Source organism: Trachurus japonicus, chromosome 12 (genome assembly GCF_045865225.1).
Source record: "Trachurus japonicus isolate A0001 chromosome 12, Traja_1.0".
Lineage (NCBI taxonomy): Eukaryota > Metazoa > Chordata > Actinopteri > Carangiformes > Carangidae > Trachurus > Trachurus japonicus.
Window position 1 is genome coordinate 23,766,123 of NC_140918.1, and position 144,179 is coordinate 23,910,301.

The 144,179-nt window shown below is 41.7% G+C and overlaps 6 protein-coding genes across 9 annotated transcripts in view; 4 read left to right on the top strand and 2 right to left on the bottom strand.

Moving 5' to 3' along the window:
- The first annotated feature begins 1,673 nt into the window (after positions 1-1,673).
- On the top strand, positions 1,674-14,378 carry stom (stomatin). 2 transcript variants are annotated; one of them, XM_085793885.1, is made up of 8 exons: positions 1,808-1,878; positions 2,767-2,787; positions 3,094-3,203; positions 3,491-3,563; positions 7,251-7,333; positions 7,527-7,730; positions 10,689-10,823; positions 11,999-14,378. In XM_085793885.1, exons 1-8 carry the CDS (start codon positions 1,824-1,826, stop codon positions 12,182-12,184), a joined length of 867 nt encoding a protein of 288 aa, XP_085650011.1. In that variant the 5' UTR covers positions 1,808-1,823; the 3' UTR covers positions 12,185-14,378. The 2 variants fall into 2 exon arrangements, with proteins under 2 accessions (XP_085650012.1, XP_085650011.1); XM_085793886.1 differs by lacking the exon at positions 2,767-2,787 and having other exon boundaries at positions 1,674-1,878.
- Positions 14,379-14,443: 65 nt separating this feature from the next.
- On the bottom strand, positions 14,444-38,706 carry gsna (gelsolin a). 2 transcript variants are annotated; one of them, XM_085793883.1, is made up of 17 exons: positions 38,612-38,706; positions 28,192-28,392; positions 26,466-26,620; positions 25,877-26,038; positions 24,993-25,142; positions 24,817-24,906; positions 24,283-24,415; positions 22,917-23,221; positions 22,162-22,295; positions 21,123-21,213; positions 20,902-20,928; positions 18,920-19,090; positions 17,731-17,905; positions 16,746-16,867; positions 16,504-16,581; positions 16,347-16,407; positions 14,444-15,337 (listed from the first exon to the last, which is right to left on the bottom strand). In XM_085793883.1, the coding sequence occupies exons 2-17, from the start codon at positions 28,385-28,387 to the stop codon at positions 15,168-15,170; spliced, it is 2,220 nt and encodes a 739-aa protein (XP_085650009.1). In that variant the 5' UTR covers positions 28,388-28,392; positions 38,612-38,706; the 3' UTR covers positions 14,444-15,167. The 2 variants fall into 2 exon arrangements, with proteins under 2 accessions (XP_085650009.1, XP_085650010.1); XM_085793884.1 differs by lacking the exon at positions 20,902-20,928.
- A 6,830-nt stretch (positions 38,707-45,536) lies between these two features.
- Positions 45,537-61,809, top strand: ppp2r2ab (protein phosphatase 2, regulatory subunit B, alpha b). Its single transcript, XM_085793887.1, has 10 exons — positions 45,537-45,848; positions 47,881-47,949; positions 50,650-50,747; positions 51,038-51,203; positions 51,402-51,514; positions 55,538-55,715; positions 56,055-56,219; positions 56,405-56,574; positions 58,686-58,777; positions 60,100-61,809. Exons 1-10 carry the CDS (start codon positions 45,842-45,844, stop codon positions 60,377-60,379), a joined length of 1,338 nt encoding a protein of 445 aa, XP_085650013.1. The 5' UTR covers positions 45,537-45,841; the 3' UTR covers positions 60,380-61,809.
- A 550-nt stretch (positions 61,810-62,359) lies between these two features.
- On the top strand, positions 62,360-76,087 carry bnip3lb (BCL2 interacting protein 3 like b). The gene is made up of 7 exons (XM_085793888.1): positions 62,360-62,602; positions 62,687-62,765; positions 67,491-67,722; positions 69,845-69,923; positions 70,144-70,247; positions 72,031-72,180; positions 74,004-76,087. The coding sequence occupies exons 2-7, from the start codon at positions 62,708-62,710 to the stop codon at positions 74,050-74,052; spliced, it is 672 nt and encodes a 223-aa protein (XP_085650014.1). The 5' UTR covers positions 62,360-62,602; positions 62,687-62,707; the 3' UTR covers positions 74,053-76,087.
- Positions 76,088-84,516: 8,429 nt separating this feature from the next.
- dpysl2b (dihydropyrimidinase like 2b) lies at positions 84,517-114,911 on the top strand. 2 transcript variants are annotated; one of them, XM_085793889.1, is made up of 14 exons: positions 84,517-85,358; positions 99,079-99,167; positions 100,955-101,139; positions 102,820-102,984; positions 103,515-103,576; positions 105,812-105,892; positions 106,302-106,370; positions 107,747-107,867; positions 108,731-108,887; positions 109,012-109,153; positions 109,613-109,783; positions 112,241-112,420; positions 112,791-112,956; positions 114,741-114,911. In XM_085793889.1, exons 1-14 carry the CDS (start codon positions 85,095-85,097, stop codon positions 114,830-114,832), a joined length of 1,944 nt encoding a protein of 647 aa, XP_085650015.1. In that variant the 5' UTR covers positions 84,517-85,094; the 3' UTR covers positions 114,833-114,911. The 2 variants fall into 2 exon arrangements, with proteins under 2 accessions (XP_085650015.1, XP_085650016.1); XM_085793890.1 differs by lacking the exon at positions 84,517-85,358 and adding an exon at positions 87,442-87,793.
- Positions 114,912-132,672: 17,761 nt separating this feature from the next.
- Positions 132,673-144,179, bottom strand: part of adra1ab (adrenoceptor alpha 1Ab) — a 13,472-nt gene continuing 1,965 nt past the window's right edge. The window contains exons 2-3 of the mRNA XM_085793891.1: positions 139,658-140,973; positions 132,673-134,316 (exon numbers count right to left, since the gene is read on the bottom strand). Coding sequence (XP_085650017.1) covers positions 133,841-134,316; positions 139,658-140,570 — 1,389 coding nt within the window. The 5' untranslated portion in view covers positions 140,571-140,973 and the 3' untranslated portion in view covers positions 132,673-133,840. The remainder of the gene's footprint in view (positions 134,317-139,657; positions 140,974-144,179) is intronic.

Below are 144,179 nucleotides of genomic sequence, written 5' to 3' on the forward strand. Positions count from 1 at the left end.
CCTAAACACGAGTCTCTCCGTCACTCTGCTCTGCTGTAACCCGAGGAGAAAATTTTCCTTGTGGGATACAAGTGTTATCCAATGAGGGGAGAGAACGGCATGAAGGGCTGTGTGTGCAGCCAAGGGATGCGCGTGAATGTGGTGACGTAGCACGAGGACCAATTGATGCCTGACAAGGGCGGGGGCTGCTAACTCATGGTGCGTTCAAGGAAACTCGTACTTTGTGTTTTTCCTTCCTGTGAAGTCATACCAGTTCGATCTGGTACGAGTTCACGGGTCGGAAGTTACGAGTGGCCGTTATAGGGAACTTTCACGGTAAAAACACGAGCTACGGGTTACCTGGAACGCTACCAAGTCGTAGTTGTGACTTGAAGCTGTAACTTACGGTTTCAAAAGCCTGCCTTGAACACAGCATTAGCCGAAACGGCCGTGCCACTGATATCTGCTTTAAGCTGACAGAAAATATGCTAAATCGAGCTCAGGCCTCTTTATCTTCAATTTTATCCCAATACAAATTATCCGACATTTCACTATTGAATACATTAACATTTCAGCAACATAAGAAATCGAAATTAATGAAAGAAAACAGAAAGACAAGTGCCAATATGAGGATTTACTGATTAATTATCTCAGCCATAACCCGTATCTCAGCAGATAAAATAGACTTGACTGCTTTGTTTTTCAGAAATGTCCAGAGACATGACATGTAGGACGCTCAAACTGATTCAGAACCTCAAGCTCTGTCCAGTAGGCTACATGTCACAATGCGATGTAGTCATTTAAAGCTCGTTTTACTACAATTCAATTAAAACTGCTATTTTGCTTCTTCCAGCAACAGCATCATGCAGACATATAACGCAACACATGAACATGGCTGGTTTTCAGTACAATAGAAAGTTAGTTTGGAGGGTTATTAATGGAAGCTGCTGTCAGCTGTTAACTAATCCTGCACTGTGGCTTATAAATAGCCAGCTGAGATGAGCTAGTTTAAAGTGCTGGCTAATTTAGCTGCCAGCTGCCACAGAGAGGAGGGTTTCACTCCCACTGCACCAAAAGGTATCTGGAGAGGCCTTTAAAAAGTGGACCTCCGAGACCTCTGAGTGGCCCCAGAGCGTGAAGGCCACAATATATTTTCAAGCTCATCTGCAGTGTGATTAGTCAGTTGCAGTTTGGTGCTGATTCAAATCATCCTGACCACAACACAAGCCAATAAATGGGAGAAAATGTCAGTTATCATGTGGCTTCTTCTTTTACATTTCCCATTAAATATCCTATTTGAAGTTCTGCTATCCTGTGGGGAGTAGAATAGGCCTACAGAATACGGTAGTGAAGAGATTAGGATTTTAGCAGAGAAAGTCCTTTTGATACAAGCTTTCAACCATGTCCCACAGTCATATGCATTTTTTAAAATCCATTTACATTTATATTTTAAGATAACTTTCCAGTGTCATTGAATAGGCTACTGCAATTTAAAATTGTAGCCTAACATGCACTTTTAGCACTAGGTATAGTAGGCTATAGGTTATTTGGTTGTGAGGTGGAGCATGGAGAGAAATGTAGCTCCAATGATTTTAACACTGTATTTAAAAAGAGGTTTTAACCTGGCTGCAGCAATAACGGACCTTTTAAATTACTACGGTATTTATGGGCCGCGCCCACTTCTGTGTTCCGGGAAAACAACCTTCTGCGTCACAGCAGCGCCTTCCAGTCCTCACTCCGGGTGAAACAGACCAGCAGTCCACCAGCAGCAGCGTCTCGCAGGGCAACGGGCCCTACACTGTCCTCCTCACATATCGGTCACATTCATTAGTTTGGTGTTTATCATGCAGGACGAACGCGTTGCAATGAAAGACACGCAGAGACGGGAGCGTCAGACAGGTAAGAGTTTATTTGTTTACATCACACGGCGTGTTTCTCTGTCAGACGTACAGTACCCACACAGGTTGGCATTTTATTTAGTAGCTAACGGCTGTGAGCTAGCAGCGCTGACTGACCATGGATAATATCACGTTAATACATCCATGTGGCCGACCTAAAGCAACGCCTCCTCAGTCAGTTAGGCTAATATACACAAGTTATTACGACCTAGTGTCGACTGCTATTGTATCAGTGCGATTTAAACACTTTTAATTGTGCCATAGTGTGTATCAACCACCCTAAGTACCCTGCGACACAGGGTGGATCAGTTGGTGAACCGCCATGTTGATCAGTATTGATTGTTTTGTATCGACAGACTGGTGAAGTAACTTAACGTTAACTTAGCGGTTAACGTTACCTCGGGAAATAGATGATGGTTGAGTTGTGACGGTCGGAGACTGGCGCCTAAACACAGACTAGTAAAAACAAAAAGGGAGGGGATATCCGCACACTGAGTTAAAGCTCCCAATTATTGTATTTATTTATATGTAATCATTGTTTGTAAGTTAGTCAAGACCACCTAACCCTAGACCGAGTCAAAACCAGAACCAAGACCAGGGTGGGGTGAGACCATTTTCAAGACCATTACTCTCTTCAGTAACGTTACTAGTATTCATAATGATCAGATGGCTGGATAGTTACATTATTCCTCACATAAAAAGAAAAAATTATTTTGGACTGCAGCTGTGGTCTTGAGAAAAAATCCAGAGTCCAGCTTGACCAAGACAAGACCGGGTAAAAATGTAGTTGATTCCGAGTTCTCCAATATTTAAGTTACTGACTTCTCACTGAATGCCTAACTGTAACATTGATCCCAGTCATTCAATGGCATTTTGCCTCTGTCTCTAGGTCCAAGCAGGTATGATGAAGGTATGGACCTCCTCAGCTGTGTTTGGTTGCATGTCACTGACAAAGTAACCACTGATCAGCTGAACATGCCAGTGTATTAAACGTGACTAACCATATACATCTAGAAATGTGTCTGTCTTCAGAGTTGGGTGAAAGCTGTGTCTGGATCAGAAATTTAGTTTAACAAGATATCAGTTCTGTTTTTAAATGAACTTGCTTTTTTGACTTACTGTTTGTAAATGTTTAAGATACAGATTGACACTGATGATTTGATCCAGGTGAATGTATTGCAGCACATGTATTTATCTTCTTTTTCTCCTCCCTTAGCTTTGGAAAATGACGATGTTGACATTGGCTTCTGTGGCTGCGTGTTGGTCCTTTTCTCCGTCCTTCTCATGCTGGTTACTCTGCCCATATCCATATGGATGTGCATAAAGGTCAGTCATTTGTAAAGTTCAATATCTAATTCCCACTGTTTGAGTGAAGCTGACTGTTATCGTAGAGTATAGGCTAGCACATAGAATGGGTGACCAAGTCTGTTCAGGGTTTCAGAAATTTGAGAACTTGTGCTGCAGACTCGTCCACAGTGTTACATGTATTTATACAGCAGCCTTTGGAGGTTTTTGTATTCACATAATTAAAAAGCTCTCAGTCAGCTGGCTAAATGAGTAGGAAAAAGATATTGCTCTTGTGCAAGTCATTTGTATTTCTTCTGTGTGTACAGATCGTGAAGGAGTATGAGCGAGCCATTATCTTTCGCCTAGGGCGTATTGTGCGAGGAGGAGCCAAAGGACCAGGTCAGAAACCATCTTTTTTTCTTGTTTTGCACAACATCATACATATTTTTTATCCTACCAACGCCATCAATTTCTCAAAAAAATGTTCGAGAAGGAGCAATTGCTTCGCATCCATCGCCTTCAGTTTCTCGGTTTCCATCTTTCCTGCATATGCATTACACACTTTTCACTGATTGGACAAAATTTGTTTTCTGGAACCAAAAGATGGTCTATGTTCCCACGTATCATTATCCAAACATTCATTCCAGTTTCCATTTAAGGCAAGATTAACCTAAACAAACAAAGGTTTGGGTGAGAGCCTAGAACTTATTGTAAATTGCTTAATAGCAGGTCTCGGCTTGATTACTCTCTGTCATCTGTTTCCTATTGAAAGAACTTTATATAACTAAGATATCTTTGGGACCAGTTGTTTCAGAAACACTTTTTTAGACTTTTGGTTTTATCCTCTTGTGAAACTTACAAACCAGAGGGCTTCAGGTTTTTTACTTTGTAAAAACTGTGGGTAACACTTTATAATAAATACACACTATTAAGCGTTAGTTAAGCATTAAATTCTGAATTCATAATTTATAAAACATGAATACTCATTAGTATGTAGTTTAAATACAGTTAGTGCTTATCAGTGACGAGTAATTTTTTTTTGACTGTGTTTATAAACTAGCCTACATTCTAGTGAGTATTCATATATTATAAATGAAGAATTTAGTATTTATTAATGCTAAATAGTGTGTACTTATTATAAAGTGTTACCAAACTCTGTTTTTTTCTAATGTCTGCATGTGGAGGAAGATTGACAGATGTCTCCACACTGCTCGCAAGCAGCGGAAACCACAAAGACAATGATAAAAGATATTGGTTAGCCTATATACTGTATTATCTAGTATGATGTAGGTGCATGCCATGCCATTTGTGGAGAGAGTGTGCGCCTCTGGTTTGTTTATCATATTATTGTGCTCGTGCCCTGAGCGTCAGTTTGAGTTTACGCTGACATACAACAGAGCTGAAAGAAACCAAGCGCTGCTCTGACATTGGGAAGACGACGGCTTGGTGCTTGTGTTGGAGAGAAGGGAGAGGTCACATGACCAGCTCTTCAGATGATCTTGCTGGTCCTTGGTCGGTAATGAATTGGGTTCCTGATTGATGGCTCCTCCTTCTCAGTGGACTTAGTGACGTGGGCTGCTATGACAACACAGACGTAGACCACAAGCATTTGAATAGCCACTAGTGTTTTGTTGTTTTGACTCTGTGTTCTAGTATATAGGGTTTTAGATGAAACAATAGCTGTGAGGTTTAAGACTGTCAGTTCTAAATTAAGGGTATTTACATCCTAATATTGTGCAGCTTCTTCTTAATGTGTGTATGGGGAATATGTGGAAACCGATATCTGTCAGAGTTCTGATTACCTTTATCATCCTATTCTCAATGATATGGTTTTTTTTGGTTTATTTGTTTTGAAAGGCAGCACATTTGTTTAAATAAAAATACACAGACTCCCACAAGGAGTAATTTGCATACATATCATAATTCACTGTCTCTTTTAGCTTTGATTTGTTGTTTTTAATGGATCTAAAAACCAGGCAGTGTCCTCTCAAAATGCTGAAATGTGACTCCTCAGAGAGCCACCAGGCCTGTTTGACAGCACGCGGTAATAATAGCTCTCTTCCAGTAAAACTCACATTCCTTAGGTGCCGGAGGAGCCGAGGATTCAGCATCTGGTTTTTCCCATAATGCCCCTCACCCTCACCCTCGTAATTAAGCTCCCACTCCACTTAAAACAGATGTTACACAGTAGCAACTAAGAACATTATTCCCATATATTGTGGTTGAAACAGGCTCTTGAGGACAGTTTATAACAAGAGCCGAAGGGTGTGTTGGAGCATTTTTGACAACAAACAAATCTTTTTTTAGGATGCATATCAGTGGAATTTCCCTCTGGGTCACATGACACAAGAGTAACTTTGACCTCATCATTTGCCTGGTGTAAACTGAAATGGTTGAGGATGCCGGGAATGTCATGGCGGAAATGGCACAAACAGACTGCCTTTATCTTGCATTTCCCCTTCTGAACAGATGGCAGTGATCCCGCCATTTAAATGCACTAAGTCTTCGGAGGAAACACAGCTCACAACTCTCAAATTGACGGGGGTATTAATGTTTGCAAAATGATTGCACACCTAGCACATGTCTATTCCGCTCAGGCACATGCCTAGTAATGTTTATTGCACTAATTTAATTATTGTGACGTGAGACAGGCCCCGTTGAAAGCTGCAGATATGAGCAGCTTTGCCTCGCTGTCAGCACAGCTGCAGTCTTACAAAGAGAGCTCGACTTGGCCTCCTGTCAGAATTTCATTCATCCTGGTGTGTTCACACCAAGCCTGCAAACAATGAGGGAAACCTGTGATGTGGAGTTCGATATTTGTTGATTCATTGCAACTGTGATCACAATATCAAAGTGTGCATATATACAGCTCCTACGTCTTCCTCTACCATCGTGCAAGCTAACCTCACAGTCACCACCCAGTTGACACCACCAGCCCTCCATCCAGGCTCCAACTGAGGAGTCAAATGTTCACATGCTGAGTGTGAAAGCAGGTGAACTCTTAGTTTGAGTTTGCAGCAGTGAGACAGTGGAGGAAAATTTTATTTTTGTCATAATTTTTCAGTATCAGACTCCTTATCTAGCTCGTTATTGATACTAGGTTCTTATTATTTCCACCAAGAATGAACATTTCCACAGGATTAGAAATAAAGAAGTGTTTCTAGAGCAGCAACAATAATGTTTACACTACAGTATGTGAACTCATTACTATCTCTATGTCAGTAAACAAAATAACTTCCTGGCATGAAAACACTGACACAGACAGCTACTTACTATCAGCCATCTCCTTCCTTAGCTTGTTCAGTAGTGGTCACTATTTGCTCCAAGGGGAACTATGCAAGTCTGGTCGCTTTTCCGCTGTTTGCTAACCCTCCACCTGGCCATGTGCATTTGTTTTTAACGAAGCTGGCGAAAAATCGATACTTGGATGGAGTGGAGGATAACGTTATATAACACATACGATGTTACGACGTGTGTATCTGTGAGGTCCAGTTATGAAGCACATTTGTGTGGCGGTGCACAGATACAAGAGCTAGGACACCAGTACTACAGTGATGTTACGAGGTTGGTTCAGCCATGAGCTCCAGGTGGAAGGCAGAGAGCCTCCGTTCTCACTCGTAACAAGTCACAAGTCATGTAGTTAACTATCACAATTACTCCGGAGCTATTTAAAAATTTAAAAATGTAGCATAGCCACGGGAGAAATCCTGCTTAGTTCCTCTTTAACATTAGCATGCTGCGTTTGAATAGAGGAAACTAATGTAGCTTTTATCTGTGTTTAAATCTTGTTCTGATGACACTTGATACAAGTGTGGTTGTTGTCAGCTTCACTAGTTTCCTTCCAGCTCATCTCCACACAGAGATGTTGAGCATTATTTTATTTCTGGTTCATGCGGCTCAGGCTCTGCCCCTTAAAAACCCCAATGTGAATGTAAATAAAAACAGTTTCTTCTCATTCATCACATCGATCTCTGTTGTGATTGTGATTATTGCACACTTTCATGGAAAATCTTTTGGTCAGCTTTCCTATCGTGTTGACAATGACTTCAGTCATTAAAACTTCTTGCTTTTCTTGTGATTCTGCAGGGTTGTTCTTCATCTTGCCATGCACCGACAGCTTCATTAATGTGGACATGCGCACCATCACCTTCGATATCCCACCACAAGAGGTTGGTACCACTTGCACACCCCATCGTCAAATTCCCTTGGAATTCAAAGCGTAGCAAGATGATCGTGCAGATTCTTTACAGAGGTCGCCAGTAATGCGCCCTGAGTGGTAGATATCAGATGTTTCCTCAAAATGCATCAATTTCTTCCTGTAATCACTTCATTCTTAGTATATTATCACTCTCCCGCTCTCAGGTTCTGACCAAGGACTCTGTGACAGTGAGCGTGGATGGTGTGGTTTACTACCGGGTCCAGAATGCCACTCTGGCTGTGGCTAACATCACCAATGCCGATGCTGCCACCCGCCTGTTGGCCCAGACCACCCTGAGGAACGTCCTGGGCACCAAGAACCTGGCCGAGATCCTGTCTGACCGCGAGGAAATCGCACACAGCATGCAGGTAACCAACAGCGGCAGCTACACAGTCGGATCATGCTACATGCTATATGAGACTTGTTAGCATCTTTCTATATCTATACAGCCATCTGCTCTCATGTCTGTCTGTATTACACCTGTTGTCCATGTTCAGACTCATCTTTGTTCCCTTAGGTTTTTTTCCCCAGTTAATATTTTTGAGTTTAAAATGATTGAAAAACAATTAAATTATTGATATGGATTTTAATTCCACTTAAAGTAATTTATGAATCAAAGTAATATATGAAGTATTGAAGGTGTAGCTTCAATACTTCTTTTACTTTAGCTTATCTTGACAAATTGACAGGAAAGTATCAATAATTTAAACACAAAACAAAACTCTAAACACTGATAAAGTTGACCTTTGGTGGTTGGTGAACAGATTAGTGTCTTATTCCACTCTGACTGAATTTCAACTGTTCTTATTACCTGGTAAAGAACCAACTCAGCAGCTTGTCTAATCTTGTCCCACCATAGTCTCAGCATGAATGGAAAGTTAAGCTTCTCATAATACAACATAAATGATGTGTAATGGTGTGATTTGCTGTTGCTGTGTGCAGCAGCTACACCCTCCACCCTCCCCTCGGGGTGCACAGAGCTGCTAGGTGTGCATGTATCAGGACTGGGTGCACTGGTCGGTCATAACATGTTATCAACTCACCACAAATAGAGTTAAATTCTGCGTGAAATGTTGCACCATTATAATAATAATAGCAAATACCCAAAGGTGCAAGCACAGCTGACTTTTAAAGAGAATGGTAGACAGGGCTCTGATTGGTTTATTGCGTGTGTTATGCCCAAAACACTCCATGAATAATTGAGAGACTAAAAGTCCAACACTTGTGTGTGGTTGGAGGCAACAATATGAGACTCCAGTAACAGTGTTCCTCTGACAGGATGGAGGATTACAGTGCCACCTTGCTACGAGTCAGGTTTCCCAGCTGCTTAATACGTCTGTCACCTGAAGTTAGTGTCAGTGTCAGAGTTAAACAGGTGAACTGTAGTTACAGACAATGAAAGCCCCTTATGTCATGCTGCAGTGAGAGATTAAATATAGAATTTATTTTAGTTTATAGGTAGAGCTGGGTATCGCTACTAATTTACTGAATTGTTTTGATTCCGATTCACAAGGTCCCGATTCGATTCAATATTGATTAATTTAGAGATATTTCAGTTTAATACGAATTTGTTTGGTTATGAAAGAGATTTTCACAAAACTAATGTTGCAAATTGTACAAAGATGGAATTATCTAACCTGGTCTATTATTATCATGTTTACCTTAAATTGACTGAGAAGCAGTTACATTAATGCACATTTATTCAACATGACCCATCCAGAAGTAAACAGTGCAGTGGCATACATTAAAGGTCCAGTGTGTAATAATTGGCATGGTTTATTGGGAAAATCTGAATATACTACCCATGAATATATTTGTACAAGTGTATAATCGCTATAAAATTATTATTATTATAACCTTTATTTAACCAGGTTTGTCCCATTGAGATCCAAGATCTTTTGCAAGAGAGACCTGGCCAAGAAAAATAAAACTCGATTCGTTTTCGTAGCCTTGTAATTATTCTTTTATATACAGTATAGCAAGGGTCTTGCTTTAGAGAGTGTCGCCATCTTGCAGCACCATGTTTGTACGAACAGAAAATCCAGCCAGCCAGGGAGCATGTTTCGTGAGTTTCACGTTCAACGAAGAAGGCGGAAGGAAAGAAGAAGGAGGAGGAAACAGCAGACATTTCGTAAAATGGTTTAGATCTTCACCCCATCACTCCATGCTCCTAAAATACTCCTAGTCGTCCCAGTCGTGGTAAACAAGTTTTTTTGTCCTCGGAGGCGACGGGAGGGGTGAGTGCGAGTGAGTGAGCGCAGCAATCTGGAATCTGAACGCTAGATATCACGGTTCCCCCTCCCTATTTTACACACTCAACCTTTAAAAGATCGATTAGGATTTTATGAATCAATTTCAAATGAAGATCAATATAAAGCAGAAAATCGATTTTAAAACCCAGCCCTGTTTATAGGTCAGTGTGTCACGTCATCATTCCCACTGACTTCAACAGAAAATCAGTTTCATCCTCCTCCTGCGGTGGCTTTAAAAGTGCAAATCTGTGCATATCGGCTTTCATCTGGCTTTGAGCCAAGTTGAATTAAGAGGCCGCTTGGACATTTGCATGTTTTTGATTAGGACATGTCAACTGACAGGTGATAACTCTCTAGTTTAGTTCTCAGACAACTGTACAAATACATCTTGATTTTAAGTACTGAAACACAGGTATTTGTTTACCCACATAGATTCATTCACTGCTGCATGGAGAGCTACAATCACTGCTCAGTGGTGATACAATTATTGACAGCATGAACACAGACACAGATTAATTTACAAACACGTTCAAATAGCTAGTAGAACAGAGCATAGCCTTGTACCTTTCATTTTTGTTTTCACAGTAGGAGGCTTTGTCTGATTTGATTTGATAGAACAAAGCTCTTTTTCTCCAACAGCCTCAGCCTGTACTGAGTACAGAGACCAGGCTGTGTGTGATGATCATGTGAAACACTGTTAAAATACTTCATGTATTCAACCTGAAATAACATACACAATCTGACACTAAGTAAGACAGTAATTGTTTTAATGTGGATACTGGTGTTGGTGACAGATTTGTAAGTGTTGCTTTATGGACCTCTATGTGTATTACCTATTTGATGAGCATTTATTTTTAAAGGTGAAGGTAATCTAAATGTGATGTGTGACCGCATAACACGCAGCTTTATTTGCTGGACAGTTCAGAACAAATGCATATTGTCCGTTTCTATGGGAGCTGAGCAAGTGGAGCTCATTGGTCAACTGGGGTCAGTGCAGACTGTATGGGCAGTTAGATAATCTCATTAGGGCCCTTCTGGAGTAAACATTAACCACTTGCCTCTCTGTCCCCTCAGGCCTCTCTGGACGACGCAACAGATGACTGGGGGATCAAGGTGGAGCGGGTGGAGATCAAAGACGTCAAGCTGCCCCTTCAGCTCCAGAGAGCAATGGCAGCGGAGGCAGAGGCCACCCGCGAGGCCAGAGCCAAGGTACAAGTGGTTCTTTTTATTCAAAGTAGGGGATCGTCTCACAGTGCACATGAAAAAGTCACGAGTGTAAAACCACCAAACTTTTCTGTCATACCGTTCCTGCAGTACGAGCTGTTTTTTATGTCTCGTCAAAGAGAGAAGGTGCAGGTCAGAAATCCCTCAGGTCGTGTGCAGCTGCAGTGTAGACTATCACATGTGGCGCTGTATTGCTGCCACACAAACACACCACCAACAGAGAAGAAGATGTGGAAAGCTTGAGATCTGTATTTCACCTCCAAACATTATCGACTGCATGTTGACTGGCCAGTCCAAATACACTAATTGTTGCCAATTTAACAGGTGTGTTTCAGGTGCAGTATCCGAGTTACCGGACAGTAGTCGGCAGTTGTTGTTGTTGTTGTTGTTACGTTACATCTAGCGGTGTGGCTCAGGTTACAGTAGGTTAGAGAGAGATGGGACTGTGACAACATTGTCTCACAAAAGATTCATTTTGGGTGTCTATTCAAAAACTCTGGGGCAGCGTTTTGAGATTGACCCACTCTGGGACCTGTTTCCAAAAGATTTCCTCCCTTAAAGGACTGCATTACTTTGATTTGATTTAGAAGAATACAATTATTTAATTATTTAACTAATTAACATTTACTTATTCTCCAAATATTGTATGTTATTTAACAATAAAACACTGTGTTCAGTTGAAAAGTTTTTTTTTAACTCAGACATTTCAAAACAACACATTTTAGAGCTGTAATCGCAATACAGCAACACCGTGAAACTGTAAAACCGTGATGTTTTATCATACTGTCAGAATCTAATGGCCCATGCCTAATGAGGACTAATGCTTCATCTAATCCCAGACTACACTGAGTTTTTTGTGTTGCATTGTTGAGTTTGTGGAGGAACAATTAACCCAAAACAAAAGTTAATGTTGTATGTTGATGCTGATTTGTTGATCGTGAAACTTCAGCTTGTTGATTATAGCAATCACTGAAAAGTCACTGCACAGCAGGTAATCAACATATTAGTCTAACCCAACTAAATAGTTTTAGTGTATAGATTTAGTTTATCTTGTAAGGAGCAGATGGAAGATGACAGTAGACGTTTCCTCCAGTGAGCTGTGAGATCGAAGGCCTCTGTCCCGTTCATTCACCTCTCTGTCTTGGTGTTTCCCTCTCCAGGTGATCGCAGCGGAGGGAGAGATGAAGGCTTCGCGGGCGCTGAAGGAGGCCTCCCTGGTGATCGCAGAGGCTCCGTCAGCCCTGCAGCTGCGTTACCTTCAGACCCTCAACACCATCGCCGCCGAGAAGAACTCCACCATCATCTTCCCGCTGCCACTGGAGATGCTGCAGGGCTTCACCAAATAATGAGTTCCACACACACTGTTCACATGCTCGCTCTACACACATCATTTACACACCTAAATTAGGCCCTGTGTCCGTTAAGTACATTTCTTTTAAACTATACGACTCTGACAATGTTTTAGGAAGTTTTGATTGTGGGTCATAATGCAGCAATGACCTGTATGTAATGTCCTTCCATTTAAACTCATCACAGATTTTATTCAGCGGCAGTATGTTTGCACCTGTGTTAGAGGAAATAACTCAATACACGTGGCGGTGTCTAGAAATCCAAGAAGGAAACCTTGAAATGCATTTTTTTTTCCTTCTTTTTTTAATGTATTCCTAAGTGCCATGTTGCAAAAAATAATCTTTTAGCTCAGTAAGAAAACTTCAACAGATCAGCAGAAATGAAATTGGTCAGTCAGAGCCAATGGTGCCTAACACACAGTCAAATCTACACCAGTCAGAGTGGTGTCTGCCTAGAACTAACCAAAGTGGGTGCTTTGCTTGTTATTAGATTTGCTGTCATTGATCACACTGATCTCCAAAGCCATAGTGCACCGTCTACTTGTGCTGTTGTCCTGCACTTTTATGTTTGTCTTTGTTTGACACTACAAATGGAGAAGGTTCAGAGACTAAGCATGGAGGTAGGAAGCCCAAATCTTCTCATCATCCAATTTAGGCCTCCACACACACACACACACACACATCCTTGTATTATAAATAACATCTTCTGTTGATGTAGCACTCATTCAACCACTGCCAGTATCATAGTGCCATTACCATTTTATACCCAGTATGATGATATCCAAATGTTTATACCTGTGTTTTTAAGATACGCCTCTAACAGGTTCTCCCTGAGGTTCAGTGTTAAGCTCCAAAATTTAAAGCTGAGGTTAAAGTTCAACGTCACACTAGGATGTACAGTATATATGAGGAAATGCTGATAAGATCCCATCTTCCTGTTTACAGTGGAAGTGTAAATACAGTGATTGTTGTACAAGACCAGTCTGACTAAACAATGAAAGATGCAGCAAGTAGAGGTTGGCTAGGGACACGCGACACACACACACACACACACACACACACACACACACACACACACACACACACACACACACACACTCTGTTACTGCTGTTCCAGATTAAAAGCTAAAACTCAGATTCTTCCTGGTCGTCAGGCTGGATGTCACTATTCTATGTTTACAGTGTACTTTCTACTCATATATGCTACATATACTGTATGTAGAGGTTGGACAACATGTTATGAACACTTCATGTTATCTCAAAGATGACTTGTACATTTCTCGTACATAGTTGAGTGTTTCAGTGCTGGGAGTTGTTTGCTGTTACTTTGTCCAACCCTTGTCTGGCTTCTTTAGTTTACTTAGGAGGAGCACCTAGTGAATTATTTGCAAATCTTTCAGCCAGAAAGCCTTAACTTACTACCATCACTTATTTTACAGTCTGAGATGACATCTCTATGCACTACAAAGGGCAAACTTTTTGTTTTTTTCAGTTTGCAAAATATTGTATCATGAATGCTCTATATACTCAAGCCAAATAGTAATTTAGTTTGTGTGTTTTTTCCTGCTTTAAATATGTAATGTGAAGAAGGGATGCCAGTATAGAGAGAGATACTGTATAGATATATATGTTCACAGTGCCAAGAAAAAGTATTGAAATGAAATAATTACCTTGTTTGTTCTTCTTTGTGTTGTCATAGTATTGTCGTTTTTCTGTGTAGTTGATTGGTTCAGTTTGTCATAACTGATCCCTAGTTTTTTATGATAGACATACTGTATATTAGAGTTATTGATATTTCTCATCTAGCTTTGCTATGGAATATGAAGCCTGTTACATTATTTTACTATGGTACTGTAACACCCGTTTGTTTGTTTGTTTGATTGACTGTTAGTCTGCTACAGCTGCAGTCAGCCTGTTACTGGGGCAACCATTCAGACCTGCTCTTAGTTGAGTTTAAACACGCTTACTGCAAGAAGAGAGGTGGTTGAATCAAACCACAGCACGACCTCTGGTCTCAGTAAAGAGTGAAAAACTTCATCTCTTGAAAATGAACACCTGCATGCTTTTTCTTTTTTTTTTTAGCTAATGACTTTTTTTGTACACATTACTAATGTTTGATATGGTTTTATTTTGATACAGTTCTTGTATCGATAATATACAAAGACTTAAAATAAAGATCCTATAAATATCACTTTTTTCTGGATTTCATTCTTTCACAGGAGCGCTGCTTGTTAAAGTACTGACAGGACACTGCAACATGTTTAATTTGGTTTTATTGAAATGATAACAAGGCTTAGGGAAACTTCAGAAAGTGTCACAGAAGGCCTAACTGGTTTGTAAAGCAGCAAAGCGTTGGTTTCCCATTGCAGCGTCACACAAGCTTCCTGTCATTTAAAAAAAATAATAAATATCATAGTTGACATCAGGTGAAGGTGCAAACAACTTGTCTATAAAGGCATCCTTATACTAGAGCAGTACCAGTTATAAAGGTTGAAAGCTAAACATGTTAACTGTAAACTAGAGGAAAGAATATTAAGGCATCGGTTGTATTGCTTTAAGAAGACGTCTTTTCTTGGCAGTGAGTTTTCCAATGCTGACACCATGGCTTTTAAACTGACATTTCACTAGTGAAAAAGTTTTACTGTCAAAATATGAAACAAATGATAAAAGGTTATAGTAGATTGTTTAGTGCAAAACACTACAGGAAGCCTGTGTATCTATTAAAGATAAATCTACTGTTATTGGTTGGTTTTCAATAATGGGCCTGAAGGCATCGCTGTAGCGTGGGAGACACAATGAAGTAAAAGTTTCCTTTAGGCGTCTGTCCTTTAGAAACACAACAAAAGGTTAAAAAAACACACAAAAAAAAATTGTTTTCAGGGCACAACTAAAAAAGTCTTTCTGATTGGAGCTGCGTGCGTGCGGTGGAGCAGCGGGGTGAAAGGTCAGGGCTGGCAGCGAGGTAGGGTCAGGTGGAAGCTCACAGGGCCAGCTCAGCCATAGCGCGCTCCAGGGGGTCGCTGGTCCAGTAGTCGTGGTCCCAGCCCAGGAACCAGCCGGTGAAGGTGGGCGGCTCGAAGCCCTGCTTGATCCTGACGATGGGCGTCCTGCGGTCTCTGTTGGCCGGGTCCGTCTCGATGTAACGGACCGCTGAGGGGGAGAAAGGCCGGATTACTGACAGTACGGAGTGTGTCGTACACCCACGTCTTTGTGTGATCAACTGTTAATCTCCCTGAAATAGACTGGAATGGTCAACAACAGGAGAGAAACATGTAAAAGAGTTGATTTGCATACAAACACAAGATGTATGAGACACACAGCACGAAGCAGAATAAAAGACCAAACAGATACTAAATGACAGCAGTCGCACGTCTCAGAGTGAAGCTGAATAAAAAATCATATAAGATTGTGTCCATGTTTCAGAGGCCCCAAAAAAACATATTTGTCTCAGCCACTCACACACACACACACACTGGGTGGGGCTCTGATGGAAAATAAATTATATCATGTCCGACGTGCACCAATAAGCATTTTAAGACATTTATGAAACCTACATATTAAATCCAAATAAATAACTTTTTACTTAATAGTTCATGCTATACAGAAATAAACTAGTTACCCTAATATGGGGCTATTAGCAGTTTAAATTTGAAATTAAAAATATATTTAAAAAAAAAACGTACTTAAATTACTTGATATTTTTAAGAGTGATGTGTTGGTGTGCTTCACTGACATAACAAGTCAGGTTGTTGTGTTATTAAGACTAGAACCATGATGTGATTTTAATTCAATATACAAGGTTATTTAGCTCAGTTACTATAGTACAGTATGTGTTTCAACAAATGAATAATCTAAGCACACTTTACTTTGGGAGATTAAATTCAGCTTTAATTATTCTCAAATATGATTTTATGACTCGGCGATGGGTTCTTATTTGAGTGCAATATCGTCTTGAGGCACACACTAAATATATTTAAACTATCTGAGAGGGCAATTAAGGATGCCACGGAAAAATGGAGTGAAGTTCCAGTGGTGTTTTCACTCGTTTTTCACAAACCTAAATGATTTCAACTCATGAGTGAAATAAATATTTTATAGTGCGTGATTATTAAAGAGTAATTTAGAGATGTCAAATCTTAATGAGCTGAAATGTCTTTACCAGATGCCATGGCTTCAGTCTTCTCTTCCTCTTGGGCTTCATTTCCGATCCATACAAACACCTAAAAATGGGAATGATTAATGCATATTTGTTCTTTTTATTCTACTGACTCTCAATTCATACATCAGCTACAGCCGACCAGCTCTGGTTTCTTTACCTGCTCCCAGGCGTCAAGGATCATGACATCATCAGTGGCGAGGTCATCTTGGGTCATCTCCCCAGGTACCTCCTCAATCTGAGAAGGACAAGGATTAAACAGGCGAAATAGCATTTTAGAGACAATATACAAGGTGTTCTGTCTGATTTTAGGGTTGGTTCACTTTTTTCCTTTTCGTTGGCCCCAAAAAATATTTCTTTGAGCCTTTAAAATCACAGAGGAAGCTCAGAGAAAGGACTCACGATGAAGTTTCCAGTCTTGTTGGAGCAGGCAAAGAGTCTGGGTGGATGAGCATCCATCTTGTCCTTAAGTCTGGTAGAAGTGCGATATTCTGTCTTTCCTCCCAGAATCTCCCAGAACTGATCTGTGAACAGAGCAGACACACTTCTAGTTATCCAGGAGTTAAATGAGAATTAAATGAGCAGTTCGGCTCAGCCTAGCATGGAGAATTTCACAGGCGGAAACGGCTAGGTTGTTAACAAGCTAGAAATAGAATTTATAAAATGTTCGTTCATAAGCTGTTTACCCATTTTAACTAAGTGCCTAACACACAGTTTTACAAATCACACAATCACAGCATAAATCTTGAATAAAGAAGGTTATTATAAGTCATCTTAAACTCACAGACATAAAATGATGCATTTCCTAACTGATGGCTCATTAGCCCAATTTCCACCCATGTTATTGTCTATGTTTTGGAAAATCTAAAGTACATATACTGGTATGTGTGAGCTGCTGGACAAGTGAATTTCCCTAAGGTGATAAATAAAGTATCTGTCTGGGCCTATCTATCTATTTTGTCTTTAACAGCCTTCAGCTGAGGCCAGTTCTTAAAGGCAGGGTTTTTATAAAAATTTGATGTGTTGTGTTTTAGCCCGAGGTTCTATATTTGAAATTGTTCGCAGAGAATCCAGTTTTTTTTCCAGCTTTGAAAGCAAATCACAAGATTACTGAACATCTGAAGGGCTGATACAGTCGTGCCTTTGTTTTAATATAGATGAACACGAGCACTTAGTGAAGCTGGGATACAAAAACACTACTTAGCTTCACACAAAAGTGCAATATTCACATCTTGACTGAACTATTTTCAGATTGAAGCTGATACAAAATATATATGTACACATACTGTATCTGTGAATAGTGTACTATAGTATACTGTGATGTTATGTTATGTTATGTTATGTTATGTTATGTTATGTTATGTTATGTTATGTTATGTTTCCTCACCAGTCTCTCCTCCCTCAGACAGCTCGGAGGCCGACACTCCCAGGATGTCACACAGCTGCTGCGCTCCCTGCTTCTCTGTGTCGCTGGCGCCCACTCCCACCCACATGAAGGTGTCTCCAGGGGTCGCCAGAATAAAGGCATCGTTGGAGTTCAGGTTGGATGCCGCTGCATCAAGCTGCATAAACGCACAGATGCTGCAGGTTAGAGTACAGTTCTACTGGTCTGAACTAGCTCTACTGTGCACGTTTCAGCTTGGTTAGGGTTTCCCAGTAAACACACAATCAATAACGTTCATACTGTTTTTATTTTAAGGCTTATTGTAAATTTACAGCTGCTATAGGCTGTAAATGTTTTCTATTGTTATCTATTATGAATTCCATCAATTAATTTTCCTTTGGGGCGGTGTGTGGCGCAGTGGTTAAGGCGGCCGCACCATGTAGAGGCTACAGTCCTCAACGCAGGCGTCCCCGGTTCGAATCCTGCATCGGGCAGACCTTTCCTGCATGTCATTCCCCCTCTCTCTGCCTCCCCCTTTCCTGTCTATCTCACTGTCTATCAAATAAAGGCAAAAACGCCAAAAAATATACTTAAAAAAATAATAATAATTTTCCTTTGATATTCTTTGTGCAATTTTTTTTTTTTCCAAAAGTAAACTGTACATAACAGATGCATAGATAATATCTTACAGTATCCTTTATCAGCCGGGCACTGTAGTAGATAGATAGATGGATAGATGGATAGATAGATGGATAGATAGATAGATAGATAGATAGATAGATAGATAGATAGATAGATAGATAGATAGATAGATAGATAGATAGATAGATAGATAGATAGATAGATAGATAGATAGATAGATAGATAGATAGATAATTCATCCATTTTTATTCTATTTGATCCTAGTATTTTCCCCATTGCAAATGATTGAGTGTAAGATAGCGATTCCCAATTTCCTTGTTTTTATCATGTGAAGCACTTTGAGCTGTGGTGGGCATGAAAAGTGCTATACAAATACAGATAGATAGATAGATAGATAGATAGATAGATAGATAGATAGATAGATAGATAGATAGATAGATAGATAGATAGATAGATAGATGATATGATATGATAAAAGAGAAAGGGGAAGAAAACACACAGAAAGATGTATGATGATGATATGGTTGGATGATGCATGTGGTCTTCTTACCTCCACAGCTCTGGTGTGTCCTGCAGAGTTGGATCGCACCTGGAAGAGGCGATTCTCCGCAGGGGCGGACTGACCTCCTTCTCTGGACGTCCCCCCCCTGTACACCACCATGGGCTGTCCTCCAAACAGACTCATCATATGGGCCGGCTCCTTCCCCTGCACCACCCTCACCTGGTACACCAACACAACACATTAATACTCAGGAATGATGACACGGTTGTTTGACTAACTCCCCCCGTAGCAAAACACTTCATGCATTTTGATGTTGTGAGATATATGAAGGTGGTGCAACCAAATCACAGCTGACAGATCCTCCCCTCCTCGTGTCTGGTGAAATATGCATCAACAATATGTACAAAAAAAAAAAAAGATCAGCTGCAGTTCCCACTACAGACACAAGATGGCAGCATTTAGTTGAGCCACGTGTTCAGTGTCGTGCCACAAGGTGGGGTGAGCGTAGAGTCGAGGTTTGTGAGATTAGAGACGCACAGTGATGACACAGTGTCATGTCTGAAACAGTGTTATGAGTCTCTCTGGTCTGCAGCTTTCGTCATAAATATTTATGACAGTGAGGTGGTGCAGTCAGCTCTCACTGCAAACTATGACAATCCTGAGTTAACATGAGCAAATGGAGACATTAGTACAATCAGGGTTCCTACACAAGTATGGAAAGTATGGAAAAGTATGGAATTTGATTTGATACATTTCCAGGTCTGGAAAAGTATGGAAAATGGAAATTATTGTATGGAAATATATGTATCTTAATACTTATCTGGGTTTGGTCTTATCTGCAGTTATCTGGGTTAATTATTTTTGTATGCACTATTGTACCTATAGCTAGTTACATAATGGCATACACATTCAGAATAATGAAAAAAAATGATTAATTGCATGACTTTTATTATATAATGCACAACTATTTACTCAAATATCACAAATTATTTGAATTTTTTTTACCGAGAAGTCTGGAAATTATGGTCTGGAAAAAGTATGGAATTTGGAAATTTCAAATATGTAGGAACCCTGTACAATTCACTGAAGAGGTTACACACTGTAGTCCACAGTTTGAAACTACAAACTGAGCTGTAAACATTCCCAGCACACGTACGTCTGGTTTGATATGAAACTGTTGCCAGTTTTATGCTTTCAAGTTCTTGTGTTTAATAGATTTTGTAGAAGAACTTCTCAATATTCTTCAAAACATTGTTTCAGTATCTCTACCAAAACTTATTTGGTGTGGTAGTTGTATCAGAAACATTCAGGTGACTTCCAGACATCACCTGGTGAATTCAAGTCGAGTTTAGTTTGACAAACTGTGGATACAAAGGTGACATGTGCAGGACGGCTGTGCAGGGAAACACCTGGAAATACAAATATGACTTTTTATAGATGTTTTAACACTGGACGAAATTCAAACACACACACACACACATATGTTCATGCTGAATGCAGAGTCAGCACATATGAGGACAAAAACACAAAGGTTGTACGTGCAGGGTGAGGACACAAGGGAAGTGAAGTACGAATGTAGAACACAGAGATGAATGAATGAAGACTCAGGTGAACTTTTTTGAGCTCCATATTTAGAAATCTAATAAATATTATTATATCACACATTGTCACTGACAGGTTGTGTCTTCATGGTGTCGGGTCAGGTCAGAGTGTGGAAGCTGGGCTGTTGTTTATGTGTGGCAGACTGAGCTGGCGACAGAGCAGGAGGGAACCTCCCATTAACGCCGACATCGGAATGTCCTGTTTGTGTTTGACTGCGATGGTTTCACTGTAGATTTAATTGGAGCTGTTATCGCACTAAAGGAGCAATAAAATGTAGATTTAAAGTCCCTTTTACCATCGAGATATTTATATTTATCTGGAAATAGGCAAAGAAAGTTTTGGTTGTTTCTTTTCATCTCTGGTTCTGGATACAGTCATATGAGTGTGAGGAAGAGAAGGAGCAAGGAAAGGAAGGGGACGGAGGATACCTGAGTGGTTATAGGAGCACCAACAACCTGAAGACACAGAAAAGGTGAAAAAACCAAGGAGGAGGAAGGAAGCAGCAGCCGGGAGGAAGAGGGGAAAGAGTGAAAGGATGTAAAAGGTCAGACAGGAGGTGACAGGGATGAGTGAGCCAGACACATTAATAAAACATGGATGATAAAGTGAAGATAAAACCCAAACAAACTAAAGGAACGATGTGTTTTACCTGGACGGGACCACCACCCAGCTCCTCATCCAGCTGAGCCCCCAGGATGGCTGAAGCCCCGATCTCATCCTGACTGGAGTCCATTCCCTGCCTGGGGAACAGGTTAACCATGTTAGCATCACATCCAAACACATGAGAGGGACGGACTGGACACTAATGGTTTTCTTGTTGAGTGGTTGCACATGTTGTTTTTTATTTTACTTATTTTTATTCCTCTTTGTTTCAGTCGAAAGGACACCATCATGTTTTCTACTAGAGCACATTTATGGAGGGCAACTCTAACCCAACCCTGTTCAAGTTGTGTGTGTATGTGCTTCCTCTTGTGTTTGCATGAGATCAATCAAAACAAAGGTCCGCCCATGTCGGCACCAGTGGTCAGACATTCACATTGGGCCTTTAAAGGGAAGTGTTGTAAAGCACTTTGTGATTTCATCTATGAAAAGTGCTTTATAAATTAAATTTACTTACTTACTAGTTCAACATTTTGGCAAATTGGCCTATTGCCATAATCCCTATAGTCATAGCAGTAGGTTTGTTACCTTTATTTGTGGGTGTAAGCTATATTTAGAACGGCGGAGCAGAGCCGCGAGCTGCTCAGAGCTACGCTACGGAGGCTCATTATGGGATTTCTTGGTTTCCCTCATCAAACTCACTCCGTCTCGTAACGTTGTGTTATTATCTCATAGCGTGGTGAATGTGCAGGTCACAACTTGTCCACCAGAACGTTGTGGAGTTGTTGGATTGTGTATTTGATGAGTTCGATGAGGGAAACCAAGAAATCCCATTAGCCTCCGTAATATAGCTCTGAGCAGCTCATGGCTCTGCTCCACTGTTCTAAAAACAGCTTGCACCGACTATTAACTCCTACTCCTAAAACTATAGGGATTATGGCAATGGGCCAATTTGCCAAAATGTTGAACTATCCCTTTAAGAGCCAACTCAAACACATTGAGTGTTTCATGCACTTTTGTTTATCACTATCAGGCCATACAGATATGTTTCTGATTTCAGACTGCTTTGACATTCATTTTCTTCTCACCACATGTAGATGATGTGTCCCTGACGTCCTCCATGACGGTAGTTGTAAAGGATGATGTAACTGTCTCCTCCGTAGAACTGTCCATATGTGGACGGGTCCACCTCCACTTTGTCTGCTCCCTCGATACGCCAGATCTGTCAAGGCAAAAACAAAGAAACACAGCTGTGAGTAAACTCTATTATGGTTTTTACATCGTTTACATTTTTTGGGCTTTTAAGCCTTTAATTGTTAGATAGGAAGAGAGGGACAAGAAATGGGACCATCAGGGGATTCGAACTGGGGCCGGCTGCAGCGAGGACTATAGCCTCTGTATATGGGGCATCTGCTCAACCCATTGAGCTATATGGTGCCCCATGTTTTGTCCTATTTATTGCAAATTATATTTAATACAAATTACATTTCATTTTGTAAAGATTCCCGTTTCATTATATTTTGTAAATCACAAACACACATTTATTTTAATTTAGGCCGAGAAGGGGCGGCGTGTGGAGCAGTGGGTTGAGCAGGCGCCACATATGCAGAGGCTACAGTCCTCGCTGCAGTCGGCCCCGGTTCGAATCCCGCATTGGGTGGCCCTTTACTGCATATCATTCCCCCTATCCCTGTCTGCTCAATTATGCTTTCAATTAAAGGTAAAAAATGTACCAAAAAATATACTTAAACTATACTTCACACATTGAAAACTATCGCCCCCCACAGGTGAGAAAACAGAAACTAGACGACCAAGCCTGCACTCCGTCAGACAACTCTCTCACCTGCTTCTCTCCGCTGCCGTCGTCCACCATGCCGTGCTGGGCGGCCATGGCGGCCGAGTCGTGCAGGCTGGCGGCGTCGAAGGCCACCTTCTCGATCTTGGCGATGCTGTTGGCGATGTAGGCGACGCCCATGCCCTCCGTCTGATCCTTGTCGCGCCAGTTTTTGAAGAACTGCTTGAAGAGCGGCGTCTCGCCCATCTCCGGCAGGATCTGGACCTGCGTGTGTTTGGGGTAACCCATCTTCTTGATGAACTGATCCGCTGCCTTCATCGCCTCCTTACGCTCGTCCATGTTGGCATCTTTGCCTGGAGAAAAGAGAGAGTGAGGATTGTATTTTTTAAATTCAATTAAAGGGACATTGTGTAACTTCTCCTATTATCTAAATCGATTATTTGGTTCTTCAGTCTGTTTTTCATTCATCAGTAATCCCCCCATCAACAAAGTGAAGTGTTCCTTTCAGCTCTGAATGAGCCGTTCATATCATTCATATCTCCATGGAGCGGGTAAGCTCGGTGCTGCTGCCATGTGGTGTCGCCATGTTTTTACCTTCAGTGGCAGCGTGTCACCGTGGTAACACAGTGAGGAGGAATGGAGCGTTACACTGATGCTGCATTCACCTGCAGTCGGGCAGACGGCCGTCGCTAACAAACCAGATGTCATTTTAGTCACAGAAGTGGAGAGAAAGACAGTAAAACAATACCACATCGCCATGACAACATATTGTCATGTGTATTGTTTTGCCTCGTGCTGACGGACCACTTGTTTACATAGAGGCTTGTTTATGCCGTTACGTACAGCGGCTGTCGTCCGTCTGCCGTCTGCCCAATTTCACGTGAATGCAGCATGAAAAATACGATTGAGTTGCTTGTGATATACAACCACAACGCTAGATGGGAGTAATTCCTATACATGATGTCGTAGGCTACCTTTAAATGAAAGCTAAAATTTTCAGGACTATTCTAGAAATAGAATAGTAAGAATAATTTAGGAACTTCTTGCGTGGGGAAGTTGTTGTAAAATCTTATCAGCTGAAAGTAATTCCCACAGTGAACTTCCTTTTGACTTTGGCCACATTTCGTAGAAAAAATGTACTTCCCCATTATTGTAATATTTTACGAAATAAGGAGGAACAAACAATGATTAATCTAGGCTATTATCAAAGGTTTCATGGCATAATGATTTGTCAACTCTAACTTGAGTTGAGTTACATGATGAACAAGTTTTCCTGAGACTGGCAGTGAAAGGTGATTGACAACTGACACACACATCTATGAACTCTTTTAAAGAGCGGCGTCATTTATCCACTGCTACATGAACATGCTGTATCCCCCTGAATCCACCGCAGCCCCCCCCCCCCTGCACTGACCTTTCCAGACGAAGATCTTTCCATCGGAGCCGTGGTCCAGGATGAAGCAGTCACCAGACTCCAGGGCGCTCTGGGCGAAGGGGTTCTCTGCTGCCACCAGAGCGATGGTCATATCTCCACTGGCATTGGACACCTGTGACAGAGAGAGACAGTTTGATCCAACAGCTGTGGAGAGTGGACGTGTTTCAGGCTGCACTGCTGCCTGCTGGGCTTTTTAACCTGGTATCAACAGTCATCAAACCACTTGGACATGAAGGAGAAGAAAAGCTCTGATGACAAAATGTCTGTGATGAAAAACAAATCTTTAGATGCTAAAATTAAACGAAAAGAAGAAAAACAAAAGAAGATTGGATTAAAAAACTAATTTTCATATTGGTTTGTTGAACTCAAAAATGATGTTTCTTCCTCCTAAAGTATCTGATCACCATCCACTCAAGAAAACAAGCTCTTCATATAAAAAACACAGTGAAGAACCATCTAAAGTGTAGCAAACAGTAAATGAGCTGATTACCAGCCAGCAGCCAGTTCTCTCACCTTGTAGAGTTTGGCCCTCTTCCTGTTTGAAGCGTCGGCTTTGATGTCGTCCGAGGCTCCGACAGGCAGGTCTGGTTTAGGACCTAAGACCTGAGAGCAGAGGCCACGGGTTTAAACAAAGGTCTGACACAGTGTGAAACCAGAGTCACCGTCTTCTCACAATCCACTGATCTCACCTCCAGCATCTTCTCTCTCTCCATCCCCTCGTCACAGACGTAAACTCTGGCCCTTCCACTGCGCTCGTTGTCACGGATACCCTTGGCGACCGTCGTAGCCTTCAGCTTCTCAAAGCGGTTGCTCTGGGAGCCGCACCACTGGAAGATCTCCTGTGAAACAGAAAGAGGAGCAGATGGAAAAGAAGGTGAATAAAATCTTTACTTAAAGCAGAAGTAAGCGATCCGGTCGTTTTGGCTAATGCTGCGTTCCAGGCCGGCTTTTGAAACCGTAAATTACAGCTTCAAGTCACGACTTACGACTTTGTAGCGTTCCAGGCAACCCACTCGTGTTTTTCCGACCTGTTTTACCGGTGAAAGTCACTATAACGGCCACTCGTAACTTCTGACCCGTGAACTCGTACCAGATCGAACTGGTACGACTTCACAGGTCGAAAAAACACGAGTTACGGGTTACCTTGAACGCACCATAACAGTCCTCGTCCCTACGTCGCCACATTCACGCGCATCCCTTGGCTGCACACACAGCCCTGCATGCCGTTCTCTCTCCTCATTGGATAAAAACTGTAGGATACAAGGAAAGTTTTCTCCTGGGCTCAGAGCAGAGCAGAGTGACTGACAGACCCGTGTTTCAGACCAAACACTCTATGTAAGTGATTGCTGTCGGAAGATATAACTATTTAAGACTTATATTAACACAAATATATCACTTACTTCTGCTTTAAGGTGGAACTACCAAAACTCAAGACCTCTTTTATTCTCTAATTCTGATTTCTTTTGGTGTTGTTCTTCTTTTGTTAACCACTACTAAAAGAAAACTCAAAATGTCATAGTAACAATCATTTTAACACATAATAATAATTATTATAATGTTCAGTCGGACTCACATTTCCCAGGTCCAGGATGAAGCAGTCTCCCTGGTTGAAGCTGTCCCAGGCCACTGGCACCTCTGTTGCCCGGACAACACGGCGACCTTTGACCTGGAGCACCCGCTGCACAGTCACCTCGTTGGTGACGACGTGTTTGAACCCAGATGCCACGCCCCCTTTCTGGAAGGTAGGAGTTGCATGGTTTTTCAAAATAAAACATCCGCCTTTTTAGAAAAGTTGCTCTCACATCAACAAAACTACAGTTTTAAGATATATTGAAACACAGCCAATTATTTTAATGACTACTGGAAAAATTAGAAATGATACTGAAAAAATAATGGCATCATAATTCATGTTATGTTAAATGGTTGTAACAATTATTCAGCAGAACATGAAGAGGTCTAAATACAATTGTTATAGATAAATATTTAGAAATTAACAAAGTTCACAACTTTGACAAAATAGTAAATCTTTTAAAATAACCCCAACCCCAAAAATGCCAATTAACAAGCAGAAGGTTTACAATACTTGAAAGCAAAAGCAAAAAAAACATGTGCCACAGTTCTTGCAGATAGATGTTTATGTTTATACAAATACAACATCTTACCATGTATTTGATTCCGGACTTGAAGTAGCCCAGAAAGGTTTTGGACTCGTGTCCCTGGACCTCGCGGTACTGGATGGGTTTCCCCCCAAGGAAGTCGTCCATTTGGACAGTAAAGATGGCCGCCGAGCCGCTCTCATCCTGAGTGCAGAAATCACCTGCAGCAGGAGAAGCACACAGACGCTCCATATTAATCCTGGTCTTGTCTTACTCCACGTCAGCAGACATCCTGCACATCCACACACAGCTGCACATCTAGACTGGGACCAGTTGTGTGACTGAGGACTGAGTCAGGAGATCGATGGGTGGGGAGCAGCAGGGGGTCAGACCACGGCAGACACATTAATACATGCAACATTATTCTACTGTTCAGAGGCATGTGGGACGGTTACATCAGATCCTGTTTACTGATAAATGCCGTTTCCATGATCAGTCGCGCGGACTAAAAGCACATGGAATCAATACAAAAAAAAAAATACCAGACTCAGCTTCTGGCTTTTCAGTTTGCTCTGAGCTAAATCATAATAAATGACCCAGTCAGATGCACCTTCTGTCAATACTTCTGGCTGAACCAGACACCACTTTGATTTAAAATACAGACACTGAGATCAATAACAGTCCAATGAAAACTATCAACCTCCATATTTGGTGATTTTGAAGTTTTCAAATATGCTTAAAGACTAAACTCTCCTTCTGTTCCCACTGGGTTCAGACAGTTATTCTTAGATATAATTGACCACAGCAGCAGCTTACTTTGCTTTAGATGTTAAATACAAAACATCCAATGAGTTTATACAGTTTGGATGTCGGATTACAACATGTTGCATGTTATGTAAAAACAACAACACCTGTGTGGATTGATACAATTAATGTTAGAATGCTTAAATCTCATTTTAAAATAAGATTAATATTAATTATTCATTAGCATGTGAAGTAATTCAAATTTGCATCACTGTTGCCGGCTGTAGAGTACAAATGCTGCCTGGACGTTGATGTGGTTCATGAGGGAAAATAATTCACTGTTCTGACTTTTAACTTTTGATATTAAGACGTCATGACCAGTCAGACTCTGAATCCTGAGCTTCACTTTAAATTGACTATATTTACAATCTTGTATTGCTGACATTACTGTACCAAAGGTGTCTGAATACCAAAGGTAATATTTTTGTTCATGCTGAATGTTGCTGAAAATGAATAACAGAATAAAACCCCTTATAATGAAACAAAAAATCAAACAAATTGGATTTAACTTTAACAAGCTGATAACATAACAAAAGCACATCAGTCTCTTCGTCTTTAAAATGAAACATGACAGAAACATCAAACACAGCAGCAGCTGTGTCTGTGAGCTCACAGTGGACAGAACTGCACACTCAGTCTCTACATGATGTCACATGTACAGTAAAACACTGCAATGCAGCAACACTGTCAGGTGGAATTACATCCCAGGGGAACAGATGCAGATCCTCATGTGCTTTGCAAGTTAAACCACATCATAGCCTCAATGAAAAATATAAGATCACTTCTTCTATGTTCCACCACATACCGTATGTATATATGGAAACAAGAAATTCTGTCAGCTACAAGTGATTGTGTCATCATGTAGCTCGGAAAAAAGCAGTGATCTCACGTCAGCAGGCTGCAAAGTGTTAATAAGTTCATCTGATATCTATACATTTGTAATAGATTTTTCCTTCCCCACTACTTATCCCCGCCTCACTACACTCACCCAGCCAGAAGTGAAGGTCGTACTGCAGGTTTCCGGAGCGCTGCTTGATGGTGTTGAGGATGAGGTAGGCGTCTCCGGTGTAAAATCCCCCGTACAGGTTCTCTGGGACGGGCACCAGGTCGAAGTTCTCCACCCTCCACACCTGGAGACCTGGCTTCTGTCCGGCCCGCTCAAACTCTGCGTGGTGCGCTGCCATGCTGCCTGCAGACGAATCACACAACTCAGATTGTTGGTGTTTTTTCTACCCCACAGGCTCCAACATACAGGTGTGTTCCTGTAGCAACAAGCTGTGATTCTTCCAAGCCGGTGGTCAAATACAGCAGAGATAAGAGTCGTAAAGCTTTGTAATAACCTTAAAGGGGTAGTTCACCCAAAATTCAAATTTCACTCATTATCTACTCACCCTCATGTCGACTAAGGGCTGTGAGGATTTTCAGAGTCCTCACTCCTCCTGCCTTCTCTGAGTTACGGGGGGGGGGTCCGCGCAGCAGTATTTGTCCATATAATGGTTGTCAATGGATACCAACTTTCTTCGTCCAAAAAGACACACCAAAAAACATCCAAATACCTCCATACTGCTCGTCTGTAATGTCCCTCTGGTATTGAAGCCCCGACATGAGAAATTGTTCCGCTGGTCAGTGCAAATCACGCGAGATTTCTAAGCCATATAGAAATCAAATCACAAATCACGCGAGATTTGCACTGACACAGGAAAAGCAGTGAACTGAGACACTGGGAGCTTCCGCTACAAACAAGCTTAAAATATAGACTTATTTAATTTTTTTCGGAACAATTTCTCATGTCAGGGCTTCAATACAAGAGGGACATTACAGACGAGCAGTATGGAGGTATTTGGATGTTTTTTGGTGTGACTTTTTGGACGAAGAAAGTTGGTATCCATTGACAACCATTATATGGACAAATACTGCTGCGCGGACCCCCCCGTAACTCAGAGAAGGAACGGAGGACTCTGAAAATTCTCACAGCTCTTAGTCCACATGAGGGTGAGTAGATAATGAGTGAAATTTGAATTTTGGGTGAACTATCCCTTTAAGTGAGAGTGGGGCTCTGTGTTTGCTCTGGAAAACATGAAGCCACTCCCCTTATGGTTGAGTTGTTGCTATGGATATGAAGATAAAGTTTAGTGTTATATGGCTTAGATATTAATACTCAGCAGCAGCGTGAGTCACTGTTGCCCTGTGCTCTGGGTGTTTCCTCCAGTGAGAAGGAAGAGGAAGTCCTGGCTGGAATGACTCAGGCCAAGTCATAACTGCCAGTGATGGTGGCTGTAGAAACACTGTGTATAATTATATAGGAAGGAGACTGATTGATAGTAAAGCTTGTTTCCCAACCATCGTAACGCTGAGCACGGCAGCACAAATGTCTGCACGCCATTGTCTATTACAGTACATGGACTCCTGCATCCAAAGAAAAAGAGTAAAACACATAAAAACAGATGCTTCTACAGAAGAAAGAAAGACTCAGTGAATGATCACTATGAAAATGATGCAAATCAGTTACAAAATCGTGTCCTACATCACTGTCATCAAAACAGAAAATGAGGGAAGATGTTATGGAAGAAAGGAGTTCATATCTCCAGCAGGGCTCAGGTGACTGAGAGGCATGAGGCTTTCTCATAAATAAATCACATGAGCAGATGGAAATGTCCACTTTCAGCCGACCCTGTAAATGAATTACCTCACAAATCAAAGTGCTTCATTAAAGCTGCTGAGTCAGACTTGACACTTTGTCAGACCCCCCCCCCCAACGTTTTGACTTGATACTACAAAGGAAAAAGAAAATCTCTGAATATTAAAAAAAGAATAATAATGAGTCGATGACCTTGTCTCTGCAGCTCCATCATTTAATCATTAGGCCCGTGCATGAAAGAATTTGTGGTACACAGTTTTGGAAAATGTGGCTCATTGGGACGAAATGCAGATCATTCATGCCTGAAAAATGCTGCACTCTAACTTGGACTTAAAGCAGAAGTAAGGTGAATGTTTGTGTTAATCTAAGTCTTAAATAGTTGTATCTTCCGACAGCAATCACTTACATAGAGTGTTTGGTCTGAAACACAGGTCTGTCAGTCACTCTGCTCTGCTCTGAGCCCAGGAGAAAACTTTCCTTGTATCCTACAACCTTTATCCAATGAGGAGAGAGAACGGCATAAAGGGGCAGTCCTCTCTGTGTGTGCAGCCAAGGGATGCACGTGAATGTGGTGACGTAGGGACGAGGGCGGGGGCTGCTAACTCCATCTGCTGACAGGAAGTTAGCCAAAACCACCGGATCGCTGACTTCTGCTTTAAGATGATTAGAAGTAATAAAAGTACTCATGTGATTAATTTATTTATTGATTGATTGATAGTCTGTAGGGAACTTGGGAGATATATATACACTCAAGTAGTGATATGCAACTTCCTGTCTGTATTTTGCATACTTCCTGTTTTATTTTGTAGTGCTTAGCTTCCTGTTGCTCATCTGTTTCCTGCCTGTCATCATCTGCACCTTTGCTCAATTACACTCATGGTCCTGATTATCTCCATAGTGTATACAGTACACCCGCCCGGCCTGGTTTCTCATGCTCTTTACTACATTGTCCTCCTCCCCTGTGTATCCACTACAGCTCTAGTTGGTCTGGTTTGTGGATTTTTGCCAGTGCCCTGCCCCCTGCCTGCTTTGTTTGCCTTTTTTGGACTGTGTGTGACCTTTTGCATGGTCAGTAAATACTTCTTACCTCCAGTGGGTTTCTCTGCATCTGAGTCTCTGACCCAGTAGGCCTAGCAATCAGTGTTTTAGTCTCTAGTAGACCTGTGGTTCAAGCTCCAAAGACTCTACATCCAACACTTCCCATAATGCAACTCACATCTTTACATTTGAAACTTTTCTTTTTTTCTTCTTCTTTTTTTTTGCAGCAGTACTTCTGTGTAATCTTATTAAGTTAAAAATGTTTGTTTTCCGTTTTCATGTGCTGGACCCCAGGAAGGTAACTTGTCGCCAAGGCCTCAACTAATGGGGATCCATATTAAACAATACAAAAAAAGAAGGAAAAAAAACCACTTTTCATTATGTTTCATTAGTTGCACAATGTCCTACAAATGAACTCACATTTCAAACTCCACACTCCAGTTGTTGCACTTTGTTATAAATGTGTGATCTTCAAACACAGTGGCATCAATTGAGTCGTTTTATCAGAGCTGATTGAGTCTCTCTCAGCAACAGAGAACATCCCTGTGCATTACTGTCCTCAGCTGTCAGAGACACTCACACACCTAAACATCCATGCTCATGCTCACTTCAGTCGTATCATAAACACATGGCGCCCAATCAAGAGCCTCAAGTATGTGTCTGTGCCGCACTGGCTCACGGCCCGCCGGCCTCTCATTATGCATGTGTGGATGTCTGAGATTTTTTAGATTGGAGCTGAGCATCCTGTTAAGATCTTTGCTGAGGCCTTATGGAAACTACTTATAGAACGAGATAACAGTGAGGAAATCATGGGATGCTGCTGGTGTGGACTTGTTTTAGATGTCGGTGACAGAGACAGAGAAGTTCTGATTATGCGGGGAAGGATTAAAAAGAGTGTTACACTTCCTGTTTGCCCCACTTTGATAAATAATGCAAACCAATAAGTCACTGGCCTTTGTAGTTTTAAAGATGCACATTTTTGACTTGTACTGTACTTTATATTTCAGTAAAACTTCATTAAAGATGCAGATTCCATGTTTAAGATTATTATGTGAACCCTAGATACATCTTCCTCTTCTGCAAACTGTTTTTGTGGTTGAACCTATTGGCGATGTTTTGCGAACATGTTGTTTACACAATCGACTCTGTGGAGCAATTCTTTGGCCATGAGTGTTTTTGCTCACACGTTGAGAGACTCCAACAACCTCCATATTATCTGAGGCTGGGCACGGTAAACACCACACAGAGCGTAAACAGTTCCTCTAAAGTGAAGCTGTGTTCTCAAACTGGAACCCCACCTCTCTGAAAGCGGCCTCCGTCACCTCTCGTGGCGCAACTCTTTATTTCATTTGCTTATTTAGATGATGGGCTTATGAGGCATCCATAAACACCAAATTTAGGCATTACCAAAAAGGGGAAAAAAACATGTGTAAAGTGGAGGTCATGTAGTTCATAATGGACACAGAATCCAGTTTTCCACAGGAATGCTGCTTGGACCTGCTGCCTCTCAATTTGCATGACTAACCATCCACAATGGAACAAGAACCGTCCATTCTTCTGCACGGCCGTCTGCCCACAAACATGGCAGGAATCCGCTGCTGACCCTGGAAAAGGGAAGTGGCCTCGGTATCAACACAACTGGTCCAACAAATGTGGGGATCCTTCTCCCCCATTTCAGCTCTGCTGTTATGTAACACCCAGACAGCAGCACTGCACAGCTCTGTAGCTACGGGGGAGTTCCCACATGGAAAAGTGAGTGAGTGGATCATTTTGGCAACAACCGTTATGGTCACAGAACTTTCCTGATTTTATTTTTTGCCACATTGTGCTGGAAGATCTCTCTTATATAAATGATTTGGACCAATATCTGACCATCCTGGGTTCTGAATACTGCACTACTCTTATAACTGATTGATACTCCATGTGTACAATGGCGATATGGACTGAGTATAGTCAAAACAGTGACAGTGTAGCCAAAACAACAAGTTGTTCCGGAGCCGTACAAAGTTTTGCATACTCTGAAATTGACACTGCAGCATCTGTCTCCATGATTTGGCCGGACAGACACAGCAACTGGGGGCTGATGGGCTGATGGGCTGATGGGCCGGGGCGATTCCATTACAGCCTAATCTGAGGATGTGGAGAGCTGAATTTTTCCTACAGTAACTCTAAAGTGGCCATGTGTGGATTTTCCAGCTGTCCCTCCCTAAAAAAAAAGTCAGACAGCAGCTCTACAGCCTCTGGACACACAGACACATTCACTGTAGTTAAGCATTAACACTTTAATCTTTAATCTATAAAGTCCTGCTATGTGTAGGCTTAACACACAGAGAGCAATAGATGAATAATAACTGAGAGAGGAATAGGCCTTCACCAATACACTGACACACTTAGTCATCAGCTGATGTGGTCTGTTTTAGTGTTTACAAAGGTTTTTAGTGTCTCTTCATGGTCTCCATGGTGATTTTTTTTTCATTACGGAAGAGTGAGCAGAATGTTTTGGGACATGGAAATGATCAAATATGGAAACTTTGAATATCAGCCGACAGCCAACAGACATATTAAGTATGAAGTAAAAGTGCTGTAAGATTTTTATTCCAATTTTATCACGATAGTGGATAAAAAATGTTGTCTGGCCTGGTTAGTGTGCTATTCAGAGCTGATACTAATCCAGTGGATCAGATCAGGGCATTGCAGTTTGGGTAATCCTCTGTGTCCCGATGAGCCAGGTTCAGACCAAACTGAACTCAGTGATACAACGGTCCTGAGTCACTGTACTGTCAGTGCAGCTGTGGAATTTATTCATATCACTGAATAAATACCAGCCAAACAAGAGGGAGTTATTACAAAGTTTCACAGTATTTCAACTGCTTCAGGAAGGAGCCCTAAAACCTGGATCAGATGCATTTGAGGACTTCCTGTTCCAAAGTCTGTGGTTCATAGTCTAACATTTAGCTTTTGACTTCTGGTGATTGTATTTAGACTTCAATCCTCATTTTCTGCTATAATCCAAAAGTTGGTGTTGAAACCCCATTGGCTCTTTGACAGGTGATGCTAACTTCTGGAATGGTCCACGAAGATACATTCTATGGTTTAGAGCTCAGGATTTTGGAGGCCATGCTTTTTTTCTTTATTAGATACTGACACCAGTTGAAGTCAATATGTCATTATCCCACATCTTAAGACTGCAAACATTCTTTAGGCTAAGAAAGGCTAATAACTTCCCATTGACAGCTCCATGTGACCCACAATCATGGTAGACAACAATTACATAGCATCTTCTATGACAGTAATGAGTTTAGTGACACTAGTGACCCCAGCTGACATCATATGATCTCATGTGGCAACAGATCGTCATTAGCAATTTAAAATGCATCTAAATGAGGCGGATCATCATTTCTTCCACGCCGCTGCTTCCCAAATATCTGGTGACAGAACACAGTAACTTTATGATCCCAAGCAACTGGAATAAATCAGTAACTTCTGCGAGATAAACTTCATCCATTCGTTAATGTCGCCCACGCCCAGCGATATGAGAACAGCTTGCATGCGCAGATCTGAGCAGCGCAAGAGGATCCTCACTAACACAGAGACGGATGTACAGCAAAGGAAGCCAAGTCCCTGAAGGCAACACGGAGCATATTAACACCGAAAGACTGTGGACAGTGTAGAGAGCAACAGGAAGAAAAAAACTTCATAACCGCTTGAAGTAAAGTTTTGCATCTTTGTGAATTTCACAATAAAAGTACCCATGTATCTCATTCAATCCTCATGATGAACGTTCAAAAACATACTGCAAAACTAACTCTCAAAGTCTGAAAATAGAGGTGTCTTTTCTTTTAAATCTAGAAAACTTGACTAGTTCAATGAGACAGCCTTTTCATCCAGTAACAGCCACATACCTTTACTCTGAAAAGTCTTCACTCTTGGAAAATGGAACTTGGTATCCTAAAGATCTGAGTCTCTGCGGCACTAAATAAAAACGGCTGCCTTTGACTCTGATCTTTCCCTTCTGATGGAGAGAAATGTTCTTCTCTGTCTCTGCACATCAAAGCCGTTTCATCCCGGAGTCAGAAACAGTCTGTGACTTAATAAAGCAAACATCAGAGGGAATACACAGCATCTGAATCACCTCACGCTTTGAAAAATCAAAGCAAGTATTAAAAAATGTGATAACAACTCTCGACAAAAGCTGAATAATAACAAAACAAATCTAGCAGGGAGACAAAGAGTTTAAGTTTTATGGAATATGTGTGTGTATTTGTGTGTGTGTGTGTGTGTGTGTGTGTGTGTGTGTGTGTATGTGTGTGTTTGAGCAACAGCTGACTAGAACAAACATTAACCATTAAGTGTTTCTGGCTGCTGCAGTGACTCAAGGAGCTGCAGTTCGACTGAGCCATGAGCGTAAATAGAACAGGTCACATGACTGCTGGTTAGTGGCTCTTTACAGGCCTGCTGGTAAAAGCAGATGGTGTGTGCAGGCCGACCCCACGCCTCTGCACAGCCCCAGCTATTTGGTCGATTTTCTACACCCACATTGTGCTCCTCCCTCCCTCCCTCCCTCCCACCACCATCCAACCCCCCACCCCCTCCTCACCTCCAAACAAACACGGAGCGAGCGTGTCTCATTCCTAGTGCAGTTATTTAACCCCCTCCCCCCACTTTTACCACCCCCCTCTTTTGTGTCTGCCTTCGAGGCCTGAGTGAAAACTCACAACTTGATCCGCCGTGCACAGATAACAAAAGTGGATTCATGTGACATCATGGGATATACTTTCAGCCTATGTGATGTGTCCCACCTCAAAAACCAACTCTAGATTCCTCTTTCTGTGAAAGTATGGATTTCTTGGCTCTGGTCTGGGTTTCTTCTTTCGGGAAGGTGGGATTCTTGATGACTCATTTTCTCCATGCATGCCACTCTCAGCGTCTCACGGCCTGCTGGGCTTCCCCGCAGCTCAGGACACAACAGATGATACACACACATGCAGAGACCCTACACTATTGACCAGAAGCTTCCCTCTTGTCTGTTTACACAGTGTGAAGCAGACACAAACAAAAGGACAGTTAAGGACTTATGATACTTTTCGTGATACAGTGTTATAAATGTGGATTTATGCATTTAATGTTATCTAACTTTAAAGGGATAGTTCAACATTTTGGCAAATTGGCCCATTGCCATAATCCCTACAGTCTTGGGAGTTTACGAAACGTTATGAGACAGAGTTGTTGTCGAGCAATAGACTGCTTGCCGAAAAACTAACCTCGTCAGGAACGTGCATCAGCGGTTTTGCATGAATTTGCCTCAAAAACAACTCTGTCTTGTAATGTTCTGTTATTATCTCATAGCGTGGTGAATGTGCAGGTCACAACTTGTCCACCAGAGCGTTGTGGAGTTGTTGGATTGTGTATTTGATGAGTTTGACGAGGGAAACCAATAAATCCCATAGCCTCCGTAGCATAGCTCTGAGCAGCTTGCACCGACAATTAAAGGTAACAAACCCACTGCTAAAACTATAGGGATTATGGCAATGGGCCAATTTGCCAAACAGTTGAACTATCCCTTTAATAGTGTGTATGTGTTTAATATGTGTAGATACATATCAACTCAATGTGTCACAGTAAATACAGTGATGCAGAGTTTTTAAACACACTCTATAAGATGACAGTGTGTGTTTTGTGTGAGGTGTGTGGCCTAATCTGCTTCCTTGTCTGGAAAAACAGTGACAATTCTGAAACTCTGTGGGGGAAACACCAACTTTTTTTTTTAAAATACTGTGGGTGACTCCACTTCCTCTAATGTGTATTTTCATATGGAGATTACGATGGATACTGTATCATGAGGAAGACATGAAGAGGAGTGTGTTTTAGAGTTTCTTTGCTCGATTTACATGTACGTCAACCTTTAAGTGCATGCAACTGGGTTTCACCCCCGTTCCCTGAAACTCAAATTTCAGTCCAAGCTAAATGACCAACTCTGTCTTTTCAGTGCCACACCCAACATCCAGCCAAAACACTGTTAGAAAAATGACTCAGGAGTGTTTTCTGCTCTGCCACCCTTGTGGTTATGGTCTGATAAATTAATACAACTGAAACCTTGAATTTGTTATATTCAGGCCACAAGACATCAACATTCTTGATTCAAATTAAGCATGAAAAAAAAAAAGTCTGTGAATGTCTAAGTACAGCCGCTGTTGCGTAGGCATATAGAGATGTGACACATCTAATTTGTATCAGCTACACAGCTCTGGCCCAGTTTGAATCTATATGACTTGTAAATCACCAAATTAATGTTTAAGCCAAACCGTCCATCCAGCCTCCTCTCTGACACGTTTCACAGCAGCATAACGATGTCCTACCACCTCTACGATGGTTCCTCAGAGGACCAGGAGCACAATCGCAGCGTGACTGCATAAACCATAATAAGTTGGTTGTCAAGAAACTTCAACATAACCTGTGTTTACGTTTAAATACCATGAGACATGCTGTCATTTTTTGTGAGGACAGTGTCCCAAATTTAGATGCTCTGGCTCATGACAGGGACAAAACCCAAAGTTCAGGCTTCAGTAGGGCAACACAGAAACTGTTTGGTAACTTCACAGTATGTTGGGACACTTTTCAGCTTAGATGAGATATTTCAACAGAAGAGAAACATCTAAAAGTAAATTGGGATCTGCAACTAGCACTATTAAGTGTTACGACTTTGGAGTAAAACTGAGACTTCCTTGATTTAAGCAGACCGTATGTCCACATAGGCTACAGTCTGTCTACACATCAGCTGTCCTGTCCTCTGCGTGCACACAGTTGTTTCAGGCTTCTATCTGAAAAATCTGAAGTGGGTGCAGTCGGCGGATTCAGGCATCCCATAATCTCTTGTGACAGCTGAGTGTGGCTCCGACACAGTTTTGTCCACCACATCCTATACATCTATAGAAACATTATAGAACACCACTGTCTGACGCACACACCTCATGGCTGCTGTCACAATCAGCCACGTTCAGGATGTTGTGACTAACTATGAGCATTCTCAATATTTGGTTGTGCGGTGGTGGGTTTCTATGGCAACTCCAGATGTCTCTAAACAGACAATATAGGCAGCTGCTGAGGAGCTTCCTCTTCTGCAGTTTAGTCAGTGGGACTCTCAGCAGTAGCAGCAGCAGATTTATGTCTATATATAATCTATTTACAGGCACCTGTAGTTCCCATAGAAACAGACAATCATAGTGAGACCTCAGTTGCCTATAGAGATGAGTCACCACAGTCTGACTCCCAGTTTTAAAGTGTGATGCTGCAACAAACAACTTTTTAAAAGTTCAAGTTAGATGTTGTAAAAAGGGTTTTGAATCACACCATCTTACACTTTAAGGAGGAATGGCCAGTTAAGGTCGCACCACTAGGTTTTTAATCAGGATCCAGCTTTCTACTGCCTGTCCATATATGGCAGCAGCTGCATTGCACTTTTTGACAATACAAGATGGTTTACACCTTTGTGAATGAGCCCGACAGAAAAAAAAAACTTGAGTTCAATGACCCAATGTTACATGCAGAAAGAAAACACATCGCCTGTATTACACCTTAATTTCACATGACAGCAGAATAGCTTTGTTCCAGTGAGCATAGAAACTAACGGTTCATTTTGTATCCAGCTCTAATTAAGGCATCAGATTACCGTCCTACAATCTGTGCTCTATTGTTCCGCAGACGATAGATAGAGGAGGGTTTGGAGTGAACGTACCTGGGTGCGTAGGGTCGTGGCGGACGGGTTGGAGCTGATGAGCCGCGGTGAGCGCTTCAAGCTGCAGCGGGAGCAGAGAGGCGTCGAGACGGCGTGGCAGCGGAGCGCAGAGCCGCTGTTTATGCTCTTGGCCCGGGACACTCCCCGTTATGACACTCCCCTGCTCGGCCTGCTGCACCGCCTGCAGAGGGGCGGCGGACACATGGGCGTACACATACACACACATCTATAAAGTAGCCTGTGTGTCAATGTAGGCCTATCTATGAAGATATAGGCTACATGTAGAATCTAGATATCTGTCTGTTTTTACAAGTCCATAGCCTATTTGTAGTGATTCTGTAGGCCATCAATCCCAACGTAGGCTATTGGTGTTTTATATAGACATCATGTTTGATCAGCCACCACAAATTGCTTCATCATCAATCACGTGATCTCTGTTAGAGTCTCCATAAACATTTGAGTGCAAATGTGATTTTTGATTTTATTTCATTTGTGAATGTAATCTCTGCCATGAGACGTGGCTGAGTGTGAATCCTGAACAACACTGCCCCTGTCTGTCATGGTGGTGGTGGTGGTCCCCTGCATAGTAGCCTACATAGACAAACCTTCAGTTGATGTCAGGAAACTGTTGTGTCTTCATGTGATATAAAACACAGTTAAATGACTGAAACGTCATTGTTTACATGCATCAAAAACAATACTTAGCCTATCAAGGGCAAAGTAAAGCTCTTTGGGATTCTGTCTTCTTTTCTTTTGAAAGGGTGAGGTCATCTACCACATGCCCATATAAAGATTATTCTATAAGACAATGTAAAGTTAGGCTTTTGTTAATATTTTACCTGAGGTAGGCTACATGCAGTCAAGGTATAATGGTCTCACACTCATATGCAAACAGTATACATTTATCATTATTTTTTCCATCATTTTCTATTAAAGGGATAGTTCAACATTTTGGTAAATTGGCCCATTGCCATAGTCCCTATAGTCATAGCAGTAGGTTCCTTTAATTGTCGGTGCAAATACACAACCCAACAGCTCCAAAACGCTCTTGTGGACAAGTTCACCACACTGTGAGATAATAACGGAACGTTACGAGACGGAGTTGTTTTCGAGGTAAATTTATGCAAAACCACTGACGTGCATTGTTGGGTTGTGTATTTCATGAGTTTGATGAGGGAAACCAAGAAATTCCATTAGCCTCCGTAGCTCTGAGCAGCTCGCTCTTCGTTCTAAAAATAGCTTGCACCAACAAATAAAGGTAATGAACCGACTATAGGGATTATGGCAATGGACCAATTTTCCAAAATGTTTAACTATCCCTTTAAACATACAACACCAGCCAGCAGCTCTTATGAATTCATAACACTGTGTCTGAAATGTCATTAATTTTCAGACAGCATCAGTGCTTGATAGGATTGCATTATCTGCAGCAGGTGCATGGAAGTGTATTGTAGAGTCTGCTTTTTAAGCTCTGAAACAATCAAAATTACAGAAAGAACAGCTATCGACTTTGTATGAATATGTTAAATTATGCTTTTGAGATGTTTTCTGTCTCTAAAAAGAAAGATTTGTCCTTTTTTTGGACAGCTGCCATTCAGGGGTTTAGAGAAATAAAGAAGTCGGTGGTCCAGCAGCAATATGTTTATGTTTTACAAAAGTGTTGTCTAAAACTGGATAATAAGAACATGCAGCCATCTGTAGCAACTTAACCAACAAACAGCCTTGTGGGAGATGGTGAAGAGTCTCTGGATGTTTTTGGATAATAGAGACATGTCTGTGAATATGAACTGGTTAGCTCTGCCACAGGGATGGCTGCAGGTATCCTGTCAGCTTAGGAGAGGAGAGAGTCTCTCTGACTGAGAGCCCTCCAATATCACATCTGCCACTTTTTACATGGCTCCTTTTACATGTGTAGTATGTTATTATTTCATGATCATGAGACGCCATGTTCTGAAAAAAAACAGCTGGCACAACATACTTGTCCTGCTAAACTGCTTCAGACTGGAAGCTCTGGAAAATCTCATAAGAAAATTAACTGCTTAGAAAACTTTCCGTTGGACTCACGGTAATTATTTATTATACACAATGCTGAGACAACAGAGAAAACAGCTGTCCACACCTGGCAGACAGCCATCAAAACTGGGTTTCTATTGTTGTAGCCTACATGTTCCGCTGTCTGCCTTGCTCCACTGTTACTGTGCTACTAATGATGCAGCTGATGACATGTATAATGAAATGCTATCAGAAATATCTTGCTTGTGTGGATTTTAATTGGAGCACATTGCCTGAAAGCTAAAGAAAGAGAGTTGTCCTAATGACAATTGTTGAGGACTTCACAGGTTCTTTTAAATGCTTATACAGTGTCATTACTAATGAGGATTCACTAAACAATTTAAACAGTAATTTACAATAAACAGTTTGTGTTTGTTTTTACCCAGCTCCATGGAAAGTTAGTCTCTGTTCTGGGGTTAACTGTGTAGCTTTTTAAAACATTTCAGCTTTTCTAACTTGTCAATGATGGAAAATAGAGCCAATAGAGCAACTGACTGTATGATCTGGTGAGGTAAAAATGAAATACTTCATGAATTTTTCAACTGAGACGTTTCATTACAAGTCCCCAAAATATTAAAAAATAAATTTAATATTGAGATTTCTTTGAAACTGGAAAAAAAGGTAGACATACATGGCACATTGAGGATGTAAGGCTTAAATAAACATTAGAAATCAGAAACATCTTTTAATGCAGAAGCAGTCCACAGATCAGACACTAGACATCTGACAACTTCCTCCACTCTTTCTACAAAAACAATAATTCAGGAGATATTTTAAAAATACATTTCACCTACCTGTGGAGGAGGAAGCTGATGCATTTCACACTGCAAGCCTGTGTTGTCTCCTGGAGCTCAACATCTTAAAAACAAAAGTAACATAACTGACTTTTATCAGTGTGATACATTTCATAAATCCAGTATTATTTGTAACAAAATTGTTATGCCAGCTTTTGCATTTCATGTTTTGTTGGTTTTATAAGCCTGTTGTGTAATTTTGTCATATGATTACTCTTAGAAAATGGGAAATAGAGAAAATGACTGAAACTCTTCAAGTCTTGGTGGCCCTCTAGTGGACAGTAGACCACAAGGCAGGACAGTTCTTTCCCAGACATGTATTCAGTTGACTGAGCGAGGTAGAGAAAGTTGGAAGGAAGCCTTGTGTTTAATGAAACAGGAAACTGCATTTGAATAATGGGAAAAATTAGAAATCAATCTATTTCCTTGTATCCTCTTTAAAATGTATTTAGGCTTAAACATGAATGTAAGTTATGGACGAAAGAAAGAGTTTCTTACACAGTGTTTTTGTTGACAGTATCCTATTATGGTCCATGGTAACAGCATAGTAGGACAGCAGGAAAATAGCTTTGCTCCCCTTGGGAACGAAATGTTAACGGCAGCTTTATGGAGATTACATGTTGCCTCAAACAGACACTGAATTACCCTTCACTGTTGTATTGCCTACTAGTATCTACAACAAGGAGAAATAATTCATGCACACATTGTGCAGCTCCAGTGAAGGATGAAAACATCCCAACAAGAAAGTCTTGTTTTTGTGCCTTCCTGCCTCAGACAGTAAGACATTCAGCCTCAGAGGAAGTCCAGTTCTCCTCAACACACACACAGCTGATCTCTTGGGATTTGAGACTTGGACTTGAATTAGACTTGAAGGGTTAGCTCATCCATTAGCCGCAGCTGTGGCTAATAAGCAACCTAGCACATAGACACTAGATAATGTGAACATTACACCAGCTAAACAATGCATGTTATCATTGTCACCGTGAGCATAATAGCATTAACCTGCACCACTTGTTGCAGTATTGTCTCATAGCACAGCCTTTGTCTTGATATTCTGTTGAACTGAACTATGGGGGGCCGTTTAATACTTTTACTTTGTAATTCTTTTTTTAAAAGGAAAAACCGTCCACATTTACATTTAGAAACTCAACAGCAATGTCTAGGGCAGCAGTGGGCTGCTGGGTGTGCTGCTGTTGGACCTTGTCTTTGGAAAATGTCACTTAAAGGGTTTGAAATCATTGAAAGGTGTAGTGGGTCAGAGAGCCGTGCCAGGGAGTGAATTGACAGACTCTAATAAGATACTGCAGTTGGCAGTTTATTTCAACCCAACATGCCTCCGGCGAAGAAATATTCATTTCGCTTTCTTTCTCTTGTAGGCCTGGGTATTTGATGGTGTTCCGCACATTCCTGCATTTCTAAGCAAGCCACTGCTTAGGAATGCTGAATTTCTCTTTTCTTCAGCGGGCAAACTCACTCTGAAAAAGATAAAAGATCTGAGGTGTCCATGTGGGTGGTGAAACTATCAGGTCTCTGTTGTGCCAGGGAGTCTTACAAACTCCTCAGTCCTCCACAGAGACCACCAACAGACTGCGGTTCCTTCACTGTGTGTGTGTGTGTGTGTGTGACAAACTAAAAATAATGCAAGCAAGAGATCTTGTTTTGAAATTTTGACAGGCCCGTGAAACTGTGGATTGCATCATGATAAATATTATAGCCTTAAAGGGATAGATTAATATTTTGGCACATTGGCCCATTCCCATAATCCCTATAGTTTTAGGAGTAGGTTTGTTACCTTTTATTGTCGGTGCAAGCTATTTTTAGAACGGCGGAGCAGAGCCACAAGCTGCTTAGAGCTACACTAATACACAATCCAACATCTCCAAAACACTCTCGTGGACAAGTTGTGACCTGCACATTCACCAATGCTATGAGATAATAACAGAACATTACGAGACAGAGTTGTTTTTGAGGCAAATTCATGCAACAGCTGATATGCATTGGGGGCAGTTTTTCGGCAAGCAGTCTCTGCATTTGCCTTGTAAACAACTCTGTCATGTATCTTCTTTTTCTGCCCACCAGTTCACCTATTCAACCACAGACAAGCTAAAATCATTGCTGCGATTGTCTTTCAACACTGACAGCTGCAAAATATTGGAGCTCGCTTTCAGAAAAAGAAACGAGTTGAAACAAAGAGAAACTGGTAAGTATTTCACAACCAAACTTTTTTTTGTCTGAGATATTTGACTTTGATGTGTGGAGGGCTAGCACTATAAGATGTCATTAGGAAGAAGTTATGCCACTTTTCAAAAAGCAAAGTCTGTGTACAACACACTGTTACCTTTGAGTTTTTCCTCATGAAGTGTAAAAGGTTAACCAAATGATAGGCATAATATCTAACCCTAACCCTATCCATCATATTGGCCACATGATATATAAACCTAACCCTGTAGCCTTGAAAACTTCCCCATTTAACCTAGCGGTCTGCTTTATGGGCAGTAACTCACACCATAACCTACACTTATTTAAAATTCAATAAGTGTGGAAAAATAACAATAAATTATGCTGTTATAATTGTGTATAGGTAGGTAGGCTATAGGACAAACAGAATCCTAAATAAATTTAATTTTCTAATGCACTTTTCATTAAACAAGATCTCAAAGTGCTACAATATTAAAAAGTTAAAAGCAAGGTGAATAATAAATACTTGCACTAATTTGGCTTTTTGAATACAGAATTGGGTTGAAAAGATAAGGAAGTTAATCATATAATATTGAGAGCAAAGACTCCAAACCACATATACATAGCCTATGATACATAGATGAGGAATAAAACATGACATTTTACTTGTGGTTGTGTTGTGTGCAAGCCAAACCCCCAAAACTCAAAAAATATAGGCTACAGCATCAATGTGTGTGCAGAACTGCAGACAATGAAAACTGAGACAACACCGGTCTCAGCTTGGCGCCCTCTAAGCTGCTTGAGCTCTGCGGTTGGAGTAGCCTATACGTAGCTGTGCATTTCTTTCTTTTCTTTTCTTTTTCTTCTTTTTTATTTTAGAAAAGCACAATCCGTGTACAATGACAGCACATTACCTTCTGACGCAAAACAAAGTGCCACTGTGCCAGTGGTAGAACGAAAACAGTTCATATTTTATATAGGCTATATTTGATTGAATTAAATTTCTATGTGCCTTTAAGTGTTTCTGACAACTTCCCAAGAAAGTTGACAGGTTACGTTCCTCCAAAGATCATACTGATAGCTAAAAACGGTATTTGCACAGCTGTAGGTCTTTAAGAATGCAGATGTAGAAGAAGAGGTCAGTGGTGCAACAATGATGATGACGACAATCATGATGACTGAGCTCACATCTTTGGTTTACTGAATAGGCCTATCTTTTCCCTGGTTTTGTACTTCCAAAAATCAGAAACACATTTTATTCATTAAGTGATTTTCATCATCTTCTGGAAAGCAAAAGATTTTTTCAGCCTTGAAGATGCTCTACTTAGATTACTTTTTAATTTTGCACTCTTTCCCCGCATGAGAAACCAATTCAGAATCAAAATAAACTTTGTTGGCCAAGTAGAAGTCAAAAAATTGTCTCTGACTCTCGGTAGCTCTTCGACAGGTTTAGACTGCACAGGAATTAGGCTATGGTAGTGAAAGAAAACAAAGCAAACTGGAACAGAGATGATTTCTGTGCTTATAGTTTATCTTATTTCTTTATGAATGTGTGTGGGCTTACATTTCGGAAAGCTTTAAAAATTCTATAATGTTCATGAATTTGAAAAGGTTGTGCTTGGGTGTCCTCAAACTGCAATGTGGTGCATTCATTGTCACCAAATGTCCAAATACGTATCTGGTTTGCAACACAAGAAAATGCTTATTCTTCAGTAAAGTTAGAATGAAAAAAATTGTGTTAATACTTGAATTAGCGAGCCTAATAGCTTTTCTATTCTCAGCTGGGAGTCCATCGCTGTGCACGCGCGTGGCCGTGCATCCGCCATGCAGTGTGCGCGCGCATTATAAAAACCCTTTGGTGCACGTGCAGCGAGGCTGTGGAGGGGTGGGGAAGAAGAAGTGACTTGTGGGATGTGAAGTAGCCGGCGGCAAGAGAGACAGAGGGGAGAGAGAGAGTGAGTGACACACAGGGAGAAACAACAGAGAGAGAGAGGAGCGGGAAAGCAACACGGGGGGACCCATAAAAATAACCAGCGTTACGGTTAATTTAGCGCCTGACATCCAGGTTTTTGCGCAGACAGACACAACAACAGCGGAGATTCAGCGGAAGAAAAGAAAAAAGTTCAGATCCCACGAACCAGCGCGTGGGAGGGAGTGGGAAGCAGGATCGTGACGGACTGAGGCAAGCTCCACTGTCTGTCTCGTCATGGCAGGTAATTCAGTCAAACAATTATTACACATAAACACACAACCAACCGACGGACCGGCGGGTTTTTTTCGCAACGCGACTCCCGACCCGACGAGCTTTCTGTAGCGACGCTTCGCTGCCAGTAGCAGCTACCTTCAGTGTCAGTTTAGCTAACAGCAGCTAGCTAACACAACTTAGCTAGTGCTAACGTTAGCTAGCTAGCTAGCACACCGGAGTGTCGTCGTCCACCCGGCCTGTCTTTGCCGACTAACGCTAGCTAGACTGCTGCTGCTGCTGCTAGCAATATGATAGATGTTTACCACTGTCACCGGTCCGGTACCAGCCTTAAAGGCTGACTCTTGTTCCGTGTAAGCGAGACACAACAAGCTATCCCTGGTTGATACTCCGGGCTAACTTCTCGTAGCCGTAACGGCAGATTGTTAGACTTGTGCACGGCTCCTATAAACCGTTCATTTAAAGTATCCAGTAGCTTGTGCTGTTACGAATAGAAAATTACTCAAAATATATATCGAACATAAATTGGCAGTGTCTACACCAGTGCTCATATTTCTCAAACATGCCACGACCGGCTTGACAAGCCAGGCGAGCTAACGTTAGCTCAAACTTTGACATTGCCCACATGCAGGCTAGCACTCCGGGCCTGCTGCAGGTTGATGAAGCTGTTCAATATTAGGTGCAAATGACTGAAAAGACTTAAAAGGTAGAGAGTTCGTGTTTGGGACACAAATATACAGTGGGACCCCCCCCTCCTCAAATAAAACCTAAAAATACGTGAGCATTTGTTAAGTCCATCGTAGTCATTCAAATCCCATTCATCAGCTCATACGAGAGCAGTGAATGCCGGAAATTACAGTGATCGAAATCATGACCCTCACTTGTACCATGTAAGCCAATTAGCATTAATGGCTGTTCAGTCATATATCATAAATTAGGTTATCAGTTATATATTTAGTACGTGCCTTCCATTCATTTGGGCGGGGAAAGGACACTGATCTTCAGGCATTGCACCTCAAAGTTGAAGCGATTGGTTAGCCGATTTACATATTAAAACACCTGTTTGCGTTAATGCATTTTCCTCTGCAAGGGATGCGTGCAGTCCTTCAGAAGGCTACTTTTTTCTTTAAAAAAATCCTCTGTGGCATTTCGTTTTAAATCATGATTCAGATCAGAGTACGTGTATGATGAAGGCAGAGTGACTCATAAATGTCCTTGATTATTCTGCAGAGCGTTTCCACTATACAGACATTGTTATTGACACAGCCAGGCCAGTTTTAATTGTGTAATAACAGATTGTGGAATGAACAATGCGGAATTGAACTACCTTTCTAATGCAGTGATATGCTGATGGAGAACCTGTTGAGGCTAGAGATGGAGATCATTATCAATGAATGCAGCATGTTTTTTCTTGTTGATTTTTGACAGAGGAATGTGGTATATATGCACATCTCTTAATTGTAAAACATTTAACCTGGTTTTAAAGAATGAAACTTCATGACTGATTTACCTATTATTGCACCTATCTAGAGTTAAATCAGTATTTTTGAACACAGGTGGTAATCTACTTTTACTCTCTAAGTGAGAACCACAGCTGTACAATAATGTTTTGAGGGATATGTTTATACACTCATTAAATGGTAGAGATATATGATATGCTAATATGCTCGTAATGTAACTGGCATGTCATGTGTGAAGTGGTATCTACTGCTAGATGTTTTAGGAAACATTAAATAGTCTCATGTGAGACTGATTTCATTTTTTGTTTGGAGGCTGTGCTTGCAGAAGCTGTGAGAGGATATGTGCACATGTGTGACCACACACATTTTCACAATGGATCTACCATCTGTCTGTAGTTCCAACATCACTTAATTTACACTGCTTCAAAGTGACAGTGTGCTGAAACAAAATCTCTCTCTTTTGAGACGTTTCCTCTATTGAACCATTTGGTCCAGTTGGATATATTACCACCTCAATAGTGGCTAAGGAACTTGCTTTCAGCCAGACTTTGACTTGAATGTACTTTTTTCTAATCTCTGCAGGACCTGGAGGTGACATGCAGTGGTGCTTCTCTCAGGTGAAAGGAGCCATCGATGACGACGTAGCTGAAGGTATGAGCTCTGCCAAAAAAATGGTGTATTTATAAATGTAAAGCATGGAAGGAAAAATAGGGGAAGCAGCGGCTGGTGTTGTGGGTAATACACAGCGGCTTGTAGTGATGGAGCAGGTACCAGCTGAATGCCTTTCCCTGTTTTTCCATTTCCACTAGCTAGATATAGCATGACTTGGCTATATTGCCATGTGATGAGCTGTGAGCCTGTCCATTTCGACTGCCCACTCCCTCCACTTTGGCAGCAAGTTGATGGGCCTTAACCCTAATTGTAATCAAGCTTTGTCTCTGCACTAAACTGACCGGCTCTTGATCTTCATGCAGATGACTTAAGAGAAAGGAGTGGTCCCACTCCTGCGCTCTGTCCTTACTTTAATCTGACAGCAGCCTGTTTGATGAATTATTGGTTGCATTTAATGTGTAATTCCCCTGTAAAGGTAGTTAAAATATACACCAAACATGCACTCACTCATCAAAAGAAAAAAAAAACTCATTTTAATTTATATTCATGTACAGTGTGCAGGTTGGTTTCTTAATTAAAACGATTACAAGTGTTGGAGGTTGGTAGTGATGTGAAGTGGCGTGGGATCATTGCAGTCTGCTGCGCCCAGTTAGGATTCCCTTAATGTCCGTCTTTCAGGAGGGTTTTACTGGGCGCTGTATCTGCAGAGGAGTCCTTTTCCTTTCCAAAACAAACAGACCTGGTGAATAAATCCAGTAGAAACACTGAATAGCGCAGCTTCATGTTAAAATCAATTTTTCTCTGGCGCTGTACGGCTGAGCCGTATGGGAGGGGCTGTGAGCCGAGCTGCCACTCATGTTTGCTCAGTTTGGTTCTCTTATAGATCATGATCCAGATGTTCAGACCAAAAAACCCAGTGATTTCAATCCACTTGATATCCTACCTTTTCATCTTTACTGGTATTAACATTTCTATTTGTTTTCATTCGCTCTTTTGCACAACACATGCTTTAGTCATGAGTGGATTTTGTTTTCGTTTTTTTGTTTTTTTGGCTTTTATGCCTTTTAATTGATATAACAGCTGTAGAGGGACAGGAAGTGGGGCGAAGGAGAAAGGGTGAATGACAAGCAGCAAAGGGCAACTGGGTGGAATCGAACTTGGGGCCACTGCAGCTCCAGACTATGGCCTCTGAATATGGGGCGCCCGCTCTACCCAGCGAGCTTTGTGATGCCCCATTCATGATTACGGTAGATTTTAATTATGCAAACTGCAATTACTCTACTTCCTCACTTTGGAAATAGTGGAGGTGTCGGTCTGATGCGCCTCTTCTGGTGAATTGTGCCCAGTTTTGGACTATGTATGTCTCACACTCTAATGTGCACCTTGAATGTCAAGCAAGACGGTTAGTGCAAAGAGACGCATATGGACACACACACACAAACACACACACACACACACACACACACACACACACACCCTGTATACCTGATAGTCAGCTGATGTTCCTATGTAGTACCTTTTTAAAGTTGTTATCCTCAAATGTATAGTTTTTATGTGAAATTTCAGAAAATGTTAAAAAGAAAAAAAAAAAAGGAAAATGACAATTTATTCACAGCCCAAGGTGATATTGCATGACTTAGTTTGTGAAACAATAGCCCCAAACCCCAAAATGAATTGATCTACAGCGACTCTGGAAAGGGTAAACAATGAGTGACTTGCTGTCGAAGTGAAAAGCCAAAGCACTTGGCAACATTTGGATTTAAACCCAAAGTTAAAAGGAACCCGATGACATTAATCAGGCAATATTCCCTACTTAAATGTCCAGTGTAAGTGGTAACATCAGTAACATCAGTGTTTTCACAAGTTTACTACCCAGGGGAAACAAATTACACACTGTTGTAATTTATATATTTACTATGAATCATCTATTTTAGTTACCCCTTTTTCTTGAATGTAAACACTGCATTTGAATTTGAACAATTCCTAACCAAACAATATGTTCTTTCCCTCAGTAACTTCTTTTCACTTGGCTGAAATATTCAGTGTGTGGAAAAATGTGAACTTTATGTTCTTCTGTCTCTGTTGACTTTGCTCATCAGTTCACGCTGTGGTCTCATCATCAGAAGGTCACTGAGTTCACTTCTTGTTCAAGGAAGGCAGCTCTCTTTCCATGTCACTGCTGACAATATGTTGGATAAATTGTTGAGATTAAAGACAAATAATTAGTTGCTGCCTTAATATAACTATGTCTTCCTGAATAGTCCAACTACTAGCTGTATTAGCGTTTAGTTTTGGCCTCGGGGAGTACAGTATTCACAAAGGCCTCCTGCTACAACCTTTGCAGCATTATCTTTCTGCTCCAGTGGGCAACAAAGGGTTAAGTGTGTGTGAGAGGGAGAGAGAGACGGAACAGGCGTGCTTGGGTTTTATAAAGCAACACACTGCTGCTGGGGGAAAAATGTGATGCCGTCTGAGCGAGAGGAGAGAGAGAAAAGAAGAGAATCTAGGTTACTGATCATTTTCTGTCTGCTCTACATGCGCTGACATCCGTCTGCATCTCCGGCCTGCACACTCATCCTTCTTGTGCGCTCTGATTCCCAGACAGTAATACACACAGGTTGGGATTAACGAAGCCGTTCCTCACCGCCTTTTAGTATTGCAAGGATGTTCTATTTTTGGATAGCGATTTGAAAATGAGTATGCAAGTTTAAAAAAGTCATGTTTGTGTTTCCTCTGCAGCGGACATCATATCCACGGTTGAGTTTAACCACACAGGGGAGCTGCTGGCCACAGGAGACAAGGGTGGGCGCGTAGTCATTTTCCAGCAAGAAATAGAGGTACAGTTGCATGTTTGTCTTTTTCAGTTTTTGGTTTTTAGAGTAAGTTACCTCCTGAATTCAGTTACTTTTATTCTAAACTATTCTGTTAACAGAAACCTCAGTAGTTTGAGTTTCAACTAATGACATCCCTGCCAGTCGTATGTCTTATCAAACATAGTTCCCCATGTTATGTGAAATATTAACTTATTTTTGAAATGAAACTCATCAAACACAGAATGTTAAACATCACACCAACTCGTTCTTGTCTTAACGCCCGCTCCTGTTGTTTTTGTCTGATTTGCTGGCAGAACAAGAATCAGCCCCAGTTCCGGAGCGAATACAATGTTTACAGCACTTTCCAGAGCCACGAGCCAGAGTTTGACTACTTGAAGAGTTTGGAAATAGAAGAGAAGATCAACAAGATTCGCTGGCTTCCTCAGAAGAATGCTGCTCAGTTTCTGTTGTCAACCAACGGTAACTCAGCCGTTTTGCTTGAGAACATAATCAATGTCACAGTTAGTCACAAACTGTGGTGACTTTGGCTTTATATGCGCATAGGTGTATTTAATCAATTTGTAACAGAGAAATGTATTCTCTGTTATATCACCTCATAGTTAAAATATACTTTTAAATATGGTGTACTAATTCCCTACCCTTTTCCATATTGGGCAGATAAGACAATTAAGTTGTGGAAAATCAGTGAACGAGACAAGAGACCAGAGGGCTATAATCTCAAAGAGGAGGATGGCCGCTACAAAGACCCCAACACTATCACGTCGCTGCGGGTAAGTGTTTGAAGTCGAACACAACCTAGATGACCTATCAAGATATATATACAGTGTGTGTGTGTATATATATATATATATATATATATATATAAATATATATATATATATATATATATATATATATATATATATATATATATATATATATATATATATATATATATATATATATATATATATATATATATATATATATATTAGGGCTGGGACTTTAAAGCAGAAGTAAGTGATATATTTGTGTTAATATAAGTCTTAAATAGTTATATCTTCCGACAGCAATCACTTACATAGAGTGTTTGGACTGAAACACGGGTCTGTCAGTCACTCTGCTCTGCTCTGAGCCGAAGAGAAAACATTTATCGTATCCTACAGTTTTTATCCAATGAGGAGAGAGAACGGCATGCAGGGCTGTGTGTGCAGCCAAGGGACGCCGTGAATGTGGTGACGTAGCGACGAGGACTGTTATGGTGCGTTCAAGGAAACTCGTATTTTTCCGACCGTGAAGTGGTACCAGTTCGATCTGGTACGAGTTCACCGGTCAGAAGTTACGAGTGGCCGTTATAGTGACTTTCACCGGTAAAACAGGTCGGAAAAACACGAGTGGGTTGCCTGAAACGCTACAAAGTCGTAAGTTGTGACTTGAAGCTGTAATTTACGATTTCAAAAGCCTGCCTGGAACGCAGCATTAGCGAAAACGACCACTTACTTCTGCTTTAACGCATTACGATTAATTAATTACACAAAAATTAACGCTTTTTTTTTTTTTTTTTCCTCACGTGTGTCTACGTGCGGTGCGCCCGCACGCGAGAGAGGCGGCAGTTTGAGAGGCTGACTGGCAGAGATGAGAGCTGGTGAAACGCTAGCATAGTTATTTAAATGGATAGTTCAACATTTTGGCAAATTGGCCCATTGCCATAATTGCTATAGTCATAGCAGTAGGTTCGTTACCTTTAATTGTAGGTGTAAGCTATTTTTAGTACAGCGGAGCGCAGCAGCAGGCTGCTCAGAGCTACGCTATGGAGGCTAAGGGAATTTCTTGGTTTCCCTCATTAAACTCATCAAATACAAAATCCCAAAACTCCACAGCGCTTTTGTAGACAAGTTGTGAGCTGCACAACCACCACGCTATGAGATAATGACGGAACGATACGAAACGGAGCCGTTTTCGAGGTAAATTCATACAAAACCGCTGATGCGCGTTGCGTTCAGGGACAGTTTTTCAGCAAGCAGTCTCCGTATTTACCCTGTATTTACCTCGAAAACGGCTCCGTTTCGTATCGTTCCGTCATTATCTCATAGCGTGGTGGTTGTGCAGGTCACAACTTGTCTACAAAAGCGCTGTGGAGTTTTGGGATGTTGAATTTGATGAGTTTAATGAGGGAAACCAAGAAATTCCGTTAGCCTCCATAGCGTAGCTCTGAGCAGCCAGCTGCTGCGCTCCGCTGTACTGAAAATAGCTTACACCTACAATTAAAGGTAATGAACCTACTGCTATGACTATAGGATTATGGCAATGGGCCAATTTGCCAAAATGTTGAACTATCCCTTTAAAACACCATCTCTGATCTCTGCCTGCACATAGAGATACACAGACACGGGCGCACGCTAAATGCGCTATATAGCGCTAATTGCTCAGCTGCAGCGCTATATCTATGACCTGTCACTGTCACAGGTGCAGCTCATCTCATTATGACAGGACTTCACCCTCAGAGCTCTGTCTTCAGACTGTCCTGACCTGTCCCTGAACATCACACAGGGACAACATGGAGCTGCCTGTGTGATTGGTTACAAATCAGTTTATGCTACTGTGATTTAAGTAGCCTAGTTAAATACTACAGTAATCATCATAGTGTATTGGAAGGAAAGACCATTTAATCTGTATGTATCAAATATCGATTAATGAATTAATCGATAATTTGCATCTCTAGTCTGTTGGTCTTGGTTAAGTACCACCTTGAATGCTTAAGCTTATGTATTCAGTCATTCAATGGTATAGTAAAATCCATGTGAAAAAAAAAATGCTTCTCACTGTTCTCAGGTCAAATATTTATATGCGATTAAAATGCGATTAATTAATTACAAAGCCTCTAATTAATTTGATTAATTTTTTTTAATCGAGTCACAGCCCTAATATATACCGTAATTTCCGGACTATAAGCCGCTACTTTTTTCTCACGCTTTGAACCCTGCGGCCTGTACAACGATGCGGCTAATTTATAGACTTTTACTGGCTAACGGCCTCCGGGAGGCGCTCTAGCAGGAAGCACAAGTGAGACAGACATGTGGGGAAAGATTATGCGCCGAAGAAGACACTAGTTTTGAGTGTTGGTGCAGTGTTTTATTTTCTAACCAGGCATGTTACTGTCTGTTGGTGCTGTGTTGATGCCGTGTTGGTGCCTCCGGAGTAATTGTGCTGGTTTAACTCGCTACATGACTTGTTACGAGTGAGAACGGAGGCTCTCTGTCTTCACCCGGTGTCCCAGCTCTCGTCTCTGCTGCACCGCAACACAAACGCGCTCCATAACCCATAATCTTTTGTTCATGACGGTTAAGACTACACAAACACACACACCGTAACAACGTATGTTATGTAACGTTATTCACCGCTCCATTTATTGATTTTTCGATGGCTTCGTTGTCAACAAATGCACATGACTTCATTGTCAACAAATGCACATGGCTAGGAGCGTAACCAAAACAGCGGAAAAGCGAGCGGACTTGTATAGTTCCACACATATTCTTCCGTGTAGCCTACTGTCTTTCTGTGTAAATATATCATGTTACAACACGAAAAACCCGCGGCTTATATTCAGGTGCGGCCTATATATGTACAAAATCTATTTTATTTTAAAATTTAGCTGGTGCGGCTTATATTCAGGTGCGCTTAATAGTCCGGAATTTACGGTGTGTGTGTATATATATATATATATATATATATATATATATATATATATATTTTTTTTTTTTATTATTATTATTATTATTTTTTTTATTATTATTATTATTATTATTTTTTTTTTTTAGAAAAGTAAGATTATTAACCACACCAGGGCTCCCACACAGAACTGTTAATGATCCTTACATATTTATTTGACTTCATTTATTGTCTGTGAACCAAAAACACCCTAAGTATGAAATGGAAGAATAAAGGTGGGGATAATTGTTGCATGTACTAATGGTTGTATTGAAAGTAAAACCTAAAATGTCAGCACACTGAGGTAAACATACCGGCACATGCACACCTACCTGCTACAGAGTTGGTTTCCTGTAAAAGTGTCACCATATGTCAGTTTACAGCGGGGTATAATAAATCACCTCTACTTATGTTAATGCAGTGAGTTGTTGTCACAAGTTACATCAGTATTTTTATGAGAAGACTTGATAACCATTGCACATGTTGAGTCAATCTCACTTATTGAAAACATAAAGACCACGTTAATGACATTCAAAAAGCTGCTTGTATGATGTGTTGCATATAATAATGAAGCATATACTGAGATCACAAAGTTTGTCCAAGCTCCCTGCTCTTGCAGGTGTGACAGAACTGGTCGAGCACTGTCTGTCCATGACTAACAATCGCTAACGATGTCTCATACTGTATATAGGTGTGGTGCATCTCCACATGATTGCTTCGTATGCCAAGGAATATAAAGGCTTGTAGGTCTGACTTGAAGGATAAGCTGCTTTTTGTTGTTCTAATTTTTTTAGTACAACCTCGGATTGATAGGTATTAAACAATAACCGTGGGTGTGTTGGCAGTGAGGTGGGACCAGTTTGGCTACAGTTTTGTTAACGGCAAAGATAACCGCCACTACAGTCACTCTTTAAAGCTAATGTCAGAACTCTTGTCAGAACCTTATACCCTTTTATTATGCTCTATACATCCTGTATAGAGATAGCATAATTATGTCGTATTTCTTCCAGCTAATTGAATACATGATGATTATGGAAAAAAAATGGTTAAAAAATGTAAAAGACAAAAAACATCCCACAATTCTCTCCTGTTTGTTCTTTCCTAAGGTACCAGTTTTAATGCCCATGGACCTCATGGTGGAGGCCAGTCCACGGAGGGTGTTTGCCAACGCCCACACCTACCATATCAACTCTATTTCAGTCAACAGCGACAATGAGACTTACCTGTCTGCAGATGACCTACGCATCAACCTATGGCACCTTGAGATCACCGACCGCAGCTTCAGTATCCTCACCAGCAATAGGCCGTGTTTCTCTATACGCACCCTCATTATCTATGAAACTCACTATGAAGTCATTTTAATTAATGCATGGAGTAGAATAATACTTCCTCACAAGACAAAGAAGTCTTTTATATCTCGTTGGCTAATTGACATTCCAGTCTCTTTTCGCTGCAGGCTCTTGCAATCTTTTGTACTGGAGCATTATAGTCTAATGGTTCTGTGTGCTTTCTTTGTCCTTATACAAACAGCCAGTTCAGGGGATAGGTGTGATCTTTAGAACACGACTTTGGAAAACATTTGGTGTTGTTACGTGTTATTGCTCTTAACCGTGTGCTCTCCAGATATTGTTGACATTAAACCAGCCAACATGGAGGAGCTGACGGAGGTGATCACAGCAGCAGAGTTCCATCCCCACCAGTGTAACACCTTCGTCTATAGCAGCAGCAAAGGAACCATCCGCCTGTGCGACATGAGGGCCTCAGCACTATGTGACAAGCACTCCAAATGTGAGTACCCACTTTGTTCACTTTTAATCACCTTATCTCTACCTCAACAGGTGGATTAAGCACTCAATTGATTATACTAAGCCTCTTGAACTACACTTTCTCAGAATGGACCTTTTGAGAGTACAGCAGTTTGATGTCATGTCTTGTTACTCATGTTTGTGTCATACTCCTTTTTTCTTGATCAGTGTTCGAGGAGCCAGAAGATCCCAGTAATCGCTCCTTCTTCTCTGAGATCATATCCTCAATCTCAGATGTTAAGTTTAGCCACAATGGACGCTACATGATGACCAGAGATTACCTGTCTGTGAAGATTTGGGACCTGAACATGGAGAGCAGGCCAGTGGAGACCTACCAGGTGAGACTGACGCAGCTCCATGGTTACAAAGCCTGTTTACAGTTGCTGCAGAGTTGTAAATGGGCAATTAAAGAACTGTCATAAGCTCAGAATTACCATGTGATGGGCCCCTAGTGCCAAATACCCACAGCTTGTAGAGCAGCAAATATAGTCCATGCTCCCTAAAGTGCAAGTTCTTATTTATGTTATGTGTGTTCTTATTAGTCTTATGTGTTATGTTTCTTATTTATGTCGCAAAACTGATTTTTAAATTCAAACAATTCATTCCTGCATAGAGAATTTAGTGGTGGCCACCACTGATAAATTTCTCACCGCCTCACCAGTCTGGTTTTTCCAGGCTTTATATGCATTTTTTTTTTTTTTTTGAAAGGACAGCTGGAGAGAGAAGGGGAGGGGAATAGAGCGTAAGAGGGGGGAATAACACGCAGCAAAGGGACTGGGTGGAATCAAACCCATGGTCACTGCAGCGGGCATGCTCTACCAAGTGAGATGGAAGCCGCTCGCAGCCCCGCGTATTTAATCATCTGCGGAGTAAAGTCCGCTGTTACCATACTGGCTGACGTGTCCTTTCAAGTTTAAAATCTTGTCTCCTGTTGTCAATGAACACACCTGGAGACGGTGCTGCAACCAAACTACACAGCTGTTAAATGATTGGCTGTTTGCCTGTCACTCAGAGCATTCAGGGATGTTTCAATGTCCCACACAGGGTTGAAAATAAGCACCCGCCACTCGCCAAATGTGTGTAAAAATATGTTTCTGCGAGTAAAATAATTAGGTCACTCGCCATTGGCCGGCAGCTAATCTTTCTAAATAACCCTGTCCTGTTTTGCCTCAATATGGGACTGGGTTTGTCTCGTATTTCCGAATTCACTTGAATGCATCACCACCCCACTCGCATTCTGTGAAGAGCTGCCCGACTCTGCCTGTAATCAGGTGAAACTCTGTGTTTTGATCACAGACGAGGTGGGAAAAATTCAAACACTTGGCTCATCAGTGTCGGTGACACTGACTATCGAGTAGTAAACTATGTCTGCGAGTGTTTCCTGTGGCCTGTCAGACGTGTGACATGAGGACAACACTCTCCATTAACAACAAAGCAGTGATGTGATCTGTTAGGTTGAGGTGTACAGTCAGATACATACTGTAGGTATTTATTTAATTCATTAATCTGTAAAATGTAGTGCTGTAAAAACAACAATGGTATGTTGTTATTTTTTATCTGGAAAGTTGCATCATTCTATAGGCTAGGATGAACAGTGAGTAATCTATATTTAAAAAAAAAAAAAACCTGTGTTCACACCACTTATTCAGTCTGGTTTATATACTTTAACTCACATCTCTACATCTTTCTGTCATGTCAACGCAGTTGCCTAACTATAATGCACTGGGGGAAACCCTGCTGATTTTAATGACCTTGTGTTGTGAGCAGTTCAGTGGCTGGTGAAAACATATTTTGGCCAGTAAAATTTCATACCATACCTGTGATTGGCAGGTAGTTCAAAAAGTTAATTTTATACCCTCTCAAGGATAAGGGACTCCCACATCCTTGGGTTTTACACTGCTGACACTGCTGACTTGAATCATCATACAGACATGTCCTGTGTGGCAACATAGAAAATTGAGGATGTGATGCAACGTAGAATCGAATCGTGAGGCCAGTGAAGATGCACACCACTACTGGTCATAATAGTGCCTCACCACACAGACAGTGTTTGTACTATAGGGAAAGGCTGTTGCCTTGTTTGAGTGAATCAGCATTGTTCAGCGTCAGGTGATTTGTTTTCTTACAGTCTCAACAAAATTTGTATGTATTTGTTTGTATGTATGTAAATATATTTGTTGTTACAAATATTATCATTAATTTTTAGACCTGACGTTTCATTGTCCAGTTGATAAACCACAGTAGATTGAATCTTTTAGATTTATCATAGTGGCCACACCTTTTCTAAAAAAAGAATTTGTTGCAATTTTACAGAGAGACCACTAGGAGGCAGTGTGAATGTGTTGTTCATTGGCTTTTGTATGTTCCAGTCTGATACCCTTTGCAGTATAAAAACCTACCCATTAATTTAGTGTGACTTCATGTGAGTCTTTGCCTCTGATCATTACAGGTTCATGAGTACCTGAGGAGCAAGCTGTGCTCGCTCTATGAGAACGACTGCATCTTCGACAAGTTTGAATGCTGCTGGAATGGCAATGACAGGTGAGGACATGCAGCTGGTGGACGAATTGGCACCGCTTCAAAAATACTTTTGTTCTTAGATTGATGTTGGATAAAATTAGGGGTGCAACGGTACAGGTAGCCCACGGTACGATACGTACCTCGGTTTTTGGCCACGGTTCTCGGTACGGTTTCGGTATGTGTTTTGTGCAGAGAACTTTTTTTTTTCTCCCAAAATAATGTTTATTATTTATAATATTTATAATATAGCTCTCCCCTCTATCTCTCTCTCTCTCTCTCTCTCTCACACACACACACACACACACACACACACCTGAACTGTCTGTGAACAGCCCCTAGCTCCTCCCTCTGCACACTCTAGTCTTTCAGTAGGTGAACACTCTGAAGCCACTTTCAAACAGAGATCGCGCTATGTTGCCGTCATGGAAGACGTCACTATGCTGGCAGCCACAGTCTCTCACTGGGAAAGAAGGTGTTAGTATAATGTGTTTTTTTAAACAGCCTTTCTCACCACCTCTCATCCCTGTCAGTCAACTCCTGCTCGACCTCGGTCTCTCTATCGCGCGCGGACACGCGACCACACACATGCGGTGTGCATGGACAGAGTTGTGGCTGGAACTCTAATAAAAGCTAAATGTGCTAAATCGCGCTAATAACTTATTAATTTCCCCCGCGATTGCGATCAGCGACCGCTCATGCCGCCGCCTGTTTGTTTTCTTTCTTTTTTCCCCCCCTCTTCTGTGTGTGAGCTGCTGCACTTTCAGTTGCAGGGGGGAGTCACTGTGAGTGTGTGGAGGCTCAACAGTGATTGGACATCGACTCGCGGGGGCGGGCTTTCGCCTTAAACGGCCAGGCACACACATACACGGCACAGCTGCCTGTAAAGCAGTAAGAGCTGATGCAAGCTGAATCTGAAATACCGCGGTCCAAGAGCGTATTGCACCGTGCAGGCCGTACCGACGGTTCGGTATTTTACCGAGAACCGTTGCATCCCTAGATAAAATGTAGTCTTCTGTTTGATGCACCTGTAACTCATTGAAATCTCACACTGTTACACAGTACAAGAGCGAGAGATTAGAGTGCTGATTACACTCATGTCATGACTTAGAAATTCCTCTTTTGGCACTAACTTATCTATCTTACCTGTATCGTGTAAATGTTTTGTAATTTTGATTATGTTACTTGAAATGCTTTTTAATATTAGTCTTTTAGATTATTTGTCCATCACCCTACTGCTCTGATTTCCACCTAAAGCACAAGAATGTTTTTGCTGGGGACCATATCCTAAGAACAAAATGTGTTTAAGGCTCACAAATGTTATTTTACCACATTTCCTCCATCAGTGTGGTGATGACTGGCTCATACAACAACTTCTTCCGGATGTTCGACCGCGGCCAAAGGCGGGATGTAACCCTGGAGGCGTCCCGAGAGAACAGCAAGCCCATGCAGGTCCTCAAGCCCCGCAAGGTGTGCGCAGGCGGCAAGCGCAAGAAGGACGAAATCAGCGTGGACAGTTTGGACTTCAACAAGAAGATCCTTCACACTGCCTGGCATCCCCAGGACAACATCATCGCAGTGGCGACGACCAACAACCTCTACATATTCCAGGATAAAGTGAACTAACTACAGGGGCGGTGAGCTTATACGAGATCTGGCGCGGGGTGATGTGACCTGCAGCCTCACAGCCTCATTCAGAGCGATCCGTGGTAACACCGATAACCAGCATCCCTGTCCGTTGCTACTTGGTGACCAGACTTTGCCACTTTGTTCTAGATGTGGACAGAGGAAGCCTCACTCTAGCCCACCATCAGCCTGTCTGTGGCAGAGTGACACCTGCCTTGTTGTTTAAGTGATGTTGTGCCAATTTCTTTTTTCCTTTGGTATGTTTTTGTTTTGCCAGCCCACCACCTGCCCTTTTCTTCCCCTGGGGTAACATGGGTTTAAAACCAGTTTAATTTACTTAAATTCTGAATACAGACACTTATTTTTATAACTTTACCCCCAATGGCTCTGTGGTAGAAAATAAAAAAAAACACTTATTTAGTATGTCCCCCTATTGTCCTGTGCCATTGTAGTGTTTATTTTTCTAAGAGAAATTTGCCAGTCTTTTTTCTTTTCTTTCTTTTTTTTGTGTAAACACGTTTTATTGATTCATCCGTTACTGTCATAGTATTCTTTGATTCTCTTCACGTGTCTCCTGTCATTAAACCATGCATACTCCACAGTCACAACAGTATGCTCAGTTTCTTTACACACTTGCTGCTCCAACTCCTCGGTGGTTGCCTCCAGGAGTTTGAGAAGTACAGTGTGTCTTCACAGATTCAAAGCCAGGTCCAGTGAGATGTCATCTTGCTTACTGTCACTGTGCTTTAGACTCTGGCTGGCCAGATAGGTCTAGTTTCCAGAAGAAGTTTTTGTTTTGTTTTTGTTCTTTTTTTTGTTTTTTTTGGATTGGCTCTGTCTTGACATCTTTGTGCATCGGTTCCTCTTTCTCCTTTTGATTTCTATACAACAATAGTCAGGTATAAGAGATAGCCTATTCAAAGATAATTATGATTGTCATATTTATATTAAAAAGAGAAAAAAAAGTTAAAACGTCACCAGATTTGTTCCGTCCTATTTTGTGAAATTAAGCTGGACCTCACATCTTTTTTTTTTTTTTTTTTTGAGTGATCTTAAGTATTGTCTTCCCATGGTGTACCACAACTCTGAAGCAGTACTTCACACAACAGGGAAAACTTTTGATTTGACACTGGACTCTCTTACTGCACCAACTAAAGTACTTGGATGTCTGTGTTGTAAGACTACAGTTTAAAAGAAAACATTATTTGAGGCATTAAATCACTTAAAAATGTTTGTTTTAACTACTGCAGACATTATTACTGCTACTGTATGTGATGGTACAATAAGCTGCACAAGGACTCGCGCAGCAGTTGATGTCTCCACACCGTATTTAAATTGTGGACAGTTAAGACTCTATTGATGCCTCCAGTAATGTATAACTACAATTTTAATCTATGACAGTGAAGATAATAAAGGAACTACTTTTTGCATTCTTGTGATTGCCTGATCGTTGCTGGGACTTTATCTATTTTCTGTAATGTTGTTCCATGTTGATGCCCCATAAGATTGTACATTTTATTTGCTTAATCAAATTCAAGATACCAGATGTGATTATACAAAGGAAAAAGCAAGTGATAACACTGATTTGGATACCTTCAGACAGAGAGGCCTGTGCTTTAACGCTGTAGCACCCTGATTCTATATTTAATACTTTGTTTGTTTGTTTTTTTAAAAAAGAAAAGAAAAATGATTTGCCTGCAAATCGATGGACATAACGAGCGACCCGCTGTCTGGTCCTTGATGAAGCACTGAGGGTTAATTGAAATCAGCTGATGTGGTGTCTTGTTTGCTGAAAACTGGGCTTGGCCACTGGCACACATCTGCCTCATGTCTGCACTGGCGTGTTCCCATGTACAGTACGTGTGTGCACGCACGCCTCCTCCGGCCTGGGCGGATTGAGCTGTAGCACATCCACTCATACCGTCATTTTTTTCGAGTTTCCACTGTAGGTTAATAGTCGGTGCTACTGACACATAGGCTATGTGGTGCGCTGTGCGGGTGGGTTTGTTTTGTTTTTCCAGCTCGTTATGTAACTCGACTCCCTCTCGCTCTTTTGTTATCAACCGGACGGTCTGACGTCATCAGCCAGCCCCGGGAAGGTCTGAGCGGCTCGCGGCGGCTGCTGCCTTCAGAACCAGCTAACGGACGAAAACAAACGGCAGCCGGGCTCTAGCTTGGCTCGTAGCCGCTCGCTGTTGTTAACGGGGGCAGCAGGTGACGCGGGTCAGTGGTACTAGCGCACGTCTGAATGTGTGCAGACAAAGTAGTGCGCGTTTTTGCACTGACTTGAGCCTTTTATGCAACCAGCCCTGCTCACCAGGAACGACGATGTCCAACGCTGCTAACAGCACTTCAACAGACAACAACGGGGACTCCGGGCTAAACGGTAAGCTAACGTTTCTTCAGATTTGCTTGACTGGACCAGAGTGTCAGTGTGTCTTCTCTCTGGGGTGGTGTGTCGGGGGACGCCGCTGTAAGAATGTATTCATTGAGGGGGTTTAATAATTAAAGTTGTTTTAATTTGCTCGTTAATGTGTTTTTTCTCGCTTAAAAGCCACATTCAAGGGGGAGGAGTGAGAACGCTATGTTCCGTGTGTTTATTGACAGTGGGCGCACCAATGGCGTTTCGACTCGGTTGACTGACAGGCAAGTGAGCCAATCAGCGGTTCACGCGAATGGCTGGAGGCGGGTTTAAGGGTCGTCAACAAGCTGAGATGGAAGAAGTCGTCAGAACTAACAAAAATGGGGACAGAAAAATACATACTTGTACAGTTAGTGAAATCCTTTCAATAACCGACCAGCGTACGTGAACTTCATGGCCGCCTTTAACCTTTTATGTACATTATTTCAAATTTCAGTCCATATAAAAGTAGAATAACGTTCGTGCAATGTTAAAATAATCTCTTTCAGAGTAATTATGGGTTGTTTCATAATCTAATAATAGTTAAATTAGCATTTGGCGAACAGTAGCCTAATTTACACAGTGCCTTCACAGCACAATGTCATGCAGTGGAAATATATCACACGTACACTCAGTTATGGATGGGCTATGATGCACACAGGTCAAGACCTCGGCTTTCGCCGGCCATAGAGACGTAAACAAAAGCATGTTTATTACACTGACTCAGGGGCCACAGAAAGCTGCTGTGGTTAAACTTTTACCACACTATGGGGGGCTGTGACTTGGCATGCTATTTATGGCCACAGTGACAAGGAGACAGACGTTTTGGACGTGCAGAGGGTGGGGAAAGTGTTACAACACAAGACAGTGAAGGAACATGGAGACTTCTAGATTGAAAGCCACAACGTGGACAGGAATCCAACTTTCCAGCCACTTTTACTGAAGAGTATTTGAACAGGACTGGGCAGCAAGCAGTGATAGTTATCTCTTAAAATATAGCAAGTAAATTGTCAGCATTTGGCTGGTCTGGTCGTCAGTGAATGATCTTCTATTCTGGATTATAAATGTCAGTTGTATCATGCTGCATACCCCACTCCTTGTAGCTACTGTATGAGATGGAAAGTAACAAGTGCTGTTTTCTGTGGTTGTCCAATAGTGTGATTTAGTACAGTCCAACCCACTGGTTCTCAGTCTTATTAAAATTATCATTATTTATGTAACGCACAGTATTTATCATAATTATTGTATCTTAATTTTGACTATTATTCTTATATTGAAAAACACGTCATGGGTTAAATGGACAGCTGTAATATCATACTCAAAAGTTTCTCAGAGAGAAAAACAGGGCTTACATGATTTTGAAACACTTCTTTGTTACACAATAACCACACTGGAAGATGTGCATTGTTTGGAGAAGGTGTGAATCCATAGCATTAGATACGAGACTGGTAAATATTTTTTTCTTGTTCTATGTCATTTTACTTACATTTTGCCCATTTGCCAAAAGAGAGATAAGAAAAATACACAAATAAACACGAACATTATTAGACATGCCTCATGCAATGCGTAATGTATAGGTTTCAGTGTTCATGTCTTGAAAATTGTAAATAGGCTAACGGCGTGGCACAATGTATTCCATCCAGGGACATAGAAATGATTTTAAGAGGAAGAAACATGTAATTTTCTCCAGAGGGAAAACCAACAAGTTTATATTGTAAATGCCATGTTGGTGAAATTTCATGGATGATACTCTGTGTCCCACAACCCCGAAGGCAGCATGGAGCTGTGCCACAAAAAGCTGCCAGAAACACTCCAGTAAAGAATTGTTATGTAAATCAAACTCTTATTGTTGTCTAGAAAGCATTGGGGTTAACTGGCTGGTTTTACTATTGCAGACCACATTCTTTTGCAAATAGTTGCAAATTCTAGCTTGTCTTATTGTGAATATTTGGTTTAACTCGCTTTGACAAATGCCCCTGAAGAACACCTTAATGCCCCCCACCCCCGGAGAATGTTCCCAGCACCTCCCAATGTTCGCAGTGACAATATTGTATTAATACTGTATCTGGAGAGGGCTTGTAAACACTGCACAAGTATTGGCCACTGTAATTTATTTGTCAGTGGTCCCATTATCCCTTAGTGCCACATAATTTTTGATGAACACATTTTTGCATTTGGCTTATAAACTTAGTGGTTGATATTAAATCTAACTGAGCCAGAATCATTTCTCCTTCTTCTTTGGAGGAGGGTCTGGCGAGCGAGACTATAAACTATTAAATTCTTAGCAGGTTTCATAGACACACTGGAGCAGCAGAACATTATAAACTGTAATGTTAAATGCTGAGACACAGCTTTGGGTACAATAAGACCTTGCACTTATCAGATGGAGAGGTCAGCTGTGCGTTATCTGAGACTGTGTGTTATTCTTGGCGTTTCCCCGAGCTCCAACCCCAGTGTCATAAACATTTTAATCTAATACCTGGATCTTCAGGCAAGAGGCAGCCTGAGCCCCCCCCCCCCCCGTCTGAGCCTCAGCATCAGTGGATCAAAGAGGTCACATCATGTCTGCCTCCTCTAAACCACCCAGCAGCTGATAACCGCTCTGCGGCCAGAATGTTCGGAAGCGTCGGCTCCATGGCAACGTGGTTTTAGTTCACGGAGCGGAGACAATGGGCTGTCAACAGCAGCTTGGCTCGCAGTCCGCCATGTAATCCACGGGATGAGTGCGAGTGCTGAGTCGAGGCCTGTTTGGAGGGGGGGGCTGCGCTTGGGTAGTGGGTATAGCTGGCCTCATGCCTGTGAAATACAGTCCCCTGAAAGCTCTATGAACATGGTGTTTACTAACTGTTATGGGAGTCATCTGATCTGCTCGGGAGGCCTTCCTCTTTTTTTTGTGTGTGTGTGGTGAAGACAGAAGGAGAAAGTGTTTTTAAAGTTGCACAAGGACAGACATTGTAGAGCTTCTTTCTTTTTTTTTATCCTCTTCTCCAAATTGTTGCCCCGGCTGCCCAGCCCCTCCTTTGTGTTTGTCACCCAGCTCCAGCACGCCGTGGCTCCTCAGCTGCCAGTGTATGCCAGCGCACGTACAAACAGGGAGGGCATCATATATCACAGTCAAGGTCTACAAGCAAGCAGCCACGGCGCACACACACAGGCAGGCATTTTTACTGCCCTTTCATCACACAGCGGTAAACGGGGGCTTTAGTCTTGAACTCGTTTGACTGACGGTCTCAGGCTGTCCGTCTCGTTGTTCCCTCCCAGTATGATCAGGAAATCATTTTGACGTCACGTCGCCCCTTTCTTTCTCATGCCCCCTATTTTTCAGAGGCCCTTGTGCTTCCTCTGTGGGAGCGCTCTGGCTTCTGTGACAACCCCATACTAGTCAAAAGACGAGCGATAGATATTTCTGACATGTCACTGCAGGAAAAGCACAGACACACTCGGTATTGATGATGGCTGTAAATCCATTTAGGTGTGCCAGTTCCCAGGCCTGTGTATTGTGTATACTAGCTCGCTAGGACACTAACAATTGAAAAGAGCCCTCATTAATCTCATCTGTTACACCTGTGCTCGTCAAGTGCCTGCTGTGGCAAGGCAGCTTTACTTATATAGCTCATTTGGTACCAAGGGGCAACTCGATGTGCTTTACATAAAAACAAAACATTTAGGCCTAACAGTAAAAACTGGAAAGGGGGGAAAAAAGATCAAAACATACAATTTTTAGAAATTAAAATAAAACCCAAATCATAAAAATTGGAAATATTAAACATACAATTTAAAAGCAAGATAAAATAATAAAAGAAAGTACAGGAGGATTTACAGTGCAAATCCAAGATTAAGTTTTAAAGTTCCTTAGAAGAGCTCAGCCATAAGCACATAAAAATAATAATAATAATAATAATTTTTTTTTTTACCTGGATTTAAAAATGCACAGTTGGGGCTGATTTCAGTGATAGTTTGTATGTTGTGGGGGGAAAAAGTCTTTTCACAAAAACAACAAGACAGTAGGGCTCTATTCAGAGCTGCTATCTTAACATGCAAAGCAGCACAGGTGTAATTGATATGATCATGGATGGGTAGATATGTCTTCAGTTGCAGGTATTATTACTCCCAACTGTGCTTTTCCTACTAAGTCTAAATGTGATGTTAGTGATGGCTCAAAGTGAAATTATTTGTCAGGGTGTAAACAACAGTGATTGTATCAGACCTTTAGAAGAGGTGAGCGGTGTGTTTCCCAGGCAATAATATGCGTGGTAATACGCACCAAAATAACACGCAGTTCAATGACACTTCCAATTTTTCATGCTAATAATTTGAAATGCTGGTGCAAGCAAGAAGCCTGCTCCTTGGGGCATATCGGATAATGAACAGGAGATTGGTTTATTGCTCTGAACAGGATACTGGCTTATTGGTTTATTGACATAACTTTCCACTGGCTCCGTCTTATCAGGCAAAATTGACACTTGTATCTCGACATGTTTAAATGGAGAACATCTTGAAAAACAAGATCTAATTTTAATGGCGCAACATACTCTTAGCTGTTTAGCATAAAGATCTGAAAACACCACTTTTTTAATGACGTTAATTAAATTATTACATAATAATAACATTTTCCAAACCAGAAAACAATCATCAGCCATGATACCATTTGGTTCTGTAACTGAAGTGACTAAATGAAGCTTGTGTGTGTTTGTCTGTCTCTCGTCACAGGGTCCTGGGTGGAGTTGGAGATGAACAGAGGTGCAGCCGGCTCGGCCCAGTCGTCCTCCACAGGCGGCCCGGCCTCTGGCCTGCTGCCTCTGCCTCAGGTGGAGGAGGAGGAGGCCATGGTAGGGGGACTGGAGCACGTGCCGTCCTCATCTTCGATCCACAATGGAGACATGGAGAAGATCCTGTTGGACGCCCAGCACGAGTCGAGTCGCAGCAACTCCTCATGTGACAGGTAAAAAATCATCAACTCAGAAACCGAGTGCCCAATTCCTCCAAGGATACTGTTACATATCTGAACCTGACCTCCTTTTAAAGTTAACGGAAAATAAATTCAATGCCACTTATGTAATTTAGTAAGTACAGATGAAGGCACGGGATTTTCCACCGCAATAGAAAACATCAAAGAAAGTCACGGGTTCTTGGATTCGTACGTGCCTGTGTTTATAGCGGCGGAAGATTAGACCGTGTGGTTAAGTCTGCTTGACTTTGACTTACTTTGGAGCCGTCTGTTTCAGGAGACACATCACTGCTAAGCCAAAACAAAATCACTTAATTATAACCCTGCAACCACCTCCATTTGTTAACAAGTTTCAAAATGACACCCTGGCCCTCCGTCTCCATGGAGGCTGTAATAGAGAAGTGATGAAACCGATGAAAAGACTAACATGTGATCACTTGTATTTTCTACATGATAATGTCTTATTGTCAGTATAATGATGATGAGGTCTGTGTTGTTAAGACTGTGTGGGCCGTGCCTGAAATTACACCTGGGCATAAAGTCAAATTTTGGTCAACATTTCAGGTTTCAGTCTTAATCTTAGGAGCTACAGTTTCCAGCACTTTGTCTGTTAATATTAGCTTCATCTTTCATTTGCTCTCTTAACTTTTTATGACCAATTGAACCACAAAGTGTTTTCTACAGACAGGAACCACAACTTCAAAAGCCAAAGATGACCAATCAAATAGAAATAGAGAAAATTAGCTTTCTTGAGATATACTTGTATGCTCCCAGACCCAGACTGGATGCCCAGGTGGCCGTTCAGCTACTAGTAAGCCAATAAAAGCTCACTGGAGAAGCTGTTTTGTAGGTAGTGTTTAATGTTAAAGTGAAACCTTTTTAAAATCCCCAGTTTTCAAGTGGAAAACAAAACAACCTCACAGACCCAGAGCTGCTCCCCTGTCGTAATTACACTCTAAACATGAGTCAGCTTCCCCTCGACCTGATAAAGTTGAGTTGTCTTCTGAAAATAAAATGACGTCTTCCGTCACAGCATTAGAAAAAATCCTGACTCTTCATGTGGCAGCCACATCACATGTTTGCGTGTAATCAGCTGGGCTGCGATAAAGCAGAGTTTATCAGGGAGCTGGGAAGTCAGCTGTCAGTGAGTCACCTGAGGATGTTTTCAAGCATTTCAACCAAGATCCCTGCATCAACAAACTGTTGTAAAATAAGCAGAAACTCACACATAAGCATGGCACTATGAGCACTTTAACAATCCAAGTGTCATATGGCACAGAGGTAATTAGGAAAATGTTTTCTTTACTTATCCCCCTGAGACACACACCTCAGTACACATCTTATCAGAGAGGTCAGAGCACATGAGCAGCTGGACTTCACCTACTTTTCTATGTGGAACTAGTAAAAATCCAACTTTTGATTATGCAAGACAGTGAAAAATGTATTTATTAATTTAATGGTCATTGTTTTTTTTAATACAAAAAATATGAATAAAATATGATATAATAATAAATAAATACATATTTGTATGGCACTTATGCAGACAAATGAAAAACAGATATACGTACACAACAGCAGGTAATGAAGCAAAGCTATATGAAAATAAATATAAACTATAATTTTGAAAAATCACAAACACATCAAACAATATTTGTTGTCTAATCTCGATAGGTGGACTCTTCCACAGTATTGGCGTAATAGACCAGTCAGTGTTCTTCTGTTGTGAATTCCAGTTTATTATGTAACATTATAAAATGAACACGAGACAAATCAAATCCACTAACGTGGTTTTGGAAACATCTTTGATGAGAAGACAACACATTTTTATCTGTCGGGTCGGTTAGAGTGTTTTCTACATCCTGGCATCTTGGGTATGTATTATTATGGTTAGTCGTCTCCACAGCTTAACCGCCAGCAGAGCCTCTAGACAAAGCACTGTTGCTATGGCTACCCACCTATTTTTTGTGCTCTGATTTGCATTGGTTGTAAAACTTTTGAGCTGAACAATGTGTGAACAACAAATGTTTTCCATGATATTATGAAACCTATAAACTCCCACCTGAGGTTTGTCACAAGGGAAGCTCTGAGTCACTGTTGTGTTGGCCTTCACCTGCAGCCCCCCGCGGCCCCACAGTCCCCAGGATGACGGACAGATCATCTTCGACGTGGACGTGACCGGCAGAAGAGACAGCCAAGTAAGAGCTTGCGCGCCTCTCAGGTTCTCCCATCCGTCTGTTGCCATAGCAACTGCAACTACTGGCCCTGAAGCGGTGTGTTTGTGCGTACATGTGAATGACGGATGCTGCTTGCCTTCAGCTTCTATCGCGATGGGGCACAAATAAACTGTAAAAAAAAAAGGTTGTAAAAATATTCAATGTTGCTATTGTGTCTGTGTGTGTCTGTGTGCGTCTACAGTCAGAAGAGGACACCTTGGACAAGGAGAGGGACATGGACATCCTAATGAAGGACGCAGATTGGGTTGCTGACTGGTCTAGTCGACCGGAAAACATTCCCCCCAAGTAAGTTTCAACTCTGTAAACATCAGCATAATGTTTCCATGGCAACTGAACACACACAGCTGCTTGTTTGTCCTGTGAAACTGGTTAGTCATTATGGTAATAAAGTAGATCTAATGCACAAGCATAAACCCAACTGGCAGAATTTAACTATGAGGTTAATGTAAGAGAACGTATATCCCAGAAATTTGTCAGTTTTGTTAGTCACCATCGTGTAGACCTGTAGATCTTATAGACCTTTTTATTTTGGGGAAGATCGAAAAATGAAATTGTTGCTATAAACTAATGGGACCATATTTGGCCAGAGGCTTGAAGACAAGTGTTATCCTGTGACAGTATGTCATAGTTTTGGGTGGTCCATTATATAAAACCTGCAGCTCCGTCAAGTCAGCAGCAATAACATGGGCTCAGATATGTGTGTTTGGGTGTCAGTTTGCAACAACATTGCAAACAGCAGCCCTGTGAAAGGCTCAGATGAATATTGCCTGCAGCCTGGAATAAGAGCAGGTTCCTCTCCCTCACACTTCCCCAAGCAGCAGACACCACACTTAGAGGGTATGCGTTTACGTCACGTTGCCGTCGGCAACGCCCCGTTCGATCGGACTGAGTGGCAAAACAAGCGTTCCTCAACGTGCTGGCGGATAGCGATGGACTCATAAACTGGATAAAATATCAATATGAAAACAAATTGATGTCAAAAGGAATCGACAACCAGCTCAACACAACCGTCTGCTCCACTGATACTTCGTGTAACACACAGTGTGACCGCGGCACCTGCAGAGTGACTGACAGGCTGCTGTTACTGTGCAGAGGGACGAGATTACAGCTGTTACTGTCGTCCTGACACTGACTCCCGACACTAAAACACGAGCTGCTTTTATTCTGAAAAACTCTGACCAGTCAAACTGTAGGATGTGTTAGAGACTAATTTATCTGTCTAAACATCAGAACTACGACACCTGAAACTGTAAACACAGCTGATCCATCGAAAAAAATGACCGCTCCAGTGAATTTACTTTCCGTCACTGAGAACAGGTTGTTGAATGTAACTCGGTCAAAGTGAGACGTATCCTCTAGATTTCTAGCAGCTCTGTTAGGTCATGCTACTTTACATGCTGGCAAAGCTAGACATGTCAGACTTGTGTGGGCTCGGAGAAAATCGCTTCGTTACTTGCTCGTTTTTAAACTTTGGCGGCTCTGCCACTCGTCTTTTTGCCACTCAGTGGACGTTCCACAGCGACTTCCGAGTACCGTGACGTCATGTGCATACCCTCTATAACCAACAGCTCAGACACCACACTATAACCAACAGCTCAAAGACGAAGCTGCTCCCACAGCTGCTGAATTATGACCTCAATTAAAACTAAGGAAAAGAGAGAAACGTTCTCCTAGTATCTGTCTGGAAAGCCAAATTCAATACTTTTTCCTCCCCATGAAAGAATTAATAAATAATTCCAGTGGAAGCTTTGAAAACAACTGTAGGGTTCATGAATTTATCTTCCACCATTGATTAATCAGTTAATTATTTGTCCATTGTAATTGCCAGAGTTGCTATCAAATTGATTTTGTTGGTAGATCATCTGAAAAAGCAAATAATTCTCAATGTGTTTTTATAGAAAACCTAGAAATGAGGCAGATTGTGACTTCTGAAGCTTTTCACCAAGGAGACTTTGTCATCTTTACTTGAGAAATGACTCAACAGTGAGATCTGGGGGGGATGTGTTTACCTCGATTGTCAGATTGTCAGCCAGCTGCTGTATACTTAAAGTGACTGTGATTTGTGCAGGGAGTTTCATTTCCGTCACCCTCGGCGCTCAGTAACGCTCAGCATGAGGAAGACCGGGGCCATGAAGAAAGGAGGCATCTTCTCTGCCGAGTTCCTCAAAGTCTTCATCCCCTCGCTGCTGCTATCACACATCCTCGCTCTGGGGCTGGGGTAAGAAGCAGACACCAGACACCACAGACCAGACTGAACAGCACAACTGACAGTAAAGTTGCTTAATGAACTGACTTCCACTTTGTTTGATCCATTTGGCCCATTGTGTAAATGTGTTTTTTATGTTCACTATTTGCTGCTAAGCTCCAGCAGGGGGAGCTGCAGAGCTGCAGAAACACCAGTTGTGTCCCTGACAAACTGAGCAGCTGCCGACTGAAAGGCTGCACACCTGCTGTCTCATAGTGAGCTCCGACACTCCCCAGAGCACTCTATGTTTGTAATAACACATTTTACATTAATCCTGGCTCCTCAGTCCCATAATGTCACAGCACTGATATCTGAGACGGAGCTCTTTTCTTGGACATGATGTAATGTGCAGTGTCATTAGCAAACCTGTCAAGATCACGTCCTCATTGGCCACATCGACCACTCACAGGTTTTCATGGTGACATAATGAGTCGCTATTGTGTATTTACAGAATTGCAACAACATTTATTATGTTTATGAAAAAAGACAAAATTTGCAAATAGCATAGAAATTGTTCCCCTTTCTTATTGTTTCCTGGGTGTATTGCACTTGGTTTTAGTTATTTTGGTTTCTGTGAAGGGATTCTGATATTATAAGTTTTGGCAGTTATATCTAATCCTACTGAAGGCGGTGAACACACTGGATGAGTGGCGTGTGTGTGGCGGCTGCAGAACGTGATGATTTTCATTTTATCGGGTTAGAGCGGACACACTGGCTGTAGGAGTCTCACATAGTGGCCACATCGCGTTGCCACCTGTTGCACACTCTTCACACGAGCAGCATACACCTCCCAGCAAAAATAGACAGAGAAAAGACCAGTTGATGCAACATTACATAAAAGCGGCTTCTCTTATAGCTGTCTGTCTAGGCTGAATCTGAATGTGTCACATAAAAATTAGACATAATTGTAACCACTGTAGCAGCTGCATGTGGAGACAGTGACTGGTGTTTTCCTGTCAAAAATGACTTAGAAATGAATGAATCCCACATGCCAGTAACTGGCAGGTGACACATCACAGCAGAGACACACCCAGTGCGATCACCAGCCTGATTCTCTGCAGCAGCTCAGCAGCATCTGTTGCCATGCCTCACACCACTCACATAATGTGTTTATGGCCAAAAACTGAATCTATCTAATTGCAGATTTAATATATTGGGTCTTTATTGTCACATCATTGATTCCTGTCCTGCAGCAGACTCATAGCCCTTAGTGAATATTTTGACCTGTTAAAACTGGAATATCACAGTTGTACCCAGCAGCAGTAATGAAGGCTGCGTTCATGTCGGCGAGCTGGGTTTGTGAGAGGTTTGACTGGCGATTCTTCGATTACATCATCTCGCCGCGCCCTCTTCCTCTGCAGTGGTTTCAAAGGCCGCCAACTGGATAATGAGCTGTTGTGGAGCTAATATTTGCATAAGAGTAACGTAGCGGAAGTGCCCTTTTACCACCAAGTTTTAATTTACCGGCATCTGTTTATGACATGTCAAAATTAATACGGTGGAAAATGTCCCCCAGTTTGACATTCAGCTATTTGTCAGGAATCCATTGAGAAGTGAAGGCAGAATGAAGAATGGAGCGTCAGATGATGATTTATAATCTGCAATCAGGGTATTGGCAAGAGGTTTAGCTTTTTTTCCTTTTTCCTTCTCTGTAGACAAGGAAATGCCTTGCATGCCTCATTGATAAATCACAGCGTTTTTCACTATAGTAGTAGAGTTTTAACAGTGAAATTCCCTTGCTGCAATGCACGACAGTGATTTGTAACTGCTCTGTGTCTGTGCGCCTTCTTTTTCAGAGTGTATATCGGAAAGAGGTTGACCACGCCACCCGCCAGCTCCTTCTGAAGCTGAGCCTGAAGTAAAGTGCCTGAGAAGTGGCCACGACTTGTTGGAGAAAGCGTTGCTGACGTGAGAGGAACGAACGCCCGTCTCTCCTCCCTCTGTCCCCGCCTGCCCCTGCTCCTCCCCACCCCCCCCTCTCCCCCTTCGTCCCTGAGATATGACATGTTCTCAGGAGAAATGCATCTGCCCCCCCCCTTTTTTTTTCTTCTTGATTGGCTGTTCTCTGGCTGTCTGTGGATAACCTCCGCCCTCCTTCTCCCTCCCTCCCTATATCCTTCACTCATTTGTATAAGCTTTTCAAAGAATGAATAAGGTCATGTTTCCCTTTCCTTAGTGACTGTGTTCAGATGTTTATAATGGGTGGGTTTTCAGGGAGGGTCGCAGCATCAAACCAAACTCTTGTACTACACACGCTGTCCCATCGCCCTTCTGACAAAAGGGAGGACTGTCCGGTTTTAGAACTGACCACAGATTGTGCCACCTACACAAGTAGCCCAACACTCGACCCCCACCCACCCCCACCCCTCCAAAAGGGTTCGACCAAATTCAGAGTCAGCTACGCAAACTGAAAATGTGATCATGCCTTTTTTTTCTTTTTGAAAGTAGCCATCTTCTTTAGGTAGTATTGCCTTTTTTTAAAAAAGATTTATTTCACAACAATGGTGGTATACTGAGAAGTTGTAATGGAAGGAGTTACCATAGTGGCCATCCCAAACCACAAGCGCTCATGAATTGCACTGAAGGAGTCTCCGGCTCTGTCAGCCAGAGGAGAGAGATAGAGAGATGGAGAGATGAGACACTTTCACCTTTTCTGTGATGGAAACTGGGAGTGAAAATCAATGAAATTCTGCAGCTGAGTGAATATTTTTGCAAAGTGACAATAACTGGAAACCAGGGTTGTAGATGTGTGTCTTGCAGGCAGGTAGCGTGTCCCTCTCCGTGTGTGTGTGTGTGTGTGTACACTAACAGTATTTTTGTGGTCGGGTCAACAGCGCTGTACGGTCCAGAAACGTCTGTCCAAACTGTCTGTGTCTGTGTCGTCCTTCCAGTGAGCCTCCCGGTCTGTCTGCAACATATCGTAGAGCTGTTTTGGTCTTGACTGGTCGGTTCCTGCTTACATTTACTCCAGACTGGGCTGGATATTACATTGGACTGCGCTGATTCTGTTTTTTTGTTTTTTTTTAGTGTGGCTTTTATGAAATCAGAAAGGATATGACACGAAAAAGCTTGAAAAGATGAGCGATAAAGGTACGAATATTTGTTTTAATGATGCTTGATTGCTTTTTATTTTCAAAATGAAGAGACTTATAAGGAGCTATAAGTTAAATATTCAACTTTCAAGATTTATACAAGGTGTTTTACTTTCAAGCTATTAGGAGAAGGCGATATTCTTGTCCAGTAGTAGCCAGCCCTGCATCATGAACACTCCATCATGTTTGCCAAAAAATTCAGAACCAAACCGGTAGAAATGCTTCATCACTCCGCTGATGAAGGGAACTGACAGCAGGGTGGGTCTTCATCTGGACAGGCTGAAGGTACCAAGTGATCTTTGTTTCTACATGTGTTTGTCTTCCTTGAGTGACGCCTCTGACTTGCAGCAACTTGTAACTGAAGGGAGGTTCTTGGCTAGCATGTCCAGTGAGGTCCTGTACTCACACAGCATGATGTGAAAGGCTTGATATCAGACATTAGCTTCGCTGCAGTATCTCTGAGGTTGGACTGTGGTCAATTTACATGCAAGTGGACCTTCTGTAGCCAGACCTGGTTCATTTTATCATCCAACACCAGATCCCTAGTTCTTTTTTTTGCAGCAGCCCTATTCCATGCAGAACTAATTCCTACAGATCTAGTTTGCAGAGGATTTGTTTTGAATTCCACCAGCTTCCTGTGAAAGGAATATCTTACATCGTACAAATTTTGAGCTGCAAAAAAGACTCTAGTTCTAGTTATGAAGGTGATGTTGCCTCTCCATTGAACCTGCAACATTATTTCAACACTGAAACTCAAAAAAGAAGAAAGTCTTTTCTGAGGGCTTCATCAGAGCTAAAAACTGCAATCACTGTACTTTCTCTCACAGTAAATTCCTGATGCATTCTGGTTAATACTTAGAGACCCTGCAGGTTGACTCAGGTTGTGCCATCTTCTCCTTTAACCTGTTAAAACGAGCTCATTATCGACCATCAGTGATCACGTTAGGGTGTCGACCGTGCTCCGTTTCAGCCACGGAGATACTGCACTGTTATTTTGTGTGGAAGCCATGTTTTTGCCTGTGTTTGTATGTGCAGCATTTTGAAACTAGTGGATTGTTCTTTTCCTGGTTGTTTTTGTTTTTTCTCGATGTCGGAGGAAGATTGTGAACGCACAGAGCGGGAGTCGAGACGCAGATCATGTTGAAATAGTGTGAAAAAGAGAACCCTATTGTCGATGGCAGGGCCTGATGTGAATAGGAAATGGAAAGTGTGGAAAGAGAACCCCCCCCCCCCAGCCCCCGAGATTGCAATGGTCTAACAGTAGCTATTGTAATGATGCATTTGCTTTAATTTTTTTCCCACTACATTGGAGAAATTGATAAACATTTTGTCATTAAACATTACCTGAATGAAGTCAGTGTGAGTGTGCCTTTTTTTAATTTGGAAACCTCTGAATAAATTACAATGAACCTCCCACAGGAAACATTCAATTTCAGTTGTTACAGAAAACTTTTATCAGCTTCCAAATGGATTTAATCCTTAGACGTCAACAGGACAATGAAAAGTTTTACACATACACATTTACACAATTCATAATATCTGAAGGGCCATCTGCCGAGGAAGAACTAAAGGTAAAAGTCTTAAAAAAGATTTGTTGCATCATGTTGTCGTTTGCAATGTGCCATCATTGTTTTTGAGTGTTTTTCCGTCCTCTCTCTCTCTCTCTCTCTCTCCTCCACACCCTGTGGCCCTCAGCAGCTGGCACAGCCCACGGCCCAGTTGTATTGGACCAGGCTCAAGTCCACCGCAGCAGAAGCTCTGTGCATGCCTGCTCAGTTAGCGCACGCAGCTGAGGTCTGACGCACTGGGCTTCACGGGAAGTCACAAGATGTTTCCTAAACTCACTGGAAATTCCAAGGAGAGTTGTGTGTTTTACAGTTACAATATGAAGACGGACTGGGATGAGTTTGAACAAAGCAGCAGAGGTGAGAAGAAGAGGCTGCGGTTGAGATTATTATTTGTCCTCATTTGCCCCGCACTAACAAATGTTTGTTTAAAGCTCTTCCTGTTTATACGAATATATCATTTCCAGAAGCACTGAGTGGTTCTTTGCTGAGCCCTCATACGTCAGACATTTGACCCTGTGTGACCTGGATGCCTGAGCCGCCTCAAACCAGAGCAGGAAGACACCATGTCAACACTGATTTGGGCCATTTGAAGCAGCTCAGTGAAGCCCCTGAAGAAAACACACAGCCTCCATGTTTCTGTTCTGGGGAAGCACTGCACTCCAGTGGTGGATACTCTGCAGTGCTGACTACTCCTGTTCTCTTTCAAATCGTCATTCAATTCATCCATTTTTATTTTTTTCAATCGTGAAACAGCACCTCCATCAGAAATGAATTCGACAACATAACACCCAAGACGCACCTGCACTGATGGCAAGGGCTGCCGTCGCAGATACACCTGCTGTGAACTGTGTTTTTGTAAGATACTGTATGTTTTCTGCAACAGGCTTCTCTATTGTTGCTATAATCCCAGTGTCATCCATTATAATTTAAGCCCTTTGGGAAGCCGTCTTTTTCACATTCTGCTTCAATCATTCTCACGCATTAGAGTCACATAGATCAGAGATGATTCAGTGATGTCAGGCTTGCTGTCGACCACTGATCGTCCCAGATGATGGATATTCAAGCCACTGACTTTGCCCCTCTGTCACCCTACTCTCACCAGGGTTATAACTCTCCCTGAAAAAATTACATTATTTTGATTTTATTTGCCAGACCCCAAAGCTGAATGATCAAAGTGAAGCATGTGCAAAGAATTAAAATGTGTTTAACCTAGGATTACACACAGTAAACATACTGTTACTGGTAAACATCCCTCATAAAAAACAAGCCAAACTGAGATTGTTTGTCGTAGCAGAAAAAGCACAAAGACTGAAATGGGCAAAATCAAATCCTGACCAAGACTCTAAATTATTTTTCAACCAAATACCACAATTAGTTGTTTTTATATTTTCATTTCTGTAGAGGTGACTTCAGGTGGTGTGAGCCTGGCTATAGGTATAGTATTGTGGAATTTTATACCAGTGTTTATGCTAAGGTAAGATAACATTATACTGGCTGCATATTCAATAGCCAGATATGGAAATATCTAATCTAACTCTGAGCAGGTTAGATTAGATTATTCCTTCAAAAGTGTTTTGGAATAAAACCAAATGAAAGCCGAACAATGTTCTCATCAGTACACTATAATGGCACGCTGATGTCTGATCTAATCTAAAAGATATGAAGGTCAAAAGTTCATACTATTCAAATTGGAAAAAAAAAAGAACAGAAAAATCAGTGTATGATGAATCAAGGATGAAATATGTCACTGTTTATCGTTTTAATCAGGTAAACAAAGACTAATCTGGAGGTACAGCCCTCCCCTCCCCAAACAATGCCTCCTCCAGTCCGCCTCCGTCTTCCCTACATGGAACCTCAGAACACCTGTTCCTGACCAATCCAGACACAGTGAGCGAGTGTAGCTCCTCCCACTGCAGCTGATGGCGTTTCCATGGGTTACAGGGTGGTGGCCAGCTCCCATCTCCATCCCTCTGGTGAGGAGAGACATTCTTCCTCACCTCCTCAGGATTGGGCAGCACCACACTAGACTGCAGCAGCTCCCTCTGCGCTGACGGTCTGTCAGGAGTGGAATGACAGTAATGATTTACTGTGGCAGATTCCCTTCTGTAGCTGCCGTGTCTGCAAATTAAGACAGCTATTATGTGTTTCATATCAGCTGTGTTCATGCTTTTTTATTATTATTAAATCAAATAACAGCTGATAAAATAGCTTTAATAACTATAGTGAACTGTGCAAATTCTAGACACAGTAACAGCCATGAAATACTAGAGAAAGCAGCTTCTGGTGTATCTGACATGTCTGTTCACATGAGAAGGAAGGGTCTGTTTGTCTGCCCTCCTGCCCACTTCCTCCACTGACTTAGACTGAAATCCTCTTATCACCCGTCACAACTCTGAGTCAAATCACTATCTCAGATTTAATGTCCATATTTAGTGGGTTGCACAAGTTTGAGAGTACAGGTCTAGGTCTCAGACTGTGGGAGCTACAGACATAAACATGATTGTGTAGTTGTGTGCAGACAGCCTCTTGTTATCAGTGGTGCGTGGTTGTTAAGAATATAATATCTACACTGACCTGTGTTGATATTTGTGATTATGTTTTTAAGCCATCCGGTGAAATACAGCCTGATTGTCTGCAGACTGAAATTAGCAGCTGGGCTGTTTCCATGTAACATAGAGGTAGCCTACTATAACATTACAATGTATTTTTGTATAGGAGGATGTGTCCCTCTGAGTTGCCGTAGGGTTCAGGTTGGCGGGCCTTTCCGCTGGTTTTGTTGCGGCTGTGTCTGACTCAGGTGAATAAAGAAACGGTTGCTGCTGGATGTCTGTCATCCATTTGTTGTTTAATTAAATATGCACAGTAGGACGCTTAGTTACAGTAGGCCTACTTAGCTAAATGCTAACTGCTAAGATTCAGCAGGTGTGTTTAAAATATTCACCATCAGCATGCTAACATTAGCTGAACTAATCCAGCTCCATCTGATGGGAATGTCCTAAATCTTGCAGCAGTTTCAATATAAACATTCAGGACTGTACTAACTCAACACTGGACCAACATGCACAATATCTACTGCATGTATTTGACTTTCAGAGACAGGTCTGGATGACTTACTGTGCACCATGGCCTCAGTCGACAACCAGGGGCCCAAAGTCTCAACCTCTCTGTCTCTGTGGCCCAGTTCATCACTAGGAGGCTGCTGCACAAACACTGTCTTGGTGCATGCCGATGATGAAAGAAAGAAGCCTGAGGATGAACTCTTTTTATTGGGTTTCAGCTCAATTGAAAAGCTAATTGTGTAATCGTAAAAAAAAAAAAAAAAAAAAAAGCATCAAAACCTCTTGTTTTTGTGTTGTCACTATGGTTTCTGGGCAACATGAGCAACAGTAAGAGCAGGCACAGCTGGTGACGCAAAGCCAACTCCTCCTGAGGCTAGACTGTCTGACTTTGGTTTGGTCTTCATGGTCTTTGACAGCTACGCTACAAAGGCCACACACACAAACACACACTCCATCCACAACCCTGTGGATCCTCAACTGTGAGAAACTCTGTGTGTCAGCTGGTCTGTTGTGACTTTAGCAGCCGAGACTAGTATTGCTTGAACCATTCTCTGTGAGTGTGTGTTTGTATGGGAGTGTATGTGTCATCATGGTAACGTGGTCGAGGAGACACCTACTGGGGAGCTACTGTGGACGGATTTCAGAGAGTTCAAAATGCTGACCCATAAATATTCAGTATTCATAAGAGTAATAACAAATAACATCATGATGGGCGGATGGTTGTAAACTTTAATCTAGCCAGTATAGTCTTATTGAGGTTGGAAACCCACTTTGGAATGCAGACATGGCCGTTAAAACAGCAAGTTCAGACAGTTCAGTGGGGGGCCACGTCTCAAGTTTGCCCCAGGGCCCTAAGCAGGTCCATCTGTCTGTGGTTGGGGAGAAATATGAGGAAACAAACTTTCACTTTTCTTGGTTTTGGTTTCTTTTGAAACTTGAGCATTAGTTTCATGATGTCTGCTGACTGATTTCACTCTCTAACATGTTTGGATCTCTTTTCCTGTAGAATCCACCAAATTGGTGATACACGATTATATACTATTAAAGGGGATATATTATGGAAATATCACTGTTTGAAGGCTCTTTAACATATAGCCTATCTGGGTGTTTGTCTTGCCTTCCGGCCCCCAAAATGTGTGAATTGACAAAAAAATCTGTAATGTGCAGACTCACTAGGTTGAAATCCATGTGGTTTTACGAGCTGTTCCCTCAGTTGTCTTCCAGTGATGTAACTAGGATTCGAATTTGCATAATACCACCCCTACCTGGTACCAGTAGGGGCAAGCAGTGGTTCATTTGCATTTAAAGGGACAGACACTGAAACCAGCCGTTCTGAACAGGGCTGTTTTGAGAGGATGAAAAGAGCTGTGATGTTTGATCCTTGGGGGATTTTGACCAAAGCATGTCACAGACATGTCTTTAAGACACCTGGGAACAATTTTAATTTGTGGAAAGGGGGCAGAATATGTCTCCTTTAAACTGGCCTCTCTCACCACTGCGTAATCTGAATCTCACAGAGCTAATAATCTAATCCAACAAACAGCTCCTGTAGCCGATGTTTTGAGGAGGAGGAGCAGCCGATTAGAGAATCCACACAGACTGCTGATCTGACTACTTGTCCTACATCTGTTCCTGGATGCCAGGACCGTGCCCTTCCTGTCCAGAGACCAGACCACTCCCCCCTATGTCTCTTCCAACTGTTTATTGGGCATGCAGCCAACTTTCCCTTCTAATTATCTAACACTCCCCCCCCCCTGTCTCTGCCCTCAGTGGGGGATGTTTGTTTTGTTTTGTGAAAAGACAATTCAGCAAGAAGTGGGGCCGGGGGCTGCCAGTGGACTGTGTGGGCCTTTGGGTGTGGTTGTACCTTCCACATTCTCACCATTCAGGGTCCACCCCTGACATTCAGACGGTAGACTTTGTCGGCCCTCTCCTGCAGACTTGACCACCCTCCCACACATGCAAACACACATGCAGCGGCCCTCACAGTCCTCTGGGAGAGGAAATAGTAGCGGCAAAGCCATTTGCTGCCCACCACGTTGTTATGGAAACTGGGTTGACATGGCGTCAGTGTTTAAATGTTTTCCATGGCCACTTGTGCTAGAGCTTTTGTCTGTTATATCATGAGTCAGGAGTTAACTATGTGTGTTAGAGCATGCTGTTGCTCCCTGTTCTTATTGATCACCATGCAGCACTGATTTATTTATACCTCACAGGCGTCCATCCTGTGCAAAGCTCAATTGTGAATGAAAGAATGTCCATTACAAGGCATAATTAATGTAGATGTCAATTGCCTAAGTTGACAGTCTAATTTCTGAACTCTGAGTAATAGTTCATGAAATTAAATGTTAACAGGGCAGATTTTCCTGTTGTCATAGATTTAAATCAATCAGTTCATGGTAACATGTTATTATAACACCACATGACTTTGGATAGGATATTTAAAAGTAAAGAAATATTTAAAAGGAATAAGATTCCAGTACCACATTCATGCATGTTGAGATATTGGCCTACCTTGTTTTCTGATTTATATGCAGAGCACTGATGATGTGCTTACAGCGTGTAAGTGTTGACGACTTGAAGGTCGTTATAAACAAATGTTCAAGTGGTGTTTCAGAGGAAGTAAGACTGACAAGCTTTATGAAAGCTTTAAGGTTGGATTTGCAGTTGAAGACAGACATGCACATCAAGAAAAAAAAGCTGTAATAACCCCTTGACTTACATCCATTATTTAGAACAGTATAAATCTGTGGGATTGTGGCTGCTGCAGATCAATGTACAGTACTGTAGGGGCATTATTCTGCAACATCAGAGTAAAACGCATCAAATGCATTCAATCCTGTGGGAACAGACAATAAAAAGTGTTGAGTTTGCAAAGTCTAAACACACTGGTGTAAACAGACTTTTACAGTGCAGGATTTTGCAGAAGGGACAATCAATATCAGGATTAAAGTGGGTGTATTGAGGATTATAGTACCACTGGATTGTAAGGACTTGAACTACTATACTGATAACTATATGGGTGGCGATATAAATAGGCCCTAGTGATTTGTATTTTCCCCCCAAAATTTACAAAATACATGAAAATCTTGTAGGAATGGTGAAAATAAATATCTTGTGTCCCTTATTCCCAGGTTGGTCAAATTCCCCCCCAAAAAACAACTTTTCTGCTTTATCGTGCATCTTCATGTTTTGAATCTTAACTTGTCTTACATGGCTGCTAAGACATTTCAGTTTTGCAATCAATAATGGTGTGATACCGCACATGTCCACTTATTGTGTTCATTTTAAGTTTATATACAGTCATTAAAATAAAATAGTAGCATTGTTAAAATCATAATGTCTTTGTAAGTTGTAACAAATGGCTTTAATATATCATTTGTAGTGCCTTATAATCATGCCATTCATAAGAACAAGTTATTGCCAGGTTATTAAAAATCTCGATGTTTTATATTCTCCACTAGGATAGTTTGCTTTGTTCAGCTGCTCACCTTCAGGAGGAGTTCTGCAGTGTATCTGCAGTAAATTCAGTCCATCAACTCTCAAGTGAACAGAAGAAACTGAGAAATCCGAACCACAAAACTGATTTTTTTCTCTATCAATGTTTCTCTTCGACCATTTTGCTCTGACAATGAAGAATACCTTTCTGCCCAAGTTAGAACACTTTATAATGCTCTCATTGCTGTTTTGAAGTGGGCGGGGCTTCATTGGCAAAGTGTGATGTCATGTAGTCAAAGCTGATCAAACCCCACTGCTCCTGACTAGAATTAGCTGAGCTCTTCAATGTCTAACTCTTCAATAAATAATTACTAAACATGTATTTTTAAAAACTTTGATCTATTATTATCAAGATGGTCAATATGTAGAAGCCAAGTTTCCAGTGACTTTAATGATTTACAAGGCAAGGCAAGGCAGCTTTATTTATATAGCACATTTCATACCAAGTGACAACTCAATGTGCTTTACATAAAGACAAAACATTTTAGTAGAAATTGGAAACAACAACAAAAAAAGATTTTTACAATGACAGCTCATATAAAAGTAGTAGAGATACTAAAAACTAAACTAAAACAAAGGCCCACATGGATGGATAATAAACTAAACATATTTCTGTAGGCTATAAAAATGCCACTGCAAATAAGATAATAGAAACCCGTGTTGTTCCCAAACCATCTCACCTCCTTAGTGATATGAAGTGTTATTCATGCCAGGCAGCTGGCACTGAATAGTTCAAACCAAACTAAGTATGGAACATGAATGTGCAGTATGTACGTAGTGTGTGAGCAGAGGGTGTGGTGCTGAAGGGACAGCGCCCTTCATTGTTGGACTGGGTGTGACTTTGTGGAACTCTCCGTGGTGCTGATTGCCTCTTGACCCCAAACTTGTGCCAGCAACGCCCTGACACACATACACACAAACACACAAACACACACACACACAGGCTGCAGACACGACATGCCACAGTTATTAGATTACACACAGCCTTGAAGCTCTGTGGCGGGCAGGTCACCGGACCCTGATGCGCTGGAGCTCTGGACAACAAGTCTTTACTTTGGACTATAGAACAGGACCGATCACTTCCGGACAGTCAGAGCTGATGCGCTCCTGACACCACCAGGCTCTGGACGGGTTCACAGGCTACAGGTAATCCCTCATCGGGAACCATCCTTCTCCTCACAGCCCATTGGATCTTTGTTTTGACACAGCGAAGGTCTAGATCTCTCGCTCATATGCTGATTTATATCTGGCTGGCTCAGTGATATTTGGCTGTATAGGCTATAGGAGCTAATATAGACTCATGAGTAAGCAATTCAAAAGTGTTTGCTGATCACAGAGCAGGGACACAGGAGGAGGATTCTCTCATATCGCAGACCTGACATCAGACAACATCTCGCACATTTTACAGTGCATTCTCTCTCTCGACAGTGGGGGTGTTTTCATGCAGCATTAGCCCTTACAGATTTTCCTTTTCTTTTTCTTTTTTTTGTTAGCGCTTTTGTCACAGTGCGACCACCTGCGCTTGAGAACCGGCAAAGGCGGTGGCTGTCCAGGGCGCGCGGAGCTGAAGAAGAAGAGGAAGAGGAAGGGGGAGAAAAACCCACACTGAGCATCTGTGCAGCTACACCCCGAGAAAACCTTTTACAGCTCCCTCCCCGCCTGCGATAGGCATGTCGACCACCGGGGAAGTGCCAGCCTTCTTCCAGAGCATGGGCTCTGACAGCCCCGCCAGGCCCAGGCAGAAATTCTGTGGCATGTTCTGCCCGGTGGAGGGCTCGTCGGACAGCAAGACGCTGGACTTTGATGCACTCTCGGCGTGCAGGGGTAAGACTGACCGGCGAGTCATTGACCGGCAGACCGACATCTCCCAACCCAGGGTGGAGATAAGGGAGAGCACGGGCAAAGAAGCTCTACAGAATCTGGATGATAAGAGGGTAATTATCTTGTATTTGTGCATGCATGCCTGCTGCGTAGGCTTTCTATTTACACCCCTCATGCCAGTCTGTCTCTCTCCATCTCTAACATCTGTCATCCAGCAATGAGATTGCACTGCACAAACCTGCGCCACTCATTTAAGTTTGTGTAAGCTTTACAGCCCTGTGTATAGCAGACAACTTGCCATGACTACATTTCCCAGAAAGCACTGTGATGTAAAAGAGTGGATGGATGGAGGGGCCCCATCATGCAGAGCTACCAGAGGGAGTGGCTCCTGTCTGTTACCTATAGGCCTGAGAAGTGTTGATTTTTTTTTCCCTCCTTCTGCTGCAAACAGATGGCTACTGCTGCATATGTGTCAGTGAGCTGCTGAAGTGTCCTCGAGCAAAGCATTAAACACCTGCCAAATCAGCAATAACAGGTCTGAATGAGGAAAAACCTGCAGTGAGGCATATGTCATCCATCCATCCATCCACACAGGCCCGGTCATAAACCAGACACACACACACATGTGAAAACACAAGGTTGGCTGCTTCTATATGATGTAATGCATGGGTGCAGCATTACCATGCTGAGCTGAGGGTGGGGAGCTGATGGACAGGAGATGGCAGCTCTTGCACTTGCATGACTTGCAGGAAAATTTGACAACTTTTTATTCTCCTGCTGGTTCATGCTATTGTCCAGCTTTTTTGCAGCTGGATTCTAAACCGAGGCACCAGAGCATCCTTTGCTTAATATTTAAGCACACAGGATGCTGGTAAAAGCTTTTTGTAGTGGTGTTGGCCCCTGGTATCGTGTTACATATTGATTGGAAACATTAGCCACACGATCCACTCCTCACTTACCTCCTCTGCCCGACAACTATGGCACTCACTCTCTTCTTCCCTGATACACATGGAATTAACTGATTTGTTCTTGTATATCAATATTGAAACAGATACGATCCAATGATGGGATGTTTAAATGCTAATCTAATGTTTTAGGGTCATGTATGATAAAGAAATTAAGCTAACAAGCAGACTGCAGTGGCGGAAAGTAAAAGCACATTGTACTCAAATACATTAGTACAACCTTCAGGTATTTGTATCTCTGCTCCTATACTTCTACAGATTAATAATACAAGACAGTCAATTATGATGTTTTATTTAAGGTTACAGCAAGAGCCACACCTTAACTCATTAACAACTTAAAGCATATAACTTTATAGCCTACGTCAGGGAAATAGTCAATGCATATAGCCATATACTATATACTATATACTATATAAGAGTATTAGTACAAATCTGAGGGTTAAAGCTGAACTTCTGTGGCTCTGTAGCTGAGATCACTGACTGTGGTTGGCAACATCATTTATTATCTGCACTTGTGCTACTTTTCACATTATGAAGTAGGTAGAGGGCCACAGATAAACATTGAATGATGTATAACACAATTAGCCTGCAAGAAAATATGCAAAAAAGAAACAAATATTGAGGTAACCTACATAATCTGCTGCTATTAGACAAAACTTCAAATCCATTAATCATGAGGATTTTAAATTCACTCTGAAGTTAATTATTTCTCTTGTGTGCAGGAATCAGGGCATCCATTGTGTTATTGTACACAGAGCACACACATCACACATACGGCCTCATATACCTGGCCTCTGTGCAATAAAAACATTATGTTGGTTTTATTAAAAAAAAACAAAAAAACATATTAAAATACCTCAAAGTATGAGAAATATAAATCCCATCATCCCCACACACTGCTCACTCATTGTGTCTGGTCACATCTTGAAAACCTTGGGACCTCTGAGACCAGTGTGAGGACTGGCTGAAGAAAATGGCTGAAAGAAGTTTATCAGGGCCAGGGCTGAAGGAGGTTTTGACTCTGGCTCTGGGGGAATAAACATCAGGTGTTTTGAGAGGCAGCAGATGAAGTGAGTGAGTGGAGTTAAGATGGCTGCTGGGTGTTTCTTCATTTGTTCAGCCGGTGCGCCCTGCCTTCACTAATCCAAAGAGAGCAATTGATGGCATTAGTGGCTCTCTCCTGTCAATGGGAGCAGGGCGAGGCTCTGCGCATGCTCCGTGCGGTTCTTTTATGGGGAAGAGGCTCACGAGTGGTCCCTCCTCCCTCCCCTCTTGTCTGACTCCGTCTGGGAAGGAAAGGTTTGGTGCATCGGCGGAGAGTCCGGGAGGCGCAGCCAGGACAGCGATCTGGAGTTTGAGAGAGAGTTTGATTCTTCGCTTTCCCCGCGGGATCAGCTGGCCCTTCTTCTTCATCATCACCACCACCATCATCATCATCCTCGTTTCAACCAGCCAGTAAAATCCCCACCCCCCGTCCCCGCACATCCCGTTGCATTGATAGCGGTCCACGGCGCGGCGCAAGACGAACCAACCGGTGAAAGATGTCTGGCTACCAGGGCAAGAAGAACATCCCCCGCATCACAGTGAGTGTTGGGGGGGTTGTTTTTAGTGCTCGTGTAGCCTATAGTTGCCAGTGGGTCCGGGTCCAGAGTCCGCGGGCCTGCGGGTGTGGGTGCAGGATGTGACCGGGGCGGCATGGTCCCTGCGCCGCTGCCGCGCCGCGCCGCGCCGCTGCCGCTGCCGCTGCGCTCCTCCGTCATGTCTGAGCTGGAGGATATGACCGCATGAGTTTCTCTCTTCTTAAATGCATTTTGCAGATGCACATCGGTTGTTTAGTCAAACCCACATCAACTGGAGACCGGGTGCATGTTCTAGCTATAGGATCGATAAATCTCGGAGGCCACCCCCCTCCCCTCCCGATGGTGTGGTGAGGCTATAAAAAAAAACGTGATTTTTTTTTTTTTTTTGCAGCATCTTTGCGACAAGTGCTCATCCCAAAATGAACCGAGCTCCCTCTCCAGCTTTAAATATTTATGTCCGCTGCAGATCCACACTCAGTCCTACAACCGCTCCTTTGTCCGTGGCATGCATGACAGTGGAGATTTCACGCCGGTGGTCTTTGTTAGGCGGAGTGTCTGGTGGCCGGGTATCAATGCACACCAACTGGTGGGGCAAATGCTTCCCTGCATCGCTGTAACGCTCAGTAGCCGGCTGGATTTTTTACCGCCTTCTCCCTTCTCTCTCCTTTCACAGTGGAAACAAAAAAGACTCTCCGATTTGTTGAGTTTTTATTTTTCAAAAGGTGCAGAAACATTAAAGGACACTTTAACTGTGTCACCGTGGGGGCAGATTGTTTCCCCCTGGATTCATAGCGGAGCTGCAGGGATGGTGGAGGTGGTTCAATGGAAAGTAGAGAATAGGGAGGGGAAGGGAGGGGAGCCAGGGGAAGGGAGGGGACAGTGGGTCCCATTTCCTTCCATGTTTTCTCTCTCAGCTGTGTAATGAAGTGAAGATGCATATAGGCAGAGCTGATCAGGAAGGAGGTCACTGTCTTGCCGGTAAAGTGAAATAATTGGGTTAAAAATGTGCAGCCTGGCTCCGACACAGCGTGGATGAAGCTGAGTGCTTCTTTTTATGCAGATCTTAAATGTGTTTCATGCTTTTTCCCTGGCTTTCTAAGTGCTTTGCTGCAGACAAAACGAAGTGATTTGTTGTTTTCTACTCATTATGTAAGGGGTCTGCTGGGAGGAGGCTCAGGGGCCCCAAGGAGTCGGAGGGCTTTGGAGCCAGAGCTTCTCGTGTGAAGTGTCTGATGTTAATATTTGAGTCACCTCAGTTTGAATTACTTACGGAAAACCTCCTCACTTTGATGCGGTCATGACAAAGACGCTATCAGGACACTGGCATGGTGTGGGTGGGGTTGGGTAGGTAGGATGAGAGGCCTTGTCTTTGAATCCATTCATTCTTATTCAGACTTTATGAGAAGAGACCTCAACTTCCATCCATCCTGCAGCTTGTGAAGGCAGACAGTGGTCAGAGTCAACTACAGTATAAGTTATATTAACTGACGGGACCAACAACTCAGACAGGACAGACGTCGTTGAAAGGATGAAAGGTTGATCGATTGACTAGTTGATGGATAGAAAATCAATTGACAATTCTGATGATCGGTTTAAGAAGCTTAGCTATGCAAAAAGAACAATCCAAACACTCCAGCTCCAGCTTTAAGGATTTGCTTCTTTTCTTTCTTGTAAATTGGTTTTGGACTGTTGCTTGGACACAGCATGTCATTAGTAGCTGTGATCTTTAGCTCTGTTGACCAGGAGCCCAGAGCTCGATTCTTTCACGCTTCAAAGACTACACATCTCATCAATTCAAGAGAGTGTCGTGACGATAACTTCAAATTGTATTTTTGGACTGTATCGATCTGTGCGACCTCTCATTTTCCTCTGAACTCTGGCTCTGACTCTGGAGAGCTGGCGATGCAGCACCCAGTCAGAGGAGAGATCAGAGGATTAGTTGGAGTTGTAGTCCCAACAGCGATTAAGTCAGACCTAAATGGATAGACTGCCTATTCCTGAACGGTGCGTGGAAGGAAAAGCAGGTCAGAGACACAATTGCCTTCTTTCTAAACCAGATTTCTTTTTTCTTTTTATTCTTGAGAATTTAGGATCTACTAGTACACAATCATATCAGGGAGGAGGAGTATGATGAATGTGCTGTATGAGGCTGTGGCTGCTGAACAGGAACAGGTATTCCAGTCAGTTAATGGGTTTTATTTGTTTAGGCTCCTGGGTCTCGACCCCTGTGATCTTCAGGTAACAGACTCCCACCTGACTGGAGCCCGCTGCGCCGCCTCGTGGAGCAGGAGTCGGTGTGAAGGGGTGGATGTGTTTAACAAACCAAACAGAAGCTGTAGAGGAAATGAATGAGGTTAAATTGAATCAAAATTAAACAGAACAGGCTGCAGCACTAACAAGGAAGCCCTGTGTGTTCCTAGGGGTTTTCATATGGACCAATCAAATTATGAGTTTAGATTGATAACATAGCGCAGAATTGACTCATTCGATTTTTTTCCTCATTTGTTAAGGATGGGCCGCATTCACACACACACACACACACACACAAAACATTAGGGGCAGATGGAGTCGGGTCAGCTGCACAGGCAGAGACGTACTTAAGGCAGCTCTCATCAAATATGAATGAGCCTCCACAAGTTCACCACCTGGAATCTGTGTGGCTGTGATTCAGCTCAGCCACAGCAGAGTTTTAACCAGAGAGCAAGACGCTCTGAAACTAATCATCACTAACACCTCGCTCTCCCAGAGTCGTCATTGTCTTCAAATGAGTTCAAACCTCCCAAAATGTTTGTCCAGTTGTCATCACTTATTAGTAATTTAAAGGGATAGTCCAACATTTTGGCAAATTGGCCCATTGCCATAATCTCTATAGTTTAAGGAGTAGGTTTGTTAACTTTATTTGTCTGTGCAAGCTGTTTTAAGAACAGAGGAGCAGAGCCGCGAGCTGCTCAGAGCTACACTACAGAGGCTAATGGGATTTCTTGGTTTCCCTCATCAAACTCATCAAATACACAATCCAACAACTCCAAAACACTCTCGTGGACACAACTTGCCTCGGTAGCGTAGCTCTGAGCAGCTTGCTGCTCTGCTCCGCCATTCTAAAAATTACTTGCACCGACAATGAAAAGGTAACAAACCTATTCCTAAAACTATAGGGATTATGGCAATGAGCCAATTTGCCAAAATGTGAAACTATCCCTTTGAACCAAAAAGAGCCAAACACTCTGGTTGTAGCTTGAAATGTTGCAAATTTCCTCATTCTACTTGTTTTCTATCATTGCAAAAATGAATATCTTTGTCTTCTGACCCAGTTGTTGGACACAATTAACCGTTGATGTCACTTTGGACTCTGGAAACATGTGATGGGGATTTTTCTGGCATATTTTTAACACTGTAAACACATCATGAAATTATCTGCAGCATGATGTAAAACACAGGCAATCCTCACATTTGAGATGAAGGAACTAGAGAATATTTAGAATTTTTGCTTTGATATAGGCCTAATTAATTATTAATTATGACAAATGTTGTCAAAAAAGTTTATCTCAGTGCATTGAGTTATTTTTTCTCCTCAGAAGGAGCAGCTTGTCTTCACATGTTTTGCAGCAACAAGAACAAAGTTGATGTTTTGGTAAAATCAATTCCTAATGTACAAAGTTAAAGGAAGGTAAAAATAGAGTGAGGCTATAATAAGACCATCCTGGATTAAAGTCTCTGTCACTACAATCCTCAGAGGATGAGAGATCATTAGGCAGCCTGTTAGTATACCTATAGTACAGTAGTTGTCCCTGGTGGCAGCTCAGTGTGTGTGTGTGTGTGTGTGTGTGTGTGTGTACTGACTGTTAAGGTCGTTGCAGCTCTTTCGTGCAGTTACCTCACTGTGCACAGCAGCCCGGGGCGCTGTCTGTTCACACATCACACACACAGCCTGCTGGCGTCCAAATCACCACCCATTGGCTCAGCTTCGTTCACACTCAGTATCATCCCAACCCCCCCCCCCCCCTCCCATTCATAAAGCCAAAAGTCAGAAAATATGCAGTGTGTGAGTGTGTGCGCGTGTGTTTGTCTGTGTTTGTGTAGAAACGGAACTTTTTTCATGAATCAGCACCTGAACAAAGGAGAACAGTGTTGAGTAAAACAGTCTGTAACAGGATCGCGGGGCCTCCAGCTGCACCATGTCCTCAGCAGCCTGCAGTCAGAGGTCAGTGAGTGGCTTCACACAGAATTTAAATCAGTATTCAAAAGTCAGAGCTAGAATTAAAGGGATTTCCCCGCTGTCAAGAGGAAAGTTTCATTGACTTTTTCACATTGCAGATGAGAAGAGAGGATTTTTCACTGTCTATCATGGAGTTCAAGTTAGTAGAATATAGTATTTTATTGAGTTTTCAAAGTTAAAGACACAATTTAATGTATTTTTTCACAGCTGAGACACAGTTTAATGTATTCAAAGAGAGAATGAAAGGGACATTTTAATAATGGAAAAAAAACAAAGAAAATTTAGGAGGATTTTTCTGCCAGAGGGAGAAATAATATCAACTTTTCATAGGCACCAGGGAACTGGTCATTAGTGAAAGAACTTGAGAGTCTTTTCATTGTGAAACAGAGGTTAAGAGGATTTCAAAATAAAGAGAGAATGTAGATGAAATTTCAGTCTAAAATATTATATAAGTCAATATTTCAGTCTAATACAGAAATGTTTCATTATAAAAAACAGAATTTAATCACAGTGAAAAATAGTTTAAAGCTCATGTTCAAGTGGAGATTTAGGTGATTTGTTCAGAATAAAATACATGAAGAAGGTAATACCAATAGTCTACTTGCCAGCCCATAGGGCCCCATTGTGAACCCGGAAATGTTGAGTACCCCAAAGTTTTATGTTAGAAATATATAGTATGGGTCTCCAGTATTCAGAAACTGCCGGATGCTAATTTATATATATTGGGCAATTAGCACAATTGACATAATTAGCATAAATTAGCATAGTTTCCTATATGGGCAATATTTCAGCAAAATTGACTTGGCTGATCTGGGCAATATTGGAGTGGTTTTAGGGGTTATTGATGATGCTGAATCCATTTCTGACATTTTCAAAATTCAAAATGGCTGTCTAAACCGGTAGTGACCAGATTTAAACCGCCAGTGGGCCGATTTTGATGGATTTCAATCTGGTCCCTTCCGGTTTAGACAGCCATTTTGAATTTTGAAAATGTCAGAAATGGATTCAGCATCATCAATAACCCCTAAAACCACTCCAATATTGCCCAGATCAGCCAAGTCAATTTTGCTGAAATATTGCCCATATAGGAAACTATGCTAATTTATGCTAATTATGTCAATTGTGCTAATTGCCCAATATATATAAGTTAGCATCCGGCAGTTTCTGAATACTGGGGACCCATACTATATATTTCTAACATAAAACTTTGGGGTACTCAACATTTCCGGGTACTCATTTTTGGCAAGTAGACTACAACCCAAAGCCAACCCAAATCCCCCTTTTTTTTAATAACACAGAATTCACTGTTTATATATATTTTGTAACCAGTTTGTGGTGTATCTGTGTAACCAGGATGTTAACTTATTTCCCCTTTGGGAATACATGATTCCTGTTTTGAGAGTGTGAAAGTGCCATTTAGAGAAAAAAAGAGAGATAAAAGTCGACATGTGTTTTTACAGCAGTTGTTTCAACATGTACGGAGATGGTTTTGGTAGCAGGCTGGTTTTTCAATAAAACAGGACCCGCATAAATCATAGCGCTGAATGTCTGACCTGGCAGCATTCTCCACCTGACTTCACAAATGTTCCCGGGATATTTTCCATTTGGACAACAACACAGCACGTTGCCGGGTTACGTCTAACACTGGCAGACGTTTTCATAGCGCCCAAGCTGATTTTATTCTGATTTCACTACACTCTGTCTTCTCAGTTACCAACCCTCTTTTATTTTTTCTCCTCCTCTGTGGAGTGTTTCAGTTTTCACCTGTGGTCCTGTGGCTTTGTTTATACATGTTTTTAATAGTGAGAGCTCACAGGAGTCATATGATACAGCACATTGATCTGACTGGATGTAACAGGGGAATAATCGTTATTCCCACACTCTATTGTCAGTGGTCTGTTTCTCTCATGCTAAGTAGCGTTCAGAATTAATACTAAAGCTAAAAAGATGTTTGTTTACAGCTGCCATAACCAGTATTTTTACACAGCCAGTGGAGGAATATAGAAAATGTGAAAGGTGCCACTTGTAATCATGACCCCACAGAGTATTAGTACCTTAATCTGCACCTCTCTGAGCGTTTTAAATCTTTTAATTATGACTCCTTGTGTTTTGATTTTGCTTGTCGTGACTCACAACACCTCACCACTCTCATTAGTGATGTTTTCAGCTGCTGCAGGCAGAGAAAAAGCTTTGATAATCCCACTGCAGGTGACCTACCTAGCAGCAAACAACAGAATATTAATCAGGCGCTGAACTTGGCCAAACACTTGGCAACTACAGAGTCTGATATTTCAGACACAGAGCTAAAAAGAGAGTGGATGTTGGTCGCTGGATGTGTAAACTGGCAACTGCTTGGTAACACATCAGAATATGAATTTTAAAAGGTGAAACAGTGTCAGTGTTGCTCTTATTCTGCTGCCCCCAAGTGGCTGAACAGAATGTGTTCATTCAGTTTTCAGTTTTTGAGCGTTGTTGTTTATAATTAATTTTTAAAGGCAAGAATAGTGAGCTGCACCGTCGATTCGCCTCACAGCAACAAGCTTCTGGGCTCGGTTCATGACCCTGAGGTCTTTCATGTGTTCTCCCTGTGCTCTCTCCTAGTAGTCTGATTTCCTCCCACAGACGTACACATTAGGTTAATTGCATGGTGAGTAAATTATCCGTAGGTGTGAATGTGACTGTGTGAGGTTCTTTGTCTCTATACGTCGGCCCTGTGATAGACTGGGGAGCTGCCCAGCCCCCTGGCACCCTGCACAGACAGGCGGTGTAGACAGTGGATGGATTAGAATAGTGAGTCATCAGCTTTTACTCAATAATGACATTCACAGGTAACACTTTACTTGAATAGGTATTCATAAGATTGACATAACACTGTCATAAACATCAATGAATACTTCTGACAGCTGTGGTTAAGTGTCATTCAGTAAGTTATGTCACTTTTAATGCAAAGTTGACTTTGTTTGAGATGTTTTTGTTCTGACAACTTGACATAAAGACAATTTAAACTGTCATAGCAGACCTAATGGACAAACTTTAAAAATGATGTCAAGTTCTCACAACAAGGAACATCTCAAATAATGTCAACTTTACATCAAAAGTGACATAACTATGACATAGCTGTCATAAGTATTCATTGATGTTTATGACAGCTGTTATGTCATGGTTATGACAGTTTTATGTCAATCTTATGAACACCTATTCAAGTAAAGTGTTACCCATTCACAAAACAGAACAAAGTATCAAATGTTATTTTATTAGAAATGACTGTATCATGGCTGCACAGCATCATGATACCAGAGCTGGCGTCATACCACACTTTTGTTTTCTTTCTCTGTTTGTTATAAGACAGAAAACAGCTTCATTTCCACTCTGCATTTTTCCTCAAAGTCAGACATGCACCCACTCACGGCGCCCACGGTGGGCTTCCCCCCATGTCGTAGAAGAAACAGGATGTTTTCTTTGACAAAACACAGATGAAAGATTGTGGGGAAAAAAACAAAGTGATTTTTCTCCACAGAATAATCGGTGAAGGATCCATTGTGCAAATTGTTTGGATAACAGCGGCCTCTTCCCCGATGCTCCACAAATGGCACGGCGCTGCCATGGCGTGTACATTAGTGCGGATAAGTTTTGTAGTCCGGAATGAAAAACACGGCTCTATAGCAACAGTGAGCCCATTGAGCTTTGTCCACATCCTGTTTGTGAGGCTGTAAGAGGTTCCCATGATGAAAAGGTCACTGTCATGTTTGGCAAAGATCCACTACAATCAGAAACACTCTCCTACCCCTGTGAGCTCCACAACAATTAGATGATTATACTGTCCATGTCTGGGTTCCAGGCAAGTTACTGTTCCGCTAATTTCACGATTATTTCTAAAGTATCCTGCAGCTGAAAGTGGGAAATTGAGCCTTTTAGGACCAAAATCACCTTTGAGATTTTTTTTCCTTTTAAGATGATCTCCCTCTCCCTCACAGAGTAAAGCCCCTAAACCAGACCTACTTCAGAAAATGAGTAATTGTTTCTGAAAAGATAATTTTGCCTCCCAGTCTTGGCTCGCACAACTTTGAGTCAGTGTCAAAGTCTGAGCGTCGACCGGAGTGCCGTAGTCCGCTGCAGAACTCCAGTACGTAATGTGATAATGACAGTCATGATGAGGCACATGATGTAACGGCAATATTTCAGAGCAGTTGTTGGGATGAAAGCTGGGCCAGCTGTGGGCTGCAGCCGGGCCAGTCGCTCCACCACAGCAGTCTGCTCCGCATACATCCAAGATTACCACATGATCTATTTGCATTAGTTCCATCAGCGCTGTCAGAGCATCGCCACACCTTTCAGATGACAACTGCAAAGCATTTTCCAAGATCGGCTGCAGTCAGCTGAAATCCTCAAGTGTGTGTCTACAGCACTGCATACATCAGAGGTTAAAGAGAAGTTTCCCCTCTGAAAGCAAGAAGGATTAGGCTTCATACAGATGTGTTTGTCTCATTACTTTACAGCTGTGATAAAATGAGATAAGCTGGAGTTTGTATAGTAGTTAAATATAACTTCACACCCCAATTGGAAAAACTCAGACTGGTGTAATATATTTAGTGAATTTATACTCTATATTTCTGAGAATAGCTGAAGGGATATTAGTCTACCTCTTATTTACAACACCTGCTATTCCTTGTAAAGGAGCAGTCTGTCTTTTCACAGGTCTTTTTGGACAACTACTGCAAAGATAAAATAAATAGATAAATAAAAAGGGGAAAAAAGTTGTTTGAATCCTTTCGTGGCTTCAGAGTCTAATAAACCGCCTCAGCTGATGTCACTTGAGTCAGGAGTCACTGTTCTGCAGTGAGGTTAGAGACAAGGCCTCTGCTCTGTATTGAGGCAGTGTTACCCACTACTAGTGTAGCATACCTGCATCTCTGGCAACACTGTCACTATTTAAGTTGGGTCGAGTTGAACTGTGGATAACGTTGGCATCAGATTTTGATCCATTATCAGTATGTTTAAATATTACCAGAACGATTATTTCTATAAGATAATTTTAATGACATAGGACAGAAATAGAAAGAAATGTGTCATACACAGGGTCGTATAAAGCAGAGGCTTCATCATGTGCTGAAAAACTAATTCCACCTGTTCCTGCTTCAATGTAAATGTAGCTGTTTTGTTCTCCACCAGCATTTTGATTACTGAGACAGGAACCTTGAAAGCTATTGAGTAGGATTTCAAAGGGCTGAGTTCTGCAGTGCGGTGGAGTTGTACAGTACATGTGCTGGTTCTGATGCAGGGCGGGGCTCTGACTGGGAGCCTCTGCGGAGCGGCAGTTGTGCTCGGGGCCAGAGCTGCTGGCCCGGCAGCAGCTAGCGGCGGCGGCTCAGACAGAGCGGCCTTTGTTAGCCGGGGATGCTGGAGTCCTTGTGACCAGAGCTGCCACTCCCTTTTTGGACAGAGGGCCCGGGCTGCTGGGGTGACTGGAGGGGAGGGACAGGGAGAGAGGCTGTGGAGGTGGAAACTCCCCCTCCCTTACACGGACAAGTGGCATCAATGATTGATTATGCAGTCCGTGCTCTGATTGGTTGCCTCTCGTGCCCGTTACTACAACAGCTCACACAACATGAGGAGGACAGAGGGGTGTGTCTGGAGACCGGCTGCTGTCTTCATTGTTGTGCCTCTGAATACTTCTCTTAATTTTGGTGCAGATCATGGTTTGATAGTGACTGAAGACCTGCACCCTTTTCTCCGTTTTTCATTCATTTTTCACTTTTTTTTTTAAAGTTTAAAGTTTAAACATGGATTAAAGATTAAAAGTAAAAAGATTTCTATCATGTCTTTACCAAAAAGACACCCCGAATAGTTCAACAAAACAAATACAACTTTCCAATGAAATACAAAAATTCAAAAACACTGTGGGAAAGATATCTTAATGGATTGAAAATCACCAGAACCCCCCTCCCCAGAACAAGTAAATTACAACATTTAAATGTCACACAGAACATAAAACAAACCCCCCCAAAAAAGTAGATACTTCCAAAAGCAACTTAGCTTAGTACAAAGACCAGAAACAGCCAAACCAAGATTTGGCTTACTAATTAAAATTTACAAAGTGTAAAAACAACACACATGTGTTTTAGGAGTGTTTGCAGCAAACCAGTGACCTTATACGGTCTCTGTAAGTTGCAGATCAACATTTAAAATAAGTAGTTAGCTGTGTGCTGGCAGACAGATTTTGTTAGTGTAAGAGCGAAGCTAGCTGTTTCCCCTGTTCCTTGTCTATATTGTATGCTACGTTGGCTGCCTGCCAGTGGTATCTTAACCCTGGGATCTCAGTCTGCTCATTTAAGTATCAATGAGACACATTTATGCTACGAAAAATATTGCTTGACACTCACGTTCATAGACGTGTTTGATGGCTTTAAAGAAGTCCAGATGTGGATTACAGGGTGATTCAGAATGTGGTCATATCGTGTGTGAGCGATCATCACACGTTTTCGTATTCTTCTCATTTGACTCCTCTCCTCTCCTCCGCCCTGTCTGGCTGCATCTAGTTGTCCTTCTTTAACTCCACAGTCGTGGTTAAAACATCCACACATAAACCTGTTACTGATCTAAATGTCACAGATCTTTGTTCTGCGTGTCACCAGCCGTTTCCAGATCTGTCCATGTGTCAGATTATCGAGTACCGAGACTGTGTTTTGAATGTGTGCAGTGTGTTCTCAGGTCACTGTGTGAGAACTGAAGCAATCCCATATCAGTTGAAAGATGTTGCAGAGTGCGGTGTTCCTTATCAAACCTCATCCTAAAAAGGCCAGGCTAGAGACATGAGTATTTACATTTTGTCGGGAGTGCCAATCCGCCGCTTCATGTGACATTTCCCCAAATGTCTTTCATCAAACGCACTTAATCCCACATCCAATCAAGCCAGATCAGATGCTCACCCTCATAAGCTTATTTTTATAGGCATCCATAAAACTCCAGAGAGCTGTGGATGTGTTCAGATCTGCAGTGTCTGGTTCCCACAGCTTTTTCTACTAAATGTAATGTGTTTAAGGTGCAGTGACTAATCTTCTCTATGGTTTTGCAGAGTGACCGTCTCCTGATCAAAGGAGCCAAGATCGTGAACGATGACCAGTCCTTCTGCGCTGACATCTATATGGAGGATGGAGTCATCAAGTGAGTTCTTAGTTTTCCTTCAAGCTGCTAACAACTGAGTAAAAACTCTCCTTTTATTATGTTTACAAAGTTACAAGCAGTATATATGTCTCTTTGTACAACAGTGTTCATGGTAATACAGTAGTTTATCCACACTGACACAAAATGAACTTTAAATTATTTCAGTCTGCGCCTTCATCATACTGCAGTGCAGCACAATAATAGACAATTGATTGAAATTGAAATTTTTCTGTCTCTAAGTAAAGACCACAAAATATTGAGTTGGACAATCTAATTTCTGGCCCTTTTAATCATATTACACGGTCTTCCTCAGCATGATATGTTTTCCTGGTTGTTATGGAAATATGAATGTCTAAATTTCCATATTCTGGGCACTTCATGCACCTCTCAGCAGCAAGCAGCTGAATCAGGAGCAAATTGGAATTACAGAAAAACTTCCAAGGGAGAGACAGGGTCTGGAGCACAGTGACAGTTTGACAGTCCTGTGTCTTCATCAGTTGGTCAACGTGGCCAAAAACAATGAGTGAGTAGGTTTAGATTTGACACTGCATTACTGGGTTTCAAATATTTTAATACTAATAATAATAATCATCTGATAATAGATCAATGGATCAACGGATTCAAGATTAGGAGTTTCCACAGCCAGTGTCCAAGTGCCTCATACCTTGTGGTCTAATCACAGTGTAAATAAAAGAAGACAGATGTAAAGTACAAATAGTGCAAGAATCATCAGTTAAAGGAAGCATGACTAATTTTGAACGTCATTTGGGATAAAAGGCTCAAACTGTTAAAGCACATGAATCCAATACGTTTCTCAGGAAAACTGTATGAATCTTTTTGCATAATCAAAGGCTGAAAATCAACCAGATGTTATAACTCATAGCAGTGTCACATAGAAATCTGTATCTTTCTTATGTTGGCATTTGTATAAGTGTAATTTACCTTTTATATCTATGCTTGTACATGAATTTACCTAAATTTAAATTATTGTTACAGTACTGTTATGTCTGGATAATTACAATGTGTTAAGTAATATGCAATTAAGAAAAACATAAATGTCCATGTAATTTATACTGTAGGTTACTGTATCTGAATTTTTTGTTCCATTAGTTTCAGTATTTTGTGACAGGGGAAGAAAACATAGTTAAAGCAGAAGTAAGTGGTCCGGTCGTTTTCGCTAATTCTGCGTTCCAGGCAGGCTTTTGAAATCGTAAATTACAGCTTCAAGTCACAACTTACAACTTTGTAGCGTTCCAGGCAACCCACTCGTGTTTTTCCGGCCTGTTTTACCGGTGAAAGTCACTATAACGGCCACTCGTAACTTCTGACCCGTGAACTCGTACCAGATCGAACTGGTACCACTTCACGATCGGAAAAATACGAGTTTCCTTGAACGCACCATAACAGTCCCCGTCCCTACGTCGCCACATTCACGGCGTTCCTTGGCTGCACACACAGCCCTGCATGCCGTTCTCTCTCCTCATTGGATAAAAACTGTAGGATACGATAAATGTTTTCTCCTCGGCTTACAGCAGAGCAGAGTGACTGACAGACCCGTGTTTCAGACCAAACACTCTATAGAAGTGATTGCTGTCGGAAGATATAACTATTTAAGACTTATATTAACACAAATATATCACTTACTTCTGCTTTAAATCCACATAACCAAAGGAAACAATGACTTCTGCTAATATATGAACTTTTTAAAACTGAAACTGTAAAGTCACTTGATCAGCCTTTATGTTTGTGTCTTCTCTATTTATAATCCATAATATTCCCTTACTCAGACAAATTGGGGAGAACCTCATCGTGCCCGGCGGGGTAAAAACCATCGATGCCCATGGCCGCATGTTGATGCCGGGCGGTATCGACGTGCACACGCGTTTCCAGATGCCCGATCGAGGTATGACCGCAGCAGACGACTTCTACCAGGGGACCAAGGCGGCGCTGGCTGGAGGCACCACCATGATCAGTGAGTGAGAGTTCAGATAGACGGATCACGCTGTCGCTGATTCTTCATCTCTGTGAGAGAGAGGCTGACCGTGGTGTCTGCACAGCATCTGTCCCCACGGTGATCCTCCATTCACTGATTGGCTTTAATTGAAAATATCTTAATGAGAACAGGAAGGGAGCCAGACCTCTTCATGACCGAGGCCAAAATATAAAACCGTCCATCTGCTCTGAGGACTCAGAGCCATGAGGTTCTCACTGTTGCTGTGGCAGACTGAGCCAGGAAGTGAATTAGTTTCCCTGTGGACACACACACACACACACACACACACACACACACACACACATACTGCAGATCGGTTGCTGTTATTTCACAAACACTGCATGGATTGCATTATGTTTAATACAAATCTCAGCACTGTTTTTTCCCCTTCCTATTTGCAGCTCAGTTTCCTCATATGTTGTGACATAGGTGTCCCTGTTTGAATATTAGCTTATAATAAGGCTTAATGAAAATGTTCCCTGTAATTATCACAGCAGCCCTCCCTCTGACTCAGCAGCTACATGCACCCTCCTCTTCCTCACAGCAGAACAAACACTCCCCCACTGTCACATCTCCAGGCTGTAGGCTGACTGCCGCAGCCTCAGACAGGTCTGCAGCTGGGACCAAACAGTGCAGCGGCCTGGTGGCTGTGGATTGCACATCACCGAAGAAGACAGATGTAATGGCAGTAAAAAATGGAAAGGGACATTCTCAAATGTGGTTTGAGTCACATTTCGAACCACAGATGAAAGTTCATGATTAAAGCCCATGTTCCATGTGGTCCAGACATAATAAAATACATCTAACGAGACACTTGTGACCACATGTAGTATGACACAAATTAGTGCTCAGTCCATGGATAATTACACAATAAAAGCTTTGGGAAATCGTGACAGACATTTTAACTCATTTTTTTGTAATTTTACAGCCTCATTGACTCAGATTATTATTTTTTAAATTACAGTCGACAGATTAATTTAATGCAAGTAATTGTTTGCTAGTTGTAATGTGACGCGCATGGTTTCCAGAACTTAGCTATTGCTAAATAGCCCGCGTTAGCAATAACAATTAAAGGCTAATATTTACCATAATGTTTCAAGTTAGGCATCAAAATGTATTCCTCAGTTCCTTCAGTGGTGGAAAACAATGTTAACTCTTGTCTTTCTATTGAAGTTAGCATGCTAACCAATTAGCCCTGAGACCTTGATCATTTTCCGATTGCGACTCACTGGAGCATTATAACCTCTCTTGTAAACACTTGTCAGTTGATAGATAGATAGATAGATAGATAGATAGATAGATAGATAGATAGATAGATAGATAGATAGATAGATAGATAGATAGATAGATAGATAGATAGATAGATAGATAGATAGATAGATAGATAGATAGATAGATAGATAGATTTGGGACCTGAGTGCAGGCTCTAGTTTGAGTAGAGACAGGAGTCTTTTATCTGATTAAAGATCAATACTCTCTGAGTAGTCACTTGAGACTACTTTGGAACAGACTGAGCCGCCATGTGTGGATCAGGCTGCTTCTGGGCCTGGACTCAACATTAGTAGATCTGGAGAACAGATAACATCAAATACAAGATCACAGGGTCTGAGTCACTGTGTTTATGTTTGACAATCAGTGTACTTGTGTGTGTGTGTCCAGTTGACCATGTGGTACCTGAACCCGGCATCAGCCTCATCTCAGCCTTCGAGCAGTGGCGGGAGTGGGCCGACGGCAAGTCCTGCTGCGACTACTCTCTGCATGTGGACATCACCGAGTGGCACAAGGGCATCCAGGAGGAGATGGAGGCACTGGTGAAGGATCATGGTGCGAACACACCCAACACAAAGTCACATTATTGATAATAATAATTATAATAAACATTATTAGTCATTAGTCATTGGAGTTTCTCAGACTAATCTCTTCAAATCAGAACATTAAAAGCTGCCTCTTTGCTTGGTTTGTTCATTTGATATCAGTTAATATAAGTTCAACCTGTTTACAGGAAATTGCATGTGGCACATTTACGAGTTAATATCAAAGAATCTGATCTCTTTAAGCAAGAAAACACAAAAGCTAGATAGAAACAAGAGTAAGACCCAACAAGTGTCCACAAACCACTTTATTAATCTAAATTTGCCTTTGCATTCCCACTTTTTGAGTAGTTTACATGTCTAAAACAGCACACAGCACATTTTGAAACAATGATATAATATTATATGTCACAGTTTGATGTATTTTCCATTGAGTCAGTTGTCACAACTTTACAATCAGCGTGGCACATTATTGTTCAAAGATTATTCACCTTCCATTTTAATCTGACCTCCTTTTTTTGATATCTTTGATGTTTTTTTCAGGTGTCAACTCTTTCCTGGTCTACCTGGCTTATAAAGATATTTTCCAGCTTACTGACGCTCAGGTGGGAATATTAAGAACTACTGATGTTACAGTAAAGCTCAGAATTATAGTGTAGTTATACATCCAAAGCCAGGGTCTAGTTTAATGATACTCAGTGACAGCAGCTGGCCTTCTTGAGGTGCAGCGACTCTGTCACTAAATCTTATTCAAGTGAAATCATTTAACATGTGACCTGCTGCTGCTGCACATAAATCTATACAGATACAATACTGCACAAATTGCCTCATAGTGATCACCGTCAGGAGTATTACTTGGATTAGCCAACGTAGCATCTAAATCATAACTTGTTATTATAACATTATTCCAGGCTGAGAGCTGAGCCAGAGGAGTAACAGACAAAAAAAAATATTCCAGATATTTTTGTTGGCCCGCCAAGACCTTCACCATGTTTATATTTGCATCTGTTGTATCTGGCAACACACTCTTCAGTGGCATGAAGTTATAACTCGAAGAAGCAAGCAGAGTGGTAGCCTACAATACGTCTGACATTATAATATAATAAATGTCATATCTCACTCTTGTTCTTGGCTCTCGCTCTCGTCCTACAGTGTGAGTTACAGTTGCAGCCTGTTTGTCTTGGCGAGGCGTCACCTCCCGCTGGTTATCTGTGTGTTTCTCTTAAGAGACTGAGGAGATAATGAAAGCCACATCTTCATAAGAGTGTTTCTTTGAGTCATGCTTAAAATAAATTAATCCAACTTGAAAGTCGTGCTGAAACACAAATGTGTTGGTCCCTGCACCTGTGTGAGGAATGTTTGCAGGCCGGTGCAGCCAGGGTTTATCATTCTCTCTCCATGTCAAACTGTGACGGCTCTTTATTGCAGCATGTTTGGCAGCTGGGAGATGATGACTCATTCAACACATCAGTTTTCCTTCAGTCTGTGAAGTCATCTTATCGCTTAAGCAATCAGAGTGTGGGAGACTCACACACACACACACACTGTTTGAAATCCTGGACTAGTGTTTGATTTCAGCACAGATTCAGAGTCATTAAGGTTGTTATTGTTGTCATACATCATCTTTTGGACTTGGTATCCCAGTGTAATTAGAGAATTAGTGTAAACACACAAGGTCTGATTGGAACTGCGGTCTTCATCATTCACAGCTGATTCTGGAGAGAAGCAGGTTCAAGCCAAAGCAATCATTTGATTATTTTATTTGTGAGTTGACCAAAAATCTATTGACATCTTCTCTGACAGATCAATAGTCTCTTAAATCATTTTTTAAAGGGAGATGCCAACTGGCTACAACTTCATACATTGTGCTGCTTTTCTATGATTTGTATGATTTCAGATCAATTCTCTTCAGGGTTTAAGACTTAAACTCAGCCATGGGAAATGAATGACTTTGTTTAATAATAAAAAAGTTATTAGTTGCAGGCAGACTTAGATTCATAAATCATGCAAGATCTGATCTGAACAGCTACATCAGAGGAAAAAAAACATGTTAGTCTCATAGAAATGAAAAGTTTAACACTCTCAATATGCAAATGATATTAGGAAGGTATGTGAGCTTTAAGTGCAATTCTTACATCAGCATGCTAACGTGTTTAACAGTTGTGTCACCCATGTCTTTAATGTTTTGTTAGCCTGTTAGCTCACAGTTCTCAAACTCATGGCAGAAGTAGAGCAAAAGTCAAATATCACATTATTCATTAGTCATTGGGATTCATCCTCTGGGAACTGTGAACATCATTTTATATTAAATCATCCAGTCATTTTAAGATATATCAGTGAAACCCCTAAAGCCATATGGCTAGCACGACTAAAACTCATGCAAAAGTCTGCAGTGATAACTTTGACAGAATTTGTGATGTCTCCCAGATTCCTCAGCTGCTGTCTGGCCTTGTGTTTTCTTCTCTTTTAGCTTTGATTTGCACTGAATAAAGACATAGTCAAGATATTCAGTATTTTTTCTTGTCAGTCAGAAAAAAAGAATGAGCCAGAATACTTACTCATGAAAGGACCATATCCCGACGTCTAGACGGAGTCTTTTCAGGACTAAATATAGACCTGTCTTGGGCCTAATTAGTCAAGTATTCGTTCAGACGCCCTTATGACCATTAGCACATTTGAAAAAAGTACATCCCCCACACATTACGTATCAGACATTACAGGAGAAACTGGGTTATGTATTTTTCGAGCTCAGTCATTAGTCTCATGGTCTATAACAATAGATATAATGAGGAAAATTGTACTTGCACATCTAAAGTCCTAACTGTGTGTCTTTGCTGCAGGTGTACGAGGTGTTCAGTGTGATCCGCGACCTGGGAGCCATCGCCCAGGTGCACGCTGAGAATGGAGACATTGTAGCTGAGGTACGACGCTTGAGTCCACAATGGAAGGACTTCCTGCTGGATGTTCCTCTTACTATTGGCAATAAAAGAGATTTTAAAAAATCAAATCGTGTCTCAACGAGGCATTGCTCAACACCGACACATGTAGCACAAGGCTGAGAGCCTCTCTGTGCTTATAAAAACGTCTATGAGCTGTGTCACATCATTTTCTCCACATAAATGATGAAATGTTCAATACTGAGCTCTTAATAGCCAACAGATGAACAGGGTGAATATTCATGGAGGTCATGACCATGCTTCGTTTTTTTTTTTTACTGCCAAGCCTGGTCATGAGGAACATGCATGAATCCACCTGCACATGACTCACTATCTTGCATTTCCACGGTGGTTTGCGTATGTGTTCATCTGTGTGCGTGATGTGTGTATTTAGGAGCAGCGCAGGATCCTGGACCAGGGGATCACTGGGCCTGAAGGACACGTGCTGAGCCATCCTGAGGAGGTGAGACAGAGTTTGACCACTGTGAACGGGTTTTAGGGTGAAAAGCTGCAGGGTTGACATGTTAATTAACCTCTTTTTATCTGTGTCTGCAAAAGTCTGTTTCCCAGATTTATAACGTTCCCTTTGAACATTAAGATAGAGAATGAAATTTGACATTAAATTTTCCAAACAAATTGTTTCTGCCCTAAGTGAAGTATTGCTTTATAGAATGGTGACAGGATGGATTTACAGAATGAAGATTAAAACCCCCTGGTAATAATCAGTGCAGTCACACCATGAAAGGAAAGAAAATGTGAAATTGAAAGCAGAGAAATGCAAAACAGAGAAGATGAAGAGTCCACTGTGTTCTTTTTGCCCGGGACATTTTGTCAGTATTTTGTTAATGACAAATCACCACGCTGGTTATTTCATTTGTCAAAATAAGTTGCCAAAGTTCTGCACACTCTTTTTCTTACTGCAGAGAGGAAATACATGTCAGCTTTTCTGCCAAGAGTGAGATGAGAACACTGATACCAGTCTCATGTGTATTCTAATCTACAACCTACAGCTGTTTAGCATAGCTTAGCCCATAGCAGGAAACGCCTACGGTAATCTGCCCATATCTGAAAGTAACGAAATATAATTATGCACCTACAATACTAACATCACTAATTAACAAACTATGTCATGTTTGTTTAATCTTAATGACAAAGTACAGGTGCACTCACTTTTTGGGTTAGTCATAATCTGATTCTTGCTACGCTAACCTGCTTTTGGTAGCTTCCTGTTCAGCTGCTAAGGAATTAGAGTTACTTCTCATTTTTTGGCAATAAAGTTACATTTTTAAGCAGTATTAAAGTGTATAACCAAAAAACCACTATAAACCTTACTGTAAGGTCATTTCCTGAGGGCATGAATTTATTTAATTGATTTGTGCAATAATTTCTTTATAGGAAGAGCAACTCTTTATCTTTACAATTTTTTAAAACTCCAGATCTTGCAAAAGCACAAACATGGTTGACATGTTTTTTTTCCATACCTAAATTGTTTGGGATAAAAATGCAGTATGAATCCTGTGGTATCAATTTTTGTGTGGATAACACTTTGCAAATAAAGCACAAGTCTGAGCAAGCTCTGTGTGCAACAGCAGTTGCAGTGATGGGGATACTAAATTGTTTTGCACAGACAGAGGGAGACTCAGACCTTTCAAACTATGTATCATTTGTTGAGTCCAGTGCGGACCACAAACGCATGTTAAGTTGTTTTACAAGGGCCAAAGCCTCCCGTGGGTGGAGCAGCGGATTGTAAAAGGTTAATTTTTATTATCTATACTTTTTAAATAAACTCTGAGAGACCATTGCTCAGAGTTTTATATCTACTGTTTCTCTCTCCCTCAGGTGGAGGCGGAGGCTGTGAACCGCTCTGTGACCGTGGCCAATCAGACCAACTGCCCTCTGTACATCACCAAGGTGATGAGCAAAAGCGCTGCAGACGTCATCGCTCAGGCTAGGAAGAAGGGTGAGCCTAAAACAAGTGTCTGACCATGGGTTGAACAAATCAACAAAACCTCACTGCACTTTGTTAACACTCACATAAACACTACTTTTTTCTTTTTTTTTTTACACAATTAAAGCTATGGTTTGGATAAGAAAACCGCACCCCAATTAAAATAACATCCAATGCTCATTAGATACAGTAGTAAGCATGTGTATGGAAACATTCAACAGTCCACATGGCAATGGCAATGAAAACTTTATTTATATACTGTAGCACATTTCAGACCCAGAGTCATTCAAAATGCTGCACACAAAATATCAACATACTGACAAAATAAAAAGTACATAACCACACATTAAGTCACACAAGAAGAGAAAGTTGAAGAAGAAAAAATTGAATTGTATGACGAGAGCAGCAAACCAAAACACATGATGCATGTAAGAATAAATCAACAAAACCTCACTGCACTTTGTTACCACTGACATAAACATTACTTTTTTTTTTTTACACAATTAAGTTATGGTTTGGATAAGAAAACAGCTCCCCAATTAAAATAACATCCAATGCTTAGAAACAGTAGTAAGCATGTGTATGGAAACATTCAACAGTCCACATGGCAATAGCAATAACAATAGCAATGGCAATAACAACTTTATTTATATAGCACATTTCAGACCCAGAGTCATTACACACAGCCATTATACAGTATCAAGACAAAGAAAGTACAGCACAATAAGTCACACAAGAAGAGAAAGTTGAAGAAGAAAAAACTGAATAATATACACACACGTTACAGAATGACGAGAGCAGCAAAGCAAAACACACGATGCATGTTAGAACCTGGAGGGGCAGTATCTGGTGTTATAGTGGGACTGAACTTTCAGGCACCGTGGTGTACGGAGAGCCAATCACGGCCAGTCTGGGAACAGATGGTTCACACTACTGGAGCAAGAACTGGGCCAAAGCTGCCGCCTATGTCACCTCCCCTCCCCTGAGCCCCGACCCAACCACACCAGACTATCTCAACTCCCTGCTCTCCTGGTGAGACCCTGATCCAAAACATCTAAAATGTCACAATGACCTCATCTTTGTGCTCTCTAACAATGATTCAACTTCACTCCATGTGCTCCCTGTTTTCTATCCACTCCTTTGACCTTCTATGTAGCGGTGATCTGCAGGTGACAGGAAGTGCGCACTGTCCCTTTAACACCGCCCAGCGTGCTGTGGGCAAAGACGACTTCACCTTGATTCCTGAGGGCGTCAACGGCACGGAGGAGAGGATGTCCATCATCTGGGACAAGTGTGTGGTACGTATTTATACTTTACATAATGAGCTGGGGGTAGGTACAGTAACATGGATCAAGATGTAACTTCATGATATCTATACACAGTTACAGTATGTTGACCGACTGCTTCCGGATAAAATAACGAGGCTGTTTTTGGTTCATCCAGTGAATTAAAGGCCTCACAAATCCAGATACTTCATCCATCACATTGATGAAAAAAATGATGTAAAGAGTTTACATCCATGCACCAAAAGCAAAACACAGGCAAGAAGAAGGGAAAAGGTGTGTGGATATAACAACACACACAAGCAAAATCCATCTTAACAGTGAAACTCACATTAATCCATTCTGTGTGAGAATGATTGACTAAACCCTGCAAGAAAATGAATGACAGAGAGAAGAAGACTAGATAAAAAAAAAGAAAAGAAAAAAAGACTGCACCTCCTGTTCAACCGTCACTCTCGCTCTGATTTATCTCAGGTGACAGGTAAGATGGATGAGAACCAGTTCGTGGCCGTGACCAGCACCAACGCCGCCAAGATCTTCAACCTGTACCCCCGCAAGGGCCGCATCGCCGTGGGCTCCGACGCCGACCTGGTGCTGTGGGACCCGGACATCACAAAGATCATCTCCGCCAAGAGCCACAACTCGGTACGGTCTCCGCTCATAAACACGCACGTCCGATAACATTAACACCTCAGCAACAAGCGAGGCCTCATGTCGCTCACTGTTACAACCACTATTTGCATCATTTTTATGAGCTTTCTGTCCACTGCAGTGTCATATCCCCACTGGGGCCACTAAAGGGAGAGGATATCAAATTCCACCCAGACTGCAAATTAAACACAAGTACACACAGGGGTGTCGCATACTTTTTAAACATTAGCCGTTGAGTTAACATGACTCCAAATGAAAGTAGGAAAAGTGACCTTTAGCTTCTTTTTTTAGAAAGATCGAGGTAGTGATTTGACATAAAATACGTCCTCACAAAACATATAAAACTCTGTTATGTGATAGAGATTGACAACAGCAATGATAATAATGCAGTTCATGTAATTGATGGCAGAGCAACTGGTTTATTAGTCCACTTCTCCTTCGTTGGATGGGATGTTTTGGGTTTTATGGCCTGACTGCTGAACAGGGTGTGGGCCTCACACGGCGTCAGGGGAGTGATGTCATCCTTAAAATCTTCCAGAGAACTGGAACACATCATTTCTGATTGTTAGCAGGCAGATCACTGTGTATTCATGAGTGTGTGTGTGTGTGTGTGTGTGTGTGTGTAAGAGAAACAGAGGGGCCATTGGTGCATATGTTCTTCTAATCCTGTCATGTTCTTTGGTTTCTTTTTATTCCACTCGGTCAGAAAATGACGGACTAATGTTCATGGGAGGAATTGCTCATTTGGATGTGTTTATGTGAGTGGAGTGTATGTGTGTGTGTATGTGTGTGTGTGTGTGTGTGTGTGTGTGTGTGTGTGACAGGATAGCCCTGCCTTCTGGTGATCTCATTTCAGGCTTTCAGCGTCCACCAGATTGCCATGACCTCAACTTTAGCTCCAGTAGCTTTTAGGAGAGAGCAGTCAGTCAGCTTCCAAACTGGTCACACAGCAAACCTCCCCACCCTCCTGGTCAACACACACACACACACACACACACCAACACACCCAAACACCCAAAGCCCTGAAACAACCACACTTCTTCTTCCCTCGCCCTGAACAGCGGTTCCCCCTACAACGACTAGCTTTGCTTTCATTATTAGCGTTAGAAGACCAACAGGACGCTTTTAACTGTGTGCGAGTTAAATCAGTAAAGCTCCTTTCACAAATGCACTTTAATCCACAATCATTTTGGCAGTTTTACATGGCGGCATCATGTGTGAACACAGACCAGAGTCCATCAACGTTTCTCTGGCAATTTTTCGGATAATGACTTGGGTGAGATTTACATAAATCTGCAGCAACAGCATGTAGCCTACCTCAGGGAGGTTATGTCATCCGTGCGATGGGGGGAAAAATCAGCGGGAGAGGATGAATCATTGTATCTGTGTCTTTGAAGGTATTCCTGTGATGATTTATGTAAGAAAACATCACAGGAACACAGCTGTCAGACATGAACTGCAACTGAGAACCACTACGGATCTATCTTTAAGAACATCTGCAGGAGCGTGTGATGGATAATGTTGTGAAATCCTGTGGGATTAAAATCCATCACTTTGGCAGTTTGTTTGAGAATACTGCTTTGTCCTTAATTTCCCATCTCGGTGATGTTATCCAGCGCCGTTGACACCAGTTGTGACTACGAAACATCCATCAGACAATCATGTGTAAACAGACTCAACATGGTTATGGTTAGGGGAGTTCTTCTGCAGAGGAGCCTACCTACACTCCCCTTCACAGACAATTAACTTCCCCAGCGAAAGAGTGATTATTACAATACTTCTGTAGCCACTCTTATGTCACCTGACCAGAGCATTTGTGACCATAAAGACTAAATTTACTAATTTATTTATCATAAGATGACTTCACACAGTAATGTTTAATCCCGATAAACATGAAAACAATCAGAATGCACTGTAAAAAAAAGAAGAAGAATAAATTAAGTGATTAATCCAATTTTAAAATATACTTTTATGGGGTGTATACTTTATATGTATTGTATGTGTAATATGTTTGTGTCGATATTGTGAGTTTTGTACTTAAGGCTGGGGTTGAAAAAAAGCCTATAGCTCCCGTTATCATTGACCAATCAAATCTATTTTGGTCTGGAGGGGAGTTCCTGATTGGTTGAAGGGCTGGCCCTACTCTGTTCGGAGGCACTACTCTGTCCTCCCGATTTGTTAGGACAGAGTATAGTGCCGGTCCTTCAGCCAATCAGGAACCCTCAGACCAGAATAGATTTGATTGGTCAAAGATACCGGAAGCTGTAGGCTTTTCAGGCTGCTGCATACAGAGGCATAGAGAAACACTGTGATCGCCCTAAACACACAGACCCTTTCTTACTGATAGCTGAATGGGAAAACACAATAAAAAAAATAAAAAAAGTTATTTATTTATTTCAAATCCTGCTTAGCCCCACTTTAACTGTCTTTCCATCTGTTGGTTTCCTACAGGCTGTGGAGTACAACATCTTTGAAGGCACAGAGGTGCGTGGCGGGCCTCTGGTGGTGATCAGCCAGGGCAAGATCATCTTGGAGGAGGGGAACCTCCACACCACCGAGGGCTCAGGACGCTACGTGGCCCGTAAACCTTTCCCTGACTATGTGTACAAGAGGATAAAGGCCCGCAGCAGGGTACCGTAATGTTGTCTTCTTTTTAGTGTCTGTGTTTAGTCTTTATCAATCACCATTTAGTCAGTTCAGTTTATCTAAAATCATACAGTGAGGTTGTGGTTGTTGGAGGGAGGATTTTTTTTTAGGCCTGATCAGAATTTCCTTTGTTGAAAGGACATCTTGCGTAAATGCTGCTCTGCACACTCAGCAGCTTTTTTAAAAAATTTTATAACCGTTATGATTGTTTCATGGCAAGCTGGAGGGATGATGCAGCTTGTTAGGGACCGGTCGTAAATGTGCATGCGTCCTTCTTGGAATGAATGGATGGGTGGAATATTTGCTTGTTAGTTTTCTCTGGCTTGACTCTGGTATCTTGTTTCCCAAAATGCAGCTGGCTGAGCTGAGGGGTGTTCCTAGAGGACTGTATGACGGTCCGGTCTGCGAGGTGTCAGTCACCCCTAAAACCATGACTCCCGCCTCCTCCGCCAAGACCTCACCCGCCAAGCAGCCCAACCAGCCCGTCCGTAATCTGCACCAGTCTGGATTCAGCCTATCTGGTCAGTGACACATTAAAGCTAATGTTGAGTTTTGGGTTGGGGGGTGTAGTTTGTTTTTTCTCTATGCTCAAATCAACTCTCTCAGGCTCATTCATTTCTCATGTTGTGTGAAAGTCTGCTTCAGTGAGCTTTGATTATAGTTATTCAGTTTAATTATTTATGGAAACAAGTAGCTGATCTAGTCAAAAATAGAGACTGGAGCTTTAAATGTTTTTAGATAAATAGCTGATAAATGATATGGTAAAATTTACGCATTTGTAAAGTTTGAGATGTTTACTGTCTATCCAAAAAATAAGCTTAGAACAAATATAAAACATAAAAACTGTAGAAGTGGAGAATGTGGATTTCTCTGTTCTTGATTGGCTCTGCTGTTAATGCCATTCAACAGTCATAAAAATGAGTTAAGCTGAGTTAAGTTAAGTTAAGCATTGAGCCATGTTATGAAATTTCAAACAAATGCATAAAGAGCAGCAGCCATGAAATTTGGCAAAAGGTCTGATCTCATCAGAATTTATGAGCAGGATTTTGAACCAGAGTCAGTCCACACAGTCAACACAAACACAATGATTCTGTCTTTCTGAACATGAAATCCATACACAGGTCAACTTAGGTGAAGTTTGAACTGATGATCTCTTACAGACAGTTTTCTAACGATGGGTGTAAAATGGATACTGGGCTCCAAGATGGCTCCCATTCATCCCAATAAAAGTTACTAATAGTTTTTGTTGTAGTAACACAGTTTTCCACTGGAAGCAGGGCTGACTCCCCGTGGAGTATCTGGAGGGATCTCTGCTCCAGTGGGGTCAGCCAAGCTAGCACTACGGCTTGTGATGTTGTTTTATGGGTTTTTAGGCTAAAAGTTACAGTAACAACAGAAAATGATGAATGAAAATAACGTGTACAGTATTTTTTATAACTATGACACTACAATGGTTTATGTGATTGTAAAAAATATTAGTTAACAAATTTAGGGGCTATCTGCAATACTTAAACTGAACCACAGAAATTAAAATAAAATGGGTCAAAATGTATAAATAATAATAAATAAATATTCTAATTTGGATGAATGTTAAAGGGATAGTTCAGCTTTTTTGTAGAGGGGTTGTATGAGCTACAAATGCCCATTACACTAGGTATATTATTTTGAGATTGGACTTCTCGTAGGCGGCGAAAATACGCTTCATTGACAACAGTGTCTCGGTGCAGCAGATGCTCCGGTCTTTCTCAGTCGGGGAGAGGAGAGACCTTTCTACTGCATCTAGTGTAGCTACTTAATTGGCATTTGTAGCTCATACAACCCCTCTTCAAAAAAAGCTGAACTATCCCTTTAAGCTTGCTACATGTGTGCCACATGCATTTAATGAATTTTAAACTAAACTAGCAAAGATTCCTGCAATTAGCCTTTGTCTTCCATTGCAGTGTGTGTCATGGTGGTTTTCCTGCAGTATCCAGCTATGACTAATAGAAGTTATTACTTCATTAAAAATTGATGCAGTAAGATCCTGATGAACAGATCATTCTCTCTCTTCGATGCAGGGCAGAGTGATATAGGAGATTGAATGAATTTCCCTTTGGACATGAATAAAGTAATTCTTATCTTATGTTATATGCTCTAAAACCTGTTTTGAATTAATTGGCAAGCTAGCTAGCCAGGTGTCACAACCGGCTGGTATGACAAGGCTGAATAACTGGTTTGGAAATGTAATAAAAACAATTTGAACCGTGAAATATAAGTTCGCTTTACACACGACCTTAGACGGCTGACTTTCCATTCGATCACACAGGTGCTCAGGTGGACGACAACATTCCTCGTCGGAACACCCAGCGCATCGTGGCGCCCCCCGGTGGCCGGGCCAACATCACCAGCCTGGGTTAGAGCTCCGGCCCCCCGGCCGCTGAGGGGGAAACAAAGATCTGAGGGAAGATGGCCAACAGGAGCTGAAGGGTGGAGAAAACATCATGTCACCGGTTGCCTCCCCCTTCTCTACACCAGACCACGGCCATCCTTCTGCCTCGATCTCTCACTTCCTCCTTCGCTGCTTTTTCACGTACCCACTCTCCTCTTCCCTGAAACCTGACCCTAGAGGACACAGCTAGAAATGAAAAACAAAAAAAGTCTGCCTCATGATGAAAAAAAGAGAGAAAAAAAAGAAAACACTCCTTATTTGAGCACTTTTGACAGCATTATTTCGTTTTTTTTTTTTTATACTGTACTTTGTCCCTGCCATGTATCCTTTTGTTGTTTGTTTTCCTGTTGTTTTAATAGAAGGGTCGAATGAGACTAAACTGAATTAATACAGAGGATCATTTTCATGCAGGATCTCAATTGTATTTCCATTCTTTCTCTTTTTCTTTTTCGTTTTGGGAGTAGTTTAACTGATGCATGGGTACAAAACCAATATTGTTGTCATGTTATTTTGGTTTGAAATAGGCCAAAACAGTAGGTTGCTTGAAATTGAATAGTCTTACAGTTTATTCAGCCAACAAGAATCTAATACTTCCTTCAAGCTGTTGACTATATGTGATTTGTATTATGTTGCATTTCAGTCACTTTGCTTTCCACCGCATCACCGTCTGTCACACACTGCTACGATCAATATCTAATCGATTATTTGCCATGAATATATGGCCTTAAGATTTGAAAAATTGAACAACAACACCGATCTTTAATTAGAGCCATAGACTCTGGCTGCTCTGGCTCTTCTCTTGAGTTTTTCCGCCTGTGGCTTAGCTAAGGTACAAAAGTAAAAAAAAAAAAAAAAACATATTCCATATTTGGCAGCTGCCTTTGAGCTTTTGAATTGGCGGGAAAAAAAAGTCTTGTGCAGCAGAAGGAGCTTTGGCAGGTAGTAAATAGAGCTTTATTCCTCATCGCTGAGCGTTCGGCCGTTGTTAAGTGAGAGGATTGAAGGAAAGATAGAGGGAGGAAAGAGAAAGTTGTATTTGCTGTCACATCACACTCAACCTTTCCTTGCCTTATTTCTTCTTTAATGCCGTCCTTTTAGAGAACATTTTAAAACTGCGGGAAGGTGCCATTCACGACGCAGCTACATATTTTCCAGTTTGTTTGCATTCCTGTGAATCATAACAGTCCAAACCTTTCAATTGACAGCTGTTGAAGCATCTGATAACCGTCCGTCACCAACCAGTGCATTTACATTCAGAATGTTTCTTCTTCTCCAAATGTGACTGTTTTATACTCATCAAAAATCCCTCTTTCCTTTCTACTCTTTATGTGCCTGAACCCACAGAAGTTGTACTGATAGTTTGATTTTTATTTCTTGTTTTGTTATTCTTATTGAGGTAAGTGAAGGATGTAAGATAAAAAGATGTAAAATAGCCAGGATTAACCGATTCAAAGGTGCCAGATTTTGCGCTTTCATAGGGCCTATTCTGCTGGTAGAGCCCCTGTAAAGACGAAAAATGCTTGATATCTTATAATGTTCTAATGTTTTAGAGTTTTTAACTTGTTGTCAAACTGCTTTTTAGTGTCATTCTGTATCTAGGTGCCTAAGGGCTGAGCACTATTGATTTACGCTTGAAAGTAGACATGAGCTAATGTACTTCTGACTAGTGTGCAGTGTTAATGTGTGAGGGATGGGACACACAGCAGGCTCCTGTACAGCACTCTTTACTGTTGTGGACTTGGTGTCGCTGCAGGCTGTGCTGAGCGCTCATACGTTCTTGTTCCTTTTTTTTATGTGCATGATCTGGATTTCATTAAGCCAAGCAACTGACTTCCTGTGTTCCCTCTTATGTCAGCGAGGTCTTGGCCTCCAGTCACAATCTTTCTGCAGCCTTTTTCTTCCCCCATGACTCAACACGGAGCAACAGGCTCAGCCTGACATGGACACAAGCAGGGGCCAGTTACATGAATGTGGATTAAGACCTCTTCACTTTAGATTGGACTTGAATTCCTTGGTTAGACTCGTCTGATTAAGACATGAATACCAATTTATTTTTGAGTGAACAGAGTCAGAAAGCTGAGTAAAAAAATGGAAACAACCAGTGAGGATATGTCTTTACAGCTCTGCTTTAGTTTACTGGACACATGAAACAGTGTCAATGGTCTTATCTTATTTACCCACAACCCAACGTCAGAAACCAGTCACCCCAGGAATGATAATTGCAGTCACTTATATAAACATGTTTGTGCTCATCTTGAATGGCCACATACATCAGGAGAGTGAAACACACTGAGGACACGGCCTCAGTGCCTTCAGGAGCTGTAGCTATCTGCTGTAACTCAGTCTCATCGATCTGTGTCTAATCAAGTCCGTTTTAAGATTAAACTCAAGTCTGTCTCCATGCAGCTGGCCCCTGACTCACACCAGTATGTAACATATAGATAAACTTGACACCATCTCTGTGTTTGTGCTTTCAACCCTTTAGCTTCTCCAGGCTTCCTCTGCTCTGATTGAACTGGAGGCCTATAGAAGGCAAAGTCCATCAGCGTTACCAATGATATATGCATGTGAAGAATCTGAAGCAGGAGGAAGGGGGTGGGGGGGGGGGGGTAACAAATGTATGACTCTGAAGCATTCAAAGATGAGTCAAGATAGGAATGGGAAAATGGAAACTGGATCTCCACGGCAACTTACACATCACATAACAAGGTTTCTGTAAGTCAGGAGTGAGGCAGCTTTTCTCCACTCACTGCGGTCTACTGTTTCCTCTGTGTAGATGCTGTGTTACTTACTACTATGACAGCCGTACTTTAGGCTGGAGGGTAGATGGGTGAAGTGAGGTGAAGTCCTCAAACACTTAATTTTGGCAGCAGACATCACTCATCTGACGGTAAAAGTACACTTTCTTGTATTTTTGTTCTTTTCCATTTAACCCCTCCCTGTATCCCTCTTTCTCTTCCTGTCATTCTCCCTCCCTCCCTCCCTCCCTCCCTCCCTCCTTTCCTCCATGCCTGGCTCTTTCCTTGTTTCTGGCTGTTGCCGTGGAGACAGACCCCTCCACTCTGTCAGGGTTCTGCTTTTTTGTTTGTCATGGCAACGCTTGTTAGATTGCAGGTTGCCATTAGCAACTCGTCCCGACCTGGTGCTATTAGTACAGCTTTGCAGACATACACGCACGCACGCACACACGCACACAGACACACACACATGCACGCACAGACACATTTTTATAATTAGTCTTTGACAGTGCTGCAGCGTTTCTACATAATCCTGTGCTGAGTTGTGTTGAACACAGAGTCCTCTGCTGCTGAAAGAGAATCTGTTGGAGTTGAAAGCGCACTGCACATTGTGGTGGGAACACACACACACACACACATATAGTCACACACATGCTAAACAGCAAACAGCCGTCGCTGTGCTGCAGCACCCACGCCTGAAGAATTGACTTGGATATTAAAAACCAGCTGTCAGTGCTGGCATCCACGCTGTGTCCCATGCCTCCTCAGTTTTCACACACACAGGCACACACAAACACACACTAAAACACACACTAATACTCCTATTATGCTCTGTCAGCTTGGATGCTTTTCCTATGCCATATTATGCTAATGATATATGAGTATGTACACTATGTGCTGCAGACTGAGAGGAGCTTCCGTCCGTTCTGAGGTTGTTGATGCTGTTGAACACCTTGCCCCCCCCCCCTCGAACCCATTCGTTCCCCCCTCTGTAAGCCTTTCCCCTTTGTGAAAGTGAAACTGTTTGATGGTATTCGTCTTTGGTGGCTGTGGGGTTTCTGGGATGTTTGCTCACTATGGAAAAAGTGTCAAATCCCATGGATGGTGATGTAAAAACACAAAAAAAGAAAAGAAAAAAAAAACAACAACAACAACAAGGACTTCAAAGAATAAAAAAAAACATGAGAAAAAAATGGAATCTGTGTTTCTGAGTTTTATGTTAATGTCAGGAGCCTTTGGTTCCTCATAAAATATAGACACACACACAAAATATACAGGTGCTGTTGTAGACATGGACGGCCGTGTCTTGGCAGTGACCACATCTCTGGCTTTCCATTTACTGGTGACTGGAAACACTATTATCCACTTAGATTAGTGGGCACATATTGTACTAAAAAGTTAATGAAGTACTGTGAAAGGTACAGAAACAATCATGGTGTGAAAACCCAAAGCTGTAGCAGAAATGTTTTTACACTAAACCTTTAAAAAGTGCTTCAAACTAACCAGGCCGACATTTTCTGACTTAATTTGAAGACAGCTGAGAGATGCTGCACTCCCTGCTGCATTTTCAGTTAGGTTAGAAAAGGTTTGTCATCATGTCACCATGGCAACAACAAGAAACAGCACCGGGCAACAATACAGGAGCTTATTTCACTGTGTCCGAGTTCCTTGAATGATGATGCACCTCCTCCACGGCAGCAACAAGCATCGCTGAAAACATCAATGAAAAGTCTGATTATTAATAATAAACAGGCTAAAAGTGAGAAGAAAAAACACATGCTGCAGCAGTCCTGTCAACCATTTCCTCTGCTTCAGTGACAGCTTACTCTGCAATCCACTGCCCAGCAGATCCCTATAAACTCCTGTAGTCTCGCCACAGTGAATTCTACAAACAACACTGCAGCACACTTGTCGAGTCTCTCTGAAGCTGTTCCTGACGTTGTTCTCAGCTGTGCACACAAAGAAAAACAAAATAGTTGTGTGAAGAATAAAGATGGAGCTTGAGGGGGGAAGTCCAAACCTGTCTGCCTTCACACCTCCACATACCTATCTAGTCGCAGTCAGGGAGTGAGTTTGAGACACTTAGATGATCCATAAAAACACTTTGTCTGAAGCCTACTGACACCTTTTGCACTACAAGTAATCAAAGACTTTGGAAAAGCACCAGACAAATGTATAGTTAGGAACTGTCGAGTGAGAAGATCCTGTCCAAACCCACGCTGACCTGCTGGGACCTTTGTGTGTACCATTTACCTCCATTGACTTAGACATGCAAGTAAGGTTGCACACAGACATGAATATGTGCCAAACTGAGAAAAACAGCTTTTTGTCAAAATTATGAATAACTACCAAGTCTATAATTGATTAGATAAAGGTGGACTGAATTAAATGTATCTTGTAGTTTGTATTTCTGATCAATTTTGACCGTTTAATGGCAGATACTGCACTTTTGGCTTGGTATTAGCTACAGATACGGCACTTTGCCTTGGTTTTACTCCAATGGAATTATAGAGTAGGTAAATTATAGAATGTAGGCAGTACAGTACTCTTTGCAGATACTGCACTTTGCCTTGGTTTCACGGTGCTTTTTTGGATGAGCAGCAAAATAAAAAGCCCAATAACTCTGAAAATAAAATAAAAAATGCAGATACTTTGCTTTTGTAGGCAGTGGGATAGTCTCACCATGCAACCCATGGATGATTATGGATGGATACTTGTCCTCAGTTGGTCCCTGTTGGTGAGTAATTGAACACAGTTTCTATGAGTACTGACATGTGCTGGTGAGATCACACGCTCATATTTCTAACTGCACACTGCAAGGAAATCACTACCATGGTGTTGCATTAAATATTTTGACACTGGGTGGCAGTGCTGTCATGCTCTTCACTCACCACTCCTCGCTTCCTGTGTCACCGCCTTGATTCATGTGTGCAACAAAGTGAAACACTGTGATTATCTTCCTGGAGAGAGAGTCTGAACATATCTGCTATATTATCCCCATTTTTAAATAATATTACACCCCCCCCCCCCTCTCTTTAGACTCCACCTTATCCACCACTCTCCACAGTTTGATAAGATGATTTACATCCCTGCCCATATCTGAAACCATCTTGTGCATGTGTATGTGTGTGTGATGCTGCATGTGGTTGTTTGCGTGTGTTCACTGATGAATTCAGCTCTGGCTTCTGTTTGTGATGGCTCAGCACTTCCTGAGTGATAGTTTGAAGTATGACCTCAGGGAACACACACTATCCATCACTCGCCACCACGTCTGTCTCACTGAGAAGGGAAAAGCCTGCATGTATCTGCTTGCACAGACACACACACACGTGCGTGCAGCCGCCCCTGCACACACTTTATTCTGCACACGCTATCTGAAAATGAACGTGTGCGTCGGGTCTGGAGCAACAATATTTGTACAGATTGAAAAGAAAATGAAACAGCCATTCGAGTGTAATCACAAGCAGACGAGTGGGAGCTGCTTTGCTTGAAATGATCAAATAAAGCATCTGTGGTGTGAGTGAAAGAAGGAGCACAAGGAGATGAACTGAAAGATGAGCTTCACAGAGGCGGTGTCACATCACGCAGACAATGGATAAAGCTTTTAGAAATCACAGCACTGAGTGGTTATTACTTAAATGTGACATGTGCATGATGGGAATCATTTATAGTCTTTGTGATGTTCTGAAGCATCATTAGATTTCACTTGTGTGGATGGTCTGTGCTGTTTCTTGTTATGAGTCAATCACGTTAGTGCTCCAACTGCCAAATTACAGTAATAAAACACATTCATCAAGTGCAAAAAATATTCACCTCTGATTGGCACCAAATTAGCCAGAGCTAAAATGTGCAATAAAAAGTGGAAAGCAACTATCAACCTGGCAGGCTTGTTCCCAGGAGCATTAAAGTGAAACATTTCTGCATTGTAATGAAGAAAAACTATTTTCAACATAAAAGCATTCTTTGACTTAAGAGGCACTTTCATGTGGCGTCCTCGGAGGCACGTTGGGGAAAGACAAATGTGAGAAAAGTTGACAAAAATATACACAGGATGAATGGACTGTTTGAGATTTAAATGCCTCATTTCTCCTCCATGGAATGATTAAACGTCCCTGTCATGATATGATACTTCCTCTGCCTGCAGGTCACGGCACACTCAGAGGACGATGGAGACAACTCGCAGTAGCTGGTGATGGATTGAAATCCTACTGTTGGTGATGCAGAGCTTTTTCTTCCCACCATCGTGGTGATGTTTGTGTGCAGTGCTGCCACACAGAGCCCTCTAGTGGCTGCACATCAAATGTTTTCCCACACTGGCATGTGAATGATATTCATGATAGGGCGCTGGGCAGACAGACTGGTCATGTTACTAACACTTACTATTAATATTCACAAGGGTTTTTTCTATTTTAATTTATATTTTCTGTGTAGTTATATGTGTTTTTTTTTCTTTTTTGTATATGATCATACCTTCTTTCTCTCCTTGTTGTTTCTCTCTTTTTTAAATGTATTAATTTTTTAATATTGTATATAGGTGTTCTTTCTCAATAATGTGTTTTATTTATATACTTATTACTATTTCTATTTTATATCTTTTTTTTTTTAATTAATTTATTAATTTGATATTATCTTATTTTATTTTTTTAGAGAGTGTGTGGATCAACCCATCTATCTATGACATACTTACTTTTAAATTACCAAGGGAGGGGGGAAGGGTGGATGGGGTGCGGGGGGTAAGCACTACTGCTGCTTTGCGGTAAGACTCGAATTGTCCTCTTTGTTGTGCTAAAAATAAATTTCCATGTTAAAGCCATAAATACTTTTTGCACACTTATTTGTGCTGTAGATTGAATTAAATGCTAAAAAACAAAAAAACAGAAACAACTGCAATTTTACCCATCAATCAGCACTCATTTAACCACAATTACAAAGTGAAAACATGTTTCTGGAAAAACGAAAACACTGAAATTTCCTCTGCCAAACTGTGTTCAAGTGCACCCCGCTTACTTTAATTGTCCTTGAGATGTGACTAGAACTTGACTGGAGCCCACCTGTGGCACACTGAAGTGATTGGACACGATTTAGAAAGGAACAAACATGTGCACACAAGGTTTCACAATTCACACTGCCTGTGAGCACACACAAAAAAATAACAAAGAATTCTCTGCAGATCTCTGCTAAAATAAAATGTCTATAAACATCCTCTCACTTTGTTGTTATATGTTATTGAGTTTAGACTGAAAAACATGAAACACCTCTGACTGAAAATTAATTAGATTTCTCAAGAATTGGGTGAATACAAAAACAAAGGTTGAGGTTTAAACACCCAAACACCTTATGACAAAGGTTCATGAGAAAAGTCACCATAATTGAATTAAACCTGAAACACTCTTTCACACCTATCTGGTTTTACGAGAAATGAAACGGTCCACGTGAAGTGCTAATTACTTTCCCACTCTGTTGTGACTGACAAGAGTTTTATCCTCAAACGTGCGCAGTGTTTATTGAAAAGGTACCGTAAGCTGTCACAATTGTTGGCATAGTAAAAGAGGAGATAGTACCGCTGGCCTGACAAGTGTTCTGACCTTTGGACAAGCGCACTGACCTTTTCATTTGTCAGTCTGGCTCTCAGAAATGACTTGAAGCATGGCAAAATGGAAGTCAAACTGTGGCTACAACATACACAACAGCATCATTTCTTTTGTCTATACCACACACAATATTCTGAAAGGAACTGGAGACCTTCATAAGTCCATCACTCTGCTCAGTTACTGTGAAACATTGATGTTCACAATTTGACAGCTGAAATATTTAATGCTAAATAAAATGCCTTCATGTCCAGGCAGTGTACAAAGAGCTGATGAAGTCAAGAGCAACTTCAGTGAAGCGGGAAAGAGAACTCAATCAACCAGATGGCAACTGACTGCTGTTAAAACAAATGAGGACATGAGTATTTAATGCATCTTATATGGCATTAGCTTCTTTTCATATGTGGAGGCTTTAAGTCTTAATTAATATATTCACGGCTGCCAAGAGAAAATGAGTTATTAAGTCCACGCACACAGATACACAATGGGCTTTATTAATTCCAAATGCCAGCACTGAAAAGGTGTCAGGAAGAGGTATATTATCTGTGGTTCACCGTAAAAATTCTGTATTTCACCGCAGAGCTGAAATACATCGATAAAGACGTGTGTTTTTGTTTGTGTTCAGTCGGCATTATTTGCATCTCTGTGAATGGAATGACTGCAGGATCTGTTTTTTCCCTAAGATCTTCAAGGACCAGTGCACCCACACAGCCGTTTTAAGTTTTTTCTAAGTGATTAAACCTCCACTCAGGTTGAAATTTGGAGGAGCTCTGTCTGATAGAACACAAGGTCGCCAAACTCGATGTGAGGGTGATACAGACTCAATTCACAAACAGCTGCGTAGGTGTTACTTTATGTAGATAGTCGTTTTTTGTCAGGTAGTTATTCAAGCTTCACAAAAGTCACCTAAAAAAGCAAAGTCGATATGCACAGATGGATCCTTTTGTCTTGAATGGTGGAGACTCTGTGAGGGAAACTACAGAGAAGTTTCTTCACATTCCAGCAACAAGTGCTCCCATGAGTCTTCTGGACCGGTGGCAACACAGTTACATGCTAAAGGGCTACTCTTAACCAGATGAAGTTGACAAACTGACTGAAGACCACTCTCTGAAGTTCCTGGTGTATAAGTCACATCATTTAGACGTTTTTGTAGCCCCTTATGTAATGTGATGTGACCAACGTCTTTGACTCTTTCTATATGACAGAATTGATTATGACTGTTTGACTTTTATGAGGTTCTAGTACACATTGGCAGAAACAATTGTATTATTTAGGTGATATAAATATGTATGGACAGTGTTATGTTTAATTCTAGTGTCAGTTAACACATTAACCATATTCCATGTCCAGTTCCAAAAGCTACTGCAGGTACTGAGTAGACTAAGTTATTGTAATATCATTGGCTTAACCACATTTAAATTATTTTGGCGTTACCATTCATTGTCCAGTGCTTTCATCAGTTAGTATAGTTACACATTGTTTGTGAAACCTAATAGTCTAAGGTCATTCAATTATTGTGGTCAAGTTTAAAAGAAATAAAAGTCCAGTTCTTTGATTCTACTGATTATGAGTATTGCTTATACCCAATAGCAAACACTGACAGAAACACAAGTGAACTTAATGTATAATTGTTTTGTTGTTTTGTTTTATTAGATAGATAGATAGATAGATAGATAGATAGATAGATAGATAGATAGATAGATAGATAGATAGATAGATAGATAGATAGATAGATAGATAGATAGATAGATAGATAGATAGATAGATAGATAGATAGATATTTACAGAATATTTACAGTTTAAAGAGAGGAGTGATTGGGGATAAAACAAGGGTAGAGGGGAGTCATTTAGGTTGAAGTGGATGACAAGGAAGATGAAGAGCATGGAGCGTAGAAGGTGGAGGGGGGAGAGTTGGTCTGAGCTCCGTCTGCCCAGTATGAACATCCAGGAGTTTGGTCTGTCTGAGATGAACATCCAGGAGTTTGGTCTGTCTGAGATGAACATCCAGGAGTTTGGTCTGTCTGAGATGAACATCCAGGAGTTTGGTCTGTCTGAGATGAACATCCAGGAGTTTGGTCTGTCTGAGATGAACATCCAGGAGTTTGGTCTGTCTGAGATGAACATCCAGGAGTTTGGTCTGCCTGAGATGAACATCCAGGAGTTTGGTCTGTCTGAGATGAACATCCAGGAGTTTGGTCTGTCTGAGATGAACATCCAGGAGTTTGGTCTGTCTGAGATGAACATCCAGGAGTTTGGTCTGTCTGAGATGAACATCCAGGAGTTTGGTCTGCCTGAGATGAACATCCAGCTGCTTGGTTTTCTTTGCTGTCACAGTCAGGATTCTTTGTCCTGCGCAGCCACCTGAAAATACCCTTCTTCCTCTTTGTCTTCTTCACATTGTCTTTGTCTTTATTTTCTTCGTCTGTCTCTTGATCTTTGTTTTCTTGTTCATGTCTCTCATTATTTTCCTTTTCTGATCTCACCTCTTGCTCAGTTTTCATGTCCTTTTGCTCTTCCTCATTGTTTGTCACCTCTGTTTCCTCTCTTTTAGTCGTCTCTTTCTTTACGTCTACAGACGTGGTTGTCTGCTTCCTGCGAGGCCAGAGACGTCTCTTCTTCTTTTTCTGTGTTTTCACACAGAGTTCTCTGTTCTCCTCTTCCAGTTGTTTCCCCCTGTCTTCCAAACCTTTGTTTGTCGTTTCCAGTTCTTTTTTCTCCTCTTCCAGTTGTTTCATCCCGTCTTCGAAATCTTTGTTTGTCGTTTCCAGTTCTTTTCTCTCCTCTTCCAGTTGTTTCCCCCTGTCTTCCAAATCTTTGTTTGTCATTTCCAGTTCTTTTTTCTCCTCTTCCAGTTGTTTCATCCCGTCTTCCAAACCTTTGTTTGTTGTTTCCAGTTCTTTTTTCTCCTCTTCCAGTTGTTTCATCCCGTCTTCCAAACCTTTGTTTGTTGTTTCCAGTTCTTTTTTCTCTTCTTCCAGTTGTTTCATCCCGTCTTCCAAACCTTTGTTTGTCGTTTCCAGTTCTTTTTTCTCCTCTTCTAGTTGCTTCATCCCGTCTTCCAAGTCTTTGTTGTTCTTTTGCAGTTCTTTTTTCTCCTCTTCCAGTTGACTTACTTTGGCCTCCCAGCTCTGTTTTTGCTCTGTGAGTGCAGTTGTGAGTTTTTCCTCCAGAGCTTTGAATTCAGCTCCTTTACTGGTGAGCTGGTTTGTGGACTCTGTGAGCTGCTCAGACAGACTGTCTTTGTCCTTCTTCAGTTGAAGGATGGCATAGTCTCTCTGGCGGAGCTTATCCATCATCAAGGTGAACATTAGCTGGTTCTCACGTTTGGAGGCCTCGTTCTTCTCCTCCTGCAATTTCAGACTTTCTTGGAGACGAGAACACTCTTCTTCTTTATCGGTGAGGGTCTTGTAGCAACTCTGATATTCCTCGGAAAACCTCTTGTTTCTCAAAGCCAACAGTTCCTCCAGTCTGGCTATTCTATGTTTGTTGTTGTGAATCCTGAAGCACAACTTTATCCTTTCACTTTCACAGTTTTTCAGTTCCAAACCTTGGTGGTGGTTTGCCTCTTGGGCAGCATCAAGGGCATTTTGCAGCTGGTGGAGCTCACCGTTGTGGTTTCCCTGGACTTGTGGTCTGTGATTTTGACGGCCCCGATGGGCAGGACCATTAAATCTCCTTCTTTCAGCCATTCTACTCAACAATGAAGGCACTGGAGTAGAGTTGGAACTGCAGTTGTTGTGTAGAAGTTTATAAACTGTCTGTAGACAGTAGCTAGTTGTGTAGACTATCACTGTACCTAGACGTCGTGCGTGGACTGTTGTCGTGTGTAGACTGTTGTCGTGCGTTGACTGTTGTTGTGCGTTGACTGTGGTAGAGAACGTACCTGGCTCACATACACGATACTGAGATACAGATGACTCAATGTCATCAGGGATTCTTTATTGGAACTTCACATGAAATGATGTCATAGATGACAATAATGGGTAATCACATAACTTCCAGATGATGTCATCACATCACCTTTGGGCGATGTCATAGGCTGTGTTCGAAATCACCCCCTATCACGGATGTAGTGCACTATATAGTGTGTTCGCCATTTTGTAGTGTTGTTCGAATTCTCCGCGATTAATGTCATCCACTATGTAGTGGATGACAAAACACCCACAATGCACCGCAAAATTGAGTGAACAAGGGTCTGGTTTTTATTATTTTATTTTAATGTGTCCGGTTTGTTTCATACATCCATGGTTTGTTTACATGATTCTCGGCGCGTCTCCTTCCGTCACAGCAACACCTGGCGCATCAGCTGACGCAACCACGTCCAGAAAATTACCGTCTAGTGTCCGAATTCTCCTCCCGTCATTCCCTACATCGTGTACATGATGTAGTCCACTATATCATATACATGATGTAGTGGATAGGGAGTGAGTGAGTGAGTGAGTGGATGATTTCGAACACAGCCATAGTTGCATTCAATAGGTTGCCTAGGAAACGAAGCACACATGTTTACATCTGAAAAAGCCTTTGAAGTGGGTCAGCCTTGTAGCTACTGTGATCTTCAAATTTGGCCAAGCTGCCTTCTCAGTAAAAGCAGCGCAGGACTATTGCTATTAGAGAATCAAACACTCACTATTCTTTTAAAAGACAGTTAAGGCAGTGGTTAATCAATAATCAATCATGTAATCACTAATCATGTAAATCATTAATCAATTATTATTTGTGTTGTTTCTCAATGCTTGTTATTAGATGTCCTGTTTTGTTTTTGTTTTTTTTCCTGTTTGTTTGCTTGTTTGTTAGCTTTTATTTTCTTGCCTAATGCCTGACATTTGATGTCCTGCCTTGTCTGATATTGTTTGTGCTAATGTCTTAGCTCTGTGTGCTACTTGCATGTGTTTCTAGCTGTACTTTACGCTCTTGCTTTCTATCTCTTTTGTTATGCTGTATGTCAGACTTCCACCTGTTTTACTTGTTATTATGAGCTATTACAGTACTAAGTAGATTGTTATGTAAGTTGTGTTTTGAAAGTAGGCTACTTTAATTGTTGCCCCTTTTTTGGCTTTTAGGTTGCCTTCAACATCTGGCCAGGGACAACGGATGAAAACTAGCCTTGTTGGCTAACTCTAACTCTGGCCCACTGACAGTTTTTCTTTTAACTCTGTTGATTAGTGGTGCACTGTCCCTATGAAATAAACTAATAAATAAATAAAATAATTAAATTGAAATACAGCTGTTTGTTACTTGAATGACAGTTGAAGACATGCCTGTCAAAAAATTTGAAAACTTTTACTCATTAGTCTTACTCACTCTTACATGCATAAATGTAGGCTACTTGAAATTGAAACTTAACAGAAGTCCAGTTAAGTACAGTGTTCACGTGACACTGGTCACCGTGGCAACCAAGTGTGATTTCATCCATTGGTTTGTGAACTGGAATTTCAGAGTGTTCACTTTGGATCTGTTGTTTAGATGTCACATGTTCCTGCATTGTTATGTTGCATAGAATAAACAGTAAAAATGATATAAAATGTATTGTATCATTCACTCAGGGTATGTAGGCCTACACACAACAGCGAAAAAGGGTTATACAGTGATGAAGTGATGATGAAAAATGGATGCAAAGAAACTATCTTCAACTGAACAGTGACAAATCAGACATTATCATCATTGGTCCCACATCCTACACCAGAACGATCCAACCTTGGAATTATTTTTGACCGCCAACTTAAATTTGACCACCACATTAACCACATCACCAGGACCGCCTTCATGGCTATACCACGTCTAACTCTCTGTTCATCTCATGTCATATCTCCTTTTGACCTTTCACATTGTTTCTGTAATTTACGTAATTGTGTCGTCATTTTTATGTAAGCGACTTTGAGCACCTGTACAAGCGCGTTATAAAATGTAGGCTATTATTATTATTTATTATTATGATTCCCCTCAATATACTGTAGTAATATGTATTGTCTTGCAACACGCCTGTTGAAGTAACTAGATAAATAGCGGGAATACAGACAAAATGAAACAGAAATATTCATTCAAATGTACTTTTGAAGTTGCACAATCATTTTGGCAAACAGACAAACTTCAAAACAAACTAACAGGCACACAGCCTTAGCTTTTTAATCATGAATGCTTACTTAGCAAACAAATGCTTTCAAATACAAAAATATCTCATGAGTTTCAAATGGAAAGGCTGTGTAGGCTACTCAGTTATTTTTATTCACTTGTGCCAACAAAGGGGAGTGTGAAACTTGGGCAGGCATTCATTTAGTGGAGAAACCACAGGGCCCTGAGAGAGTTCGAAAGTTTCTGTTATTGCTAGTGGATACACACCTGCCCATATAATTGTACAACCTGTGTGTTACTGGGATTATAATTGTTAGTTGCTAATGCTGATAGCACACAATTAAACAAACATCTGGCTAGCTGCTTCAGCTTTCCCAGAACATAGCTTTATCCTCAGCACATTTTACTGCAACCTTCAACTACAATGCATCTCTTTTTTTTTCTTTTACCATTTTTAAGCCCTTGCAATTCCTGCTGAGCACATTTTGGTCGGAAGATTCCTTGGTTTCAGCGCTGTTAGCGATGATAACATAGCCATCCTGACCCACAGTCATATGTTGTTGGTAGTTGCAACTTGCACTTACTCTGAACTGAAAGATGACAGATAATTCAGGAGCCATAAATTCACACTGCATCATCCAATTTAATTTCTTTCTTTGTTCTCAAACACAAGAAATGAATTTAAACAAACAACAATGGAGAAATCTCACAACTTCAACAACAACCCCAGGCTACAGTACATCATCATTTACTCAGGCATGTTTTGTAGCCTAAACCTTAAAGTGTTTTGTAGCCTAAATGAAACTTTCAACCTCTTAGTTTTTCCATGAGCAGTATTTTGCCCAGTTATCAAGGTGGGAATGATAACACTCCTGAAAGTCAATGAAGAGTCCATTAAATGTCACTTTCAGATGTCTTGCAGTGACACAACATAAACCATATTTCCTCATCATAAATAATGAGCCCTCTGACTTCCTGATGCAGTTGCAGGTCTCGTCATCTGCCTCACTCAGCTCAACATCGTTATTAATCATAATTGCCATTTGTAATGAAACTTCACTTTGCCAAGCCAACTGATTAGGTTACACTGTGCAAGCTTGTCTTTCCAGTAATAGGAGCCTGGATCCATTTATCACAACAGTGTCTGCCTTAATATGACAGCTGCTGCAACACTGTTTGAATCTTTTTGAAAATGACAGCCGCATGTTTAGTAGGAATCTGGTGCATTTATTTCCATGAATTTCCATGAATATCTGAGCTGATGGAAGTGTAGACACAACACAGCCTGTCTGCTCTTCAGACATCTTACGCCAGGTGTAGGACCCACACACACACACAAATATTGAATTGCACACATTCACAGAAAGCAAGCAGAGGTTTGATGATTTTGTCTGTACTTGTGCTGATATTTTGTGACGAATCGTTAGTTTCCCATGATTTTTGTTTTTCTCTTCTCTTTAAAAAGCTAACAGAAGTCAGCAGCTGCAGAGTGAAGCTGTGAATTTCAACAAGAAAATGCAAGGACAGATCGTGTCTGTTGGTTAAACATTCAAACTCGGCAAGGAGTCACTATGAAAACAAATGCTCCAAGTCTACACACAGACAAAACGAAGATTTAAAGGAATGTATAAACTCCCTCTCCCTCTCTGTCTATGTATCGGCTATATACTATATATGCATTCAGTCATGCCTCTCAAATGAAATGTCAGCATATCTATTTCTGCTTCTTGTTGCTTAATGCAGCGTAGCACTGAATCCTTGGCTGCATAATCTCTAAAAATGAGAGCTGCATGTTTATTAGCTATCAGAGACAGTTTAGCTGCTTTATAAATGTAAAGTGTTGGAGCTTACAGAGTTTACAAGAATTTAAACTGAGACATTATCCTCTTGAGCAGTTATAATGTCACTGTAAAAATCCCAAGCATCGTTGCAGAAAGATGGAATTCTCCTTTTGCTCCCTAACCTTAGGTGACTGTGAAATGACAAATCATCTGTCTTTTAGAATTTCTTGAACAACCTGCGTTTCACAGATAAGCATTCCCAGGTATTCATCACAGCTATGATGTCTGTGGGATAAAAAAAAAAAAAAACGCCTTTAATCCAAACCCCAGCGATGAAAAACATCTCTGTTCGTAACCGCGCATATGCAAAGGATTATAGAGTTAAGAAGAAACATGTGACAACTTTTCAGAAAAGATAAGACAGCCAAAACATGTTTCAAGACTGTTAATCAGTGTTCGTGACATTATTTTTTAATGAAACACTCACGCACACTTTATCTTTACACAGAGTGACTCCTGTATTTCTATGCATTTTGATGATACGATGAGCTTTGTTTTGATAATTAATGAAACCAGAATTTCAATTAGGCAAAGAGTGGCTTGGCAGAGCATGGACATCAATAGGATGTGATGCAACCCAATGCACTCAGCCTGCAGTGAAATCTACTCGTCATAAGGATTTTGGCTTGCTGGTCAGAGAAATGTTAATTAGCTCTACTTCTTTCTACTCGTGGCTCTAAGCAAATTTTCTGTTGGCTGATGTTATGATAATCCTTCACTCTTTTAAAATCTTCTATTATTTTTTATAGCTTCTATTACAGGAGTTTATTTGTCCATTCATTAACCTTTACCACCCATCCTCTCAGGGTTGCAGAAGGGACAGGTCGGCGATCTATCACAGTGCTGACATATAGACATATAGAGATATAGAGACAAACAACCACTGATGGTCACATTCACAGCTATGGGAAATTTATAGTTGCCAATTAACCTCAGAATCGCCCAATTAACCTGACCTGTGTGTCTTTGGACTGTGGAGGAAGCCGGAGCACTCAGCGGTTTAGTTTCTGCAAAATGAATATTCCTTTCATGATGTCACCTTTTACATTCGGGCAACCGTATGCACATTACAAAGGTGATTACACTGAGAACGTGTGAGCTGAGCTGAATACCAATTACCAACAGCGAGTAAAGCAACAAATGGAAATTCATGTGCAGCCACACTAAAATAAGTTTTAATTAACATTCTGTCAATATCTGAGCCTGCACAGGTTCCTGTATGGGGGTGCGTGTCTAATGATGGATAATAATGACTTTCCTGTACCAGAGAGGCGGCCCTCTACTTTGTCAATAAGTTAACAGATGATGTTGGTCATTCAAAGACACTTTCATGGCATTATTCTTAAACAGATGGGAGACTGTGAGATGCTTCCAATGGATCAACTTTTTTTTTAAAAGAAATAATAGAAATAGTACACACTCCCACACACTTGGAACAAGGTAATGTTTTATGTTTTTGGCCTCTCTTTGCTCATTATTTTTTATTTTGGTTTCATGGCACAGATACAATGACTTCCTGTCCAGCACCAAATGGCAGATTATTGTGAAGAAAGTTGTTGTGTGATGAGTGTTGTTGTTACTGACCGAGCGGACAGAAACATGACTCAATATGGTTGCTCTCTTGAATTTGTAATGTAAGTAGACACTTGTTTTGCTTGTAAACTTTAACACCTTTATAAGTTGACTATGTTTTCAGGGCTGTGAGTAATTCTGCCCCCTTGTGGCCAAGAATCTCAGCAAAATGCAGCTTTAATGACGGCACACAGATGCATCTTACGGACGAGACAACAGATAACCGCTGATTGAATTGTTCATGCATCAGTTTTCAAATAGACAGAGAATATGCCATTCTTCAGTGTTTGCATGGGGAAGACACAGCTCTGGCAGTAAAACCAGTAGTCACAAACAGCCCGTCACCAAGACTAAGAGAAAAGCTTCTGACGCCTTCTCATGTATGTAACACCAACACAAGCAATGATGTCATACATCAACATCTCTGATAGAGCCACAACAGAAACAAAGCATTTAAGTCTTGAGAGATACAATGAAGGCGTGTAAGGTTTTACCATCTTTTCTTCTGTGACAGACTTTAGTCTTAGTCCCTTGTAAAAAGCACATATAATCTACGCGCTCCCACACCAGCTTCCACGCTCTCAGTCACTGAATGTTAATTATTCTGGAATTTACATATAAGAATCGTGGCCTTGAGGGATTTTGTGCAATCTGCAGAAATACCACTAGTATTTAAAGAAATTGTGTCTCTGGGGTTCTTTTATAATCTCATTTTAGTGAGATGCTATTATCTCTTTTAGTCCTTGCCAAACACAGATGGTTATCCACAGTAATCTGGTGTCCACACTTGCAAAAAAAAAAAAAAAAAGTCAGAATTTTTTTTTTTCTCCTAAAGTTTTCTCATGTGCATTCATACTTCACAGTCGTCTACTTGTGAGGATTCTCCTCTTGAACATTTTTACATCAAGTGCCTTGTCGGTGAGTCGGTTTGGTGGTGGCTGTTGAGTGTGTATGCAAAGTATTACACTCAACTCTCCAGGTATTTAAATAGAGCATGAAGACTTAATTCAACAGAGTTACCTTCTGCTCTCTCAGTAGGAGAGTCACTCTCGGCTGTGCTCTGATGCCTCTGCGGAGGAAAAAGGTGACATAGTCTGCTGTAAATGTTCTCCCTGAGGCACAACTGTCATAATGCTCAGAGTTTCTGTGTTGCCTCAACCTGTCAATCAAACAGCTTCTCCTTTAACCCCAAGAGAGAGATGTAAAACCTTAGCTGACCCGTGAGCAGAGGAGTTCTTCTTAGCTACTGGACTTCGACTTGCTGAGGCACACCACACCTTCAGGAGACTCTTACTCTGCATTTGTGCACGTTGAGCCTGATCTGGAGCGCAGACAGACGGCGAGGATGCTGACAGGGCCCTGCAGCAACACCAGGAGGAATCAGCGACACCGTCTTGGGCCGAGGGATAAGAGGTATTAGACGTGGGGCCTGAACTGGAGGGGTTGGGGGTCTTGGTAGAGGTGTATCCTTGAGGTTTGCCAGTTCTCAAGCAGCGCCCGCGGAGCACGTTGTGGAAGGCTTTCTTGAACTCCCGACTGAAGCACGGGTAGATAACAGGGTTAATGCAACTGTTGAGGTAACCCAGCCAGAAGGTTATTTTAAAGATGGGTTCTGGGGGCTTATAGGATGGGAAGATAGAACCTAGAAAACACACAGAAACCAATCAAAAGATCAAATTATGATATATACGTATACAACACAAAGCACTTAAAAAGCATATTCATCTGCCAAGGATGAACATCACTGTAATAAATTAATAACATTTTAAAACAGTTTAAAGCAAATATCATGCTGACTTATGCTGGGAATACATCTGAGCAATCAAATTTACACAAAGATGTACAAAATTTCACTTTTCATGGCAAAAAGTATGTGGATACCCCTGCATAACTGTGATATACTGTTGTTATTGATTTTGGCCGCTTTGTTCCAATCAGGAGGAAATCTTAATGTTACAGTGGTGTTCAAGATGACTGTGTGCTTCCAGCTTTTTGGCAACAGATTGATGAAAACCCTTTCCTGTTGTGACAATGCTTCCCAGCACAAAGCAAAGTGTGTGTGTTTGTCTTTGTGTGTTTGTGTGTGCATCTGGTTCGTTTATACTGAAGCTCCACATGGCACCTTTAAATGAATCATGTTGATGTAGCACCACTTGTTGAAATTACGTTTTACAGAATTGCTTGGAGTTGATATATGCATGTGTCATCTTTATGTGGTTACAATGACAACACCAAAGTTGTGCCTCCAGTTTATTTTTATGGTAATTAATGATTGCATAGACATGCTATATCCAAACACAAAATAACAAAACCCGATGGACCATTGAATATTCAGTACTACCGGTACTGTATATAAAAGTGTACTGTATGTAAAAGACTAAAACTAGAATAATATAAAAAGACTGCTGCCACCTGAGATTAAAAGCTACAAAACATGGACCAAAGCTGAAACAAGCCAGAACTATATGGCTAACTATACTTTTCCCCTTTGAGTGACACAACATAAATAAAATTCTACAAAACTTTATTCACACCTGTACAAGACCAAAGCATCTGCTTACTTGATGGAGACAATAAATAACAATAAACAATAAACTCCAGTTACAGTTTTCATGTTCATGAATTTGGTAAAATGAGTTAAATAGCTGCATATACACACATACTGTACTGAGCCACTTGCATGACCTCTATGAACATACTTTAATATGTGATAGCAGCATGGCGGCACCTGCAGTTAAAGGTGTGCAGCCAAGTGCCTCAGCACCAAACAGGCTTTCCATCTGAGGGGCTTGGGAAAAAAATGAAAAAATAAAATATTCAGTAGTTTTTTTTTTTACGCTCTCAGTCTGGGAATCTCAGACTATCATTGCCTCGGAGCTTGAATCAGTGCTGCGCTGTGAGCCATGAAGGCCTGTCTCAATTGAAATGCATAACTATTCTCGGATGACCGTCTGCCGGGTGACTGAGGATGCCTCCTAGCATTACAGCCCATTAAGCCCCACGCTTGTTATCTGAAACAGCTTTCATAAGAGGGAGCAATAGTTTGGTTCATTCCATTTCATCTCACAGTAGAAGCCTATTCTGCTCCGATGTGGTGTTTCATTTGGTCTGTGTGGTTTGCTTGTAATTGAATTTCTTCATGTCCCTTCGGAGAAGCTTGAGTAGTGGAGTCGAGGCACAGTGGGGAAGGAGGACGGTCCTGCCTGATGTTGCGTTCAGTGTAAAAAGTGTCATCAAGCAACATTACACAAATGACTTAGGGAGCAAGAAGCTTTCTGCATCATAGTGGTAGCTACAGGAGGGGCTCTGGAGTCAAACATCTCAGCCACTGTTGTATAGAAGCTTGGTACAGAGATTCATGGTGCCCTGAAGCAGCATCCTCACTGCTCTGCTGATCTCCTGACCTTCCCCATAGCATTCATTAACTTAGAGTGGGTTGGGGTGTTTGGAGCCACCGCTGTGTTGAATGACAGTTTGCGGCAACAATATGCTCACGCTCACCCACCTGTCACTCAAAATAGCCATAGATCAATCATGCTTTAAACTTTAAACCTCAATAAAGGTTTCTTTCTTCTTTCTCAGGATGCTATTTTAGATATTTTAACTTGGGAGCCTCTGGGTAATGATTAAACCTTTGGAGCCTAGATGATGAATGAAGGTGAAAGAGGATGAACTTTGGCCCCCTGACTTTTTCCCTGGCACCGCCATGTGGTTGATTTGTTGTTTTGAGAAAAGTATAAATGGTTCACATTAAAGGTAGGGTTGGACATCTAATTCCGGAGTATTTCTTTCTTTTTTTTTTTTACTAAATTGCTTAAAATCCTCTTCACACCCCAATTGCAACCATTGCCTTGAATGCTTTTTCACAAAATTGAAAAAGTCAGTCACCTGTGGAATGGACAATCAAAAACACCATCCAATCATCTTGAAGACTAAATTAAGACTAACAACTAGATTAAAACTACCATCTCTGTCCCTCCCTCCCTCCTCTGCATGTACCGCATGTACTCACATTGGGATTTCATTGGGTTGACCCAATGAGGCGTGGCTTTGAGAAGTCTGAGGAAAGGGGCCTGGACCATAGACTGTAAAAAGAATGGACGTAGCGTCCGTGACGTCACCCATTGGTTTTGGGGAGTCGTTTTTGTGACTCAAATATGGCGGCCTGAACAGCGCCATGTTGGATTGGCCGGCCGAGATCCCGCCCACTGGCCTCGAAGCAGCTGTCCACGGAGCTGCTCGGACCTGTCACTCAACGTTTCCGCGCCCTAATTGGCCAGAATTTTAACCTAATAACAGTAAAACGGTAGAGTTAAAAAAAAATTCACCCCCCTCAGAGTGTGTGCGGGGGTAGAAACTATCGATTGAGACGAAAAAACGTTCTGACACCAGGCTTTTAACATGTTTACTGAGGATGTAAAGTCGGCGATTTTAACATGGGGGTCTATGGGGAATGCTCCCTTCTGGCACCAGCCCCCAGAGGAATTCGAGGGGATTGCAGTTTTTTGAACGCGGAAGTGAGCTTCACTTCTCAGACCCACAACTGCCCCCTTGGCCTGGACTTTTGACTTAAATGTGGCCTGCTAGAACCATTTTTCTAGGGTCTCCAACCCTAACCCTTTAACACATTGTGCAAAATTCTTGCTCCCCACAGATGAACTGCATTTAGTGCTAGGTGATGAATATTAGCCTGTTAGAAATAGTAGTTTGACAAAGACATTCTGTTCACTTACTACATTTTTCTGGTGTTTTCAGGACAAAAATCATACAGTTATATGGATGAAATACCTGTATGTCAACATAAGCAGCTCCATGGCAACAGACCAAACTCCATCTATGTGGTACTATATGAATATATATATAATAACTATTGTATAGGAATAATCCTCGGACTAAAAGACATATTAATCCGTTTAGGAGAGGCACAGCTTCCAGTCTTTGATGCTACAAGCCTTTTGTTTACATTTGGATTACACACTGTGGGTTCAATACGTCTGGTTATGAATGTAAACACTGTGGAAAAAAAGTGAAAGAAAACACATATTATTTTTCCAGATGATGTGTTTAATCCATGTCTCCTCCGCTTTAGGTCACCAGATTACAGTTTGTGTGTATGAATACATGTCTCGGTGATAACCTCACCGTCTGTGACCTGGGATGTAACCGCTGACAATCTATTGTGCTTAAATGCAGAGCCGTCCACTCCCACAGTCACTTATCTCCGTCAAGCCATGAGAGTTATTTGGGAAGCAATTAAGATTTTAGATTAGCTTCACAATGGTTGGTTTCTGTCCTCGCTTACATCTGCGATAACATCACCATTATCATCTCCTCGACAGAGTCACACAAAATCCAGGTATAATTTATCAAAGATAAACTTAAGACTGTCTGGCTTAATGAGCATTTACCGATTTCCTGAGGTCCTAATATAGTTAACTCCTGCTCATATCTGCTACAGTGTTACCAAAGCAGCAGAATCAACTTTAATTAGTCCAGTTTTGCTTCTGCTGAAATTCTAATTATCATTTTATATATTTTTCAGAGTAAAGCAGCATCAAAGTAATCATTAAAGCTCTCCCATTATGACACTGATTTATTCTTGAATCGTTTCAATCCCCCTTTTAGAATCAGAAGATTTATTATTTACTCAAAATTTAAAAATCAGATGAATAATTTTACGGCCCCCCCCCCCAGTTTGTGTCACACATGTTTTTACCGTTACACACAAACAGTTATATTTTTGGAAGATAACCCCCCCTCCAAAAAAACCCCCAGATTGGTATAGAGTATGAACTTTGTGCTGTTTTACAAAGACGTTTCTGAATTCCATTTCATGTCCTACATCTTTCTGCAGCAGTGTTGTGATGTATCTCCTCGTTCAATTTGTGCAATCAAATTGAAATATGTTATTCGTAGGAACACTGATCTATAGCGGGCCTAAAATGTTTAATGGTCCTCTCTGGTAGAAGCTTTAATAGCATGGTATTATAGATGTGTCTGACTTAACACAGAGCTGTGCAGAGCTCATTTAATCTGATGCACGCTGCTGCTAAGAAATTCTGTGCGACTTTGACTGGAGCTGCAGTCACCTTGTCTCATGACATGAAAACACTGTGGGAGCAAGGAGGCTGGGAACCCCCTCTGTGTGACACAACTTTGTCCTAATTGGCTGAAACACACAGGAACTTCTATAAGAATGTTAGATCTGTTATCTCCCATGGTTCTCTCCTGCAAAGGGATAGATACATTTTTATTGGACATCCTTCGTCTGGCAGCTCATGTTTTCTATCTCGTCTATGGATCCCCTTTAAAACAGAAATATAATAATGTTTCCTGTCTAAAGGTTTTGCTCTGACAGTTTTTACACGTGCGACAACCTCATCACCCCCAGTGTTTTCATCAGAGATTGCCTCAATCTAATTTCATGTCCGTCAAAAGACTAATATAAACTGTCAGCCCTGAAAAGCTTTTTTGGACCAGCTTTTTTGGGGGGAGAAAGCAAACAGTTCTGGCAAACAGTCTCTTTGTATTCTGGCCCTGCTCTCACCAGCAGTTCACACTGGCTCTCAAATCCATCACAAGTCAGACAAACACACTTCGTGACACAACCTGAGTGTATCTCTACATCACAGTGCCAAGGCTCGGTCCTTGGGTTTAAGTTGTCCTTTAATGTTATTTCTGCTTTTAAATATTTCCAGTCATAACAACACATTTACATTTATTTATTCAGTAATATTTCATCGGGATTGTATTTAATAGCAAAATGTTCAATTGCAAAGTATTCAGAATTCATGAAACAGGTTAAAAAGTCCTTCGACTGCTGCCGACAGAATATTTATTATAATATATTCAAAACAGCACTCGTTGTTTTATGGCTTTCTGGAACACTTGGCTTTGTGACTTTAATGTTAAACACATATATGAGGTACAAACTGGGGCTGTGTCAGGTTTTCGGAGCAGAAGATGTGAGGAGGTATACCTACCGATGGGTAAGACCAGGAAGAAAGGGAGCCAGCACAGAATGAAGCACCCGACAACAATGCCAAGAGTCTTGGCTGCCTTCTCATCTCTGGGGAACTTGAGAAACCTCTGCCGGGAAAAGGTGGAGCATTTCTGCCTCTCGCTGCCCTCCTCGTCCTCCTGCCTCCCGGTCTGAGCGGCGTTGCCCCGGTGTATCCTCAGCACCACCCCTCCCGTCTCCACCCCTTCGCCCTCGCTGCTCCTCCGGATGTTGATCAACTCTCTCGTCGCCACGGTGTACACGCGGCAGTACATGGCCAGGATGATGGCCAGAGGTATCCAGAAAGATCCCAACGCCGAGAACAGGGCGTAGCCCGGCTCCTCGGTGATCCGGCACACCGTCTCGTCCTCGGGGTCGGGCTCCCTCCAGCCGAACAGAGGCCCCACGGATATGGCCGCCGAGAGACCCCAGAGAGCCGCCACCGCCGTCAGACCTCGCCGGCCCGTGGCCATGGCCGGGTAGCGGAGAGGGTAGCTGACGGCCAGGTAGCGGTCGATAGAGATCACACACAGGCTGAGGATGGAGGCGGTGCAGCAGAGCACGTCCAGGGCGGCCCACACGCTGCAGAAGATGCGGCCGAACACCCACCGGCCCAGAGCCTCCGAGGTGGCAGAGAAGGGCAGCACGGCCGAGCTGAGCAGAAGGTCTGCCGCTGCCAGGTTGGCAATGAAGTAGTGAGAGACCGAGCGCCAGTGGCGGTGGAACAACACCGACAGGATGACTAAGATGTTCCCGAGGACCCCGAACACGGCAAACACCACCAGCACCATCCCCAGGACCACCACCTTGATGACATCCACCCCGGGGGGGGGGGAGCTGCAGTTGGGACAGACATCTGCAGCAGAGAGGACACTCGTGTTCTCAGCGGGGACCATTGTAATCTGTTTGGGGTGGGGGGCTGAAGATGTTAAGGGTCTCGCCGACTGCCAACACTCATATCAGATCTGTTCCTCAATTTCCACAGGCTCAGTCCTCTGCCTTTTCTCCGCTCCGACTAATGCGGGAGATAAAAGCTGTTTATGCAGCACACGCTGCTCTTCCAGTTCATTTTCGGATGCTGTGCTTCTTTCCAACTCTCCACTGATCATGTGGCCTTGGCCGGGGTTTCTTGGCAGAGCGACATATTTACAAAGAGAAACACTGCCACAGCTTTAGTCCAGAGAGGCTGAGCAGAAAAGAACAAATGTTCATGGTTTGTGTGGCGGCGACGGATGATTTTGGGATGTCATGTTCATCCATGTTGTCTGCATGGATGAACATGACATTACTGCAGGACACCTGTTAAAACAAGAAACAGATTTAGTATGGTTAAAGGAATAGTTCACCGAAAAATGAAATTTAGTCATTATTGACTCACCCTCATGCTGATGAATACTCTGAGTAGTTTTTTATTCCTCAAAGTGCATCTGGAGACCCGGGAGGGGGGTTTGTAGTCCAACGAAATCCTTATATGAGAGTCAGTAGCGCCTGACACAAAAAGGTCCATGAAACTAAACAAAAACCATGTAATCTTCATACTGCTCGTCTGCTGCAATCCAAGTATCCTGAAGTGATGTAGTCCAGAGTTTACTCAAAAAAACGTAATTTAGGACATTTTTACAGCCTAAACAGTTACAATACAGTGTATTGGGGCTGTAAAAATGTCCTAAATTACGTTGGAGTAAACTCTGGACTACATCACTTCAGGACACTTGGATTGCAGTGGACGAGCAGTATGGAGGAAGATTACAAGGTTTTTATGGACCTTTTTGTCTCGGGCGCTACTGACTCTCATATAAGGATTTCGTCAGACTACAAACCCCCTCCCGGGTCTCCAGATGCACTTTGAGGATTAAAAAACTACTCCGGCGTATATGCATCAGCATGAGGCGAGGCAAGGCAAGGCAATTTTATTTGTATAGTCCGTTTTTACAAACAGTTTGTCTCAAAGGGCTTTACATGGCATCATAACAACATCCTCTGTCCTTAGACCCTGACATCCACTGAGGAAAAACTCCATGGAAAACCCTTTTAATAGGGAAAACCAGGAGAAAGCTCAGGGTGAGCAACAGAGGAGGGATCCCTCACCCAGGACGGGCAGACGTGCAATAGATGCTGTTACATACAAGACAGTTTACATGAGGGCGAGTCAATAATGACTGAATTTCATTTTTCGGTGAACTATGCCTTTAAAGACACATTTATAATTCAGAGTTTTTATTATTACCTAAAAAACAGACACATGACTGCTAAAGTGCTGCTCTCTGAACAAATCAAAACTTCATAAATGCTAGATAAATTTTTAAAGGGTGAGTGCCAAAAAAAGAAATCATTACAGCACCCCAGCATGATTAAAGGGTAAAAATATCAGTCAGTCTACTGTCTCTCAGTTTTCAATTTTATCTCCCATCATTAAAGCTGTGTTAGAAAACACAGGTTATGCTTGAGTGAACCCAACGTCGTATTCACAATTTCCTTTTCATCCAAAAAACATTACAGATTGCTTGTCTGTTTGCCTCTGCAAGCAAACAACCGACATCTACATAACATCCCAATGTGTTTTTGATTGACCTTTATTCAACCATGCTACTAAAAATGGAAGGAGAGCATCTCTTTTCAGAGATGTTGAGCAGCAGTATAGAGGGAGGCGAGGATTATACTTGAAGAAAAAGAAATGAAGAAAAACAACACAGCGAGTACAAAGACATCAAAGAGGCAATAATGAACCTTGAGGGCAAAAATAAAATCATGTGTGGCGTAATGAGCAAGGCCTTCCGCCCATGCAGGGGGTGTAAAGGTAAACGAAAGCAGAGATCTCTTCTTTTTCAAGAACGAACATTCAACTGGAGTCTGTGACGACTTCCTTGAAGGTTCCTGCGTCTGTGAACAGTGCTCTAACTCAGCCGCTGGATGACAGGCCAGGAATTGAGCCTTGAGGAGGGCAATATATATTACAGCAGGAGAGGCTCTGCCCCCCCCTCCCTCCCTCCCTCCTCCCTGCCTGATAGACCCACTCAGTACCACTCTCGGTGTACGTGTCGGAACATCAGGATGTCATCCAATGAGATAAACGGCGGCGAGGCAAAACAGAATGAAAAAGCAGCTGCGATAAAAAAGCCTTCGGAGAGCGGAGTCATGCTTGTCACATGTTCACGCAGGATCAAAGGCTTTCTGCTCGCTGCACATCCCACCAAGAGGCTGAATGAAATTCATCCAAATAAACACTTGATGTTGGGATTTCCAAGTCACTGGCCTGGGGGGGGGGGAAGCAATGAAATAGGCGGTGAATGGGTATCGGATTGTTTCAGCAGAATGGCTCAAGGCGGTGATATTTAGAATAAATTTTGGGCTGTAATGAGATTTCTCAGTGTGAAGAAGTGACTGCGGAAGGAGATTAACCATATCCGAGAAGCAAACCTCCGTTTGAGGGCTGTTGTCAAACAGCACACAGATTTACACTGACCTGAGGTAATAAAGAAGAACCATTTCAACAATGACAGTAACAACTTCATTCAGGAAATGAAAGATGAAAGATGCTATGAAGTATTCCCAACTTCTGCAGCACTGCAGAGAATGCAGAGAATGCAGAGCAGAGCAGAGCAGAGCAGTGCAGCCGGCACCGGAGCAGCGGGTCTGGGACAGGTGGTGACACGTTCACGTTCACAGACGAAACACATGCAAATGAAATGTAATGTGTTCTGACACATGGCGCACTTTGCATTTCGTTCACACACGCTTTATATCGGCGCCTTCCACCAGCCGTAAAACACGATTTAATCTCTGAGGTAAAAACTCCCCTACATGTCTTTCCACTTCATGTTTCATTCATGTACAGTATGTATTCATATGGGAATGGACAGTGGGCTGATAGCAGCGCTGTGACGAAATGATGAAGTGGTGTTAGTTGTGTTAAATGACTTGTGCAGTCTGTTCCACTATTGACTGCCTCCATGTCCAGCTCCATCCTGTGAGGTTTTTTTTTTTTTTTTGGCATCTTTTATTCATAATTCCTTTTTTTTCCCTCCAGGAAAGGGCATAAAGAGGAAATGCAAATGTCTGTGGTCTCGCCATTGTTTTGACAAAAGGGCAGAGGCGGTCAGGAGATAGCACGACAAATGCAAAAATGAAACGGACATGTTTTTATACCGAGGAATTGTGACGTCTGTGCATTTCCCAGATACGCCCCTGGACTAAGACGGTAAAGCCGAGTCTTTTAGTGCTGTAGTGAGGTGGAAATTACATGAAGAATTAACAACTGTCTCTGTCTCGTATTGAAACACTGACCTGATTTCTACATGCATCAACATGTAAAGGTCCCAACATGGAGCATTCATAACCACTTTACCCAGCAAATATACCATATCTGGACTTTATATAATGATGATGTTCATATATTTTTTATTCCAGCTTCCGAAATGTTAGGGTTTGTGTATTTTTCCTATTTTAGACAGTTGTAAGATGAGTTTTGCATAGAGTGTCAGCCAGGCAAAACTTATAAACAACAA

Excerpts from the sequence above, each read along its gene's own strand:
- dpysl2b (XM_085793889.1), top strand. The coding sequence starts at position 85,095 with ATGTCGACCACCGGGGAAGTGCCAGCCTTCTTCCAGAGCATGGGCTCT. Across the intron at positions 103,577-105,811 it reads TCCAGCTTACTGACGCTCAG|GTGTACGAGGTGTTCAGTGT; the intron begins GTGGGAATATTA and ends TCTTTGCTGCAG. Across the intron at positions 108,888-109,011 it reads CTCAACTCCCTGCTCTCCTG|CGGTGATCTGCAGGTGACAG; the intron begins GTGAGACCCTGA and ends CCTTCTATGTAG.
- stom (XM_085793885.1), top strand. The coding sequence starts at position 1,824 with ATGCAGGACGAACGCGTTGCAATGAAAGACACGCAGAGACGGGAGCGT. Across the intron at positions 7,334-7,526 it reads TCGATATCCCACCACAAGAG|GTTCTGACCAAGGACTCTGT; the intron begins GTTGGTACCACT and ends TCCCGCTCTCAG. Across the intron at positions 10,824-11,998 it reads CCCGCGAGGCCAGAGCCAAG|GTGATCGCAGCGGAGGGAGA; the intron begins GTACAAGTGGTT and ends TTCCCTCTCCAG.
- gsna (XM_085793883.1), bottom strand. The coding sequence starts at position 28,387 with ATGGCAGCGCACCACGCAGAGTTTGAGCGGGCCGGACAGAAGCCAGGT. Across the intron at positions 25,143-25,876 it reads TCATCCTGGACCTGGGAAAT|GAGATCTTCCAGTGGTGCGG; the intron begins GTGAGTCCGACT and ends TCTGTTTCACAG. Across the intron at positions 19,091-20,901 it reads GTGCTCCTATAACCACTCAG|GTGAGGGTGGTGCAGGGGAA; the intron begins GTATCCTCCGTC and ends TTGGTGTACCAG.
- bnip3lb (XM_085793888.1), top strand. The coding sequence starts at position 62,708 with ATGTCCAACGCTGCTAACAGCACTTCAACAGACAACAACGGGGACTCC. Across the intron at positions 67,723-69,844 it reads AGCAACTCCTCATGTGACAG|CCCCCCGCGGCCCCACAGTC; the intron begins GTAAAAAATCAT and ends CTTCACCTGCAG. Across the intron at positions 70,248-72,030 it reads CCGGAAAACATTCCCCCCAA|GGAGTTTCATTTCCGTCACC; the intron begins GTAAGTTTCAAC and ends TGATTTGTGCAG.
- ppp2r2ab (XM_085793887.1), top strand. Across the intron at positions 51,204-51,401 it reads GTTTCTGTTGTCAACCAACG|ATAAGACAATTAAGTTGTGG; the intron begins GTAACTCAGCCG and ends CATATTGGGCAG. Across the intron at positions 56,220-56,404 it reads ATGTGACAAGCACTCCAAAT|TGTTCGAGGAGCCAGAAGAT; the intron begins GTGAGTACCCAC and ends TTTCTTGATCAG.